Below are 108,056 nucleotides of genomic sequence, written 5' to 3' on the forward strand. Positions count from 1 at the left end.
CTCATCTCGCTAGAGTCAACCCTACACACCACTCCGTCCACAGCCATTAAACTCATTAAATATGCCATGTGTTTTCCTGCCTCAACATCTTAGCTAGATATTCTCTATGCCTGGCATGCCCTCTTTCCCTCTCCACCTATTTCCATCTATCCAAAACCCGTAAAAGCAGGGATTCCTCTTTTTGACAAATTTCCAGGAAAGGAGATTCCCCAGACTGCCTTATAGTAAAAGCCCTTATTCGAACAGTGGGAAGTTCCTTCTGATGTCTAGCCTCAATTCACATCCCTGCAGTTTAAATTCATTTCCCTTGCCCAGAACTCAGTGGAAGCAGAGACCTTGGGCCACCCAGGACCCACCTGGTTAACGTGACCTTGCAGCTTTCTGGGGCATCAGAGTAAAGAAGGAAAGGGCACTAACGTGGCCCAATCCAAGCTGCCCAGAGACAGAAGTCACTAGCAAAGGGGCTGCTAGGAGGGAGAACTAGTGGGGGAGGAGAGGGCACTGCTCTCAGGGAAGGTGTCCAACAACAGGCAGTGTGGGGACAGCCAGGCCACCTCTGCCCTACGCCCTGGGACGCTTAGCAGCTTATCTCCCTTCCCCTCCTCCTCCAGGGGTCCACTGGCCATATAAGGAGGCGGCAGAGGTTCTGTTGTCTGTTGAACACAGTCCTTTCTCTCCAGGACCCTGCCCCACACAGAGGCAGGCAGAGGTTTAGAGCTACACAATCACGCACACAAGCCCAGCTTTCCAGCCTCACACCTCAGGGAGCTGTACTCATGGTGAACACCAGCCATGCCAGTTTTCTCTCCCCAGCACACACACACACACACACACACACACACACACACACCCTTCTTCCCCCCTCTTCAGCCCAAGGTGGCCTAAGGGAAGGTCACCTCTATAAAGGGGTCCAGGGGTGAACAGATAGGTTGCCCAAACTTCAGGCTGATAGTGGTACCTTTTAATGACATGCCATTGCAGTGGTAGAAAAAAACAGCAGGTGACTATTTCTTCCCAGTGGCAAGATAAAATGCAGGAGAGGTGGGCCCGAGCCATCTCTCAGCCCAGGGGCAGGAATGTTCTTGCCCCTGGGGCAGAGGGCTCGGTCCTGGGCTCCCCAGACTGCAGACCTCTCCCTCTCCAGGCCACACCGGGCACCTGGAACTCGGCAACTCCTCGCCCAGCACTGACCCTGCTTCCAGGGCCCAGGGGCTCTTACCGAGAACCGAAACGGAGTGTGGCACCACAGCCAGTCTGTGTGCAGTTGGGCCAAAGGAGAGTGACAAGGGTGTGTGTGTGGGGGGGTGGACAGCGCAATGACCTGTGAGCTGGGGCATTGAGATGCATGTGCTGGAGGCCCTTCCTGGTGCAGGCAGAGCCGGGCCGGAAGGGAAGGGGAGGTGGTCCACGGAGCACTTCTCCTGGGCTGCCACGTTCTAAGAAGTCTGAGATCTCTAAATTCTCTTCTGGCCTTTCAGAGGTGGACTCATCAAGGGAGATCTTACTGAAGAGCCTGTTGGCTGGATTCATACCTTAGATACTCAGATGTCCACTATTTGTGCCTCCGACTGTAGTGGTACCCCTGCCAGCTGGTGTGAGGGGTGGGCTTGCTCAAGGTGGCCCCTTCAGGGCAGAGGCATGAGGGCCTCCGGGTCCCCAAACTCCCCAACTGGAGAGGGCCCAAATTTGGCCTGAACAGAGGAGGGTGGTATCAGGCTCTGACGGCGGGGGGTGGAGGAGGTTCTGCCTTTTTGGCTGCCCTTTGTCCAGGGGAGGAGCCTCGAGGCCAGGGGCTGCCTGTGGCCTGTCCTGTGGGGGTGTGCTGGCCGGCGGGGGGGCGGCCTCTCAAATGGTAGAGGTAGCTCCAGTAACACTTTACTGCAAGGAGCGTGGGTGGGGTGGAATGTCAGGGGGGGGAAATGAGGAGACAAGAAGATAGGCCAGGACAGAAATAGCACAGCCGGGATGAGATACCAGCAGCCAGCAGGGCTGGAGGGAGAGGTCAGGACCTCTCCAGAGAATGCCTGCCTCTGGGTTGTCTGGGTTGCCTCCTCCACCCAAGCCATAGCCCCCAAGGTACAATTCCAGGCCTTCAGGGCCCCAGGGGCCGGGCTCCCAGCCCTGGAACTGCACTCTGGTGCTGGGTCCCCCTGGCTCTCTGAGCAACCCCTCCCCCTCCTGAGCGCCACCTGAGTCACCCCCTTTCCTGCTCCTGGCCAGGGCGACTCCACGCACAGGCTGACACAGCTGGGCACCACCCACCCGGCTAGGCTGCCTGCCCCTCCCTCCCCCAGCCAGCCAGGAGAGGTGCCTGCCCTGACAGACTGACAGACTCTTCCTCCAGCGGCCGCCCCTCCCCACTTCACTCACATACAGCTGGGGGAGTTGGGCAGGAATTTCTCTCCCACCTGTCCACAGTCTCGGGGAAGAAGGAGTCGTCTCACCAGAGCCCCCTTGAATATATGGAGAAACTGAAGCTGGAGCCAGGACAGGGACTTCCCTAAAGTCACACAAGCGAATTCCCAACAGGGCTGGGACTTGAACCATATCTCCCACCCACCAGCCCAACTCTTTAGGTCTCTTCACTCCAACAAAGGTAGGATGCAATGAGGAAGAAGATGGAGGCTGATTTTAAGGGACGTCAGCTTGAGGTGTGCTTTCAGGAAAACCTCGGGATTAGAGAGCCAGGGCTGGGGGAGGGGGTGGGCTGCCGGCCCTCCTAGGGGGTTCTCAGTCAATAACCATGGCCTAGAGACCCTCCGCCCTCTGAGCCTAGGCCACCCATAACCACAGCAATTGATTACGCAGAGACCCCACCCCTGCCATCCCCACCATCCCCCATCTTCCTGCCTTGGACTCTACCTTGGTGGGAACTGGGGCCTGGACTTGGAGGGTCCCCAGCCTTGCACATTAATCCCGTCATCCCCAGTCCCATCCCACTGCCACCAGCCACTGGAGAATTGAGAGTTGAGATCTTTGAATATTTCATCAGCACTTCAGCCTCCGGTTGAAGAAACAGCCAATTTACAGGTCATGGATAATTTATGGCCCCAGCAGAGCCCCGGAACTAGTGAGGGGGAGGGGCAGGGAGCGTGGGGGAGGGTGAAGCACCCGGAACCAGGCTCTTGATAAAGGATGTTGGAGAGAAGCCAGCTGGATCTAAAGTGTGTGTGAGGTCGAGGGAAGGAGTTCAAAGTCCAGAGACAGTTCCATTTTTGAGGATACCAATGAATTAAAAAAAAAAAAAGGTTATCAAAATAATTGTGCTAAAGGCTAAAGTCATATGACAAGCATCTTCTGACTTCAGTTCTGTCCCTGTTCCTCTGTGGCTGTTTATATAACCTCATTTGGAGATAACATACAAAAATTTAATTGTGAAGTTTTTATGGCTGTGAGGCCTTCTGCTTCTCACACCCACCCAGGCCAGTGGAGAGAAGCCAGACACCCAGCTCAGAGGGGCTGAACCTGGCCTGCCCCCCCTTTCCAGTCACCCCTTTCAGGAAGGCCACAGTGATTCAGCCAAGAGGTCAAGGAAAAAGGAGGCAATTGGCTTGGCCATCCCCAGGAATGTTCCATCATACTTTTCTTCTAAAAGGGCAGATAAAAATGGAGACTCCAAGTGGAAAATGCCAAGTTCTAAAGGCCTCTTCTTTGCAGGTGATCTCCCTTGGTAAATGAGTTCTACGATTCAAAGATTCAAGGCCTCAAGTATATGTACGTGGAGGGTAGGAGTAAACGAGCAGGCACATCTTCTCCTTTACCCCAGTTTCCCCAGCTGAGTCACAGTCACAGACCTGAGAGGTGTTGCCACACCAAGGATCGTTTGGGGACCCGAGGAGATGCTATCCAGGCACCTGGGTACCCGCTGGGACCGAGGCAGGTGGTGATTCAGGGTGATGTGCCACAGGTCTGCTTGGGGTTTGGGCTCTGGCTGACTTGGGTGGGCCACCCCAGCCCGCCAGCACACCTTGATCTAATCCCCAAGTCATCACGGAGCTTGATCGCAGGAAGAAAGTCAGGCCGGGCTTGCCAGCTTTCCCTGGAGTGAGCCCCAGCCCGGGAGCCACACCTAGCCTCTCTGGGTCTCAGTTTCCCTATCTGCGATGTTGGGCAATCTGCTAGGGCTGCCCTTGGAATAAAGTCACAAGGGAAGGCTTGGAAGCAGCTGCCAGGACCTTCCCAGTCAGGCTAAGCTGTTGGCCCCAGGGCCAGTGGGAAACAGCCTTCTGACACAGGAGGGCCACTCTTTGTCCCTAGGCGAGACAGGGTGAGACTTCAAATACTATTTCCCAAACCTAAGGAGGGAATTTCTTCCATTGGAATTTATTGGAATTCCTTGGGAGCCCATGGAACTCCCCCTTCCCCTAGCCATCACCTCTTAGGATTCAGAGGCTGGACTAAGCAACACCAGGAAGGTTTCCCAACATTGGTCGTCATCCCATGGAACTGACAATGAACAATGGAGCTGGGCTGGGCAGGGCTCTGGAATCAGGCCTGAGAGAAAGCGCTTGCCTGCCTCCTCTCTCCCTCCTTTCCTTCCTTCTCAAACTCCTTGCCTCCCCCAGTGGGCTACGGCATTAGGAGGTTGGGAGTCTTGGTCTACACACCTGGGCCCCACTTTCCTTTTTCTGGTGACAGTGCTCACAGCCTGAAGGGACTAGGCCATCAATGTGGCCAGGGCTTCCTCTGCCTTCTCTCCCTTCTGTGAACAGTATCAGTATTGGCAGAACAGGTTCAAACCCAGCTCAGCCACCCGCTGGGCTGGAGGAACCTTGGACAAGCTGCGTTGCATTCCCCCACCTCCTCTGTAACTGAGGGAAAGGGACAGCTCCATTGCAAAACTGCTTTGAAGGTGTCAATGAACTTTCCAGGAACACGGATCATAGTAGAAACTTAACACAATGTAGTAGCCCTGTCTTCCATAGGATGAGGTGTTTCTGCATCTGGGATGCTTCTGTGCAACCTCTGGGCCTGGCCTTTGTTGTGTGAGGTCTCTGTCCCTACTGCCCTTGCAGCCCTCCCTAACCCATTCTACAGCTGCTGCTGCTGCCCAAATCCTGGGTGGAGGTATGGGGCGGGGGTAAGGAGGTAGGCTGGGCAAGACAGAGATGGGGCGTAGGTGAGGGTGGCTGAGCTGGGTGGGGTTGGGAGACTGGCTGGAGGGCCCAGAGGGCCTGCGCCAGGACTCGGTCTCACCGGTTTGGGGAGTCAGCAGGGCAGTGGGGAGATTCTGGCATCAGGGAGAGGCAGGAGGGACTGGCGGCTCCCAGGGAAAGGGTAGCTGAGTAAGGTTTGGGAGGGGCCAGCTCAAGAACTGGATGGGGTGCAGGGGTGCCTAAAGAGGAGCCAGCCTTCTGCTCCCAGGGAACGCCCTTCTCTCTTTCTCTCACACACATTATTATTATTTTTTAAAGATTTATTTATTTATCTCCCCTTCCCCCACCCCATTGGCCTGTTCTGTGGGTCTATTTGCTGTGTGTTCTTTATCCGCTTCTGTTGTTGTCAGCAGCACGGGAATCTGTATTTCTTTTTGTTGCGTCATCTTGTGTCAGCTCTCCGTGTGTGCGGGGCCATTCCTGGGCAGGCTGCACTTTCTTTCGCGCTGGGCGGCTCTCCTTACAGGGCACACTCCTTGCACGTGGGGCTCCCCTACGCGGGGGACACCCCTGCGTGGCAGGGCACTCCTTGCGTGCATCAGCACTGCGCATGGGCCAGCTCCACATGGGTCAAGGAACCGCGGACCTCCCATGTGGTAGACGGACACCCTAACCACTGGGCCAAGTCTGCTTCCCTCACACACATATTTAGATGCACACTCTGACATACATATCAACACATGCAACCCCTTAGCTCTTTTGCTCTATTTTTCCATCACACCTATCTACCATATCTAGTTAACTTACTTATCATAATAGTTACTCCTTCTCCCTGAGGGAATGTAAGTCCCTCTGCCAAGACTCTGGCCTGCTTTGTCCACTGTTGTATGCCTAGCACCTGTAGCATGCTTGATACATACTAGGTGCTCAGTGAATGTGCTGTAAGAATGAACCCCCAGAGAAACACACTCATGAATGCACATACACTCACCAAGACCCATGTGCAGAGACGCGCTCACAATCATCACGAGGCTGACACGGACATTCTCAGACACATGTCCGCAGCCACATGCTCACACCGAGGCCCGCTCCCCCACACACACACGAGGGCCCAGACCTCCTCTCTCCTTAGACACTCGCACTCGCACTCTCAGACCCACGCCCAGCCGTCCACGGATTCCAAAGCTCGTACTCACGCCAGGCCCGCGGCTGCGCAGACAGGCCCAATCACATCCCTCTCCCACCCTCCTGAGTGCCAGCCCCGGCGGGCAGCCCCTCCCCGAAACGGGGCGGGGTCTCAGTGGAAGCTGACAGCGCCGCGGTGGAAAGGGGTGGGGCCGCCACCCTGGCACCTGGGATCCTCGGGAGACGCGCCTGCTACAGGCTGCTTCCCCGGCAGACCCACTATGGGAGGGAGGAGGGGCTGTGGTCACCAGCCGTGACCCAGCCCCCACTCTAGACTTGACTCTGGCCTTCCCGCCCTCCTCCTGACCGAGGGCTGGCGTTTGGGGCAGGAGAGGGAGGACTCCTGGCACATCTAGAGGCAGGTGGAAGGTGAGAACTCCGCTGCCCAGCTTCGACTCCCCCATCAAGGAGGGGGGCAGCCTCTGCCACTTTGCCCCCAGAAGGTGGGGCTGTGGCAGAGAGGGGGCGGGGCGCCGGTGAGTCAGAGCGCCCGGCGGTAGCCACCGGGCACCGCCCGTGCCCACACTCCTTTGGACCCTGCCCCTTGGAGCCTAGGCAAGATTGGACTAGAGGGATCTGGCCGTCCCAATGCTCTCCAGGAGGTTCCAAGAAATCAGACGTGCTCCTAGGGCTCCGCTGGTCGCTGGGAAGGGGCCCAGCCCCGGCTCTGGCAGGACAGCGTGGGCAGAAGGCGGGCGTGGCCGAGGTGCTCGCTCTCCTGCTGGGAACAAGGTAGGCCACAGCAGCCGGAAGTAAGAGCCATCGGCCCCCTCCACGTCTGCCGCGGCATTCCCTGAGGGCAGGGATGCTGAACTAGGAAAACGCCTTATAGCCCATCGTGGAAATCTGAAACCACCATCTTCCCAGGTCTCGGCGAGGGAACTGTGTCCTCGCGCCCCCTGGCGGCAATCTCGCTCCTGCGCTCTCACAGCGAGAGCCCGCGGGAGCCGCCGAACTGCCTCCCCACTCACACGCTCACACACACCTACTCCCACTCCCCGCCTCACACCTCAGCCCAGGGGAGACTGGACCCCGGTGCCGTGATTCATTCAACAACAAACTTTATTGGCGACCCACTGCCAGGGTGCCAGGGCCCTCTAGACTCCTAGCCCAGGGCTCTTCCAGCCCGAGCTCCCCTTCTGCTGCTGTCTCTGCAATTCAGGCTGAGACTCCAACTAGAAGCTGGAACCTTCTCCTCCAGATTGTCCAGGAGCAGAAAGCAGCTGGGAGGGGGCTAGGCCCACATGGCTCCCCCCCCCACCTCCCTGGCCTGTAGCACCACCAGCACCCTGTGGTCTAGATGCAGAGGAGGAGGCAGGCTGCGGCTTGGGGAGACAGCGCTCACAGGTGGGGTGGGATAGGGGCCAGGTCAGCCGCATCCATTTTAAGTTTTAATAAATAGTTCTTGCTGCTTCCCAGGCTGGGGAGGGGTGGCACCACCGGGCCCAGGCTTAACAAGCTCTTGAGGGGTGTGAGGGTGGCCCTTTCCTCATGCCAGCTCAGGTTCTGGTTCTGAAAAGGAAAAAGCACTGGGTTAGTCCCCCACCCATTCCCTACAGGTGTCAGGATGCTGGGGTGGGGTGGGGGTGGAGCGGCGGGCAGGCGGCTGCGGTGAGGCTTCTGGAAACAGGTCTCAGCTGGTCCCAGCTCCAGGAAGGATGCCCTGGCTCCAGGAGGGGCAGGGGTTGTACACACGTTGCAAGCCCCCAGAGAAGTCCCAGCACCCACACACAGACGACGCTGCCTCCGCAGCCCTAGCCTCCAACCCAGGCTGCATCCCCGCCCCTTCCACCAGGACCCAAGGCACTGACCAGCCTCAGCCTCGTCGCCCTTGGCATCTGGCTCCTGCCACCAGTCAGCAAAAATGCCCTCTTCATAGTCTCCCTCCCCTTCAAACTCGGTGTCAGATGGGGGATCCTCAGGCTCCATGGGCAGTTCCGCCTCCTCCAGCTCCATCTAGAACAGTCCCAAGGGGTGGGTTGGGGGAAAACCAGGTGGCAGCAGGCCTGAACCTGGCATCCGGCTCCCTTTCTGGCCAAGGCGACCTCCCTCTCCATCTGTCAGTCTCCAAAGTCCCTCTTCCCCAGTCTCCAAATCCAAACTCAGGGATATGAGGCTCTCTCCTGCCAGGTCCTCATCCCCTATACCCCTTGCCAAATGAACGCGGCTCTGTCAGAGATTCAGTATTTGCATAAGCATTGCCTTCTCCGCAGCCCCACCTTTTAAGCATTAACTTCCTGGTGCAAATAATGCAAAAATGCTATCCGGTGCATATTGTTTGCTCAGGCTGTTTTCCCTGCCAGGAACGCCTTTATTGCCCTGTGCTGCCTCCAAAGCCCGGTGTCGGCTCCAGGATGAGGTCCTTGTGGATGACCTGGCTGGGCTGGGGCCTCCTGTGCCCTGCGTTGACCCCTCCGGCAGTACTGGGTGAAGGGTGTGGGCTGCTGTCAGCCTCCCCCACTGGATGTGTGCTGTTTGGGAAAGGACTGAGCTTTCATCGGTTTTACCCTAAGCCCAAGCACAGCGTCTGGCAAACAGCAGCAACAAATAACAGTAATCAAAATGGTTGTCATTCACTGAGCACCTATTATGTGCCAACTATCAGGTGCTTTACTTACTTGATTCATTTCATTCTCACCAGACAGTGTGAGATGTGCATTTAGTCTCCCCATTTGATGGATGAAGAAATGGAAGTTCCAAGAGGTTGCCTAAGACTTGCCTGGAGGCCACCCAGCCAGGAAGTGTTGGAGGCAGTTCTGGCTAGCACCAGAGCCTGGAAGCTAAGACCCTGGCCCCAGGTGTGATGAGTGGGGGCACGGATGCATGAGCTACGAAGGGAATAAATAAATAGCCACTGAACAGCAACACGTCAGAGACATTCAGGCTCTCAAACCCTTGTTTAGAATCAATGCAATACACCATAGTCCTGCCTTCCTTCCTTCCTTTTTTCCTTTACTTGTTCATTCAAATTCAGTTTCTGGGCATCAGCTCTGTGCTGAGCTGGGAATAACTAGGTCCTGGCCGTGTTCTGGAGTGAAGTCCCCCAGGAGACCGGCTGGAGAAGGGGCCAGGGGAAGATGGACCAGGGCTGCAAATAATTCCAACTCCAGGCCACAGGTGACCAGGAAGGTACAGAGGGTCAGAATTGACAATGATGGTCAAGAGGAGAGCCAAGGCATGCAGCAATGGCTTCCTGGAGGACGTACCACCTGAGCTAGGCCAAGGAGAAGCAGGACATGTGCTCAAGAGGGAACATGGGGCACTGAAGTGGGCAAGAGAAGGAAAGTGCAGAGAAGGAACAGGCAAACATCTCTTACTTCACAACAGCTGCCATCAGGGGTGGGCCTGAGCTTGGGCCTGGGGCCCAGGGAAAAGGGCTGAGGTGTCCATACCCTACCTCACTCCCATCCCCACCACGGCCCAGTTCTGGAGGTCAGGGGGCCACTCACCTCATCATCTGACTGGAGGTACATGTGTGCAAACTCCAGCAGCTCCCGCAGCTCAGCAGTCTGGTTGTGATAGAGCACGGCCTCCTGGGGGGGAAGGGGTGTGAGCTGAACCCTGCTGCCAGGCAGGAGGGCGGGTGGTAGGGGAGCCAGACCCTAGAATCGGTATCCTCTGGTCCTTCTCCACTCAAGGAGCAGGGAACAGGTTTCAGCTCACATGCTGATCCAATAATCATAGCCACTTGGAGGGCTGGGTGGAGAAGGATTCTGAGGGCTCAGTGAGAAATTACGTGCCAATCGATTAGCAAGGAAGGGTACCATGTGTCCAGTATTTGCCAACTTTGTCCTGTACTCCAAGGGGTTTCCTCAATTGTTCCAGGCTAGGGGCCTCCCTGGGGAAGGAGAAAGGCCAGACAGCCATAAAGGTGAAGAGGGTGAGAAGGGGTGTGGGCAGGAATGTACACATATGCCTACCTCCCACGACCCAGGCATTGTGCTACATGAGGCAAAAGACTAAGGATAGACTGATTGCAGTCATAACTCATCATCTTTCCACTGCCCATCACACCTTCAGAGGAAGTCAGGAGTTTCGATCAAACCACATGCCCACCAGAGCTTGGCAGGCGGTGCCCACCTCCCGAGGCTGGAAGTCCTCCTCCTCCAGCCCCCAGCGGGCGCGGTGGAAGCGGTAATACACAAGGTTCTGCTGCATGACACTGTCCTCGGGGTCGAAGAGCATGTAGCTGGCGGCGCTGCGGGCGGCCTGGCGCACGTCGTTCACTGCGGGCAGGACGGGGGAGGAGTAGCCCTGGACTTCCCCACACGCAGGGACAACCCCACCAAGCCTACCTGACCCCATGTGACAATTCAGTCCAGTGCCCCTGGGTCCCCAGATGCCTCCCAGAACACCTCAGCTCCTCACCCCACCCAGTAATAATGCAAACTAACACGTATTGAACACTTACCATGTGCCAAGCCCTGTGTAACTCATTTATGCCTCACTGTTATCATCCCCATTTTACAGATGAGAAATTGAAGGCACAGAGAGGTTGAGAAAACCGCTCAGGTTCCCACAGCTGGAGAGTGACAACACAGGGTGAACGAGAGCCCAGCAGCTGGCTCTTAACCTCTCTGCCATCCAGGCCCATGAAGGGCCTCCGTGGCCCCTTCATTGTAACTCCAGCTTCTGAGTCTCCATGTTGTAGGTACCTTGGAGGTTAGCCATCCCAGCCCTCAGGGGACACCAGATCTCCCTTCACTGCAGGGTGACAAGTCCTGGCCTCAAGTCCTCGTGCCACTTTTTATTAGCCATATGACTTGAGGCCAGTCCCTTGCCCTGTGTGAGCCTCTCTGCCTCATTAGGGAAATGGGTGTGGTAACACATAGGACTGGTGAGAGGATGGAGTCAGACAAACTGATGTGGCAGGGCTTTGTAAACTGTCAAGTGCAGTAAAAGTTGTTGGCTATCTAGCCACTTTGTCGAGAGGCCTTCTGATTCTCCCCCAGGCTGCTCTGTCTCCTCTCACCAGCCTCTCACAGGCCCCAAAGGCCACCGAGGTTTCTTCCCAATATCCCCACCACCCCCAGCCTTCCCTCCCATCACTCAGGGTCCTCAAAGCCGAGGAACAGACCTCCGGGACTCAGCAAGGCCCCTGGTGCAGTCCTCTCCCTCACCCCTTCCTCCCCTCCCAGGCCCACCCTGGAGGCTCACACTTGTAGTAGGCAAACTGCAGGTAGTGGTACATGGTGGCCACAAACTTGTCCACAAAGTAGCCGCCCACGTTGGGGGTCAGGTTGGCCTCACAGTCTACCTTGCACTGCAGGGATTCTGCAAAGAGATCTGGGGGGCAGGAGGCAGCAGTGAGGGGCTGGCTTGCCTAACGGCGCCAACCCACTCACGGACTTAGGAGTAAACGACGTCACATGTGGAAAGTGTTTGCCACATCAGAAGCGCCACTGAGAAGGTTGACTGAGGGCTGTTCCCACCTCTGGGCTGACTTACTACCCCTGGCTCCACCCCCACCACCAGGCCAGGGGAAGCCAGGGAGGGGTCTCTGGGAGAGTGGCAGGGGAAGTCTAAGGCTGGACTGAAGCCAGGCAGAGAGGCTGAGGACAACTCCCTTTGGGGGATCCCAGGGTTGGAGATGCTGAGACTGGGTGTGATTTCTGGCCACACTGAACCAGCTGCCTTCCACAGACCTGGGGCGCCATCTCCCACCTCAGCAGTTTTGCACCCTGCCTGGAAGGCCTTCCAACCCAACCTTCCCAGACCCTTTTGGAATGTGATGACCTTCTGCACGGATGCCCAGCTCCTTGGACACTCCCTATCACAGCCCTCCGCAGCCAGCGTCAGGGTGTCTGTCACCGTGTCTCGGTCTGTCTCAGCACACTGAGGGCTCCCTGAGACCTGGGATCACACCTTACTCCTGTCTACCTCCTAAGCACTTAATAGGTGCTCCATACAGGGGCACAGGCGTTCTGGGAAGTTTAGAGGGACGCCCTGGCAGGTATACCTGCTATGGCTGGGTAGAAGTCCTTGAAGTCCACTTGCTCGTGGGCCCCCTCACAGCCAGCCAGACACCGGGCAAAGACCGCCAGGTACTCGGCCAGCGCCCGCTCCATGTCCTCCGTGCTGCTGCGGAAGTCCCCGCTGTTGTACAGCTTCACAGCCCGGAGGAACACGGCCTGGTGTGTGTGTGGGGTGCGTGGCAGGGGAGGTCAGGGGAACCCCCGATGCCTCCCCTCCTCTCTCTGGCGGAGGTCAGGGAGGCACCTCAGGACCAGCCCCACGCCACCCCCTGCCCCTCCACCCCACCTCGTAGGGCTGGGCCTCCAAGTCCGTGAGGGACTCCTCGGCGGAGTCCAGCAGCCCCCGGTAGTAGCTGAGATACTTGGCGGTGAGCTCGTGCTTCGGATTCCTCTGCAGGAAGGTGTAGGCCGCGGCCACGGCCTTCTCTAGCCGGTTAGCCTGGTGAGGAGCGAGGGGCGCGTGGGGAACGGGTCCGCAGGGCCAGAGCCCGCAGCCCAGAGCGCACGAGTGGGCTTGGTCCTCCGGGTGCGGGCGACGCTCCTCCGGCCCATCGGAACCCCCGACGCGGGGCAGCAATGCTCGCCGCGAAGGGCCCGGGACCCGCCCCGCGCGAGGCCGCCGGGGCGGGGCGGAGGGTGCCCACCTTGAACAGCGCGTAGTGCAGGTACTGGTAGGGCAGGCGGCTCTGGAAGTCGCGCAGCAGCTGCCGCGGCGGGTAGGCCACCTGGAAGGCGGGCAGCGTCCGCTTGCAGCGCCGCAGGCAGGCGGCGCGCTCCAGGACGCGGCCGAAGAGCCGCAGCTCGCGGGCCCACTCGTCGTCGCTCCCGCCGTCGGGGCCGGGCCCGGCCGCGGGCGGCGCGGCGCCGCTGCAGTTGGCGTGGCAGAAGGCCTCGCTGTCCCGCAGCAGCCGGTGCAGCCGCAGCGCCGCCTCCAGGTAGCGCGCGCTCTCGCGCCAGCTCTCGCCCTCGTACTGCTCGAGCGCGTGCCCGTAGGCCGCGGCCAGGGGCATCAGGTCCTCGGGCGGGAAGCCGCGGAAGCTGTACTTCTCGTACTGCGCCCCGGCGCTGCCCAGCAGCAGCCACAGCAGCCCCCACGCCGCGCGGCCCATGCCCCCGCCGTGCCCGGGCGGCTCTCCCCGGCTGAGAAGGCGGCGGGGCCCCGCGCGCGGACGCAGGGCCTGGCCGGCGCGCCCGCTGGGTCTTAGCGCCCGGCCTCGGGGCGGGGGAGGCGGGAGGCGGGAGGCGGCGGAGTCAGGCCCCCAGAGGGCCACAGGGCCGCGGCGCCTCTTTTGGGAGGAGAGCCAGCAGTGCTTGGAGTTCCCCACGTTGGCCGGACCTCCTGGGACCCCATAACAGATGGGGACCCCATGACAGATGGTGGGCCAACGCTTCCTGAGGTGGGGAGCCCAGACAGCCCTTCCCCACACAGCAACAGTCCCCCCACCTGAAGATCGAGAAATTGAGGGAGGTGCCCCTCCCCCCCCCCCCCCCCAGCCTGTGCCGGAGGCGAAGCCGAGCACCTGGTCGCCCTCCAAATGCCCCTCCTGCACCCTCCCCACCCCCAGCCCTGAGAAAATCACTTCAAACCTCTCCCCCCGCCCAGTCGGGGAGGCACACACCTAGTTTTCTCCGGCACACCCAGCACCAATTGTATCTCCATCCCCAGCTCAGAAAACCCTTCTGGCAGCCGAGCCTTGGAGGGCAGAAGGGGTGGGGGGAAGCACTGAAATACTCCTCAGGTTCTGGGGCCTCGCCATCCGCCTACGAGACACCTAGATTAGATTTGGGGGTGCCCGCGAAAAAACCCAGGGATGCCTCTGCCCGGCTTTAGGACCTGGGGGCTCCGGAAAAAAGAACCTGAACATTTTGGGGGGGGGGGGTTCCCTCGGGAGTCAGCTCCGACTTCTCATCTTTCCCACTCTCTCTCCCCATCCCCGCCCCAGGTCTCCCGGGCCTGGGTGGGGGTGGGGGCAGGGGGTCGGAGTTCTTCGCGGTGCAGGCTGGAACTCCAGCTCTCCCGCCGCCTGGCCCTCTCCTCCGGGTCCTCACTCCCTCCTCCGGCCGGCCAGCTCAGTCTCCCCAGCCCCCATTCCACGTGGACCAGCCAGGGCGGGGGTGGGGAAGGAGGACAGGAAGGGGGGGAGCCAGCTCTGGGAGGAGGGGAGCACGGAGGCTGACGCCGGCGGCAAACTCGCTGGCCTTCTCTGCCGGCGCTCCCCGCGCCCAGCTCTCGCACCATGTTTCCCGCGGAGCCCCCCAGCCACACCCTCCTCCGACTCCCCCTGCTGCAGCTGCTGCTGCTTCTGGTGCAGGCCGTGGGGAGGGGGCTAGGCCGTGCCAGCCCAGCCGGCAGCCCCCTGGAAGATGTGGTCATCGAGAGGTACCACATCCCCAAGACCTGTCCCCGGGAGGTGCAGATGGGGGATTTTGTGCGCTACCACTACAACGGCACTTTCCAGGACGGCAAGAAGTTTGACTCGAGGTAATGCGTCCCCAGATTCGCCACTTCCTTTCCCTGAGCCGCCAGCCAGGCTCTCTTTGGGTCTGGGGTCCCCTCATTGCTCACTTTAAGCTCTGCATATAGACATTCACTCCATGACCCCTTAACCTCAAACACAGCACCCCTGGGGCACCTAAACATCATCTCCCCGAAAATATCCCCCTGTCCCCAGTTACCAATCTTCACCTCCCAAAGGACTCCAGTTTCTTACATCCCCAAAGTACTCCATGATCAGGGTGAACTCTTTATATACTTACTATTGCTTTGTTTAAAGGCATGGGGTGGGGGATGTCCTGGTCTACAGTGTTGGGGGAAAGGGGACGGTCCCTGCTGCATGTGAATCCTCAGGGGTCTCGTCGCCTGAGACCCTCTACCCTTCCACCATCCTGACTCCCTCTTTGGCTCTTGCCCCAGTTTTCAGTGCCTGTGCTGTGAGGAGGGGGGGTAGAACATTTTTTGGAGGAAGTGGGGATAAAGCGGCAAGGGCATAATGAAAAGACAGCAGGATGGGGGGCAAAGCTTGGTGCAGGGGCCCCTATCTGTCTACGTGTCACAGGACTTGCCACCCTGGGCTCCTGGGAAGGTCTTCACCGCCTCCCTCCCCAGGTCCTGCAGGCAGCTGCCCTCTCCACCCCACCTCCCTCCATCTTAGCTCTACCAGGCCAGCGGCTGCCCGTCTTGCCAGCTTTGGGGTTTGAAAGGCCTCTGGTCTGCTCCCACAAATCCACTGTAGGTGGGGGCAGGGCAGTGCTGTGTGCCAGTCTCAGGGGTAAACCTTGAAACCCAGTCACACGCACTGACCCCCACACCACACCCCGGGAAATCCTTTCCCCTTAGATCCTTCCCAATGCTCAGCCCGTGAGAAATTAGCGGACGTCATTTTGGGGGCAGGCAGCGTTTTGGATGAGAGCACCAACTCCAGAGTCCAAGACCGTGGTTCACATCCGGGCTCTCTGTGACCCTGGACAAGGCCTTGTGTCTCTTTAAGCGTCACTTTCCTCATCTGAAAAACGGAGATTAAAACTGTATCTACTGTTAGGTTGTATATAAGGTACAGAATGAAAATAAAAATGTAAAAAAATCCGTGGACCTGCACAACACAGTGAACCCTAAGTTAAGCCATGAATTATAGTTAATAGTAAAATATAAAAATGGGCTTTCATTAATTGTAACAAATAAATGACACCAATGCTAGGTGTTAATAGGGTGGTATACAGGAATCCTGTATTTTATGCATGATGGTTCTGTAAATCCACAATTTCCCTAATTAAAAAAAATGATCATGATGATAATAATAATAAATTACCTACTTCCTGAGGTAGATGTTAGGACTCAAACAAGATGATGAATGAAAGCCAGCTTCACACAGGGCCTGGCAGACGGCGGGCTCAGTAGACTTTCGCTTTGACTCTGGGGAGAACCTTGCGCCGGGATGCGGTTTAACTCTCAGAAACTTCTTGCTCTGCTTGGGGCCTCCCAACAGCACTATGAAGGAGGCAGGGCAGATGAGAAGCCAGGTCAGTGGACAGAGGGCGGCACAGGCAGGTACAGGCAGTAGCCAGGAGGACGGCCCCACGCCCTTGACCTCTGGGAGTGGGGGGGGTGGGCTGAGAGCTCCCTGGGGGACTCGGATCCTGCTGGGCCCTGGGCCTTACAGTGCACCCGGACAGCTTTCTTAACCCATGGCCCCTTTGGGCAATTTGCAAATCTCCCACCCTCCCTTAGCTTCTGACAATTTAAAATAAATTAAAAGTGTAACCAAAATAAAAGCAATGGCAATTTTAGAATAGGCCTTCTCAAAATGTAAAACCAGCCCCGTCCCCACTTCTGGCCAGCTCTGCTTCCCCTTCCTTGACTTGGGGATCAATGGCAAAAACGCAGTCGGTCTCTCAAGTCTCTATTTTTCACATAAGACATATGAAAACAATTAACACCCCCCTCACATGGGAGAGAACGCCTGCCAAGGGCCAAGCTTTGAATCTGGCGTGTAGTAAGTGCTGGGTAAATGTCCCCCTGCTCCTCTCTGCTGTGCTCACCACCCCTTTGCTCTCAGCACATAGTCTCAGCACAGGGGCCTGCCTCTCACCCCCCACCCTGGGGGAATCGAAGCCACTGACTGGCCTTCTCAGGGACCTCCCTTTGGTAAGGTGGCAGCAGTCATGGCCGGTTGGGAGGCAGGTGTGAAGAGGAGGTGACAGTGTGTAGTATCCACACACGTGTACAGGGAGGGGGCATCGTGTATGTATATGCATGTGCACACGCCCATGCATGGATAGGACGGAGGGCAGAGGAACCGTGCTGTGTGGCTGTGTGTACCTCACCTGTGCACACCTGAGGCCACTCTATCCCACCCGACCCCTCCCCAGCTATGACCGCAGCACCTTGCAGGCCGTCGTGGTGGGTGTGGGGCGCCTCATCACTGGCATGGACCGCGGCCTCATGGGCATGTGTGTCAACGAGAGGCGACGCCTCATTGTGCCTTCCCACCTGGCCTATGGAAGCATCGGTTTGGGTGAGAAGGGCTGGGGGCGGTGGGGGCAACCTGGGACACAGAGGTGTGGATAGAGGAGACCGGGAGGGAGAATCAGGGACCCCAGGGTAGGAAAACTGAAGCTCGGAGAGGGGGAGGGACTGGCCCAAGGTCACACTGCATAATATGAATAGCAGCATATTATGCCCCGGGGTAGAGTTTAGGTCTCCTGCTTCTGGGGTGGGAGGAAGGGGCATGAGGGCCCTGGGTGGGATCATAGCTTGGTTAGGAAGTGGTGACTGGGAAAGGTGCAACGCAGAACCCTCAGACCTGCACCCCACCTCCACCCTTGGGGCCACCCCAAATATTTGCCCTGGCTGCCCTGCGCTCGCAGTGGGGCTCGTTCCCCCAGATGCCACCCTCTACTTTGATGTGGTCCTGGTGGATGTGTGGAACAAGGAAGACACGGTGCAGGTGAGCACCTTGCTGCACCCGCCCCAGTGCCCCCGCGTGGTCCAGGACAGTGACTTTGTCCGCTACCACTACAATGGCACGCTGCTGGATGGCACCGCCTTCGACTCCAGGTGAGGGGCTGGAGGGGGGTCTTCAAAGTGGCTGGGAACCACGGCCTGTGGAGGAGTCGGGAGCCCATCCTGCCTCCCACCTCCAGCAGCACCACCTCTACCTCATTCTCTGCAGCTACAGTAGGGGCGGCACTTACGATACCTACGTTGGCTCTGGCTGGCTGATCAAGGGCATGGACCAGGGGCTGCTGGGCATGTGTCCTGGAGAGAGAAGGAAGATTATCATCCCTCCATTCCTGGCCTATGACGAGAAAGGCTACGGTGAGGGCAGGCAGGGACCCAGGGGGCATTCTCCAGAAGAGACAACAGTGTTGCCACATACAGTTGTCCAGGTTGTGCACTGCCTAAGTAAGGCTGCAAGCTACCCTTGGTGAGTGTCTCACTAAGAAAGGGTGCTTCATTCTGATTCAACACAAAGGCACAGTCTGGGCTGATGCCAGTTCTGGGGAAAACCAGTTAAAGCCTCATAGGGGAGCAAGAAACTGGGGCTGCTACAGGGGGGAAAGGGCTTTGGAGAGCAGGGTTGACAGCTTTTGAGTCAAATAGGAGCCCTGGTTTGCGGACTTGCATAGTTCAAGACCCATTCCTTCCCCAGGGACTGTGATTCCCCCACAGGCCTCCCTGGTCTTCCACGTCCTACTGATAGACGTGCACAACCCGAAGGACACCGTCAAGCTGGAGACTCTGGAGCAGCCCCCCAGCTGTGTCCGGAGGGCCGTGGCTGGGGACTTCATGCGCTACCACTACAACGGCTCCCTGATGGACGGCACCCTCTTTGATTCCAGGTCCGGAGGGGGCGCTGGGCAGGGAACGAAAGGCGGAAGAAGCTGAGGCAGGGGCGAAATGCCAGGCACTGGGGTCAGCCTGGGCAGCAGCTAGGGGGTCGCGCCCAGCTCCCTGGGAGGGGGAGGGGCCCCTTTGAGCCCCACCCCCGGCCCTCGCCCCTCCTTTTGCAGCTACTCCCGCAACCAGACCTACAACACCTACGTGGGGCGTGGCTTCATCATCCCCGGGATGGACCAGGGGCTGCAGGGCGCATGCGTAGGGGAGCGCCGGAGGCTCACCATCCCCCCCCACCTTGCCTACGGGGAGAACGGAACTGGTAGGGCTGCTCCCGCGCCACCCCTCTGCGCCCCTCCTGATCTGCTCACCAGGCCTTCCTCTCCACTCTGCTGCTCCGCCCCGCCCTCGCCCCAAAATGCCTACAGTTTACATCAGGTCACCCACTCCGGCTTTCTTGGCCAGGGGCAGTCACCCCGCCCTTACCTCTCCCCTCGCACCCCACACTGGGAAAGGGCCTTTGACTCCTGCGTTGGTGGAGGGAGGGGGTTATGGAAGAACAGAACCAGCAGCTAGCCCTAGGAAGCAAAGAGACCGGGATTTGAGACCTGGCTTTGCTGGGAGCCTCGGTTTCCTCAGCTGTGAAATGGGACTAATCCTATTGATCAGTAGGGTAAGTTATGGGGAGTTTGTAAGAAGATGATTAGTGTCAAAAGGCTTTCTAAACTGCTGTGTCCCTCCCCTCCTCACCCCTCTTCCCCAGTATATTAGGAGAACTGTGTGGACAAACATCCCATCCTCCTTTGCAGCCCCAGGGTGGGGGAGGTTTGGAGGCTGGGTATCCGAGCCAGGGCCTCCGCTGAGCCCCGGAGCAACCACTCCTGGAGCTCTGAGCTGGTCCCCTCCCCCACTGACCTCAGGGGACAAGATCCCAGGCTCTGCTGTGCTGGTCTTCGAAGTCCACGTCATCGACTTCCACAACCCTGCAGACCCCGTGGAAATCAAGACACTCTCCCGGCCCCCCGAGACTTGCAACGAGACCTCCAAACTCGGGGACTTTGTCCGATACCACTACAACTGCTCTCTGCTGGATGGCACCAAGCTCTTCTCCTCGTGGGTCCGGGGCAGGGCCAGGGCTGGGCAGGTGGGTGGGCACAGGTGCGGGGAGCCCCCTAACAGCACCCCAGACTCCTGCTTCTGCCTCTGGCCAAAGAGGAAAAAAACTCCAATTCCTCTCCCAGACCTCTGCTTCTTCCCTACGCTTCCCATCTAGGTGAGGGAGGCACAGACAGAAGGAGATGAAATGCTTTACTCTGCAGGGGGAAGGGAGCTGACACTAGGGGAAGAGCTGCTCTTTCCATTTGATGGAAAGTGAGATGGGGGAGATGAGACCTCAAGGCCACACTTTTGGGGTGGTGGTGGGATGAGAATGGGCACCTGCCCCCTGAACTGTGTGTGCCAGAGAGGTGAAAATGGGGTGAGCTGGCGGTGGACAGGACCTGGCATTGACTCGGGACTCTAACCTGCGCTCTCCCCTAGCCACGACCACGGGGCCCCCCAGGTGACGACTCTAGGGGCCAACAAGGTGATCGAAGGCCTGGACACGGGCCTGCAGGGCATGTGTGTGGGAGAGAGGCGGCAGCTCATCGTTCCCCCGCACCTGGCGCACGGGGAGAGCGGAGGTGAGGGGCAGAGGCCGTGGACTGGCCAGTGTTCCGTCCTCTTTTCCCCTGCCCGTCTCGGGCCTTGATGGCGGGTGGGAGGATTCAGGGATCCCGTCAGGATCGTTCTGGACGCATCCCATGCCCCACTCTCCAGCCCCCCAGGGGGAAGCTGAAGCGTGCAGGCTGAGGAGCCAGCCCAGACCCTGGCCTGGTGAGGACTCTTTCCTTTTCTCCTCTTCTCCCTGCCCCCAACAGCCCGGGGGGTCCCTGGCAGTGCAGTGCTGCTGTTTGAGGTGGAGCTGGTGTCCCGGGAGGAGGATGTGCCCACGGGCTATCTGTTTGTGTGGCACGGGGACCCTCCTGCCAACTTGTTCGAAGACATGGACCTCGACAAGGATGGAGCGGTGCCCCCAGAAGAGGTGGGTGAGGAGCTCAGTCCTTGGCCCTGCCCACGCCTCCATCCCAACCAGGACGCATGTCCTAGGCCCTGCCTGCCCACCCCCGGTCCCCAGCCCCCATGCTCCTGCCCCCGTCTGCGATGTCACGAATGCCTTGGCTTCTCTGTCCCTGCCTCTCCTCTGGGGCCCTGACTATCCCCCGTGCCATGCCCTCCACCCTGGCCCCACTGCTCTCCACTCAGGCCCTTCCTTCCAGGCTGGGGAAGGGGTAGAGCAGCCTGAGGAAGGAAAAAAAAACAAGAAAATCAAACACTCAGCTGGCCTTCCCAAGGCCACCCCCTGCTGCTCCCCTCACCCCACCCTCCTCTTGGTTCTCCCTTCCCCAGTTTTCCACCTTCATCAAGGCTCAAGTGAATGAGGGTAAAGGACGCCTCATGCCTGGGCAGGACCCTGAGAAAACCATCAAGGACATGTTCCAGAACCAGGACCGCAACCAGGATGGCAAGATCACCGTCGAGGAGCTCAAGCTGAAGTCAGAGGAGGACCAGGAGCGGGTCCACGAGGAGCTCTGAAGGCTGGGAGCCTGGGCCTGGTCCCACGTGCAAAGGCCTACTTCTGGGGAGACAGTGGGCAGTGGGGCTGACCTTCTAACAGTCACTCCTCCCTCTGCTGGGATAACGTCATCAGAGGAGACAACCCTGGTCTCCCCACTAGCCCTAGATTCAAATCCACAGTAGAAACCTCCATTCCATTTTTCCCTTTCAGCCCCAAACCCCTTCCTTTAAAGTTGTTGGAATTAGAAGCCAGCTTGGGAATTGATAAGAGTCTGGGGATAGGATGGGGCCATTGCTAGCTTCCCGCCACATTGCTAGACACTTAGCAAGGCTGAGGGCATCCCTTTATTTCCTTTCCAGTTACACCTTTCCTTGCCATCCCCAACTCCCCACATCTAGCCCCCTTTCCTGTTGTGGCAGCTACCAGGAAGATGAGTCAGGGCTGGGGAGACCCCTCCAGCCTTCCTTCCTCAGCACTGGCTGGTTCCTGGGGAAGGGGGAGGCTCCAGGAGGGCCACCCTACCTCACCCTGTTCTGCCCGCCCCTCTCACTAAGATCAGTGGGGGCTAAGATGGCCCCAGGCACTGAAGTTCAGGGCTGGGCTTTGCAGGCCTTTTATCCCTAAAGAAGGCTCCTTTCTCTAAGGGGCAATGGAAGAGAAGGAAAATGAAGCGGAAAAAAGAAGAAATCTGCTCAGATGGATCTTTGGACTGTCAAATTCTTGGGTTTTGTGCTGGGATAAACTTGAAAGAAGGCTTCATTTGGGTCTCGAGGTAGGAGAGGGGTGGTCAGAATTCTGAACACTCAAAAGGCTGAACTGGCATCAGATCCCTTTCTCCTTTGTACCAAATAAAAGATTAAACTAAAGGCCTCAAAAGGTGATCTTTTGGGAAGCGAACTTGGCCCAGTGGTTAGGGTGTCTGTCTACCACATGGGAGGTCCGTGGTTCAAACCCCAGGCCTCCCTGACCCGTGGGGAGCTGGCCCACATGCAGTGCTGATGCGCGCAAGGAGTGCCCTGCCCCACGGGCAAGGAGTGCGCCCCGAAGGAGAGCCGCCCAGCGCGAAAGAAAGTGCAGCCTGCCCAGGAATGGTGCCGCCCACATGGAGAGCTGACATCAACAAGATGACGCAACAAAAAGAAACACAGATTCCCGTGCTGCTGACAAGAGAGGTGGACAAAGAAGACGCAGCAAATAGACACAGAGAACAGACAACCGGGGTGGGGGGGTTTGGGGGGGAAGGGAAGAGAAATAAATATATCTTTAAAAAAAAAAAGGTGATCTTTGGTGGGCGCCTTAGAGCCACTACTGGGGAAGGAAGACAAATTAGCTGTCTCCATGGCCTTGACAGCTAAGATGGCGGGTCTCTAGGTCTCAGCCTCCTCCCTCTGGAGGGTCCTGCCTCCCTGAGGCCTGATCTGGGGGCCACACCGTGGAGAGGGAGCCCAGGTGGGGAATAAATGAACCCACAGGAGAGGGGCCTGCAGGAGAGATGACCTGCCCTGTTTCCAGTTGAATGGGGTGGATAAGGTCCCTGACAATGTACAAGGTTCCAGGATGAAACTGAACCAGAGGCTGAATAACACATTTTCACGATCATTTCCAGTACTAAAATATTCCCACCTCTCCCTGCTGGCTGCTGGCCATTAACATCTACCCAACCTGTCTCCCTCTTGCCAGAGGGAAAGGTAATTGAATTCAGGTGCCTGGTGTCTTGGGCAGGAGCTGGTTCAGCTGCCAGTCAGGCCATCTGCTATCCTCCCGTTGGCTGAAGTGATGGAGCTGAGGGACCTAGACTCACTGCCCTGTCGCCACAGGCACTGGCTTCTGGCCCAGGATCCCTGAGAGGTGACTGGCACTCCCTGGCTCCAGAGCACCCCAACAGTTCCTCAGGGTCTGACAGTGGTCACAGACCCAGCCTTAGATGGGCACCCCTCCACCCCAACACAGCCTGACAGTAGAGCTTTCAAACTGTGAAACTGTTGGGTGGCATGCTAGAGGGTTCCTTTAGAGGTCCCCATGTTTCAAGGGCCAAGATGTACAGGCTCAGCACATGCAACACCCCCTTACCCCACCCTGCATGGTCAGAACAACTGTTTTTTCATTTTTTAATCTGATCTGCTTTACATGTTACATTTGCTTGAAGAACATGTTTCGATGTTTAACATTTCTGGGAAAAAAAATCTTTGGATTAGATGATCCAAAGAGTGCTACGATTGGGCAGGTTCCCGGTTATCTGGAGCAGCTTCTGCTGCCCTCCCACCGGGCAGGTTTCCCCCAAGCATCTGGTTAACAGACGAAGGCGCTGGGGGAAAGGAAGGAGCCACCACTAGGGAAGGAAAACAAGTTAGCCGTCTCAGGAGGGGCATGGGTCCAGCAGCTCCCGGCTGCCCTGGATTTTAGTCTGTACACAGGGAGGAGCGATGCTCGCAGCAGAGCGGCCCTGGGTGAGGCTCCCCTCCTCGTCACAGCCTGCAGGGCCTGGCGGAGCCTGCGGGGTTCAGCAGCCCTGCACCTCCATCTGGTCCTCCTGGTGCAGGATGTGCTGCAGCAGCCCGTTGACCACGTCCAGCGTCTCGTCCTTCTCCAGCACAATGTCATAGGAGTCCATGTAGCGCTCGCGCCGCTCTTCTACCTGCCCAGGGTTGCAGGGAAAGGCGACTGAGAGTCCCTGAAATGCCGTGCCCTCTGACCTCTCAAGCACCTGGGGGTGAGGGGGAGGGCACCAAGCAGCAACTCCCTTTTGAAAGCCTGAACGGTTATGTTTGAAGAGGAGTTCAAGGTTACAGGGAGCAGCCACTCTTAGGTCAAGTGTCAAAAGGACATTAAGAAGGATTAAAAATAATAAACTAAGAGAACCTAGGTGTTACCGCTAATCTATCTGAATTTTCTTAAGGCCCAAAGGATGGCAGCACTACCCGACTGGGCGAGGCCTGGCCAGGCCTTCTAGTGCTTTCTAGGACCTTACTGTTTCCACCCATTGGTCTCTGGTCTGTTCTTTACTCTTATTCTCTTAAATTATAAACCCCCATTCTGGATACCGACATCTTCCATCTCAGTGCCTCACAGACCTGATTAAAGAGAAATGGTATTCGGCCCCACCATTTCCTAAGCTATGTGATTTGGGCATATTACTTAAACCTCTTGCTTCCATTTCCTCATCTGTAAAATGGGGGTGACAATAGTCACTACCTCAAAGGGCTGTTGTAAGGATTAAATGGGCCAATGAATGTGAAGTGCTTAGAACAGAGCCTAGCACAGTGAGCACTTGGCCCCCGCAGTCTCTGAGCTCCTGTGTCACACCACGTGGTGAGAAAGTCTCTGGGTATCTTTTCTGTCTTCCTATGAGATCTGAGCTTCTGAAGAACATGCCTTGTGTCTTATCTCTGTACCTCTAATGCTTAACACAGTGTGCAGCATAGAAAGCATCAAATAAGCATTTGTTCCAGCAACTGGAGGAGGATGAGAGGACGCCCTGGTCCCCTACTTACTTTGTCATTTAAGAAGCCAATTTTGAGAATGTTCTCCACGACAGGAACCCCATCAGCCATAGTGAGGTCCCCCATGGAGTCTCCAAGCAGGAGGACGTTGGTTTTGCCCTGAAGCTTCTGGAAGTAACTGGAGTTCTCACACATAGAGCTGTTCTTGTTGTATGTGTGTATGAGCTGGCCCTTGAATCCCTGTAGGAAACCCTGAACAATCGAGAGGAGAGACAGACAGAAGGCTTCAGGGACCCACCAAAGGCCAGTTTCCTACTGTCTCTGTCACAGAGGAGAGGGAATAAAGCCATAGATAATACCAAAACTTCATTAGAGTCTAAACTAGGGGTTGGCCAGATTTGGCCAGTTTTGTAAACACAGTTTCCCTGGAACAAGCCATGTTCACCTATTTACATATTTTCTAGGCTGCTTTGTCACACTACAACCGCAGAGCTGAATAGCTGAGAAGGATTCTAAGGCCACAAAGCCTAAAACATTTCCTATCTGGGTCTTTACACAAAAGTTTGCTTACCTGTGGTCTAAATTAATCATCAAATATTACTGATCACCTAGTCTAATGAAAGCATGAGGTCCGTGCTACAAATGCTGTTCAGGTTACAAGTACGTTAACCCTGAGATGTGGGCCACAGCCTGACCTCAGGTCAAAGGGAAGAAAATCCCGGCCACTGATTTAGAGGGGAAGAAGCCTGAATCTGAGTCAGAGCAGCCCTTCTCTGGCTCTAGAAAAACAAGTCAGTCTAAACTCTTCAGGACCCAGGAGAGCACATGGCCCAATGACCGTGACAAGAGGGCTGGCATGACCCACAAACTAGGTCTCCCAAGACAGAGAGTTGACTGTCTGCCAAATTCCAAAGAGGGGGTCCTTCAAAAATAACCTCTCTTTAGCTGGAAAAAAAAAAAGTTAACTGCTTGAGGGGTAAAATCACCGGGTTAGGATTAATGTATAAGGTCAAGCACCCCAGCTTGTAGTCTCCACCCCATTTCCATTCCCAGCCCAAATGAGATTTGGCTCACATTCTCATCAAAATCCATGTAGTTAGATACAATATGGATGTTGGGGTGGAAAACTTTCATCTGTCGGATAATTTCTTCTAGGATATCACCAATGCCAGCGGAAAAGATGAAAAGGGGAATGTTGTTATGGTACAGTGTGTTGAAGAACATCTTATACCCCTCCCTGAAAAGAGATGAATGAATTCTGAAGCATCACAGTGTCAGCCAGATATTGTTCCTTATTTTCAACTCTTTAAAAAAACTTTTAAAATAGAGGCATAAGATACATATTTTAAAGTGGGTGAGGCATGCTAATCTTAAGCGTTCTGTTCAACCACTTCTCACACATGTACACAGTCACGTAACTGCTTCCCAGATCAAGGCCCCCTCATTGCTCCTCCCAGTCAATCACACCATCACCTCACATCACCACTGATGAGTTTTGCCTGTCCGTGAGCTTCATACACACGGGATTACAAGAAATCTATTCTTTTGTATCTGGCTTATTCCAATCAACACAATGCCACTGTGACTTATCCATGTTCTGCGTCTATCGGTAGTGTTCTTTTCACTGCTGTGTAGTATTCCGCTGTAAAAATATTTTTTACTACTGTTCACACAACCAGGTATCCATCCTAGGGCACTGCAGAATAAGCTGCTTTTAGTGAAGGTTCCTGGGGCCAAGGGCGTAATTTAGCCAACTCCCATTTCTGGATAAGGGACACCAGCCACCCCACCTCACACCCACCCACAGGGCTATTATTTTCAAAATGGAAAATAACAAGTGTTGACAAGGACTTGGAGAAACAGGAACCCGCGTGCATTGGCGGTGGGAATGTAAAATGGTGCAGCCACTGTGAAAAAGTCAGGTGGTTCTTCAGAAAGTTCACTATACATTACTGTAAGACCCAGCAACTCCACTTCTAGGTATACGCCCCAAAGAACTGAAAAACCCAAGCAGATATCTGTACACATTCATAGCAGCATTATCCACAAGAGCCAAAAGGTAGACACAATTAATCAACAGATAAATGGGTCAACAAAATGTGGTATAGACATACAATGGAATAATATTCAGCAGTAAAAAGGAATGAAGTCCTGATACATGCTGTAACATGGTTGAACCTTGAAGTCATGATGTTGAGTGAAAAAGCCAGGCACAAAAGGACAGATATTGTATGACCCCACTTTTATTAACTAACTAGAATATGCAAATTCATAGAGACAGAAAGTAGATTACAGGGTATAGCAGGGGCGAGGGTTGGGATGGTGAATGGAGAGTTAGTGCTTAATGGGTACCAAGTTTCTGTTTGGAGTGATGGGAAATTTTGGTAATGGATGTTGGTGATGATAGCACAACATTGTGACTATAACTAACACCATTAAATTGTGTACTTAAAAGTGGTTAAAATGGGAACTATTATGTTGTATATATGTTACCACAATAACAACTTAAAAACAAAACAAAAACCCACCATATGGAAACCTCAAAATCTCTCACCATTGTGAAAAATGAGCTAGACTCCATTTACTCTAGGAAATAAAGCCCTGATCATATTCACACCATATTCACTACTATCAGACTGCTTCCTGGGAAGCACCTAAGGGTAGAAAATCTTCTAGATGTACCCAGAATGGAAAATAAAAGCAAGACAGTTTCACATCAGTTGCTCATATGTCCTTTCTAACTCTCCTAGCAACTAAGTCCCTTTTACTTCTCCCAGCCCCATTTCTGTGAGCAAAACAGTTTCAAATAATCTGGCAGAAATATTTTCTAGAGCAAGCAGCTTACCTAAGCATTGCATTGGATTCTCTAACCACCTGGGCTATTTGAAACTTCTGAATTTTCTGTTGACACAGGAGATCATGTGCTTTGGTCCACCTAGAAAGAGACACTCCATAATACTCAATTCAAATCACTGAAGTAAATAAGGTATCCTTTCCCTTTACAAAGTCAAGTGCCCTCTGAAGGTCTTGGCAATGAAGGCCTCATCCTTATTCAGAGTCATTTTCTGAAGGACTCTGGCTGGCTGTTATCCTTACAAGGAAAAGGGTGAGAAAGCAATACAATAGACAGGCAAGACTTGAGTGATTAAATTGCTTTAGTCAAATTCTTCTGAATCCCATCCTCTGTGACCCACACTCTCTGGAGAATTGGGGCTTCTGTACAGTGATGCTGGTTTCTATAGGAGGGTCATTTCCCAAAAGCACTATTTCCCCCAAACTAAGAGGCCTCTAATTTATCCCAAGTACTCCCTGAAGGGCCCTACTATGGCAGCATATTAGTCCTGAGTGTATCTGGCAGTTTGTTCTAATAGCTGAGCTAACTGTGTTCAGGTAAGCCCTTAATAAGTAGGGTAAGGGAAACCTTTCTTCTCATCAAAAGCTGGAGGGAAGTGGATGTGGCTCAACTGATAGAGCATCCGACTACCATACGGAAGGTCCAGGGTTCGATCCCCAGGGCCTTCTGACCAGTGGTAAGCTGGCCCACATGCAGTACTGCCGTACAAGGACTGCTGTGCCATGCAGGGGTGCCCTCGCATAGGGGTGCCCCACGTGCAAGGAGTGCACCCCATAGGGAGAGCCGCCCTGTGGGAAAAAAGAGCAGCCTGTCCAGGAATGGCACCACACACATGGAGAGTGTCATGCAGTAAGGTGATGCAACAAAAAAGAGACACAGTTTCCCTGTGCCTCTGGATAATGCAAACAGACGCAGAAGAACACACAGCAAACGGACAGAGAGAGCAGACAATGGGGGGGAAGGGGAGAGAAATAAATAAAATAAATCATTAAAAAAAAAAATGCTGAGGAAACCCCACCACCACCTCAACGGCTCTCAAGGGCCAGGAGCATTTCCTCACCACCACCACTTACCACTCCACCATATGAGGTAACTTCTCTTTGATGGTCCGGTTTGGGTCAATTTCAATTGGGTAATAGTGGTGAAGGAGCGTCTTTAGCTGGGACGTCCCAATGAAGAGAAAAACCATTAATCCATGTCAAGTATTCCCCACCAAAGTCCTAGAGCTTAGCATGAAAACAAAATGACTTAGGAGAGGCAACTTTGTGTGAGAAAGTGTTATTTTCCGGACATTTTCATTTGGGATACACCACTTAAGATTCAAGTTTCTCCCCTCCTGTCACCTTCCAATATAATGACCAAAACATTCACATTAAGCCATTTGACAAAGCCCAGGGAGTGCCTGTGACTGCAGAGCTGCTCATTCCCTTGCCCTCACCTGACCCTTGAGTCAATCACACTAAAGAGCTTTCACTATCAGACAAGAGGTTTACTAGAATTTTTTTGGTTATTAATCAGCTCAGTCACTGGGGTTTAACCAGAAAGAACTGATAAATGGAGTGTTCCCCAAAATGTGGAAAACTTCCTCAAGTGGTAGGCAAGGTGATTTTAGGTGATCCATGGATAATCACTTTGCATTCTTAATAGTTTTAAATTCATTTTAGTGGAGAGTAGAAAAAGATAACTAGCATAACTAACTCATGGTTTTATAAACATTGTTTTGTAAGTTAACTGTAGTCAATATTTTAAAGGCAGGTTAATTTGAAAAAAAATTTAGTAAAAGTGATACACAAATATGGCAAAAAAATCATGGAAGTGGAACTAGAAGACTGAAGTCAGGGAAACAGTGCATTAGTGGACAATGCCACCAAACTGCCAACACCACAAAACCACTCACAAGCATCTCTGTGTGCTCCCTTCTAAATGTTAGGACCTTCAACATTTGAGGGAGGCTGCTTCAGGAATCGAGTGTCACAGAGGCAATCAGTAAGAGTGCCCAATAAAAACGAGAATTCACTGAGTAAAGAATTCTAATATATGCATGGTCTCAGGTACATTAAAGTGATTTGATCAAATGGGAGTCATTGTCCATCTGTTTAAAAGAGAACAAAATGCAAAGATTATACACCAACAGTCAGCAAGCTCCTGAAATGTACTGATATTTAATGTGTGTGTTTGTGAGAATATTTTCCTAACATTACAGTAGAATATAACAGAAGAATATACTTTTAAAAAAGAAAAAAAAAATTTCATACATAAACTTTGCTTTATACTCCCTCCCACCCCAAACCCATTAATGACAAGAATCTTAGTTTTTTTCTAGCTTCTTAATCTAGAAAGAACACCCAAACCTATTCTCTTATTTGTCTACACTGCTTTCTGGAAGTTGTTAAGATCAGGGATGTGAGGAACCAAAAAAAGTGACTTGCAAAGGCAACCAGTGGTGGTGCCAGAACCCACCTTAAGATAAGGATGGCATCCTTAGAAAGACAGTTTGAGAAACATAAGAGCTATCTATAATTCACTGCCCATCTAAATAATGAATGAGGATGACAAAGTATTGGAAGGTATATCACAGACCCATAGGTCTGCTAGTACTCATATGAATTTCATAATGAAGTGGAACTAAATGCTATAGTTATTTAGCAGAAAGTGCTCAGAAACCTGCAAAGAAAAGTGCAACCAGCACAGCTCTGGCAGAGAATATCACACTGTTGGGAGAAATGTGGGGCCAAGTAAAACCAATGACCAAGGCTACTGGGATTGCTTTACGATAACTGATTACATCTTATGGACCCAGGGATATATAGTAAAAGTGATACACAGATAGGGCAAAAAATCATGAAAGAGGATCTAGAAGAATGACCATATGAAATGATATCTTGAAGAGAACTTATTTACAATGAGTCTACACCCACCAGAATATGGGCCAAGATGGAGAACATGTCCAAACTGGGGTACACAATTCAATCCACCACTTTTATACACTAAAATCTACTAAACACTGCTGAAAGAAATTAAAGATGACTTAAGTAAACTGAAGGACAGTCCATGTTCATGGCATGGAAAATTTAATAGGGTTAAGATGTAAACACAACCCAAAGAGATGTACAGATTCAACGTGATCTATATCAAAATCCTAATAGGCCCCCCGGCCCCTGCTGAAATAGCAAAGCTGATCCTCAAATTCGCAAGGGGCCCTGAATAGCCAAAACCATTTTGAAAAAGAACGTTGGAGGACTCACATTCCTGACTTCATCAAAACGGTGTGTGGTACTGGCATAAGGACAGTCATGTAGACCAGTGGAATAGAATTCAGAGTTTCAGAAATAAATCCATACATCTATGGCCAATTGATTTTCGACAAAGGTGCCATGTCCACCCAATGGGGAAAGAAGTCTCTTCAACAAATGGTGCTGGGAAACGGACTTGGCGCAGTGGTTAGGGCGTCTGTCTACCACATGGGAGGTCCGCGGTTCAGACCCCAGGCCTCCTTGACCCGTGTGGAGCTGGCCCATGCGCAGTGCTGATGCGCGCAAGGAGTGCCGTGCCACGCAAGGGTGTCCCCCGCGTAGGGAAGCCCCACGCGCAAGGAGTGCGCCCGTGAGGAGAGCTGCCCAGCGTGAAAAGAAAGTGCAGCTTGCCCAGGAATGGCGCTGCCCACACTTCCCGTGCCGCTTACGAAAACAGAAGCGGACAAAGAAACAAGATGCAGCAAATAGACACAGAGAACAGACAACGGGGGGGGGGGGAGTAAATAAATCTTTAAAAAACAAACAAACAAACAAAAAAACAAATGGTGCTGGAAAAACTGGATATCCAATTGCAAAAGACTGAAGTTGGACCCATACTTCTCATCATACAAAAATTAACTCAAGTAGATCAGTGACCTAAACATACGAACTAAACCACAAAACTCAGAAAAAGACATAAGGGGGTAAATCTTCATGACCTTGTATCTGGCAATGGATTCTTATATATGACATCAAAAATGTGAACAACAAAAAAAAGACAAATTAGATTCCATCGAAATTAAAAACCTCTGCACATCAAAGAACACTATCAGAAAGTATAGACAGTTTACAGAGTGGGAGAAAATATGTATCTCCTAAGAGTTTAATATCTAGAATATATAAAGAGCTCCTACAGCTCAACAACAAAAAGACAACCCAATTGAAAAATGGGCAAAGTACCTGGAATAGACATTTCTCCATAAAAGGTATACAAATGACCAGCAAGTACATAATGAGGTGCTCAACATCATTACCATTAGCAAAATGCAAATCAAAGCCCCCACGAGAAACCATTTCATATTCTTTAGGATGGCTATTAAAGACACACACACATACACACAGAGAAAATAACAAGTGTTGGTGAAGATGAGGAGAAACCAGAATCCTTATGTATTACTGGTGGGAATGTAAAATGATTCAGTTGTTATGGAAAAGTTTGGTGGCTCCTCAAAAAGTTAAACATAGCATTACCATATGATCTAGCAATTCCACTACTAGGCATATACCCAAAAGAACTGAAAGCAGGGACATGGACAGATATTTGTACACCAATGTTCACTGCAGCATTAGTCACAATAGACAAAACATGGAAACAAAGTGTCCATCAACAGATGAATAGATAAACAAAATGTGGTTTATCCACAGAATGGAAAATTAGCCATAAGAAGGAATGAAATTGATATATATTACAACATGGATGAATCTTGAAAACATTATGCTAAGTGAAATAAGCCAGACACAAAAGGACAAATTATGTATGATTTTGCTTATATAAGGTATCTAGAATAGACAAATTCAGAGAGACAGAAAAAAAACTAGAGGTTACCAGGGGTCAGAGGCTGAGGGGAGAGGGAATGGGAAGTTATTGTTTAATGGGCAATTTCTGTTTGGGGTGATGAAAATGTTCTGAAAATTGATAGTGGTGATGCTTATAGAACACTGTGACTGTAGTTAATGCCACTGACTTGTACACTTAAAAATGGTTAAAATGGTAAATTTGGTGCTATATAGTTACTACAATAAAAATGTATTTTAAAATATATTTTAAAAATATGGGAAGTGGATGTGGCTCAAGTGATTGGGTTCCCACCTTCACATAGGAGGTCCCTGGTTCAGTTCTCAGTGCCTCCTAAAAGAAGAGAGCGAGCTGGAAGGATGGGCAGGCACAGTAAGCTGACGCAACAAGATGATGCAACAAGAGTCACAAGAAGAAAAACATAATGAGAGATGCAACAAAGCAGGGAACGAAGGTGGCTCAAGCAATTAGGTGCCTCTCACCCACTTCAGGGATCCCAGGTTTGGTTCCCGGTACCTCCTAAAGAAACAAGGAAGATGAACAGACAAAGCAAGTGCAAACAACAAGGGGATGGGGAGAAATAAATTTTAAAAAATTATAAAATATATATGTATTTTAAAAATAATGTTAATTAATAGCATTGAAGTCTCTTGTAAACTCTAGCTAACTACAAGAGTAATGTCCAAAAGACATTAGATATTCCAGCTATCAATCATCATATTTCAGTAAGGAAAAGCTGTACAGATGTATTAAGACTAGGCCCACTTGAGCTTATCATTAACCATTAAAGAAAAAATTAGGGAAGCAGACATGGCTCAACTGATAGAGCGTCTGCCTACCATATGGAGGGTCCAGGGTTCAAACCCAGAGCTTCCTGACCTGTGTGGTGAGTTGGCCCATGCACAGTACTGATGTGTGCAAGGAGTGCCGTGCCACGTAGGGGTGCCCCACATGCAAGGAGTGCGTCCCGCAAGGAGAGCCATCCCGCGTGAAAAAAGCACAGCCCGCCCAGGAGTGGCGCTGCACACACGGAGAGCTGACATAGGAAGATGACACACCAAAAAAGAGACGCAGTTTCCTGGTGCCGCCTGATAATATAAGTGGATGCAGAAGAATACACAGCAAGTGGACAGAGAGAGCAGACAATGAGGGGGAAGGGAAAAGAAAAATAAAATAAAATAATTAATCTCCTAAGGTTCCCATCCTGGAATCTTTGACCCTCATGGGCACCATCTGATGTATCATACCAGAACCAAGAACCGGGTCTGAGCAAAGGGAAACAACCCACCTCTTTTCGGCACTCCTCGCTGATGATCTTGCTGTTATCCAGAATATCTGGAAAAACACAAAATTCCTGTTACTTAACCCTTAGAAGCCATCGCCTTGTCAAGTCCAACAAGACAAGTATGTGACTTACTGTAAGAAGAAGGACATCGCTTTCCATTATATGCAAACCTGCTCAAAGTCATATCAAAATCAGAAATCACCTAAAATGCAAAAGAGAGGCATTGCCAAATAGGCTCATTCCATGCGGCCCTGGCTCACCCCTGGGGGATAACTGTGGATATCCAAACAGGGCAATGACCAGCCTGTTGGTAGTGCCCTGGGAGAACTCAGGGTGGATAGACACACAGTGAAGACCTGATCCTAGTTGGTGCGTGTGTTAACCCTGAGGAGAGCCCAGTCTTGTTGGGGGTGGACCCAACAAGGGTGCTGCTCTCTCAGCAGCACCCATCTCAATGCCATGGGGTCCTTCCTACGGTGCCTCCAACTGTATGGTCATTTCAAAACCTGCAACTTTTTGGGTAGCTCGCTGGCCTGGGCTAGAGTGGAAGCTAAAGTCCCAGATTCTGTTGTGAAGAGGAAGCAGCATGTCTTTATTGAGAAACTTGAAAGCTAGGTTTTAGGACAGGTCGGACTCTCCTCCAAGGCAAAGCAGGCCGACCAACCTGCTTGCCCTCAAGTCCCTCTTCGCTTCTAGGGGCTGACTTACAGATGCCACCGCAGAGAGAAGGCACACCGGGTAGGAAACTTCCCCACTCGCCGCCCAGACCCGACTCGGGCCAACCTCGCCGCCGGCCGTACCTGTAAGCGGTCTTCCCCGCCCCTGCGGAGGGCGCCCACGATCTCCTGCACCCGCCCGGGCTGCCGCATCAGGACTGTGGCCTTCGTCAGGGTGCTCACCTGTCCCGAGACCCGAGAGAGCCGCTGATCCCAGCACCGGCTGGGACCAAAGCGGCGCCCCTGCGAGTACGCTCCGCGCCGCGACAGGGGGCAAGGGCTGCTGGCTGGGGTGGCGTGGCAGGGCCGAGGCGGCCCGCTGAGGGCCTCTGAGCGCCCGGGGGATGGGGGCCCTCCCCACGCCGGACGCGTTCTCCCGCCTCACCTCCTCCGCCATTGCGGTCGCTGCCCTGTCGGAGGCGCAGGGGACAAGCCCGCCCCCGCGGCCCGACTGCGCAGGCGCTGCCTCCCGCCCAGGCAGGCTGGAAGAGGGGGCTGGGAATTGGGAAGGTGGAGGAGATGGAGGCGGCCTCAGGAGGCATGCCTGTGTGCTAGGTGAAGAAAACGGTTGAGGGTTATATTTTGAGGAGAGTGAGGGTTCCAAAGAGTTGGGGCTAAGTGGATGGACTGGGTTGTCTTGGGACAATGGAAGGGCTCCTGCCACTCTTTCTGGAGCTGAAACCCTGGCAAGGGGGTCCTTTCCAAGATTAAAAGCTCCATGACCAAGAAAACAGCTGAATGGGAGGGGGTGTGAGAGAGCCATGAAGAGGGAATTGTTAAATATCCAGATGGTGGTTCCTTAACTAGGCCCATTCATGGGAGAAGAAAATGAGTGACTAACATACCCAGGAGGCAGGAGGACCCAGGACAAAATGGGCCAGAATGAAACTTAGTCATCGTTACTTTTCCTTCTGCCTCAGTGTCTGGGAAGCCAAGTGTGGAGCCTCCGGTGTGGAGCCTCAAGGATGCTACAGGGCTATGGAATGCAGCCTGAAGTGCGCAGCAGGAATTAGAAGTGATAGAAACTCCTATGTGATGTTGGTGGTCACAGTTCTGCTCAGGGTCCAAGGACATGGAAGGAGGTGTAAGGTGGTCTTCAGCCTGAACGCTGTGGTGGGGGAGGGGAGAAGGAAGGTGAGCAAGGACAGGAGGGAGTTCCAGAACCTGAGAGCACAATCCTGAGAGTGATCTCACTGCGGGCCCAGGATTCTGGAACTTGGGCTGCCCGATGGGCCCTATTTGAAAGATGTAGTAGGGAAAAGGAGCGACAGCTGGCTAAAGAGGCCCCCCACAACTCTCCCCGACACCCTTGGAGAGCAGCCTCTCTCCGCTGGTCCCAGGGTGCCATGGAGATGGAGAGCACGGCGGCCTCCACACGTTTCCACCAGCCTCATATGGAGAGGAAGATGAGTGCGATGACCTGTGAGATCTTCAACGAGCTTAGGCTAGAGGGCAAGCTCTGCGACGTGGTCATCAAGGTCAATGGCTTTGAGTTCAATGCCCACAAGAACATCCTCTGTAGCTGCAGTTCCTACTTTAGGTATAATAGGGTTGCTGAACTAAGTCCAAGGGGGAATTGGGCTCATTTTGAGACATTTTGATTCATTTTGTTTCCCAACCCACCATCTTAAGTTTAGGGACACTGTCAAAGCTCTAGCCCCCTGCAGCCTAACTCCTTTGTCTTCTGAAGAGGTACAAGTAGGGCCAGAGCCTCTTCTGATTCTCAACTAGATTTCAACCAACTATTGTGGGCCAAGTCCTTTCTTACCCAAACATGTTCCACTTTTGGGAAGGCTGGACATCTATACTGGGTTTCTTACCGAAACCCAGATCAAAATGCCACTTCAGCCTCCCCTTATGCACTATCTTGGTAGAGACTATTACAGACAGGTTGATAAATGGGAATGAGGGGGAAGTAACAAGGAAATATTTATCAGAAGGAGAAGGGAATTTTTTAAAATTTATTTTTTATTGTAAACATATAGATGCATTCATATACATATATATGCCATAAAATTTGCCATTTTAACCATTTTTAAGAGTACAGTTCAGTGCCATTAAGTACATTTACAATGTTGTGCTACTATCACCATCATCTATTACCAAAACTTTTTTATCACCCCAAACAAACTCTGTATCCATTAAGCAATAATTCCACATTCCTTCTCCCTCAGCCTCTGGTAACCTCTAATCTACTTTCTGTGTCTATGAGGTTGCCTATTCTAGATACCTTATATAAGCAGAATCATACTGTGTTCATCCTTTTATGTCTGGCTTATTTCATTTAGCATAACATTTTCAAGATATATCTTGTAGCATGTATTAGCATTTCATCCCTTTTTATGGCTAATATTCCATTGTATGGATATACCACATTTTGTTTATCCATTCATCTGTTAATGGACACTTTGGTTTTATTTCCATGTTTTGCCTATTGTGAATAATGCTGCAATGAACATTGGCAAGCAAATATCTGAGTCTCTGTTTTCAGTTCTTTGGGGTATATACTTAGCAGGGGAATTGCTAGATACCAAGATAACTCTATGCTTCACTTTTTGAGGAACCACCAAATTTTATTCCACAGCAGCTTCATCATTTTACATTCCCTTCAGTAATGCATGAAAGTTCCAATTTCTCTACATCCTCACCAACACTTGCTATTTTCCATGTTTTTTGCTTGTTTGTAAATAATGTCCATGCTAGTGGGTATGAAATGGTATCTCACTGTGGCTTTTATTTGCATTTCCCTAATTGTTAATGTTGAGCACTTTCTTCATGTGCTTATTGGTAAATTTGTATCTTTTTTGGAGAAATGTTTATTTAAGTCCTTTGCCCATTTTTCAATTGGGTTGTCTTTTTGCTGTTGAGTTGTAGAAACTCTATATATTTTGGATACTAAATTCTTATCAGATATATGATTTGCAACTGTTTTTTTCCATTCTGTAAGTTGTCTTCACTTTCTTAATAACGTCCCTTGATAACAAAATCTTTTAATTTTGATGGAGTACAATTTATCTATTTTTAATTTTGTGACTCATGTTGCTCTAAGAATCCATTGCCAGATACAAGGTCATGTGATTTACCCTATGTTTTCTTCTAAGAGTTTTATGGTTTTAGTTCTTTTATTTATGTAATTAATCCACTTTATATATAGTGAGAGTTAGGGGTCCAACTTCAGTCTTTTGCATGTGAATGTCTAGTTTTTCCAGCACCATATGTTGAAGAGACTTCTTTCCCCATTGCGTGAATGTGGCACCTTTACCAACACGCAGTTGTGTGGGGTTATTTCTGAACTCTCAATTCTATTCCATGGTCTACATGACTATCCTTATGCCAGTACCACACTATTTTGATTTGTATAGCTTTGTAGAAAATCTTGAAATCAGAAAGTGTGAGTCTTCCATCCTGGTTTTTCTGAAAAATGGAATTTTGATCAAAATCACTGTAACCCAGGAAGTGGAAGTGTTTTTGTTCATGAGCTGAAAATGTTTGAGTAATCAATTTCCAATGAAGATGTCATAAATGTGTCCCACATGTTGCTAAAATTCTCATGCATCTAGACTCTAGAGCAGATTCCTTATAATGGCCAGAGAGTAAATATTCTAAGCTTTACAGACCATACAGTCTCTGTCACAGCTGCTTTTGTAGTGTAAAAGCAGCCTAGACAACACTAAATGAATAAGTGTGGCCGTGTTCCCATAAAACTATTTATGGACACTGAAATTTGAATTTCTTATAAAATTTACATGTCATGAAATATTCTTTTGATTTTTTTTCAACCATTTAAAAATGTAAAAACCATTCTTAGCTTGTGGGAGGTACAAAAACAAGAGGTGGGCTGGATTTGGTTTCAGGTTTGCAGATCCCTGCACTTAGGAAAAAGAAGCAAACTATATTGGGGCAGGGATTTTTGTCTTGTACACTGCCTTGTTCAGTACCTAGAAAAGTGCCTGGTGACATACTAGAAACCCAATATATAGTTGTGGAGTGGTATTCATTTATTCATTCAGTATTTACTGAGTGCCTATTTTGTGAGAGGCACTGTTCTGGGTACTGAAAATAAAGCAATGAGTAGATAAAAGTCCTGTTCTCATAAAGCTTGCATTGTAACAGGGCAAATGGGCATTAAATAAGTAAAGTATATGTCCGATCATCTTCAGTGGTAGGGAAAAAAGAAAAGAAGGAAAATGAAGAGTGGTGGGTGATGATTTTTAAAGAGTTATCAGGGAAGTTCTCACTGATAAAGTGACAGTTGGGCAAAGATTTCAAGGGGATCAGGGAGTGAGAAATACGGAGATCTTGGGGAACATTCCAAGCAGAGGGAACAGCAAGTACAAAGGACCAAAATTGGAAGCACCTCTGAAGTATTCAAGGAAGAGCAAAGAGGCCAGTAGGTTTGGAGCAGAATGAGTCAGGGGAAAGAGAAAGGAATGTGGTCACAGGAGTATTAGTAGTGGTTCAAACCACAGAGGGCTTTTATGACCCCTGCTAAGGACTTTTAATTTTACCCTGAATAAGAAGGGAAGTCAGTGGAAGGTTTTATGTGGAAGAGTAACAACCTTTTATAAGGATCACTCTGGTTGCTGGGATAAGATTACAAACTCTGGATATGTCAAAGGCAGAAGCATGGAGATCAGTTAGGAGGTTACTCCAAATAATCTAAGCAAGAGATCGTGGTGGTTTGGACCAAGGTGGTAGCAGTAGAAGAGGTGAGAAGTGATCATATTTTGAGGACATGTTGAATAACACAAGTGCAGGGCTTAAGTTAAATTTCCTTAAGCAAAGTAAAATTTGGTAGGCAATGGGTTGGGACAGAAGAAGAGAACTGGAGTCCTATTCCCAGCTCTAGCTCTCAATCTCTCCATCCACTAAATGGGAAAAAGTTCTAGTTATCATGAGGATAAGGTAAGAGTGACCAGAGTCAAAGTTCTTCTCAAAGATGTTCTTCTTGTTCACTGTATAGAGCACAGTCTGCCCTCCCTTCCTCTACCAATTTGTTTCCAACATGTTCTCTGTGCACGATTTTGAAAATGTCCAGACTCCTTTCAACTAGAAAAGGTGTTTATGGAGGTAGGGGAAAATATGGTAAACTGGAGAGAAATGTTATTTCAGTGGCTGCTAATTTCTTTCTTTTTTCAAGAGCTTTGTTTACAAGTGGTTGGAACAACACTGAAAAGAAGGTATACAACATCCCTGGCATTTCCCCTGACATGATGAAGCTAATTATTGAATATGCCTACACCCGGACTGTCCCTATCACACCGGACAATGTGGAGAAGCTGCTGGCTGCTGCAGACCAATTTAACATCATGGGTATCGTCAGGGGTTGCTGCGAGTTCCTGAAGTCGGAACTGTGTCTGGATAATTGTATTGGCATCTGCAAGTTCACAGACTACTACTATTGCCCCGAGCTGCGGCAGAAAGCCTACATGTTCATACTGCACAACTTCGAGGAGATGGTGAAAGTCTCAGCAGAGTTTTTAGAGTTATCGGTCACTGAACTTAAGGACATCATTGAGAAAGATGAGCTCAACGTCAAGCAGGAAGATGCTGTATTCGAGGCCATTTTAAAGTGGATTTCTCATGACCCCCAAAATAGAAAGCAGCATATTTCAGTTTTGCTCCCCAAGGTCAAGTTTCATTGTGTGTGTGAGCTTAATTGCTCACTCTTGATTTACTTAACCCAGAGGGAGTGTCCTAAAGGCTACATTCAGATGTGTGACAGATTCCAGGGCTATATTGGCACATACTTAGGTAGAAGGCATCTCCTACTACTTTTTGCAATGTTGTAATTCACTTTTCCCCTGGCACTGTCAGCTCCTTATCTCCCATTTATATTCTTTGACCCAGATTCTGTCCAATAGTGAGGGAAGGAGAGGGCAAGTTCTTCCTAAGAATTCTGCTGGGTCTTCTTTTCATGTTTTTTTCATTCTGTGATTTCCAAACCCAAGGAACTTGGACTAGAAAAATGCTCAGAACCGAACCATGAGTTTAGCACATGATTATAGTCAGTTGTGCTAATTACTGTTTTTTGTTTTTTAGGAGGTACCAGGGATTGAACCTGGGACCTCATACATGGAAGCAAGCACTCAACCACTGAACTACACCCACTCCTAATTTGTGTATTTTTACATAGACATTCAATTACTGAACAGGTACCATAGCCTTTTCTGGTCCTGACCAGTACCAGAGGAGTGAGCTACCTCTGTGATCACTTGAGGTGCCTTCTAGCTCATCTTTGGCATCGAAATATATATCACCTCCCCAAATAAATATTTAAAGTAAGTTAAAAATTTAAAAAAACACAGAAAAAAACACAACACACAAAAAACAAAATAAAACCCTAAAGCAATTCAAAGGCAGACTGGGGATAGGACTTACCCAGGCATGCTCACTTCATATGAATGACTTTTCTGTATTTCTTTCTTAGGTTCGCCTGGCCCTAATGCATGCTGAGTACTTCATGAACAATGTTAAGATGAATGATTACGTGAAAGACAGTGAGGAATGCAAGCCAGTCATCATTAATGCCCTAAAGGCCATGTATGACCTAAACATGAATGGACCCTCTAATTCCGACTTCACCAACCCACTCACCAGGCCCCGCCTGCCCTATGCCATCCTATTTGCAATTGGTGGCTGGAGTGGTGGGAGCCCCACCAATGCCATTGAGGCATATGATGCTCGGGCAGATAGATGGGTGAACGTCACTTGTGAGGAAGAGAGTCCCCGTGCCTACCACGGGGCAGCCTATTTGAAAGGCTACGTTTATATCATTGGGGGGTTCGATAGTGTAGACTACTTTAATAGTGTTAAGCGTTTTGACCCAGTCAAGAAAACTTGGCACCAGGTGGCCCCAATGCACTCTAGACGTTGCTATGTCAGTGTAACGGTCCTCAGCAATTTTATTTATGCCATGGGAGGATTTGATGGCTATGTGCGTCTCAACACTGCTGAACGTTATGAGCCAGAGACCAATCAGTGGACACTCATTGCCCCCATGCACGAACAGAGGAGTGACGCAAGTGCCACGACACTCTATGGAAAGGTAAAGAACCAGGTTGGGAGGGGAAGATTGGAGGCAAAGAGCAAACCAGAAATGATGCTGTTCTTCCTTTTTTTGGGGCGGGGGGCAGTACTACTTTGCATTAAGTACTAGCTCCTTCCTCAAATGACTAGGCAGGCATTTATCACTATCTTGTTTTACTTATTAAAAGGCAATGCATGCACACATGGAAAAAAGAAATTCAGATTGTACAGGATGGCACTAAAGAAAAGTGTCCCTCCACCACATGCATATCCTTTCAACTCCCCCAAGGTTAACAGTTTTAAATACTCTTTGAATTCTCTTCACACAGGTCTACATATGTGGTGGGTTTAATGGAAATGAATGCCTGTTTACAGCAGAAGTGTACAACACTGAGAGTAATCAGTGGACAGTCATTGCACCCATGAGAAGCAGGAGGAGTGGAATAGGTGTAATTGCTTATGGAGAACATGTATATGCAGTAAGTTTATCTAATAACACAAACAATACCCCCTTGATTTCCTATTAGCACATAGGTTCATCCTACCACTAGTAGGCATTTGAAAATCTTTTTTTTCAAGGAAGATGGGAAGAGGGAGATGTGAGATCATTGAATCCTTCACAACTACTGCTTCCTTAGTAAGCAAAAGCAATGGTTAATAACCAACCGTGTTTCTTTTACCCTTGACAGGTAGGCGGCTTTGATGGAGCTAATCGACTTAGGAGTGCAGAAGCCTACAGTCCAGTGGCTAACACTTGGCGCACGATCCCCACTATGTTTAATCCTCGTAGCAATTTTGGCATCGAGGTGGTGGACGACCTCTTATTTGTGGTAGGCGGCTTCAATGGCTTTACTACCACCTTTAACGTTGAATGCTATGATGAAAAGACCGATGAGTGGTATGATGCTCATGACATGAGCATCTACCGCAGTGCTCTGAGCTGCTGTGTGGTGCCAGGGCTGGCCAATGTTGGGGAATATGCAGCTAGAAGGGACAACTTCACAGGATTAGCACTGCGAGATGAAGTAAAGTATTCCGCTTCGACAAGTACCCTACCTGTATGAGCCTCTTCATTTAGCTAATAAAAAGTCTAAGCAATAAGATTTAATTCTTTTTTTAAATAAATGCAGTGTTTAAACTTGTAAGAGTACTGGAAAGTGTTCGACTTAAGGGAGCTAAGGGCTGGATGAATGAGGGAGTAGGAGGGAAGGAAGAGAGCAATTATATTCAACAGTGCCCAATCAAAAAGGAAAAAAATCACACATTACAAACCAGATTTTAAAGAAATATGTTTATTTAAAACTGACATTTTAAATACAACACAGAACAAGACAGCATTAGGAACATAAAACAAGCTATTTACAACGTAATATCGCAAAGTGTTATAACTGCTACATCTCCTCTGACTTAAAGGGAGATAGCCAAGATCCCATTTTCAGGAGACTAGGGGGCCTGGATGCTGCTAGCCAAAAAAACTATCAACTCAAACTAAGCATTTATTTTACAAATAACTCAATGAACCCTAGTACATGGCTCATAAGATCTTCAAACACGTAGCAAGCACTACTTTTCACAAGTGCAGGAGTTGAATAATTAACAAGTGCTCTATTGTATGTGCTTCAATGTAAGACATTTGTAGTAATGAGAATATAAGCAAGACAGAAGCCTTACAATGGTAATTAACAGAGCAGTAATTTTTAGGCTATTTAAATTCCTTAAAGCAAAATGACTATTATATTACTATTTTATTACATCATTCAACTATGGGCTGTTTGGTTTACAAACATGGGAACTTATGTTTTAATGTAAGCACTATAACAAACACAAAAATGGACTCTTCAAGAAAGTAAAAACTGGAGTGCTGAGCTGTGCCAAAATTCTTGACAGTTAAAAAAAAGGAGATTAAATTGTTTCTCAAATATTCTAAAGTTAAATAGCAACCTTTAAGCACCTTGCTTTGCTAGTGTAGACAGAGAACTTGCTTCAAAGTTCTATATACTTTCAAAGTCATAAAGTGTGGCCACTATACCTTTTTTACTTATGCTTAATTTGAGGAAAGTATAAATCCCTTAGTTATGCTTGATTGGACCAAGTAACTAAAATAGGCAATTCAGCTCACTCCTCTACCTATAGTATTGTGTTGATACTAGAATTATGAAGCAGAGAATGAAGTATTTTAAACATACCACATGCTAAACTATTTAGTTAAGAGATAAACATGAAGGGGGAAAAAATGTATCCTAGAAACTGCCTGAACAGCAGCCTAAAGCGCATGAAAAATAAAAGCACACAAATCATCCGTGTGTACTCTTCCTAGCTTCAAAGTTCTGTTCTATATTAAAAAGGTCAGTAATTTTTTAAAAAATGTTTTTTGGTTCCCAGAAAAACTATACATAACTAGGTGATCAAAACAATTGATGTCAATGAATTTTAAGATTTAGTAAAAAAATTACTTTGGAACTGGCATAGCAAAAGCAAAGCTGACTATCAAGATACACAAGCCTACTCATGCAGACAACTCCAAGGGTGATGATATATTACTTAAACACGAAGCTCAGGACTGACATTCTCAATATACACCACAGTTTAGTCTTGTTTTGTTTTTTAACCATGGTGAGTAAGGAGCACCTAAGATATAAGTGGCCTCACTCAAAGTTATTGGTATAATCAATTCCTCTCTCTTCCATCCACAGAACAAAAACTAAAGTAGCAAAACCAAAAAAGGTTTGCTTGAATATACGTTGTCTTTTTTTTTTTTTAAGGAGGTACTGGGGATTGAACCCAGGATCTTGTTTATGAGAAGCAGGTGCTCAACCACAGAGCTACATAAACTCCTTAAGCTGTCTTTTTATTGCCTAGTTATCAAACACAATCTTTTAAGATTCATTAAAAAGGAAATTTATTTCCCAGAATGCCATTTTAGGTCTCGAGCATCATAATTAGAACCTTTCCAAATAATCTAGGAAGTTAGAGTTTAGAATTTCAGAATGTCAGCCTTGAACAGATTTAAGCAAATCTGGTTTCTTTCCTTATTAACAAGTTAGTTAAGATATTTCAGAAATACCAGTTATTGATGTAAAATCACACATGTGAATTTAAATATGAAAATTATAAAGTCAGTAGCCAGGAAAACCTGCACACATCATCATGCAATGAAGGACTTACCCCCTCTTTTTAGCCATGGCCTAGGTTGCCTGCTGAGTTAAAAAACAACAGTTTCAATATAGTTTTCAAAACCAGATTATACCTAAATCTATAAGGTATAATTTTTACCACATCATGTGAAAAAAAGCCAGCCCTACAAACAACTTGGTAATGATTGTCTCATAAGACAACTACGAGACTAAAAACCCTGTTTACATCACATGCTTCTGGAGAGAAACTGAGGTCCTAGCGAGTTACTAAATGATTTCAACATGACTAAGAAAAGCAAGCTTGCTAGCACAGTCTATCAGAAAGAACTAATAACTTCATTCAGTGAAACTGTCTTATTTGCATAGACATCTCACAACTAAAAAAAAAAGCTGAAATAGCACTTATCAGAATCCAAATGGCTTTTATTAAAATAACCTACAAATAAATGCAAATCGAGTAAACAAGGAGAGATATGGGGTAGGATAACAATCATCATATAGGAATAGACTTGCAGCTCCCCACTCCCACCCAGTCTAAATTAAATGGTTTTAAAGCAAAATTCTAAATCTTTATTGAAAATCTTGTTCGAAGTAGGGGTATTAATTTAGAAATTCCAGAAAGGGTCTTAGTATAGGGTCCAAGGGCTAAAACAGTAAGTCTTGAGTAAATGGAGAGACAAAATTTCTGGTTGTGCTTTTTCCTTTCGATGTCTGATCATACAACTAATAAGGTTGGCTTTAATTATAATAGACTAGGGGAAAAAAAACAAAAAACACTTCCCTTGGAATTCAACTTCTATAATGGTATATCAGAATGCCCAAGAATGTAAAGACACTGTAAGAAACAAGAAAAATACTGGACTTACACAGCAAAGGTTTAGAGCAGGGCCTCTCCCTGCTCATTAAACAGCCAAGTTCTTTATGTTAATTGGAAAAGAGCTGACCTGAGCACTGATTTGTATAAAGCTCAGGAATGTGTAAGAGAATTGGAAGAATGCATAAAATATAAAGGATAACTGCAGTGAGAGATTTTTAAGAGCCAAAATTATGCACCTTTATGAACCTAAATTTGGTATTCTAGGCTCAAAGTTCCAATAAAAGTCTAGGGCAACTGGATAAAATATTAATTATCAGGGCCAAGATATAACGAGGCTTCTCTTTAGTAGCAACATTTCTCTAAATTGTGACTTCCCTCTCATTAAAAAAAAAAAGTTTCTTTTAGAAAGTAATGATAAGGATTCTATACATTATGTATCAGAGCAAAAATTTAAATTGAAGGCCTTGAGTATCAACGGTTACAGGCATTAAGTACACTCATTAACCTATTCTCAAATGTGTCTGCAACTTCCGAAAAAAAGTTTAAAAATTTTTAAATGTCTTTCTCAGTTTACACTACTTTCTTTTTAGAGAAACAAATTTCACATATGTAACCTCTCCTGTATTCAATCAAATAGTTAACAATCAGTACTTCTGTCAACTACAATCAACTCAGGATGGCTTGAAGTCTATAATGCAGTTGCTAAAGAAATGAAAAATATCCCCAAAATGCCCGAGCCTATCACAAACTTCTCATTAGACATCTCTTCTAGAAATAAACACAACATCATTTCTAGATAAAAATGTACAACATCAATTCAAACATTCTGAAATCATCCTACTGAAAAATTGTGCTTTTTCTTTTAAATTTCAGTCTCACTATTGCACATGCTCCTGCAGAAGTGGGCTCACTGCATAAATTCTGATCTTGTCAAATCAAACATTCAGGAAAAAATGAAAAAAGAATATCCAAGTAAATGTGCAAATAAAATTGGTGCTTAAAGCAGGTTCAAAATATATGTCCCTAAGATAAAGGAGTTATAACTTGTTGGTAGAAAAACAGCCAAGTACTACACCTGATTTTTCCACTCATCTTTAATAAGAGCTTATTTAGCTAGTACATACACACAAAGACAGATAAAGATTGCACACTAATAAAAATTACCACGAACTGAACGTAGTTTCCCATTCTTCAGTTTTTAACTATATTTCCTCTATTTGTGATAATAATCAGTTTGGGTAGAAAATAAGTTAATGACATACTTTTTCAAGTAACAGTCTGGATTTCTTCACCCTCAGGAAAACAAGTGTAATAACTGTTTGGAGAACCTAGCATTCAATCTGAGAGCTTGGCACTCGCCGCATGTTTAGGGCATGCCGATGAATTTCTTGCATCTGTCTGATCCGGTCCTTCTGCCACATTAAGTTTTGAGGCATAGGATATCTCTGTGAGCCATGCAAGTATCGGTACGGGATTCTCACATGGCAAGCAGTGGCTCTACAACGAGGCTGTGGCATGGGAGGAAGAAGCATCCACCTTTTTCTCTCAGCACAGTATCGGTAGGCTTCTTTACGATATTGCTTGTCAATATCATCGCTGTTTTTCCAACCTCCAATAATGAAAACGTCATCTTTGTAATAGCAAATGGCTGCTCCTTCAATGCTGAGAACTTCTGGAGGCAAGCTTTCAAGGATTTCATCAGAAACTTGGTTGGCAATTTTTCTTACTGCCTCTTCATTTTCTAAAGAATAACTCTTGGGACAGCATGATGCTGTCTGATAAAAGTTAGAATTGACCACAGACATTTGGAAAAAGCAGTAATTGTCAATAAGTGGCAAAGATTCTACATCTTGCCACTGTCGAGTCTCTGTGTCATAACAAGTAATTACAGCCTTTAATCCGTCTTCAGTGTCACGGTCCACAGGAGTGCGAGCAGCAATGTACACAAACCGGTCTTCAATGGCTAGTGCTTTGACATCTCGAAGAATCTTTGGTGCCGATTCCAAGTTGTGCCATTTATCAAGCTCAGGATTATAAACAGTCACATCTTTAAAGCCAGGACTAAAGTTGCCATGCCCTCCAATGCTATAGAGCTTCCCTTTGACTTCTGTTAGCCCAAAAGAATGCTTTCTAGTCATCAGACTGCAAACATGTTCCCACGTGTTCAAATTCGGGTTATACCTTTCCACAGTTTTAGCAAACCCTGGTTCCATTGATCCAGCAACATACACATAGGATTCTGTTACTGCAACTGCATGTCCATCAAGATGGTTATGAATGTGGGGCAGGTTTACCCATCTGTCCTCATCAACAAAATATCCCACACATTCACTTAAATAGTCTCCTCCTTCTGACACACCTCCAATAACCATGATCACGTCCATATTTTGTCCATAACGAGGTAACAATGAGACGTGAGAAGTGGGATGCTGGAATGTGCCTGACTGTATGTTCTCAGCTCTCAAAGCATGCCTCTCAACTGCATCAGCCACCAACTTGACACAAACTTCATTATTGGCTACTAGCCTCTCTGGTTTGACATGCCGAGTAAGGTAAGTAGGTTTCATCTGGGACAATCTGAGCAATTTAAAAAGTTCTTCAAAGTATCTCTCTCTTTCTTCAGCATTCCTCTGAACCCACTTCAAAACTGTTTCAAAGAGAACCTCTTCAGAATCAACCGTAATTTCCAAGTCTGAAAGCCAGTCTCGGATGAGATGGAAAGGTAAAGTATAAAATTCTTCATCCTGAATTACTTTATGGAAATTTCTCCGTATCATATCGGCAGCTTTCAGAGCAAGTTGGCTCAGGGTGTACATGTGAGCTAAGCTATGAATGGCCACACAATTAGAGAGATGAAGTTTTTTCTTGAGAAATTCTCCACAAAATTCTTTTAAACGAATTAATAGGAATCTAAAATTAAAAAGAGAAAGGATTACTTTTCAAATGTGCATATTTTATGTGGTTGCATTTTGAGAGCATCTGAATTGTGCAAACTGAAATGCCAAGATTAATCTCACCTTATGCACAATATTTGAAAAAAAAACACAAATCTCCCCAAATTAAAAAGTATGGTGCTGAAGAAGTATGTTTAAGAGTACATATACATATCATTTATATATATAAAAATATTTTAAATATTAAATTATATGGTTTAAAGTAATTTCATACAAATAACATATACTATATATATTTTATACTCAAAATAGTGTTTTTCTTTATTATGTTAGTTTTCTGGAACATATCCTCTTATAAAGTACAACTGTCCCCTACTTGATACTCACTTTAATTGGCCCTTGGCAAATCCCAATCCAACCTTGACTCTGTCCTAATCCTTTGCCAGTCACCAGCCTCTTCTAAATAAGGTAGGGTCTCAGTGAAGAGACTTTATTAAGTATTAACCATATGGTACAAAGAGCCAAGGAGGAATTTTGACTACTTGGAGGCTATCTGATTAGCTATCAGAAGGGACAGCAGGCCTGTGTTGGAAATTTCAAACTCCTTTTCAATAGAACTTTCTCCTTGGGCGGCTGGCCAAACATAGGGTGCTCAGGAGTTTGGCCTTAAGCTGTGTGCTCATTACAGAAGGGATGGCAAAGATATACTCAAAACTCCGAAGAAACCAGGAAACAAAACAAAAGAAAATCAAACACTTGTACATGTCAGTTTGCCAAAGGCTGCCAGTGCAAAATACCAGAAATGGGATAGCTTTTTAATGGGAATTTATTAGAGTAAAAGCTTACAGTTCTGAAGCTTTGAAAATATCCAAATCAAGGCACGATAAGAGATGCTGTCTCACCAAGTGTTGGCTGCTGGCAATCTTGGACTCCTGCCATGTGGCAAGGCAAAATGGCAGCTGGACTCTGCTCTCTCTTCCAGGTGCACTTTCTCTTTGAGCTCAGGTATGAGCAATCAGGCACATGGCTTGTCTCACTGTGGTCCACTGGGCCTTGCTGCTTCAGCTTGGGCTGCTCTGCTGATTCCAGCCTCCCACCTCTCTCTTAGCCTGTGGGGGTCTCTGTCTTTCTGCAGCTGCAGGCAATTCTGTAGTCCTCTCTCACATGGCAGGGTGAAATGGTAGCTCTTTCTCTGCCTTCTCCGTTTATACAGGACTCCAGTAAAGGATTAAGACCCACCCTGAATCTGGCAATCTAATCAAAGGCCCTTAAGGGAAGCAATCTAATCAAAAGGCCCCATCCACAATGGTTTTATAGGCATAGGTTTGCATTAAGAACAGGATTTTTCAGGGTCCACAAAAGACTCAAACCAGGACAACAACAAACCAGATTAAAATACAATAAAGTGGTTTGGCATGTAGCTGATTAGAGATGGTCTGCCCACACAAATTCATTTAAAGTTAGGAAAAAAAACCAAACACAATAGCTGCAGCCAAATCCATAAATCTGGCAGCATTCAACCCAGTAGTGGCCAATTTAGACTACCGCTTTAAAAAGGCTAAATGCCCAGAACCAAGAAGTTTGAACAATATAAGGTTGATTTCATCAAACCAGGTCTCTCTTAATTTGGTAGCCATTTGTTATTATCATTATGCTTAACAACAATCTAACTATGATATAAAGATGAATAAGACAGGCTCCCTTCACACTCTTCAGGGAACATACCATCTTAGAGATAAAACAAACACACAGTGGTTGGTAAAGGCTCTAGAGGCTCCCAACATGTTTGGGTGCCAGGATCATCTGAGTAGTTGATCCAGTTAGATATACCAATTCTGAGGCACCCCTCAACCCCTACTTGGAGATCCCATTGGGCTGGACATTCCAGGTAATTCTGAGGTAATACCTTTAGACAGGTATTTGGAAACAATGCTATGAAAATAAAAGCTAAATATATGAGGCATTTGCTGTGCGGTAGGCACTGGGCTGTACTTTCTATTATTTAATCCTTACTTTACAACTGCCTTGAAAGGTTTTAATAGTATGATCACCCCACAGAGTATAGGGGGAGGGGGAGACCATAGGCTCAGAGCCGACAGAAAGATGAAAGGTGGTGGTTGCAGAACACGCAGAACAATGTCTGCCACAGGGCAGCTGATTAGCAGCTAACAGATGGAGATAAATTATGGTTTTGAGTAAACTGCCTGGAGTATTCTCTCCTCACCCCCAACTCCCCCATAAAGCAGGGCAAATCTAAAAAACATATGATCGCATGACAGAAATGAATATGGCTTGAGATGGTGCAATGACCAATCTCTATCATTTTCATTCCATAAACCTCCCTCTCAGATCTATACTCATATCACCCCTTAAAAGATGATCCTGCTCATGCTTTGAGGAAACAGAAGCAATCATCTTTCCACCACAAATTTACCTGCATCTGGACCCTATACTCTGTCTCCAATCTTTCCATTTGTAATATGGATCCTATCTCCTCCTGTTCTTGGTTTCAAGGATTTTGCTCCTTCGGTTTTCCTTCATTATTATTTCCTCTGAAATAACAATGCTGCCTCTTCTAGTGAATCATTTCTATCAGCACACAAACTACTCCAGAATCTTCTATGTTAAAGAGGGGGAAAAGAAAAAATGCAATACATCCCTTGGTCTCCCCCTAAACATTTCCATTTCCGTCCAATGGTCCTAATCCTCTTATTGCAAGACTTAAATTTGATGGCTCTTTTCAAGGCTGTCACAAGGACCTCCACATTGCCAAATCCAATGACCACTTATGGCTTGGCTGAACTGACTCGCTTGACTACTCGCTCCTTGACATCCTTCCTTTCTAGGCTTCCATGAGATCAGTTTCCTTCAACAGGGTAACATTTAGGAGAAGTCCAGGGTTCAAACCTGACCATCCCCCCCTTTTCTTCTCTTACTAAATAATTTTATCCAGTCCTCTGGTTTTAATTACCATCTATATGCTAATTTCTCCCCAATCTGTATCTGTAGCTCCCAATGCTCTTACATGCAACTGCTTACTCAGACATCTCCTTGACCAAAACCAAACTCCTTAATTTTTACCCCAAACCTGCTCTCCCACAGACTTCCACATCTTAATAAATAACAACTCCATCTTTCCAATCACTTGGGTAAAAAATTGAGCAGTCTTTTCCCTTACACACCACATCAAATCCATCAGCAAATTCATCTCCTTTACCTTCAAAATATATCTAGAATAAGAGCATTTCTCATCCCTTTACTTCTCCCTCCCCAATCCAAGCCACCACCATCCCACTTTCACCTGGATTACTGCAACAGCTCCTGGTCTCCCTGCTTCTGCCCTTGCCAACTCCATCCCCACCGCCTCTTCTTTTTTCAACACAGAATTCTTCAAACCAGATCACACCATTGTTTTGCTGAATATCTCCCCATTTCATTCAGAGTAAAAGTTCAAGTCCTTCCACAGGCTGACAAGGACCTCTGGAATCTGGATCCATCCCCACCACCTCCTCCTACTTCTCTCACCCTCCATCCCTCTGCTCCAGTCACACTGCCCCCTCCTGTCCTCCAACATTCAGAAGAGTTCCCCACTTGAGGGCTTTTGAACTCGTCTTCTACCTGAAACTCTCCCCTGCCTTCAATTCTTTGCAAGATGTCATCTTTCTCTATGAGGCATTTCCTATCCGTCCAATTTAAAAACCAGTTCCTTTCTACCCAGCCTTTTCTATGTGCTCCCCCCACCATGCTCTGTTTTTCATCAAAGCTATAATAATCATCTAGCTTACTATACATTTTATTTATAGTCTATACAATATTAAGTGCTATGAGGAAAGAGACTTTTGTCTGTTTTGTTCACCGCTGAAACTCCAACACTTTAGAAACCAGTGTCTGATCCAATGGATTGTAGGTGCTCAATAGGTATTTGCTAAAATAACAAACCGCAAACATAATACTGCCAAAACAGACTCCTCTCCAGCTCAGTAAATGGCATTCAAGAGCCTCCTAACCAGTCTCCCAGCATGCATTTCTGCCTCCTACAATCCAGAGCAGAACCTTTTATTAATATTTTCGTACTGAAGTATATCATTCATACATGAACATACATAAACAATAAGTGTATAGTAGAAGTTGTGAACTTACAAAACAAGCATGCATATCATCATACAGGGGTCCAGTACATCACCCCACCACACAACACCCTGAACTGCTGTGAAACATTTGTTACAAACAATGAAAGAGCACTGCCAAATATTATTCCTAACTATAACACTGTCTTATATTTGGTGTCAGAATAATCTTTTGAAACGTTTAAATCTGATTTCTTTTACCCAGCTTTCCATCACTCTCATGGTAAAAGCCAAGCTCCTTATCCCGATGAATTTTGCACCATCATCCCCTAGAAGAGGGGTTCATGAGCTTGAATTGAAATTCAAAAAAACATTACTCATGTGGGAATGTGTTGGTGTGATACATTTATTAAATAACACACAGTAGAGTGTGGACTTGGTAAGGGGTCTGGGTAATTGTTTTCACCTGAAGGGTCTGTAGAACAAAAAAGGTTAAGAACTCCCACACTAGAGCCTTTGTTGTTTTTGTTGTTCGTTTTAGTTCCTTCTCTAAACCAATCTGCAGCCTGTGTTAGGAGCTTCGCGCTATCTGCCTACAATGTTCTTCTCCCTTCTTTGCACTGCTCATCTTTCCTGCAATTTCGGGATCGGCTTAAATGTCACCCCCTCAAAGAGGTCTACCCTTTTTAAAAGCTAGCACAGCACTTGTTACATACTGCCTTTGTCCCTCCACCTAGAATGAGCTCCGTGAGAGCAGGGCGCTCTTGCCTTGACGGCTGCATCCTCAGTGTCCAGCACGGTGGGTGGCCCATAGAAGGCGGGCAATGCGTATTAAATGAACGCATTTCCTCAGAGCGTGCTAGATTCTCATTCCCCACCTTTTCCCGCCCCCTGCCGGTTCTCCCACAGTTCCCCTCCCTAATGCTGCACAATCCGCTCCGACAGCGAACATTTCCCCTCTCCGCGCCGCGCGCTCCGCAGTCCAGCCTCCCTCGCCTACCTGTCGGCTAGCTCCAGCACCTCGTGCACACTGCCCGTGCTCACGCGGATCCGCCCGGTGTACATATACTCGATAACGGCTTCTACCGTGTCGGGTTCGGGCCCCGGCTCCGAGCTCCACTTGCGCATCTCTACCCGGCCCGAGCGGGATTCGGAAAACTGGCCCGAGAGCAGGGGCGTGAAGTACTCGGTGGCGGCGGCCAGCACCGAGCGGTGGGCCCGGAACTCGCGGCCTCCAGCACCGCCGAAGCACAGGGTAATGTCGCAGAAGAGGCCCTGGCGCCGCTGCTCGTTCTGCCGCCAGGACAGCTCCGAGCAGTGAGAGCTGCACTCGAAATCCTCGGCCTCTGGGCCCGGATCTCCCCCGCTCGCATCCATTGAAGCTATTCCCGGCCCAGGCCCGAAGTCCACCGTACCGCTGCCTCGGACTTCGGCTGCCAGGCCCGCCGAGCCGGCTGCAGCCGTCTCCATGCTTTCCATCTCCAGCACCTGAAGGGATGCAGCCGCTGCAGCCGCAGCCGCAGCTGCCACTGCCGCCGCCGCCATCTTGACGCCGCCGCGCCCAGACCTCCGCAGTCTCGGAACGATCGGGCTGTTCTGGTGCGACACAGAGGGATTCTGGGATTAAATAGTGGGTGCGGGGCGGAGCCCGGGGCTGCTGGCCTGTGTCCGCGCATGCGCCACCTCACCTTTCCCCAAATCCAATCCGTATTTAAGAGTTTTTTTTTTTTTTTAGGAGTTAAATCGAGCTTGAACCCAGGGCCTCATACTGGAAAACAGGCGCTCAACCACGTGAGCTACATCAGCTCCCCAAGGGTGAACTTTCATTCTCAGGTATGATTACCTCTCGCTGTTGTAGAATTTGAGAGAAGTTCAATTATTTGAGTATAGAGAGGCCAGGACTCAGGAATGATTTTGAGAAGGAAAAATAGTTTATTGACGGCCGGCCGGACCCAGGAACTTTCTGTTTGAATCCCGAGCCCTGAACAAGATTTTCAAAGGTCTTTTATACGGCGAGGAACAATAGGCTTCAGTTAGCATATATATCTTCCACATCTTAGGTAAGCTTTTAGCATGGACTCCGTACATTCTAGATAAGCCTTTAGCATATTTGGTTTGCATTTCCCCTGAATACTTAAAGTTTATAGACCTTGCATTGTTAAACTGTTTCCTGCTCCCCAAGGGCAGGACTGCAGCCTTTCATCATCCCACACCCACAAGTCACAGACAGTTTAGATTATCTCTGAAGAGACAAAGAGCCTGCCACCCATAGCCCATATCATCGGGACTCCCCAAAATTTCCAAGTGTTACACCACAGATCTCGGTGGGTGGGTTTCTCATCCCCTTAGAAAGTAGCATGCTCTTTGTAGTCATTTTGTAAAATAAGTCATCTTAGACTATCACCCGTTAATGCCTTGGGTGATAATGTGATTATTTTTAAAGATGATTTAAAGTGGCTATGGAGTAAAAGGCGAAAAGACCAAGCCCCAAGTTTGGTGAATGAGGTGAACTAGTTAATACCTCTGAACTACCTTATCTTCTAAAAATGGGGATATTATTCACCTGGAAGACCATTGCGAGGATTAAATGAGATAATGCTTGTGGTGTTTTGTGAGGCACTTGGTCTACAGTTATTGTTATATATATATATATACTTGTTAAAAAGATTAATAAAAACCACTTTAGGGTTTTAAGCAAAGGAATGACTCAATTAGATGTGTTCTTAAAAACATGGCTGTGTGGAGAATGAACTGTGAGGAGACAAAAGTAGAAACAGGGACATCAGAAGATCATGCATGATCAGGGGGAAAATTACAGGGTAAATAAACCAGATAAACTGAAGCAAGGATGATTCCCAAGCTTCTGGATTCAGCTTTGATTTCTATTTGTGGAAAAAGAGAGAGGTGATGGCTTAGGGGGAGAAGATAGTTCTTGTTTTTTGAAGATAGTATTTTCATTTTTTTTTTTTTTTAAATTTATTTTTATTTATTTAATTCCCCTCCCCTCCCCCGGTTGTCTGTTTTCTGTGTCTTTTTGCTGCGTCTTGTTTCTTTGTCCGCTTCTGTTGTCGTCAGCGGCACGGGAAGTGTGGGCGGCGCCATTCCTCGGCAGGCTGCTCCCTCCTTCGCGCTGGGCGGCTCTCCTTATGGGTGCACTCCTTGCGCGTGGGGCTCCCCTACGCGGGGAACACCCCTGTGTGGCAGGGCACTCCTTGCGCGCATCAGCACTGCGCATGGGCCAGCTCCACACGGGTCAAGGAGGCCCGGGGCTTGAACCGCGGGCCTCCCATGTGGTAGACGGACGCCCTAACCACTGGGCCAAAGTCCGTTTCCCTAGGATGACCATTTTTAAACTACATTATGAACTCTAATAGAAAGTACCTTTCAAAGCAGTATAGATGGAAGAGTATGAATGACATGAGACACTGTTAGGCCTTCACTGTTACTATATAGTTTATTTAAACCAAACTATGATAATACAGAGAGGAGACTGAGGTGGCAGCGGTCCAGAATCTTTGCGGACTAGATGCAAACTGCCTGGAGAAGAGTCCTTGGACCCATCCTCCAGTAATAGATAAGTCAGCTGCATAAATACAGAGAACATAAAACACACATTTCACAGCTTTTTGCTTTGCATTTCCATTTTAAACATGTATGTTACAACTTTACATTTTAAATTACTACTCCACTTATTTTGTGACAATGGATAAGAATGCAATGGTCCCATCCCCTTGACATATTTCAGTGGGTTACCAAACAAATCTTAACACATTAACATAAAAAACATCCAAAAAATTTTTAGATTAATACAAATGCTCTTCATGGTAAATGCGGAGAAAGAAAGGGAAGTGGAAAAACAAGACATTAACGGTACTTTAAATGAAGAGTACATCTTGCGGTCCTAAAAGTTTCATTCCTTTCCTCTGAGGGAAAATTCTTTTTAATGAATGGAAAAACTGAAGCAACATCATAATGTTCTAAAACAAGGAAAAACACTATCCTGACAGTGCTTAGATGCTTCCATAAAATAAATACAGCAGGTAGGAGAGCAAATACTACAAGCATTGGCTTGGTTTCTATTTCTATGCTTATAAAAAAAATTAAGCGTCTTTGTATGGACTGAACGGAGTTAGCCTGTGGGTGCTTGTACTCCAGAGGCTGTTTACATTCCAGGCCCGTCCTGCTGCGGGCTCTAGAGCAGCTGGCTGCACGTGGTTTCCCGGGGAGGGAAGAGTTCTTGTCTTCACTTGACTGCAGTGGGGTTTCTGGCTCAGTTACATGCTCATGTGTTCTGGAAGAACATATGAAATATCATCCCATGGATGGCGATACAGCCCCTGCTTCAGCCTCTTCTGATCAAGGTAGTGTCCTAAAAAGGAGCAAACATATCTTTTAATTGAAGTTCACAAAGTTTGGTGAGAGGGGAGAGGATAATGAAGGGAAATCCTTGTAATACAAAAAAGGTAGGTACAAAAAATGGGGACATAAATCCAGATCCATTCAATAGGTAGCCATCCTTGGTAGGAGGTAATTGTTGGATTTAATTTTATTTTCCTGGCCTAGCAAAAGTCAATTCTAAGAACAATGATAAAAATAAAGGGGAAGTTAAAGTAAAAAAGGAATGATTAAAAACAATGATTAAGGAAATTTAATATTTCTTTTGTAGAAGAAACTCACTGCATGAGTAAATGGTATAGCTGAACTATGAGGTAAAAACAAAAAAAACAAATAAAAAACAACACCTTAAAACAACAACGATGAACTCACCAATGAAGCCCATACTCCTTCCCAGCACAAAGATGCCATTGAGGGCCCCAATGTCAATATATTCATCAGCTTCCTCCCTGCAACACATAGTTAACTTGTATTTTTAAAGTGGCTCACATGACTGCCCTCCTCCCCAGTCAGTACCACTTCTGCCTGGAAATAAAAACTCTCTCTGGTTTCAAAGTAGAAAAAAGGAGTGCACTGGGTAGTAGGATCAGCAGCAAGTTTTGCTTTGTTTTTTTTACATCTCCAAATGTTCTAAATCCTCTATAATGAATATATATAACATGCATTATTATTATTATTATTATTATTATTATTTAGGACATACTGGGGGTTGAACCCAGGACCTCACTCATGGGAAGCAGGTGCTCAACTACATGAGCTATATGTGCTCCCCTGCATTGCTTTTATACTGGGGAGGAAACAACATCATCAACAATCAATAAATGTTATGAAGAAGAAAATGCTGTAAGGCTTACCGAGTAAAGGACCCACAGTTTCTAAGCATGTCTACAAATGCAACTCCAATGAAACCATCTACATTCAGGATAAGATTTGGTTTCTGGGAAAGAAAAAATTGGAAGTATTTATCATTATTTCTCATTTTTTCTTTACAATTTTTGTGCTACTACTACAAATTTTGACCACCATTTAAAAACCTTCTACCAAAACATCCCAGTTTGTTAAGAGAGGCTATGCTCTCACCCCATTCTGAATTCCCATGTCTGGAAAATGACCCAATGCTTAGGTCAGTACATGTTGCATTTAGTTATAGAACAGAAATAAAATCTTCCAGAAAATCAGATTTTATTCTAGCTGTACAAAATATGGCCTGGCTCCCATTCACCCCAAAGAAATTTACCCAAAATTATAATTAGGGAAGTTTTGTCTTGTTTTGTTTTTACCTTTGAGGTGGTAATCTTCTCTACTTCTAGAGCATAATCGAGCAGAGGTGTGGCAGGGAAGTGCTGTTTGACATAATCTTTGAGGATCTGCACTCGCATGTCTGGGTTGTTTATCTAGAAATTGATCCAAAGTTATAGAAAGACCCATTCAGAACACTGCTGTTAAAGGACACGTTTGTACTTGTGTTGCAGGTAGGTAGAATGAATATATCATACACAAGAGATCCACATGGATTGAGTCCATGTCGCATGTATTATGATACTGCTGTGGATTTAAGGTTTTTTAAGTCCTTTCACATCTCATTTGGGCCTCAAAACAACCTCTGTAGGTTCTCTCTTCTATGTTAACATAACAAATGGAGACTTGGAGATGTTCAGTGACTTAGCCATAGTCATAGGATGTTACGCAGCTGAAAATTGGGACCTGCTCACCCTCCAATCAGAAGTTTTAGGTCTTGCCACTAGGCCATGCTGCCCACCAGCTCTGTAGCCTGGTCAATCTGTAACTCAGTTCTACACTAAGCAAGCTCATGTTGGGAGTGGGAAAGCAAAGTATTCCCAAAATTTTAGGAAAATTCTAGGAAAACTCAGGACCTAAAAATCAGAACCTCCAATGACTGGAGATTAACTATCTGTTTAAAGACCCACCCTAAACTATAATTTGTGAAACAAATTAGGTATACCCCAAATCCCAAGGCCACGGGACTTCCTCCCTCAGAAAACAGACACACTAGGTCAGTATGGACCCCAGAAAAGAAGGAGTCCAAAAGACTAAGTGTGGCAGTGCAGGCTGGTGTTATCTTAGAAAGAGGCCCTGAAGAACCAGCGAGATGGCGGCGGAGTAAGGAGCTCCTAGAGTCGGCTCCTGCTGCAGGGCAGTTAGCAAACACCCAGAGCTCTCTGGAGCTAGCTGAAGCACCTGTTTGGGGGCTCCAGGAGGCCAGAAGAGCATTCTGCAACATCCTTGAAGGAGTGGGAGGAGACTGCCTATCTGCAGAGAAGACTTGTAAGTAGAGTGCTCCACACCACGGAGGCCAGTGCTCATCCTCCACTGGCGGCACAAGCTGCCTCAGGAGCTGTTCTGCGGCTGGAATTGAAAGCTCTATCTCCCCCAAAAGACATTTGGGGCACCAATTTCAGCTACCAATGAGTAAAGTTTGAGCCTGTCTGAGAGACAGAAAGAGGCCAGGAGCTGCCACCTTAACTCCACACCTGGCACGAGGGGAAGCAGAGCGGACTGAAAATCCCAGTGCTGGTGGGGACCGGCTTCTTCCCATCCAGATCATATTGCTGGTCTAGCCTAGGCCCCAGTGCCACCTCCAGCAGGGAGGAAGCTGCGGGGACCTATGCCAGTCTCTCCAGGAAATTACCAGCCAAGCTGCATAGGCCAGTGATTATCCTACTCTGGCTGTGTGAGCTGCCCCAGGGGCTACTCTGTAGCTGGAGCTGGAGGCTCCATTTCTTAGAAACGGGGGAGGAAGAGATGGTTGGCTGCCGATTTCTGCTGCTGATTGGCAGGCTCCGGCTGGCTAAGGTATAACCCTGGTTAACAGCTGGGGTGTGAACCAGCCCAAGTCAGAAAGAGGCCAGTAGCCCCCATTCTGACTCCGCCCCCAGCCTGAGGGGAGGCCAGGCTGACTGAACTCTCAGTGTCAGCAGGAACCAGTTTCTTTCATGCAGATCAGCCTGCAGCCTGCTTAGGCATCAGCCCCACCTCTGGCAGGGAGGAGGCTGAGGAGCCCTGCACCAGCCTTTACAGGTAACTGCAGGTAACTTTGGCTGGCATAGACTGAAAATCAGAAGTCTACCAGGGCAACTGTGATCATCTTAGACTCACACTGCATAGATTGCTGCCCATACCTGCAGTTCCATCCCTGCCCCAGGCAGGGGAGAAAGGGATGTGAAGCTTCATCAGTCTCTCTGGGCAACTACAGTCTAGGCCTGCACGTGGATTATTCCACACAGCTGTGACTCTGTCCCTACCCCTGGCAAAGGAGAAAGTTGGAAGAAGCTTCATTGGTCCCTGATGCAACGAGGACAGCTTGAGCCTCCACAGCTTACAGCACCAACTACACAACCACCAAGGGAGAAAGGATAGGAAGCCTAAACTAAAGAGAAAAACTGCACCCAGAATAAATACTCTTGTAAGCCAGATGCGAAGACACCAACAAAAAATTACAATCCACATCAAGAAACAGGAAGCTATGGCCCAGTTAAAGGAACAAGATAAGCCTCCAGATGACATAAAGGAGTTGAGACAACTAATCACAGATGTTCAAACAAATCTCCTTAATAAATTCAATGAGATGGCTAAAGAGATTAAGGATATTAAGAAGACACTGGATGAGCACAAAGAATAATTTGAAAGCACACACAGAAAAATAGCAGATCTTATGGGAATGAAAGTTGCAATAAATGAAATTAAAAAGAAAGTGGAATCATATAATAGCAGATTTGAGGAGGCAAAAGAAAGGATTGGTGAGTTTGAAGAAATGGCCTCTGAGAGTGAACATATAAAAGAACAGATGAAGAATAGAATGGAAATAATTGAACAAGGTCTCAGGGAACTAAATGATAACAAAAGGCATGCAAACATACATGTCATGGGTGTCCCAAAAGGAGAAGAAAAGGGAAAAGGGGCAGAAGGAATATTTGAAGAAATTATGGTAGAAAATTTCCCAACCTTATTGAAGGACATAGATATCCATGTCCAAGAATCACAATGTACTCCTATCTGAAAAAATCTGAATAGACTAACCCCAAGACACGTACTCATTAGAATGTCAAAGGCCAAAGACAAAGAGAGAATTCTGAGAGCAGCAAGAGAAAAACAATGCATAGCATATAAGGGATATCCAATAAGATTAAGTGCTGATTTCTCACCCAGAAACCATGGAGGCAAGAAGTCAGTGGTCTGATATATTTAAGATACTACAAGAGAAAAACTTCCAGCCAAGAATCTTCTATCCAGCAAGATTGTCTTTCAAAAATGTGGGTGAAATTAGAATATTCACAGATACACAGAAACTGAGAGAATTTCTAAGCAAGAGACCAGATTTTCAGGAAATACTAAAGGGTGTGCCAGAGCCTGAAAAGACAAGTCAGGAGAGAGGGGCTGGGAAGAGAGTCTAGAAATGAAGATTATATCAATAAAAGTAACTAAAAGTGTCAAAAGAGTGGTGAAAATAAAATATGACAGATAAAACTCAAATAGGCATAAACTTAACCAATGATGTAAAGCACTTGTATTCAGAAAACTGCAACTCAATATTAAAACAAATCAAAAAAGGCCTAAATAACTGGAAGAACATTCCGTGCTCATGGACTGGAAGATTAAATATCATCAAGATGTCAGTTCTACTCAAATTGATATACAGATTTAATGCAATCCTGATAAAAATTCCACCAGCATTAAAGAAAAAATTGAAAACACGATCATTAAATTTATTTGGAAGGGTAAGGAGTCATGAATAGCCAGAAACATCATAAAAAGGAAGAGTGAACCCTCATCTCCAGACTTTAAATCTTAATACCTACCTATAGTGGTAAAAACAGCATGGTACTGGCCTAAAGACAGACACAATAGACCAATGGAACCAAATTTGTGGTTCAGAAACAGACCCTCACATGTATGGTCAAGTGATTTTTGACAAGCCTGTCAAACTCACACAGCTCAGGCAGAACAATCTATCAACAAAAGGTGCTGAAAGAATTGGACATCCATAGCTTAGAGAAGGAAAGAGGACCCCTATCTCATACCTTATCCAAAAATTAACTCAAAATGGATCAAAAAACTAAAAATAAAAGAACCATAAAACTTCTCGAAGAAATTATTGGAAAATATCTTCAAGACCTGGTGGTAGGTGGTAGATTCTTAAAGGAGGTAAGAGAAGGACTGAGTGGACTACTGATGTCTAATGTATGTAGAAGTTTTAATTAGTTTTACTTCTGGGAAGTGGACTTGGCCCAGTGGTTAGGACATCCGTCTACCATATGGGAGGTCCATGGTTCAAACCCTAGGCCTCCTTGACCCGTGTGGAGCTGGCCCATGCGCAATGCTGATGCACGCAAGGAGTGCTGTGCCATGCAGGGGTGTCCCTGCGTAGGGGAGCCCCATGCACAAGGAGAGCCGCCCAACACGAAAGAAAGTGCAGCCTGCCTAAGAATGCGCCGCCCACATGGAGAGCTGACACAAGATGACGCAACAAAAAGAAACACAGATTCCCATGCCACTGACAACAACAGAAGCAGACAAAGAAGACACAGCAAATAGACACAGAGAATAGACAACCAGGGCGGGGGGGAAGGGGTGAGAAATAAATAAATAAATAATCTTTTTAAAAATTTAATTATTTTACTGTAAAGGTATGGAAATGTATAGAGTGGATGGTAACACAGTGAGTAACAGCTAGTTTATAAATGGGGATATGACTGAAAATGGTAGTCTAGTTATATAAATGCTAATTGACAGAATGCTAGAGAATAATCTAGGAAGTGGATAGCACAGTAAACTAAGAGGTGGATGAGAATTATGGCTGATGGTACAGATGCAAGAGTGTCCTTTGTTAGCTAGAACAAATGTATATCACTACTACAGGGTGATGGGAATGTGAAGAAGCATGGGAAAAATACAGCTGGAGTGACCTATGGACTATGGTTAGTAGTAATAATATAATATTCTTGCATCTATGCAAAAGATGTACTGTGTTGATACTGAGGCAGTATGGAAAATGTGAGCCAAATGTACACTATGGACATGGTAACAATCAGATGATATTATTTTATCTGTAGCAAATGACACACCACATTGTGGTGTGTTGATGGAGGGGTGTTGTTTGGGAATTCTGCACATATGCATGATTGTTTTATAAGTTTACAACTTCTGTCATAAAAAAATGTATTAAAAAAAAAAAGGGTGGGTTGGAGGAAAAACACACCAAATGTAAGATAAGGACTATGATTAGTAGTAAGATTTTGACAATATTCTTTCATAATTTGTAAAAAAATGTCTCATAACAATGCAAGGTGTTGGTGGAGGGTTGATGTAGGGGACCCCTGTATCATGTTATACATGTTTGCTTTGTAAGTTCACAACTTTTACTATACACTTAATTGTTTATGTATATTCATATATAAATGATATAAAGATAATAATAGGATTGGTTAGGGGAAAAATACTTTGTTTAGTAGTAATATTTTGACAGTGCTCTTTAATTATTAGTTAAAAAGTTTTAAAAACAATGCAAGTTATTGGTGGTAGGGTGAAATGTTTTATAAATTTGTTTGATGTTATATGTTTGTTTTGTAAGTTCACAACTATTATACACTTATTGTTTATATATGTTTAAGTGATATATTTCAATTAAAAAAAAAAAGAAAAACAATAAAGAGGCCCTGAGCTGTGAATGGAGTGGTATTGTCTGCTCGTGAGCTAGGGTCAGCTGAGTGAGGTTCAGCGAAGTCTGGTCCCTCAGAACTAACTAGCTTCCCTGGTTCCGATCCAGTTCTTGCTCACCAAGCAACTTCTGGATGTCTAACCTGAGCTGGCCAAGCATTTGGATGTCTGGCAGGGATGTCCAGAATCACATGCTATGGGGAAGGTTCAGTCCTTATCTCACCCATTCAGGCAGGACTTCTTGTGTTAACGTGACTCATGCTCTCACCCTGACCAGTGTGGTGCCTGACTAAAGGCTTCTGGAGCTACAGAGTCAAGGACCCTAGGGCTAAAGGGTCTACCCTGTAAGGTCCTGAGCAGCTGCCAGCAACCTGCTCTATTTCACTTCCCTTTCTAAACTCCACATGCTACTAGGATACACAGAGGACTAACTGTCCCATATGAGACTGTACTAACTGCTTAAACTATATACTGTCTTTCCCCATGGTTCTCTCCTAAGCAGGCCTGATATGATCATACTTTCTGCCAGGTTTAACCACATGACTCGCTTTGGTCACTGAAATGTGAGCGGAAATGAACCAAGGGCACCTTCCAAGCAGAAGCTTTAAGAACCTTCACATAGTTTGGTCATTGCTGTTTCCTTCAGACATGACACTTGTACATCCCAGATTGGGGCCACTCTGTCAGCATGGGCCCCAGAACAAAGAAGACATAGAACAGAGCTGCAGCCAACCGACAGTGGATGTAGTATGTGTAAGAAATAAATCTTGGGAAACGGACTTTCGCCCAGTGGTTAGGGCGTCCGTCTACCATATGGGAGGTCCGCGGTTCAAACCCTGGGCCTCCTTGACCCGTGTGGAGCTGGCCCATGTGCAGTGCTGATGCGCGCAAGGAGTGCCGTGCCACGCAGGGGTGTCCCCGCGCAGGGGAGCTCCACGCGCAAGGAGTGCGCCCATGAGGAAAGCCGCCCAGCGTGAAAAGAAAGAGCAGCCTGCCCAGGAATGGCGCCACCCACACTTCCCGTGCCGGGGACGACAACAGAAGCAAACAAAGAAACAAGACGCAGCAAATAGACGCCAAGAACAGACAACCAGGGGAGGGGGGGAAATTAAATAAATAAATAAATAAATCTTTAAAAAAAAAAGAAAAGAAAAAAAAGAAAGAAATCTTTGCAGTTGTAAGCCACTGAGATCTTTGGAGTTATTTGTTACCACAACATGTATCAGCTGACTGATATACTCCCTTAACTCTAACATTAGTCCTTTCTCCCATTAGGTTTATTTTGCAAGCTATAGTTACCAAGTTTCCAGTTCATCATATATTTATACCATACTTGACAAAGATGGAAAACGTTTATGGGCAATCTAATTATAACATGGAAAAAATAATGTGGTGTCTGTCAACAGGTTCAAAGCTTTGTAGTTCAAAGCTGGGAGGTGGGGAGGGTTGAGCGCTTGGGAGATGCCAAACTAGATTGGTGTTCTCTTATCACCATCTACCCGTCTTCCAGGGCCTACCCCAAAGGACAGCAACAACTTACCGATTTCACTCGGTGGCCAATGCCCATGATCAGTTTTCCTTCCTTTTTCATCTTGTTAACAAATTCCATGGGGATAATACCGCTGTCAAAAGCTTTACTGAACATCTTGGCTGCTGCATCCAAGGCACCCCCAAACCGATCCCCCTGTAGGAGAAACAATCCCAGGTTGCCCTGAGCTGCAAGGGGCTCCCTCAGCTTCGCAGGCACACTAATCTGAAATGTTCTCAAGAGTCCCTGTCAAAGGGTTTTACACTCAGGGGCTCCCCGTAGAATCTGTTGGGGCTAAGACACATGATGCCGAAGCACTTTTCCCACAGTTCACCTCCCAGGGTGACAATACTTACTATGGTGAGCAATCCTGAGGTGAGGCTAGAGACCAGGTCCTTTCCGGCCCGTGCACAGATGATGGTGTTGTGAGCACCAGAGACAGCAGGCCCGTGATCTGCTGTCACCATCAGGCACATCTCAATGAACTGGCAGGAATACTTGGGCAACCTAGAGGAGGGTGAGTGAAGAGGCAGGGAAAGGAGGGTTGGAAGAGAGGTCAGCTGCTGACTATAAGGTATGCTGACAAGGCCATATCTTCTTTTCCATTCAAGAAGGGCGGCAGCCTCCCAATCCAAGTTTATCACAAAACAAGGCAAAACTTCCTGATTCTCAGGCAGTTGTGGACTTCACTATCAAATACTGCTTCTAAAAATAGAGCTAGTCAGACACAAAAGGACAGATATTGTATGATTCCATTTATATGAAATAACTACAATAAGCAAAATTCAGAGACAAAGTAAAGCATACAATTACAAGGGGAGCAGTGGAACAGAGGGTTGATGTATAATGGGTACAGGGTGCAAGGTTTGTTTGAGGAGAGGGAATTTTGTAATAAAGGGTGGTTATAGCACATTGTAAATATAATTGATAGTACTGAACTGTATACTTCAAAGTAGTTAAAATGGGAAAGATTATGTCATATATATGCTACCACAATATTAAAAAAAAAAGAGACAGATTAAGGAAATTAAATGCAGTAATAGATCATGAACTGAATCTAATAAAATGGAGAAGAAAATGCCCAAAAGGACAAATGAAAACAGTATTAAAGTGGTTATATAAATGAGTGTCCTTGTTTTTAGTAAATGGGGGTGGGGGAAAGGTATACACTGGAATTTAATGTATGTATTATTTCTGTATTATTTTTCAACTTCCTGTAAGTTCGAATTATTTCAAAATAAAAAGTGAAATGCCCCAACTAATATGAAGAATGAAGTTGGAGGTGTGAGGATGCAAAGCAGATAGGGTGAAAGCTGCTCAGGTGTTGCAACCTGTGCACTTTTTCCAGGGAGGGTCCAAATCAGAACCAAGACCCATCCCTCCATAGGTGAGGTTATGACAAACCAAGGCTTCAATCTGGCCTAGTGCCCAGTGCCACCCCAAGCCAGAGCTCTGGCTTGGAAGTATGGACCACATGCTCATGGGTCCCCTGGCCCAGTCATCAGTCCCAGGAGAAGGATCAGAGGAACCCTTCTTTAACATTCAGGCTGGTGAGAGACAAGGTTTGCAAAGAGGACACAATATGAGGTACTTTAAACTATGTCTGGTAGTAACTCTACTAGGCCCACCCTTTAAGCTACCAGAGTCCTCAGCTCTCCTCTACTAATCCCTACCTTTTTCTTAGAAGGCCTGCACTTATGCTGTCCCATATCCTTAAAAGTTCCCAAGATCCCTGACGAGGTCATTGTTTTCTACTCTTCTGGGTTGAGACTGGCCTTTCTGTCTGACAACAGCCTATATGCTCTGTGACCATAAAGACTGACCCTGGACGCACTCCCCAAGCCTACCCACCCTCACTGCTTTGTAACTCCTTCTGCCCTCCACGGCCTCACCTTCTCTGGAACCAGAGGAGGCCGAGGACCCCGCCAATGCCCATCTCCTCCTTGAAGACCTCGGTGATGGGCATGCCTGCATAGATGAGCTCTTGCCCTCGTTCGTCACAGATGCTGGTCATGAATGAGGCAGGTTTGCGGATCAAGCCCAGCTCCTGAGGTGAGGCAGAGGGAAGGAGGGCCATAGTGACCAATGAGATTTTCCCAGGACTGCCCTACTGCCTGGGTCTCAGAATCAAAGGGTCCCAAAACGGCTTCAATTCTAGTGGCCAAGTAACAACTCTCAGATGTGAACACACCCATTTCTTCACACCCTTACAAATATAAAATTTTATCACAGAATTTTTTTTCTTTGCTGACCTGATAAGGGCAAACAGGTTGAGCATTTTTTCATGCTGAAAGGACATTTCCTACCCTTTTTTCCTAATGGGCTATTGGTCTTTTTAAAACGGATTTCTAAGAGTCCTTATATATCAAAGGAAATTACTATAGCTTGTCATGTATCATATCCCCTTTGGACAATTAGGCAGAGTGGAGTTGTAACTTCACTCCTGAAACCCTTTAGCAAATGCAAAACAACTCTAGGAAATTATCTGACTCCAGGCCCCTCCATTTTCAAGTCAGGTGACACAGCTGTGGGAGACACATGGCTGTCCCCTGGCCCTCTTGGGCCCCACACTGTTTTACTAGTTGGTTAGAGGGGACAATCTTACAAGCTGACTCCAGCACACAAGGAGTGGCCAGAACCCAAGAGTCAATCATCAGGGTTTCTTCTTTTTTTTTTTAAATTAAACTATTTTTTTATCTATTTTATTGAAATGCATTCATAAAACATATCCATCTAAAATATACAATCAATGGCATTTGGTAAAATCAGAGTTGTGAACTCATCAGTGTAAGCAATATTAGAGCATTTCCATTACTCTAAAAGGAAATACCCCCTATCCCTTAGTAGTCAGCTCTCAATCCCTCTATCTTTTCCCTGTCATACATAACTAATAATCTATTTCCATCTCAATATATGTATTTATACTTAGATTTTGCATATATGAAGGCAAACAATAGGTAGTACTTTGTGTCTAGTTTCTGTCAATTAGCAAACTTCCATTTTTATACTTGATGGAACAATATTAATATATTACTATAGCCTACAGTCTATAGTTGGCTTTGGTTGTATTTTTACCCAAATATTACCCTATTATTAAGGTCTTGTAATATTAACGTACATTTGTTCTGTTTCAGAGAAAAGCATTCTAAAAATGCACTATTAACCACACTCATTTTCTACACGAGGGTTTCCTATCCTATGCAGTCCCATGTTTCACTTTATTTATTTATTATTATTATTTTTAAGACACATAGATCACACAAAAAGGGTTTCTTCTAAAGCCCTTAGAGAAGCCTCCCTTGGTTTAGAGCATGCAGAGGCGACTACCTAGTTGCTCTAACTAGTTGGGAGGGTATGATTTCTAGGGGCTTGAACTAAATCAATTCAAGAGCCTTAAAGTCCCCAACCCCAAATCTCCCACGCCTCACTGTAGGGACACACAAGGCACCTACCCTGGCCCAGGAATAGTCCATTGGCACTGTCGGTGGCGGCACCTCCTGAGCAGGTACAATGACTCCTTTGAGTACAAGATCCTCATACACAGACCTGGGAGGGTGGAGAAGGGGCAGAAGACATCCACATGAATTTTATTATTCTGCACTCTTCTAAGCCATCCCAGGAACACCCCTCTGATCCCCAAACACGTGAGCATTCTTTAGCTCTGCACTCTCTACTGTCAGCAGCTAAATGAAAAAAGTACTAGCCAAGTATGCTCTCTCCAACCCCCAACCCCTGAATAGGGCTTTCCAAAAAGTAGAATCTGGAGGCCAAGGAAAGAGAGAAGAGGAACAGTCCAGGCAGATTTAAGAGACAGAAGCAGAGATAGACAAAAAGATATTCAATAACTCTTTAATCAGTCTAGATGCTTCTGTGTCCATGCCCATCTCTCATTTGTGGCCTCCAATGGGGCCACATTTCAATACCAGCCTGAATGGTCTATAACTGGGCAAGAGAAAGTTGCTGCTTCCACAAACAAAACAAAACCTAAAGACAAAGAAAGGATTTGGGACCATCCATATAGCTGTACTGGATGCCCAAGAAGGATCAGGAATACGAGATCCCCTAAGTCAGAGAAGCTGTTGTCCACAGAAGGGACCTGGAAAGGAAGAGGGGAGCTGGCATCTTCCCCAAGGTCGACTTACTGGATGATTTCTCCAAGCTCATCAAAACTCCGGGGCACAAACACTCCTGCCTCCTTCAAAGCCTTGTTCTTGGCTACTGCAGTTTCAGACGCCTGGTTGGCACAAGCTCCAGCATGGCCAAACTGTACCTGAAAGGCAGAGAGTGGCTTTACTGGGCTTGTTAATCCCCTAAGAAAGAACACAATGAGAAATGTCAGCACTGTGTTACGTGTGTTACTTGAAGCACTTCTTTCAAGCCTCAATAAGCTCACTTTTTAGGGACGATAGATAATTCCCATTTTATAGATGAGGAAACTGAGGCACAGAGAAGTTCAGAAGCTTAATCAAGGTCACACAACTAGTGTGTATTAGAGTTTGAAAATCCACTTCTTAAGTCACATTTAGCTTCCTCTGGGATAGTGGTGAGAGAGATGAGGAGCAGGAGTTAGTTCTGAGTGACAGAAGATAAATGAGGTTTCAAACTGGCAGCCTTAGGCTAAGTTGAACTCATAAACATAAGCTGATTCGTTGTCCCACATATACTTTTTCTATAAAATATGCACCAATATTTAAAATGAAATATTTCATTTAAAAACACAATTTCACACTTTCTTTTCAAAGAAGGTCTTGCATCACCAGGTCCATAATCCTATATGGCATCAATCACCAACAGCCAAGCAGTGACTGCCCTCTTCAGGCAAAGTAAGCACTGAGGTCAACTATAAACCTGATTATTGGATATGGGGATTAACTGGTTATACAGTGAGCAAGAGGGAAGAAAAAGCCAATCAGAAAAGAAGAGTTAGAAAGAGCATCTGCCTACCATATAGGAGATCCAGGGTTCAAACCCAGGGCCTCCTGACCCATGTAGTGAGCTCACCCATGTGCAGTGCTGATGCGCACAAGTGCCATGCCATGCAGGGGTGTTCCCCGCATAAGGGAGCCCCATACGCAAGAAGTACGCCCCGCAAGGAGAGCCACCCCACGCGAAAAAAGCGTAGCCTGCCCAGGTGTGGTGCCGCACACACAGAGAGCTGATGCAGCAAGATGACACAACAAAGAGATAGATTCCTGGTGCTGCTGACAAGAATGTGAGCAGACAGAGAACACACAGTGAATGCACACAGAGCAGACAATGGGAGCGGGGTGGGGAAGGGGAAAGAAATAAATAATAAATCTTTGAAAAAAAAGATCTAAGTGAAAATTGTGTCTTTTTTTTTTTTTAAGATTTATTTGCTTATTTATTTATTTATCTATCTCCCCCCCCACCCCAGTTGTCTGTTCTGTGTCTATTTGCTGCGTCTTCTTTGTCTGCTTCTGTTGTTGTTAGTGGCACGGGAATCTGTTTTTGTTGCATCATCTTGTGTTATCTTGTTGTGTCAAGCTCTCCGTGGGTGCAGCACCATTTCTGGGCAGGCTGCACTTCCTTTTCGCACCGGGCGGCTCTCCTTACGGGGCGCACTCCTTGTGCATGGGGCTCCCCTACATGGGGGACACCCCTGCGTGGCACGGCACTCCTAGCACGTATCAGCACTGCACATGGGCCAGCTCCACACAGGTCAAGGAGGCCCGGGGTTTGAACCGCGGACCTCCCATATGGTAGACGGACGCCCTAACCACTGGGCCAAGTCCACCGCCGAAAACTGTGTCTTTAATCAAGCAAAGGGGAGGGGAATGGTAATATAATCATATCTAACCCATTTATAACACTTACTATGTCCAGGCACTTTTCTAAGAGCTTTGTGCTCATTTAATATTTCCAATAACTACTACTATTCCCTATAAATAAGGAACTGAAAGCACAGAGGGGTAAAGAAACCTGCTAAAGGTCACAAAGCTAATAATATGTGGTGGCATTTGAACCCAGCCAATTTGGCTTCAGAGTCTGCCCTTGATCACTAAATATAATGAAAGGGGCCAGTAATGGTAAAAAAAGGCAAGGAAGCACTGCCCAGTTAACAAAGCCTGAGAATACATGCCTTCAAGATGCCTTACGGAGTGCAGCGTGGGTTCTAATGCATTCTTTGCAGGACTTAATTTGCATAGGTGGAAGGGGTAGGAAGAGATTCTGTACTCAAACTTAGAAAGTGCTGGGTTCGAGGAAGCTGTAAGTTTAACTGAGATTTCTTAAAACTAAAACCAAAATTTCTAAGAATGATTCAGGTTATATAGCATTTTCCTAGCTTACAGAGCCTGCTTTTCTGTTTGGTTTGTTTTCTGTTTTGTTTCGAGGACCATTACCACAGGATCAGTGTTTTGTGGACCATACTTCTGAAAAGTGCCACATCCACAATACCCACTTGTCCCTATCTTCCCAGTTCTTTTTTTTTTTAATTTAAAGTTTCTTTTATTTATTTATGCCTCCCCCCTTGTTGTTTGCAGTTGCAACACCTGCCCACCTTCTCCAGGAGGCACTGGGAACCGAACCTGGGACCTCCCACGTGATAGGCCGAAGCCCAACTGCTTGAGCCACATCTTAATTCAGTTTTTCTGGCTTGCTGATGAGGAGAGAATCTATTGTGTTCCTATCTTATGTCCTCTACCAGCGGAAAATTCAGCAAGGTCAAGGACTGTGACCTGTTAAAGAATTTAAAAATCATCTATTCATTGGCAGTCACTCTACTATTTATTTTAGGGTGTGTTTGAAATTTCATAAAAAGCTTTAAAAAAAATTTTAATTAAAAAAAATAATAATAATTTAAAAAGCACCTCTTGAGGACCTGCCATTAACAGGAGCAAGGTGCTTATACTCTTGGTGGTCAGAGAGGGCAAAGCAAATTGAAGAAAACATAATGGAGAAGGAGGGAGGAATTATTTTTGGTGGGGGGTGGGGTGGTCGTGAAGAAGAAATAAAACCAGGGGCAGCTTCATGGAATAAGTGGGTTAAGAATGAGAATATATAATTACTAAGACCTATACATGCCAGATCTTTCACAATTACCTTCTTGTTTAATTCACACATTAACCTTGTATCTTCCTCATTTTAGAGCTCAGGAAAATGAGATTCAGAGAGAATAAATGACTTGCTCTAGGCACACAGACCTTCCAACATGTGATTTCAAAGCCTGTGCAAGGAGGGCAACTCTGGGAAGAATGGGCAGGATTCTTTGGTCCTCCCCCTCTCCTTTACTTAGAAAACACAGACACATACACACTCATATACATATACAGTTTATACTGACACGAAATGGATATCATAAGCATTTACTGCAGCCTGCTCTTTTTTTTTTTTTTTTAAGGATTTATTTCTCCCCACCCCTGGCTGTTTTTCACTTGCTGTGTCTGTTCATCTTGTTTCCTTAGGAAGCACTGGGAGCCAAACCCGGGACCTCTGATGTGGGAGGGAAGTGCCTTATCTCTTGAGCCACTTCAGCTCCCTGCTTTGTTTGGTCTCTCATTATGTTTTCCTCCCTCCATGTCTTGCTGCATCATCTTATTGCATCAGCTCGCTGTGCCTGCCTGTCGTATCAGCTTGCTGTCTTCTTTAGGATGCACAAGGAACCTGTGCTCCCTGCTTTGTTGTGTCTCAGTAGGTTTTCTCTTCTTAAGTCAGCTTGCCATACCTGCCCATCGTGCCAGTTTGCTATCTTCTTTAGGAGGCACTGGGACGCAAACCAACAACCTCCTATGTGGTAGGCAGGAGCCCAGTCGCCTGAGCTACATCTGCTTCCCGGCCTGCTCTTTCTTACTTTTAATATACCTTAAACTCTTTCTAAATTAATGTATCAAGCTCTACCTGATTCTTTTTGTGCCTGTACAGTTTTCCATTTCACAGATGTTTCACAATTACACTGATAAGCATTAAATTGTTTCTGATTTCTACTGTTACAATGTTGCCATGAATATCATTGTACAGGGAAGTGGATCTGGCTCAATGGATAGAGCATCCCCCTACCACATGGGAGGTCCAGGGTTCAAACCCAGGGCCTCCTGACCCATGTGGTGAGCTGACCCATGCACAGTGCTGATGCGCACAAGGAGTGCCATGCCACGCAGGGCTATCCCCCGTGTAGGGGAGCCCCATGCACAAGGAGTGTGTCCCCACAAGGAGAGCGGCCCCATGCAAAAAAAATGCAGCCCACCCAAGAGTGGTGCTGCACGCACAGAGAGTTGATGCAGCCAAGATGACACAACCAAAAAGAGACACAGATTCCTGGTGCCACTGACAAGAATGCATGCAGACACAGAAGAACACATAGTGAATGGACAGAGAGCAGACAATGGGGGTCAGGGGGGAAGGGGAGAGAAAGGAAAAAATCCTTGTACACTAACTTGAAAACATTTTTGCATACAGTATTCTTAGGATAAATCTGTAGAAATGGAAATGCTGGTACAAAGGGAATGTGCATTTTCTTTTTTTTTTTTTTTTTTGAAAATATAAACAAAATAATTTACTTGATATTCCAAAAATTTTTTTTACATTCAGACTCTTAACTTATTTGATTCAGAGTCATTAATGTTTATGATTTGCTACACAAAGTTGTTCTCCGATGCCATCTAGAGCTTTGGTGATGAGCATTTCATTAAAGAGCACTCCACCATTGTCTCTGGACTTTTCATTTGAGCTGCTAACATCTACTAAGCAAGTTTGATGCTGATGCTTTGCTGGTATCAATGGAAGGTTTTTGGCTCTCAGTCAGGACATGGCTTTTTCTTTGGCTTTTATAATAGGGGGATGTGCATTTTACAATCGGACAAATATTGTCCTACTGAGGGGAAGGCAAGCACTCTAGAGAAAAAGAATAGTGTCACAAAGGCTTACCGGTAGGAAAAATTTAAGGTTTAAGCAGGAGGGATTATTGTTAAAAGAAGCCTTGAAAGCTAAGTCTCATCATTTTATACAAATAGCACTCAGGACAAGGCCTCATCATTGGAGGCTGCTCGGTGGCTATTGATGACCTGATGTGGGTGACAAGTATGTTTCCCTTGGTTCACCATCCACCACTGGATGGGACCAGCCATCTTCAAGATAGAAGATTCTCTAAGCTGGAGCACAGGGCTGAGATCTGGTTTATAATACCCCAGCAGAAGCCCAATACAGGCTCAGACGGTGTTTAAATTTTACATTTATATTAAGCGCCGGATACTTTCACATACATTGTCATTTTAACCATCATTAACCCCAAGAACAAGCGTCCATTCCTTCTATAACCTCTCTCCACACAGACCCTCTCACCAGGCCCCTGTCCAACTAAGTTTAGGATGTCTCTCCTTCCTTCCTTTTTTTTTTTTTAAAGAAATATTTTATTTATTTCTCTCCCCTTCCCCCTCTCTGTTGTCTTCTCTCTGTCCATTCGCTGTGTGTTCTTCTGCATCTGCTTGCTTTATCTGGCAGCACTGGGAAATTGCGTCTGTTTTTTGCTGTGTCATCTTGCTGTGTCAGCTCTCCTTGTGTGTGGTGCCACTCTGGGAGGAATGCGCTTTTTTCACGCGGGCCGGCTCTCCTTGCGGGGCGCACTCCTTGCACTTGGGGCTCTCCTACGCAGGGGTGCCCCTCCATGGCATGGCATCCTTGCGCGTGGCAGCATTGCATGTGGACCAGCTTACCACATGGGTCAGGAGGTCCTGGGGATCAAACTCTGGACCCTCCATATGGTAGACAGGTGCTCTATCAGTTGAACCATATCCACTTCCCCTCTCCCCTTCCTTCTTGATCCTTGATCTCCCTTTCACTCAACAAACTTCTCCTCCCTTATGATGCAGTTTAAGTATCACCTTTTCAGCTATTCCAGACTGTGGGTTATGACCTGACTCCAATCCCCCACAGTAGCGTTTCTTCCCCCTAAAGGGACACAGAGCCTTGGTCTCACCTACTCTGCTCATGAGTCTGTTTATTCCAACCAGACATAAGCCCCTAGAGAGTAGGGCCATGACTGGACTTGGAAGCAACCAAGCAAAGTCATCGACATTTACCGAAAGAAGCTGCTTAGTAAGAATGCTAACACAGTTCCCTTCTTGCCCCTGCCCCACCCAGAAGCGAGCAGTGTGGGTCATACCTCCGAGGAGAACATGGTGGCACAGGTCCCAATGCACCAGCAGACCACAGGCTTGGTGATGCGGCCCTCCTTGATGCCCCGACAGATCTTATATTCCTCAGTGCCCCCTATCTGCCAAACAACAGGGAATAAGAAAAAGCCCACAAGTTAGCAGAGCTCATCCAGCATTGCCAGCCAAATTCACCAGGATCAGGAAAACCAGACTCCAAGTGAGCAGGGCCTAAAGTCACCTGGGAGTTACAATCTGGCTAAAAAATAAGGAGGTATGGGCTTTGGTCACATAACAAGTAGGTATTCTGCCTGGAAGCCTCAGAATGCATGCAAGGAGGAACTGTAAAGGGACAGCAGGTCTTGTAGGGGAAGTCCCTGGGATATGCCCTTACTGATTTGGGGGCATAAGATAATTAGGAACATAGCTGCACAGAAACATGAGCAAGGGATGGGGTTACAGATTTCTCCCAACTTTAAAACGAATGCCCTTTTTACTCAGCTATCCACATGGTAGAGTCCACAGGCAGCCAGTGCAAAGCTTCTCCTTTATTGGAGCTATGTCCCATGTCACCAGGAGGTAAGAACTCCTTTTTCAGGAACATACATGCCCACAGTGTTCACAGTGACAATCACTAGACCTCAAAGTCTAGGGGGTGGGATTACCAGGAATTGTCACTTTAAGTTGTATTTAACCAAAATGCTTGACTTTTTTAAAAAAACTGACATCACGCATTATTTTTACAATCAGAAGATACAGCTGTTTGTTGTTTGTAAAATAACTCACCTCTCCAAGAACCACAATCATTTTGACTCCTGGAGTGTCCTGATAACGTAAGACGTGGTCCATAAATGTTGAGCCAGGGTACCTGCCCAGAGCAGGGGGCAAACAAATCAGGAGGAAGCTTAGGTGAGGTGTGTGTACAGGTGTGGGAGGCATGCTCATGCTCATGCTAGGAACACTGTGGGTGGGGGTGCCCCGTGAGGGTCCAGACATATCTTAGGGATAATGGGGGCACAATCAAAGTGAAGGAAGAATTTTTAAATTCACATAAAAGATCAGGCACAAAATAAGACCCATAGAGGTCTATCCGGCAGTAAGAGATGCCCTGTAGAACACATGTAGTGGTTGTAAAATATGTCCAGAGGGAGCAGATGTGGCTCAAGCAGTTGAGCTCCTGCTTCCCACAAGGGAGGTTCTGGGTTTGGTTCCCGGTGCCTCCTAAAAACAAATAAAAACAAACGAAAAAACCAACTCAGGTGAGCTGATATGGCTCAGTGGTTAAGAGCCGGCTTTCCACATATGAGGTCCTGAGTTCAATCCCTGGCACCTCAAAAAAAAAAAGTCCACAAGTTCTCTGAAAAAGGTAGAGCCTGATTCCTCACCTCTTGAAAATGGGCCAAGGACTTAGTGATTTTCTCCCAATGAATAAAAAGTGAAAGAAATGACTCTGTGACACTGACTTCTAAGGCTAGATTTTAAAAAGAATAGTTTCTGCCTGGCCCTCTCTCTTAAAGTGCTAACTCTGGGGGTCATGTCCTGAGGACACCCAAGCAGCCTGCAGATGCCCACACTGAGAAGAATGTGAATGAGCTGGCTGCAGCCCTGCTGTCATCTGACTGTATAACCTTGCAAGAGACCCCAAGCCAGAACCATCCAACTAAGCCTTTTACAAAATAATGAGAATTAATACAACATGCCAAGCTATGTCCCACAGAACACCAAAGACGGCAGGTTTTTACTGGGAGTTCTGTGCTTTTTTCCCCTTATTGTCACATGAGTTTGCAAAAAGACTGCTTAAGGCCAACCTGGCATCTCTGCACATTTTCATGTGCCTATGGTATGCTCAAGAACATTACAGATCCCAAGGGGACAATACAACAAAGCAGCATTTTCCATACTTCTTTGACCAGGACCTCTTATCAGGGAGCACCTGCAGACTAGGGTTCCCAGGCTACACCCCTGAAAACTTGAGTCAGACTGTCTCCTCACCCATACATCCCATCTGAAATGACTTGGTGAAGCTAGGGAGGGACAAGGTGACTCTGTCTCCCAATAGCTTTTGGCCTCTGAGCTAAACAGTAGTAGCAACAATAACCAATCCTAACGGTGAACATTTATTATGAACTTACTGAGGACCAGGCACTACTCTAAGATAACACTCTGACGATTTGCTGATTTTTGTTCCCACTGACACAGAGACTAAGAATACTCCCGTTAATTACCAGCAGCACTTCTGCACACTTACTCATTAAGTGCTGGGCCCTGTGCTAGGCACTGTATGTACATTATCTCAGGAATGCACTCCACAGTCTCATGAGGTGGGTGCTATTATTTTACCCATTTGATGTGTAAGGATGATAGAGGTCTAGGGAGGTTAAGTACCCTGCCCAGGATGCCCCACCTGGTAAACAGGGCAACTGGGATTTGAACCCCTTGGTCAGATTTCAGAGTTGGCCCTGCTCACCCACGTCATCCTGTTGGCTCCCTATGGCCACACCTCAGACAACAAACAGAATTACCCCAAAAGACCAAACACCTTTTATAAGCTCCATCCTGTAATTTGACTTTCTGCTCGTGTCAGTCCTGTGACAAGAACAAAGATGCCTTGGGCCTGGAACTCAGTGGCAGTGAGCCAAGACAAGGAGGCAGCTGTCTTACTCCTGGCTTGCTGCTCTCAGTCAGGCCTCAATACCTCAGTGCAGGAGCTACCTCTTGCGGCCCACTGCCCACTGATCACCTGTCCCCGCCAATGGCCACGCCTTCATAGACACCGTCCGTGGTCCGGGAGATGATATTGTTGAGCTCGTTGGACATGCCTCCAGAACGTGAGACATAGGCCACGCTGCCAGGGCGGTACAGCTTGGAGGCCAGGATATTGTCTAGCATTCCACCCGTATTCCCAATCTTAAAGCACCCAGGCTTGATGCCTCCAACCTGTAGGGGCGAAAAGAGCAGTTAGGGACGAAGGGAGGGAGAGCAAATTCCTGAATAACCACAGGGCTCAGGGAATCATGAAGCTCCGGGGCTGCCCAGTCCACTCTGGCCAGGCTGGGAAGAAAATGGCCAAGAGAACTAACCTGCTCACTGAGTTTCCTGCTTAGGAAGACTCTCTTCTCTCCCTCAAAAGGCATTACAGAAAAAAGGAAAGCCTTATTTGTAAAGCATGGCTCACTACTGTAGATTCAGATATGTACACTCAAAGTTAGGTCACCTTCCTTGCTCCAAGGGGGCTATAGCACCCAGAAAAGGTCACTGGCCTAGAATACAGGTGAGCTTCTCTGTTAAAAATCACCCCCTGCCTCTGAAATGAAAGGTTTCTTTCTTAATTCAAAAATAACTTCAGGCGAGCGGATGTAGCTCAGTGATTGAGCACCTGTTTCCCATGCATGAGGTGCCGGGTTCAATCCCTGGTATCTTCTAAAAAAAACTTAGCTTCAGACAAACTTTAACACAGTAACTAAGGAAAAATAAAAAAATACCCACAGAATAATTTCTTCTTACTTGAAGCTCTTTGGGTCAAAAAATAATGCTTCTAGGTAGCTTCTTCTTTGGTTTGTAGTTAAAGGAATAATCATAGACTCTGCAATGGTTGTAGGAAGATAGACAAATACTTAAGAAAAAAAAAGTCCTTCACTAGTCCCCTGAAACTATATAAAGATGATATGGTCTGATGGACTGAGGAGAGAGCCCTTTAAAAAACTAACTGGAAATGGACACACTGACTTTCCTCAGGTACTCCCTGAACGTTTTACCTAGAAGTGAGATTGAAGAGTTAAATGAGCTTCCTGAGGGCCTGGAACTTTGTAAAACAGCCTCTGGCTTAAAGGAAGGCCTTTGAGGGGGGAGAGGCAGGAAGTACAGACAGACATGGATGGGGACAGATGACTCACAGTGGCAGGTCCAATGATGGTCACTCCGTTCTGGTCCGCCTTCTTGATCAGCTTCCTCGTGAGGGCCTCAGGGATGCCTTCGGCTATGATGGCAATGGTCCGGATCTGGAGGGTGAGACCAGCTCCTTCCTGTTAACCGTTCACCCCCGCCGTGCCCCCTTCCAGGCTCGAAGAACAAAGTTTGTTAACAGAACGCACCTCCTTCTTGCCACAGGCCTTTCCTGTTTCTACCCTGATCATGCCAACCCTCTCCTAAAAACTGATTTCCAGTGGTTAACACCACTGAGAATCGGGAACTGAGCAAGAGCAAATGTTCCTGAATACTCACTACAATCAAAGCAGGTGCATTCCGCACCACCCCAAAATCCACGGGACCCAGTCCCACCCGTTCCCTACCTATCTTTGTGCCTGCTCATAATGCAGCTCTCTGTGGTTTTCTCCACCATACCCTCTGAATCTTTCTGTCCCCACAGAACAGGGTTATACTCAGACCAGAGAGCAGACTAGGGGAGAAAGCCAAAAGGGATGGAGGTAGACAGGAAAAGACCTAAGAACCATCTTGTATTTGCCTCTAGACCTGGGGCCAACAAATGTTTTCTATAAAGAGCCAAACAGTAGACATTCCAAGCTTTGTAGATCAAGTGATCTCTGTGGCAACTCCTCAAGCCTACTTTTGTAGCTCAAAAGCAATCATGGACAATATGTACATGAATGAGTGTGGTTCTGTTCCAGTAAAACTTTATTTGCAAAAACTGGCAGTGAGTTAGATTTGGCCCTTGGGCTATAGTTTGCCAACCTCTGTTCTGGATGGAAAAAGTAGCTTGTTTTTAGCTACTTTTAGTCATAGACTGAAATAAGCCAGTCTGGGATTGGACAGTAATTTTTAACAGACGTCAATAAACTCATCTAATAAAGGCTAAAAAGACAAACACCCCCATAGGGAAAAAAAAGGGTGGGGGAACAAGTCAATGAATGCTTTAAAATGCTCATCTTAGTTAAGAATCAAAGATATTCAAATTAAAGAGAATGTCTATCAATTTGACAAATATTTATGTTTTTAAAATCCAAGCAGTGAGTGTTGGCAAGGGTACAGGAAGTAGGTACTCAAACTACCAATGGCAGTTTACACAAAACAACCTTCTGGAGGGCACCTGGAAGACAGGTCAAAGGCTCTCAAATCTGCACACTCTGATCCAACAGTTTGACTATCAGAAATTTACACTAGGGAAATCGGTGAGGCCGAACGCAAATGCTAATCATAAAGTGTGTGCATAACAATACTTGAAATAGTGAAATCAATACTGTCGGTAAATACGTACTGATATGGAAAAAAGGAACTGAAAAAAAGTGGATTATAAGACAATTATATTCAGTATTATTCAGTTTGTTCAAATCCAGAAAAAGTGTGGATGAGAATATATTCAAACATTAGCCATCACTTTGCTGGGTAATGGAACTTAGGTTATTTTTTCCTTTTTTTTTTTTTCATCAGTACTTTTAAATAATAAATATGTGATGCTTTTATAAGAAAAAAGTACTTCTGAGTCTGTTTTTTTAAGCCAGCAGAGAGAGGACCATTTTTAGTCCATGGAAGCAGCCGCTGCCACCCTGGCCTGCCCATGGTGATCTTCCTGCTTTCTAGAGAACCAGTGTCTCTAACCACTTTCACCCAAAAAACTGGCCACTCCCAAAGCGCAAGCCTTGCCCAGGCAACCATGGACCCCATCCGTGGAGCTCCCTCTGCTGCCCCCACTCCCCAGGGCCCAGCAACCCACCTGTGAGTAGTTCATGGTCTCAACAGTACTGTCATAAGCGGAGCGGAGGGAGGCAAAGTTGATCAGCACATCGACTTCCGGGTGTTTCTTCATGGCATCAGCCATGTTCTTGAAAACTGGGATCAAGATCTCCTTGTGACCCCAGTAAAACTTCTGCTTGTGGTCCCCACTGCGAGAAAGGGGGAGGAAGGTCAGGACACTCTCAGACTGTCAGAGCTAGGTTTCCCTTCTTCCCTATAGTGCTGGGGAAGGGGGCCAAAGGGAGGCACTTCACTCTGAGGTGGGGTATCTACCCTGAAAGAACTTCCATCTAATGGAAAAAGATCACCCAGGAACATTCCCCAGTATCTGAAAGGACAGGCCCCTTTACAGCAAAGATAAACTATTTGGTTCCCCAATCCCTATTTTAGCAGTGGGATTAAAAGGAAACCCAGGGAAGCGGACTTGACTCGACCGATAGAGCATCTGCCTACCATATGGGAGGTCCAGGGTTCAAACCCAGAACCTCCTGACCCATGTGGTGAGCTGACCCATGCGCAGTGCTGATGCGCGCAAGGGGTGTTGTGCCACACAGGGGTGTCCCCCGTGTAGGAGAGCCCCATGCGCAAGGAATGCATCCCCACAAGGAGAGCCGCCCCGTACGAAATAAGCGCAGCCTGCCCAGGAGTGGCGCCGCACACATGGAGAGCTGATGCAGCAAGATGACGCAACAAAAAAAGAGACAGAGATTCCTGGTACCGCTGACAAGAATGCAGGTGGACACAGAAGAACACAGCAAATGGACACAGAACAGAGAGCAGGGTGGGGAGGAAGGGGAGAGAAATAAATAAAAAAATAAAATAAATCTGAAAAAAAAAAAAAAAAGAGGAAACCCACTTGCCAGCTATTTCAGGCCTTCCTCCTGTGGGGTGACTCACGTGAAAGGGTAGACCATGGCGGCCACTGAGGGCTCGTCCCGGGAGCAGACATAGTCAAAGTCCAGCATGCCCTGCACAGCCCGGGTCTGCATGCCCCACACGATGGCCTTGGTGTGGGAGCTGAAGAGGGTGGTGCTCTTTCCTGGTGGGCAAAGACACAGAGAGTGGACCCAGAATACACACCCCAGGCCGCCCGCAGGTATGGGGCTCCCTGCCAGACCCCCCCAGACCAAGTCCAGGGAGGGCAGCATCTCAAAACTGCAAAGGAATGTCACGGGGAGGGAATTCTGAGAATGTGGGAAACTGAGTGGCCTCAGGACTTTAAACAATTCTCCAACAATCCTCACCGCCTTGTAAATCTGGACACAAGTCAGCCCTGGACAAGGTTTGAATTCTGGGTTGTAGATCCAAGGCGGGCCTGCTACAGCCAGGACAGCCTCGTCTCTAAATGAGGTCCTGGCCGGGCTGTGGCACAGGGCAGGAGTGGCAAGCTGGCAGCCCAGCGCCTCCCACCACCTTCTCTCCTCCGTTCCTCCTGCCCTTCCCCCTTCTACTAGGGCAGCTCTTTCCTGCTCCTAGCAATGCACTTGGACAGGCCCTTCAGTGGGTGGGAAAGAGGAGAGGGGCGAAAGAAGGGACCAAAAGCAGCTGGCACAAGTGCATTCCTTAGCCTAAAGGGAAAGGATCCCTCACCACCCTGCTGGCAGGTAACCCCTCCCTGCAAATCAGGGAGGAGGAGAGCAGCCCTCAAGGGGAGGTACTCGGCTCCCCAGAGAATTCAATTAATCAATTAACCCACTGTACCCGCACAGACTTGGTCAACTGTTCAAAGTCAGACTTGGTTCAAGGTCTGATTAAATAAATTTAAGAGGTCATTTTCCCTAGCCATGTAGGATGTTCATCCCTGTAAAGCGCCTCTTTCATCACAGCTGTGAGCATCTGATGACAGAAAGCTCCTGATTTTGTAAACACTTGGGATTTACTGTCACTTGGACCCATCTGAGTTCCAAGGATTCAGATCAGAGAACAAGTGAACTACCTAATCCAGTTCCCTCACTTCCCAATCCCAGGAAACTGAAGCCCACAGATGCCAAATGACAGATCCTAAGTCATTTAGCATTAGAGCCAGGATCTTATAACCTAAGACATTGCTCAGCTGGGAAACTGAGAAGGAAGGATATAAGTCAGTGTGACTCTGCCAGCCCCACTCTCGGGAGTCCATGCCCACTATGCACCGACAGCATCTCCAGGAGCTTCAGAGATCAGGAGGATAAAGCCTGGACTCTACAATCCCACTCTCACCATCAGCATGCAAGAGGCTAAGCAAAGGCAGGAACAAAGGGTGCTTAGCTCCTCAAGCATAGAAAAACCAAAGCTGAAGGGGGCGATCCCCTGCCCTGTGGGCAGCAGGGAGGCCCCAGAGAGAACCTCAGCTCTGGAGTCTAAGCCCCTACAAGGGCGGGCTGCCCCTGGCAATCTGCTGCCTCCCTGGCTCACCCTCCTTTCTTTACCTACTTCTCAGCACAGCTCAAAGGCTACTAACAAGAGTGGAACCCACTCTCCATCATTCTCTCCCCTTGGGTGGGAGGGCTCCCAGCAAACTATTTCCACACAGGGCTCAGACTCTGGTCCTGCCTTTTAGATAACAATGTAAATGTAAAAAGGCAGAAAATGTAGAGATAAAGGCAGGTCTACAGAATGGGTCATAGGGCTGCATCCCCAGCCTTTCTAACAATTTTGGTGAAAATTCATCACACCGTGCCCTACCCCCTTGCAAGAGGACAGAGGTCATCAGAAGACAGTCTCCCCATCCTCAGCTATGGATGGCAAAAGGTTACACGGAAGCCCTGGTACTTTAAACAGATAAATGTATTCACCTAGGTCAATGTCGATGTCAACAGAAGAGTGTGCACGCATGTGGGTGGGCACATGTGTGCGTGCCCAGAAAAAGTCTGCTGTAAACTACAACCTCACACAAAGACCATGCCCAGATGACTTCCCATTACCTGAGCTAAAGATGTGCTACGCACCCTTCCAGGTTTCTAGCTCTTCTCTCTCTAACCTACTCCTCATGAAAAACCTAGAGAAATCTAAATTTGCCCCTACTATTAGGAACACTGGGATGAAGTTGGCAGGGGTGAGGATAAGGCAGGAAAAGTGAGAGAACGACAGAGTAGTGACAGAAGTAAATGAGAATGGGGGTGGTGCGTGGCCCCCCTCCTCCACACCAGCAGGGACAGACACCCACTGCTCTGTCCAGATTTGATGGCTCCCTCCTTCCCAGGATGACCCTCACTCCTTCTGCAGTCTGCACCCCACTCCCAAGCTCAGAGCCAGAGACGGTCACAGTGAGGAGAGCGGCAGGGGCAGGTGCTAAGCGGGGGTGTGGGGGGGATAAAGGAGGGCGGGCAAAAACCAGGACTTGGGGGCAGGCCACACCGAGGAAGGGACAGAAATATGCCAGACAACACTGCCACCCACCAGGGGAGGAGAAAACGAAGCACCCGCTAACAGTATAAAATCATAACCCGCTGACAAAGCCCCACATGGAACTGGGAGGGGGTGGGGCATCCTACCTTGCAGGGATCTTGGGCTTGGGACTGAATCTGTCAAAGAAAATGACCAAGGCAACTGAGTGAACTGCTGATGGCCAGAGGCTTTGGAGGGAGGGTGGGTGGGAGCAGGGAAGGATCCCACAGACAAGCCTCTTAAGACCGACGCCCTCGCCATCTCTTGTCTGTTCCACAGGAGACAGGAGGAGTGAAGCCAACAGAAGAGGTGAAAGCACCAGTCAGTAGAGCGGACGCAGGAAAGGGCAAAGAGCACAGGGGCCAGAGGGAGGCGCAGGGGAAGGAGTGTAGGACCAGAGCCTCCCCGCCTCCCCAGGCGGATCTGGGGCTCTTAGGGCAGCAGCTTCTGTTGGAGTCTCTGGAGCTGGTGTTGCTATTTCACAAAATGCCTTAAGCCAACTCTGTATGTAGCAGGAAGAGGCTGAACAGGTTACACGGGCCCAGTGGTAACTAATACCAGTGAGCTAACGCTGGTCGCAAGGGCTGATTGGCAGGTATCACGACTTTGATGAGTCAGATGATGGAGACAAATAGGTCAAGCAGAGATGGGCTGGAAGATGACATGCTCTCTTATGGTGGCTCACAGAGTTCAGGGGGGACCACTGCTGCAGGAGCTTGCTCCCGCCCTCCCCTGAGCAAGGTCTAGGAGACCTTTCCACTTCCTGCTATTTTTGTAGCCCCATCTGCTCTGTAGCCTCCATGCCCAGTTCACCCACCCCTGGATGGAGAAAGAGGAAGAAGAAGAGAAGGAGAAAGTGAGGTGAGCCCAGGGACAGTGTGATCCTCAGCATCGGGAAAGTCCATAGGGAAGGCTCACGGTACCTCACCCACACATTCCTTTCCCGTCCCACACCCAAGTCCACTCTCACAGTAGAGCTCCAACCACTTTCCATCCACACTGCTGACCCAGACAGGACCCTGAAAGGGAAGGGGCCACTCCCTGCAATGCACCCAAGACCTCTGGGAGTTACCTTGGGGCATGGCAGGCTTGGCCTTCTTTGCAGGTGCCACCTCATCAGCCCTGGACTCAGAAAAAGACGCTGTCCTGCTGGGGGCTGGGGTCTGGGGTGGGACAGGGAGAGAGAGCAGGAGTTACTGGTAGTAGCTGGGGAAAAAGCCATCAGTCCTTAAGGCCCCCTAAAAATCAGGCAAAAATTAGTACAGCACTGTTCTTTACATGCTGCTTCCAAAACCACTACTCTAAAAACCTTCTGAGGAATGAGTATTGTCCCCATGTACTAGATGAACAAACTAAGGCTCTCAGCAGGGAAAAGCAAGAGCCAGGATTGAACTCCAGTCTGATTTTAAAACCCTCCCTGTTCACATTATGTCACCTTGCCTGGGATAGGGAAAAAAAATTGGCAGAGATCAGAAACCAACCACATGCTAACTCTCCCCTGCCCCCAAATGTGTTCTGGGTGGGAAGAGGAATGGCGGAAGAGACGGATGGTCCCTTCCAGGCAGGAGAAAGGCTTGTACCCACCGACGTGCTCCCGCTGGCATTGAGAAGAAAGTTCGCCGTGTGGGCCGCTGTGGGTGGCTGGTTGGGGATGGGCCGGTGGCCCAGGGCCATGCCCACAATGGCTGTCATGTGTGTCTCAGTGCCAAAGACGTGGATGGGGATCCCAGTGGTCTTCCCTGTGAGGGAAGAAAAAGAATCCATCAGTCAAGTCTCCCAGTAAGTGCCTGGTCCACGAACTTTACAAAGGTCCCTTTCCAGCCTTGCCCAATGTCTGGTGCTTTCTGTCCAAAACCAATTATCCAGGACAAATGAGCCGTCATATTTTCACAGCTAAACTGATGTTTATAAAAACCACTTACTGGTAAGAAGCCCAAGAAACAGCTCTACTGGTGAGCCCGAAGCAAACACCCTCCTCTCATTCATAGCCTGGTCCTGCCTACCCAACCCCCACCATCCCCCAGCACCTGCATGCCCTGGTTCCAGCCCCCCTGGCCTCTCTGCTCCCCAATACCCCAAGCTTCTCTCCCCAGTATCCCAAATCCACTCCCCAGGGCTCCTCTCCTTCTCTTCCATCTGCCTGAAGTTCTCTTGCCCCAGATCTTCACAGCTGGCTCCCTCATCACTCAGCTCAAGCTCAAGTGTCACCTTGTGAGAAAGGCCTTCCCTGACCTTCGCCAGTCACCCTCCTTCATGCCACTCTTGTTGCCTTCATACCATCCCTATCTGACAGCATCTTGACCATGTAACTATTTACTCATTTAATGCCCCAACTCTGAGAGCACAATTTGGTATCATTCAGTGTGCTGTCCCCAGGGCCTGGCCCATGACAGGTGCTCAGTTTTCTAAGAATGAATGCAATCTAGTACTCATACCACTTCTAGTGACTTAGGGGGCAAGGTTAGTGTTTGCCATGGATATCACATTTGAGAAAACGGGAGGATGGTAAAGGTTCTGTCGCATCGGAGGGCAAGCTGACTGAGCAAGAGCATCTTATTTCCATCACCACTCTGGCCACATCACGTGAATCCCTGGTCCGCACCTAACTGCTCTTACAACAGGGGCTACATATTCTTAGATTTGGGACAGATAGATGGCTGGCTCCATGTCATGAGAGGACAGAGAATACAAGAGGCACAGAATATGGAAGTAGAGGAAAGCCAGAGGGTGTTAGCTTGAAACTGCACAGCCAGAAAAGGGAGTGGGAGAGCATGAAGACAGCTCAGAGAGGGGGGACCACCCAGCACTTGGGGCAGGAAGGAGAGAAAAAGGTCCCCATCTTACCAACTTCTCCCATCACCCGTAAGCCCTCCTGATAATTGGGACCACCTCTCCGGACAAAGATTGTGACCTCGTGCTCCTTCAGGGGGACCTGGTAATCCCGAATCGCTCTCACGATGCCCTGGAAGCACAAAGGGCCAACAAAGATACATGACCAAAACAAGGCAACCATAAATCAATGATTTACAGCCATGATAAGCAAACGTGCCAGGACATGCAGAGCATGTGCTGCTTCTCAGGAAGTACAGCAAGTCCTAGCAATCAGAATTTGATATGTGTACACTGGACCACATCCAAGCAACCCAAAGGCCTAGTACATGAGATCGCTTGGAACACTGATGCCCCAAGAGCCTGCAGTTATTCTTGTTATCTCTTATTGCAATCTAGGAGGAAAAACTCTATGTTGGGGTCCTACACAAGGGTTCTCAGAAGTAGGAGGACATAGTCTTCCTAAATGTCACAGCTGGACAAAAGCTTCTTTGGGTAGTAGGAGGAACAGCCCTTGCAATGGATATCAACTCGAGAAAATGGGAGAATGGGAAGGCATGCACCAGTCTTGCCTTCCCAGGCCAAGAGCTAGTTTACTGAGCCAGGCATCTCACTTCTGTCACCCAAAGCACTTCTCTCACGAGGTCCTAGGCACAGTTCCTGCCCCAGACCTAACCACCCCATCCACGGTGCTGCCTTTTACTGTAGGACTGCTCAGAAATGAAAGCAAAAGCCAGGACCCACTGCTTCAGATCTGTCTGCTGAATCAGGTCCAGTTAGGGAGACCATTTTAGGCAGGACTGCTGAGGCCCACTTCCCCACTTCTTGAGAGCTCAGAGGTTCAAGGCTGATGTTTATTCATTAGTCCCAAAACTGACGGGGAACTACCAGGCGGTGGTACTCTAGCCCCACTGCACAACTGAGAGTGTGGAATAACAGGCCATCTTGACAGGGACAATGCTCCAGCCATGTCAGCTTTGTCATCCTTGTTGACTGGCAGTCATGTTTCCTTTAAAACATGTGCCCACGCCCGTGACCCTTGCAGAGAGCCCTGCCAAGGGACCCCCTGGATGAGCAGGAGGCCCATCAAACACTTCCCTCATTCTCGGTTTTAGAGAAGGGGTTGATGGTTGAGAGGTGACAAAGACAGGGAGTTGCAGAAAACCAAGGGAGTCTTACAACAGGGGTTTGAACAAGAGGGTCAGTCAAGCCAGTTCTCCAAGACTTGGTCCTGAAAGGGTGGAAGGCAGACATTCACCTTCTCCCTACACTTCAGATGGGACAATTACTGTCCAGCCACTGCCAGCTACTTGCACATAGCTTCAGATCCAGGTCTCCCGCCCCTGCTGTCTTCTGTAACAGAGGACCCTGGGCCGAGAGCTCTCCCTGGTTTGTGGAACGCATGGGCACCTGCCTATCTCAAGTCTGCTTGCCAGATCCCTTCCCCGCTACCTCAAACCTGCTTTCCCCAGAAAGTGCATCATTCCACTGCAGCTGGTTACCTTGAATGTGGCGGCCACATTGGTGAAGTTTGCAATGCTGCCTCCGATGATGAGGATCTTGCCTGCGTTTAGGGTGAGAAATAAAAAATGGTTAGAAATTGAACAAAGGGAGTTCTCTCTCCTCTGGGCAAAGGACCCCAACTCTGAGGAGATTTCAGTAGAGGCAGGGGGTGAGCAGGGTTGTCTCTTCTAATGCCCATTCAGTCTATTTTTTTTTTTTTAAGATTTTATTTATTTCTCTCCCCATTCCCCTGTTGTCTGCTCTCTCTGTCCATTTGGTGTGTGTTCTTCTGCCTCCCCTTGCATTATCAGACAGCACTGGAAAACCAAGTCTTTTTTCGTTGTGTCATCTTGTTGCGCCAGCTCTCCACATGTGTGGTGCCACTCCTGGGCAGGCTACACTTTTTTCACACAGGGCGGCTCTCCTTGCAGGGCACAATCCTTGCGCGTGGGGCACCTCTACACAGGGGGCACCCCTGTGTGGCATGGCACTTCTTGCACACGGCAGCCCTGCGTGTGGGCCAGCTTACCACATGGGTCAGGAGGCCCTGGGGATCGAACCCTGGACCCTCCATAGGGTAGGTGGACACTCTTATCAGTTGAGCCATGTCTGCTTCCCTGCCCATTCAGTCTTAACCACTCAACTCTCTATTACCTATGTATGCCACCAAGGAGGTACTTCAAACCCACAGAATCTCTACATCATTCCTATTGGGCACCCAGAAATCCAGTTTGGTTTCTGGGTGCCTCTGGTTGGAATCTCTACCTGGTTCAAGGGAATGGGAATTAGTGTTTATGGTCCCAAAACCCTGGGCAGGTATAAAGTGAAGCTGGGAACCACACAGCCCAGGTAATTTACAACTCAGAAGAAGACCACGCTACTGCTTCCCTTGCACCTGCTTATAGGGTTTTATCATCTCCTTGCCCTTTCAGAGTCACCCCTCCCAACTCCAAACAGATGTTGTCACTGTCCACTGGGTAGTCAAGGATACTAAGGTTCATAAGTTAAACAAAATTACTACCCCAAGGTTGTAAAGAACCAGGACCACAATCTCGGTGATTCCTAGCACAAAGTGCTCCTGCTGCAGCATGCTGGGCCATCCTAGGGGAGGTCGGCCTCTCACCGTCTGGGTGTTTCTCGCGTGTCATGAGGGACAGAATCGTCTTGGCATAGTCATATGTCTGCTGCTCGCTGGGGGCGCCTGAGTACTCCCCATAGTTCGCCAGCTCGTTGACACCGCCAAGATCGCAGATAGTGTCACTGCAAAGGAGATACCAAAATCAGTGCTGGTTCCAACTCTCAGGGCAAAGGGTGGTAGTCTGGTGTCTAGGAGGACACACAGAATCCCCCCGAGGCACAGGCACTGAAGTCAATCCGAGAGACTGACCTCTTGGACCTGACCCTCAAGTCCCACTTGAAGGTAAACTGCGCTGTTAGCTCATCTGGGTGTATACTTTGCCAACCCTGTGCCTCACGGGGCTCTGGTCTGGCAACAGTAGGTGAAATGTACAATGAACACCTTCCCGACACAAAGACAAGAAAAGCCACACACTCCCAGAGTCCCTGACAGGCTGCCCAGCAGAGAATTAAAACTGTGGGACAGTAACATGAAAGAGTATACCCAACTGCTAAAGGGAATATGGTATACTCTGAATCTAGAAGTTAGCAGACATTTTCTGTACTTTAAATGTAGAGAGAGAGGAAGCTAATTTTTGCAAAGTGTATAGAATATGAATTATTTGTATAAAGTGAAATATGTGAAAATATGAAAATAATTATATAGGCATTGAAATGCCTAGAGGTACATAGTGACATACTGCTTGGGAGAAGGGGGGGAAGCAACTAGGGACCTTTATTTTCGGTATCAGTCTTATCTTTGCTTTGGGCACATATCATTAATTACTAAGACTTAAAAACTAACAAAAATAACTTCCTTTTGAAGCAAACATAAAGGTTGCAGGAGACACTATGTGGAGGGCGAGCCCTCACCAGAGACCCCCAGTCCTTCAGGATTCCACTGCTTTTATGTCATTCCATCACAACTTCCTGCTCCACACTTGGGTGGGAAACCGGAGACCCCAAAAAGTGAAGGTCACACGGATGACAGGCAGACCCTGGGGGGTCTGGTGGCCTCCCGTCAGCAGCCCCCTTCAGTCACCTGTACACAACAGAGGCGCCCCCTCCGGCCACCATGGTCCAGATCCTCCCCTTGGGGTTCAGCAAGGTCAGCTTCAGGCTGGCCCCACTTTTGGCATCCAGGTCTGCAATGTAGGCTTCCTAGGGACCAGACAGCAACAAGGCTCTTGGGTCACCAGGTCCAGGGTCCCTCCCCTTTCCCTGAAGGCACCTGAAGAACCACTCAATTGCCTTAAGGGGGTGGGGGTGAAGGGACTGTAGGGGACCCCACATGCCTGGGACAAACACATGATGGTGTCTTCAAATACCACAACCACCCACAGCCACTGCCTGGGGACATGCCAACTCCTTTCTCTCTGATCTCCAGGTTGTGGCCCTGTGCCAAGTCCTGAGCCCCACTAAGTCATTCTGCTCCCACTCTGCCCCGACCCTCACTCTCAGCATCAGCCTGATGAGCTCATCACAGCCTCTCCTTCCCACCCAACCCTTACCCTTCACCCAGCCCAGCCTCCACCCTTGGCCTGGGTTACTTCACCAAAGGCCTGATGCTGCTGTGAGGACTTCTCAAAGGATAAGATGGGAAGGAGCAATTAAAATTCTCAGCGAGCGGTCAGTGAAAATTAACCTTCCTGGTAGGATTAGGAGGAGCCACTCAGAATTATCGAAAAGCAACAAATCAAGTCAAGAACCAGGGGAGGTTGATTGAGAAAGAAGTCTAAAAGGATTTCTGGCTGGGATTCAGAGGCTGGGCTGACTCCTACCCCCACTCCGTGAGGGTTTTAAGAAAATTAAATGGTTCTTGTTCTTCCTGTCTGCCAAATATACAGGCCACAAGGGGGTCCAAACGCTTGCCCCAGATTAGTCACCCACATCCCAGACCATCTCCCTCCCAAACCAGCCCTACCTCTGGATAAGCCTCCCGCCCAAAGGGGGGCGGGAACTCTATATCGCCCCACTTCACTTTGCAGATGTAGTCAGCCGTGGCATCCACCTTGGCAGCCAAGTCAAGGATATAGACGCCATCTTTGGTCACGACTAGGAGAGAAGCAGAGGCCATCAGACACCAGCCCCAGGTGGAAGCGACCATCCAACCCCTACCCCCTCCAGCAGACTCTCCCCAAATGCCACTCCTGCGGGGTCCCACTTGGGGAGTCCCCCAGCTCTATAAGAAACCACTTGGCTCATATGGAGACACAACTTCCCCAAGAAAGGAGAAAGCAAATCCTATGAGACTGCTCCCTCTGACCCTGATCTATAGGTGATGTGGCCAGGAAATCTGTATTAACTGCAAGGCCAATTTTAAAATGCCTTTATAAAATACTTCACTCCTTCTTGTAAATATCTAATCATTTATCCACCCACAACCCTGCCATTTTTAAAAAGCGTTAAAGGTACATGTTGTGTCAGAGGAGCCCTTAGGGGTGGAGCTGGGCTTCTTTGAATCCAGCAAGGGGAAGCCTCCACGTCAAGTAGAATGGGAACCATGCGGCTCACTGGGCCTCAAGCCAGCAGGATGCATTTATTGCCACCTCACTGGATATCCTTCTTCCTTGTTCCCCAGGGCCATTTAGCTAATTAAGTTAGCATGGAACCATCTGGCCTATTAGGGCCTCGATGTCCTCAGCTGGAATCTGATTTGATTTCTCGGCTCCCTGGACTTTGCCCCTAGAAGCCCTGGACAGAACCAGCCTTCATCACTCTAACCACACCATCTTCGCTCCTCTACAGCTCGAGCAGGCTCGGACCAAGCTCTTCCCAACACTGAGGATCAATGACTGACCAAATCCTTCAGCATGCAGAGTGTGCTATGGGGGGTAAGGGGGGGCAGGGTGTCAGGGTGCACAGGGGAGAGAAGACCCTAATGGGTCAGGCCAGTGCAGAGGCAGGCCTGGTAGTATAGCCTAACCCATTAGCAGGAACAGCAATAGAACACACAGTCAGATCAAAACCAGAACTTCCCCATCACAGAATAATTCAAGACCAAAGAAAGAAGGTGGAGTGGGTTAAAAAGAGGAATAACTATCTGAGAGTTCAGCAATAGGAGCCGGCACTAAATGAGCCTTGAGATCCCTCCACACAGGCACACCTGTCCACATGACCCTCTGACAAGTGCCAAGGCCCACTAGGGTCTAGTTCTGTGAAGACCAAGCTAGGGTTATGATAGCTACCAGCATCCTTATAAACGACCCTTGCCCCATCCCATCCAGCAGAGCCAGTTACCAAGGGGATTGATCTCAAGGTAGGTGAAGTACAGGTCCTCATAGAAATTGAAGAGCCCGGAGATAAAACTGGCCAGAATTCTAGAAGGGAAAGGGAGGGAGGGAAAGTCAATCCATCAGGACCCAGCACAGCAGCACCCCACCCCACCTCCACCCCCGCAGCAATCTCTCACTGCCCAATAGCTCCACTTCCAGACAGAGCCCCACCAGCCCTCCCTTTCTTCAGCAAACCCTGTGCCCCAGACATCACTCTTCAGCCACTGAGGCGGAAAGGAGCTGTCAGGTCCAGAGCTGAAGAAGGAGGTGCCAGACAGACAAGGGCAAGGAGGTGAGGCTGATGGCATATTTCAGCTCTCCTCCTCTGGACAAGGAAGAGGCTGTCCAGCTGTCTGTTCTCCACCTCCCACCCAGCTGCTGGGGAAGGGGGTACCCAGACAGGGAGACCGCCGTCTGCTCTGTGCAAAGGCCTTGTCGGTCTTCCCAGCTGCCCCACTGCCGCCTCCCCGCTGACCCTCTCACTCAACTCTTTCTTGTCTTCAGGGGCGTGGACTAATAGGTGTTTCTTGATATCCTCAGGTTTCAGCTTCTCATCCACACCGACAAGCCATTTCTGGGCTTTAGCATCCACATCGCCCACATCCACCCCGCCTTCGTGGTGGAACAGGACGTAGTCCCCGTCTCGGGTAGCATAGATGCAGACATAGAACTCCTCGGCCTTGTGGGCGAAAGGGCAGATAATGGGGCAAGATGGGGTCAGCCTCGCACCCAGAGAAGCGCCCAACCCCTGTGGTCTCATTTCTAAAACCCAGCAGAAAACTTTCACCTAGTGGACACTGTTCAACAAATCTTCCCCTTGGGAACAGAAGAGGCCACTACATCACTGGATGACGGTCCACACTAAGCCAGTGTGACCTGATTTGGGGGAGGGGTGCTGCCTTCAAGTCTTTCTCATCCCAGCAACGCAAGTCCCCTCTGTTACCAGTTCAAACAACCCCCTGCTGCAAACTAAGTCCTTCTCTTTGTTTTTTTGTTTGACTCCTTGTTCCGTAGCACCCTGGTCTCTTTCATTTTTCTCCATCAGCCTGACTTTTCTTTTCATTGTTTTAGGGGGAAGAAGACCGAGCTTGGATCCACCTCACACATACCTGACTATGGGGAACGAAGGGCTCAATCAGAAAGTTCTTGAGGAAGCCTTTGGCCTTGCCAACCTACAGAAAGATCGAAGGAGATGAGGCTCAGGGTGGAAGGAGGGATTGCCTTCTGCTCCTCCCACCTGCCCTCCCATCAGAAGTGGGGTCCAAGCACTATCACCACAACACCTAGCAAAAGAGATTTTTCCAGAAATCAGGGCAATGGAGTCACAGACCCCTAAGCTGAGAAAAGCGTCAAAGGGTATCATCTTCCAACCCCCTGCCCTTGTGCCAGCCACTCTTCAACAGGTACTGACCTTGCACTTTCTCTTTCTGCCTACTCTGGAGGGTACCATGAGTGGCAACGCTGTCCCACGCCCAAAAAGTGCAAACATCAGGAGTCATCTCCCTCCCTGCCATCTCACAAATTACAGAGCACAGAAAGACCAAAGCTACCCTAAAGCTCAGGCAGGGAGAAGAACAGAGGATGGAGAACTTGGGCGGACAGGGGAGGGATTCTGGTTTGTCTGCCTTGAGGCTGGCAGAGTAGCCCAGCCTGAGGACACAAGCCCAGGCATGGGCAGAGGTAGGGCAGGGGGAGGAGAGGAGGAGCAGACTTTCCTGGCTGAGGATAATGGCTTGCAGAGCTAATCAGTCTGAGTGGGTCCCTGGTGGCAGCCAAGGCGAGATGGCCGTCATCCCAATATGTCCTGAAGCCCCCACCCGGCTCGTGCGTCACTGCTGAGTCAGGAGCAGACAGCAATCCATCAGAGGGAATGAGCTGTGCCTGTAGGCCTGACGCTGCTGCCAGCTCAGATCTCAGCAAGGAAGCATGACCACTCCCCAGGGACACTGTTCTGCCTCATAACCCACCATCCCCTCCCCAAAGGCCTGGGAGCTCGAAGGTCGGGACCCCTCCGCTCTCAGGTCCATGTGCAGTTTTTCAAGGATCCCTCCTTTACCTATAAAGCCAGAAATGGGGAAATTGACATTTGGGGATGTTTGAAGGAATTCAAATAAGGGAGGAAGATATCCCCACTGCCACCTACATTCCTGCTTGCAAGGTAGCCAAGGAATGGCTCATCCCTGGACTCCCTTCATCCCAGATAGGCACCAGTCCCTTCAGGGCCATGTGCACAAAGCCAGGTGTGGGTGCCATGTCCTACCCCAGCTAGGCCAAACCTCAGCCACCACCCCAACCCCCAGTTCTCCAGCTCCCTTTGGTGGTAAAGAGGAAAAGAAAAGCAATTTTATTTCTGAGCATCTCTCAGCCTTACTAAACCATATTTCACTTTAGTCATCTACACAGTTGAAATTAATCACCGAGCTGGGACACACCAAGAGCTGAATTTACTCTTGAACATTATTAACTATCTCTGCTAGGTTCCTGGCCCAATGTCTCTGCCTAAATGATTCTGCAGCTCCCTTTTTTTTCATCCTCTTACCCACCCTCTTATGTATGTACAACATAACAAGTAACCACAATCATTTTTGGAAATTAGAAAGAGAAAAGTTCCTGGAGTAAACAGAAAGGGCTCAGAGACCCATTTCCATCCACAATCATTGTTAAGGAAGTAGACCATTTTCACCTGGCTCTCAGATTGTACTAGGATCACGTTAGCTGCACATCCTGCCCAAGCCGATAACAAAAGGGGTTCAGGTTCCCCGACAGGAGCAGCTGGCACTGACCACCAGGACTGGTCCTGCTACCTCCAGCCACCAGGGCAGGTCTCCCCGCTTCCCCAGGCTGCAGTCTGACTGATTTGTGGGGGGATCCACAAGTCTGAGGATCTGGAAGTGATCACGTTTGCTTCTATTACCATAAAGGTCCACCCTGACCCTATACTGAGACTCACCATGGCCTCCTGTCCCAGCCGTGGCTTCAGCCAGCACCTGACCCCATCCAGAGTGAGGTTGACCCCAACGAGGCCCAGCTTTCCACGCCGTTTGATCAGCTGGTCTGGTTTGACCACCAAGCTCTGAAATGAGAGGGCTATGTATTTATTTTTTTTTGTTTTATTTGTTTTTTTTTGTTTGGATATGTATTTAGAATGGGACACAGTAAGAGGTGATAGTTTAGGGACCCAAAACAGGAGAGCCTGATGGTTTTCCAACCATCTCACTCCCAAAGCCAATCCGATCACCCTTCAAGGGCCTATCCCCCAAAGTATCTCTCACCTACCTAACCCACATCTTCCTTTCAACTCCTAGGAATCTAGAGCCATGAGTACCCAAGAAGGGGCCTCGCATGACAATGACCTGCTGAATTAAGTGACTCCCTAACCCTCCCTATGTCCTTAGACTATGGACTAGCCCCTGAGTTCCAAAGACAGAATGAGAGCCTTGGGGTTATGAAATACCATTGAGATCATCTGGTCAACCCCATTCCTGTGCTTGAACACTATCTACAACATGCCTCACAAGCAGCTCCTAGCTGCTCAAATACCTCCAAGAACTAGGAAAATCACTACCAAAAACCTGCACTGTTAGGGGGCAGGTGTAGCTCAGTGGTTTGAGTGCCTGCTTCCTAGGTACAAGGTCCCAGGTTCAATCCCTGGTACCTCCTAAAAAAACAAAAACAAAAAACTTTCACTGTTGGTTCTAGTCCTCACCAGGGTCCACCTAAGAGGTCTAATACCTTCCCAACACCTTCCCAATAACCACCCTGCAGGGAACTGAAGATAGGTGCCTCTACTCCAGACAAACCTCCTCAGGGCATCTTCATAAAGTTCAATGTTACACAGCCTTATCATTACTCTGCCACGTCCCTGATATGTTTCACTTGTGGGGGAAGGGTGAACACAGATCTACTTTTTATTGAACATCTACTAAGTGCAAGGCAGCATGTCAAATGCTTTCCAGACATTGATGCTAATCTCAACAGTTCACAGGTGATTGTTATCCCCATGTGAAAAATGGTGAATTTCAAACTCAGGAGTGAACTGGTTTGCTCCAAGCCACAAGGTTAATACACGGTGCGCTGGAATTTGAACTCTTTTATACAGTTCCAAGCTCAGGCTCTGTACATTATGCCAGGAACCTCAGCATGCAGGGACCAGAGTGGAACATGAAACCTTGCTCAGCCCACTGAGCCTTGCACATGAATGTAGGCAGTCTGTGATTAAGTGACCTTTTCAGACTGCTTCAACAGGCGCATTGCTTTCTTCCTGGGCTTGGAAGAAGGGCCCAGGGTGAGAGAGGGGCTCACCTGGCTGAGTAGCCAGGGGTGGTCTTGCAGCAGACGGGCCCAGTCTGTGTCAGGGGTGACCCGGGCATACTTGAACCGGTTCTGGATGGCCGAAGTGGTGCAGATGTATTTGTAAAGCAGTTCTTTGCCCGTTTGCTCTGAAATTGCCTTGGCTGACATGGCTGCAGAGGGATCTGCTCGACCTGCTGGGATGAGAAAAACTGGTCAGAAGAGGTAGGAAAGTAGAGGTACCATTTTCCCCCAATAGGAAGACCCACTCCCCATTGCCTGCAAGGAGGAAAAGGGCTATCCCAACAGGTGGGATAGAAGGAAGATCTCAAACAGCCAGCAGGGAAGGAGGATCTGGAGACGACGGGTCAGGGAAGAGAGTGGGGAAACACAAAGGGGGCATCTTCCTTGGCCTCAACGCAGCCTCTACTCCTTCTAGGCAGACTACTCCACCCATGACCACATTTGTACTAGAGCAAAAGGCAGTTGGCTGGGGAGACCAGAAATGCCAGTGGTGTGACCCCAAATCTGAGATGGGCACAGACAATGAAACACACCCTTCAGTTCTCTGACCCGTGAGGAGCACAGCTAGAATTGCACAATGCTGGCCTGACTTCCCCTACAGGTTTTGGCCCCACACACCCCCACATTCACCCATACAGACACACTTATACACACCACCAGGTCCTGGACAGGTCAGGACATTTACTTAGTCTAGAGCAGAAAAAGGCTCCGGGGCTCTGGTTTAGGTGGGGAGGGAGGAAAGGGAAGGTTCTTCTCAAAGGCCATTTCTGCCAGGACTCCCACCCCTGAATACAGAGCAGACTCAGGGTGGGGAAACTGGCCTCCAGGACATCCTACCCACCCTACTGAGTCATTTTTAGAGCAAAACCCACTAAGCAAAACAGTAGCCTCTCTGGGGACCACCTTGTACCAGTCACATCTAACTGAGCAAGAACCGAGGGAGGAGGCAGAAACCATCCTCGGACGTGTGTACAGAAACTCTTAAGAGTCCAAGAGGTATGTGGAAACTTATAACCCATCTCTTAGATGAGGAATAGAAGCTCAAGGAGGGGTAAGATAACTTGCCCAAGAAGCCCAATTAACAAGCAGAGGACCCAAGACTCACACCCCATACTTCAGCCTGAGAGAAAAGACCATTTTTCCAAGAACCATGCCCATGGTTCCCCTCACCTCCGAGAAGGGTCTGTGATGACAACTGCTTCATCTTCCCTCCCCACGACCTTGTCCTGGCACCCATTTTCCCATAAGGTAACCCAAGAAGCAAGTTGGGGGAAAGAACAGAAGGGAGAGGTGGGAAAGGAAACCACATGCCTCCTGCCAAAAGCTTGGCCAAATCAGGAAAGGTCATTCCTGCCTCTCTCACCAAAGGCCCAGAATTGAAGCTGTTGAATTTTCTGGAAGAGAAAAGCCAAGTGCAAATAAAGGAGGGTGGAGTTAAGGAGTTGGCTGGTTTACACATACAGGAAGGTTGGTCTCCAGCCCCAGCCCAGAATAGCCCCTATTTGAGGTGCCACTCTGCATCTCCTCACCTCCCCAAATGCCAGGCTGGGGCTTTGAGTTTTAATCTGGACTTGGCACTCTCATCCTTCCAGCTTGTCTCCAGCTCAGCACAATGGGTGCATTCAGCCTGGTGTCTGGTCCAAACTGGAGTAGCTGGGAAGGGGCTCAGAAGAGAGGTTCTCTTTTCTGGCCTTTCCCAGGGGTGACGTTAGTCTCCTTCTTAAAATGAGTTTCCAAAGGAGATGCCCCCTTTGGTGCCCCAATCAGCCCCACAGTCTTCCACCCCCACCCACTCCAGCTCCATTTCCCAACCTTCTTGACTCAGACAGGAAAAACTAGTACTGAAATCGGATGGGCACACCTTCCCTCATCCTCCTCCCAAAGTGCAGCCCGGGGCAAACCTGACAGAGGAGAAGGGGACAGCCGCTGACCGCTCTCAGCAGTCCAGACCTCCAGCACATGGGATCACAAACTCCAAGAGAAAGGAAGCAGACAGCTAAGCCTTTCCGGAAGAGAGAGTCTGACATTCCCAGCACAACAGTTCCCTGACACTGGCATCTCCTAAAACCCAACTTTGGAAAGGACAAGGGAGAGAAATGGGACCTCCTGCAGCTGGAGGAAAAAAAAAAAAAAATCACAATTTTCTTGAGCCTCTTATTAAATCTACCACAGAAGTGCCCACCTCCATAGAGGCTTACAAGTGGGATGAGGAAGTAGACACAAGACAGAAAAAAAAGTGTTACCAGTTTACCAAAACAACTTTGCTGCCAAAGCCCTTTGGCTTACATGAGGGAGACCCTCTCCAGATTGAGACAAATAATTTATGTGATAAAACAAAAACGGAGAAAGTCTGGCTAGAAGGGACCTGGCTCAACAAATCCAGTGAATGGACCCAGTGGAGATAAATCACAACTTAAATTGTTCAGTGAATTCTTTTTTCTTTTTCTTTTAAACAGAAGAGCAAGAACACAGTCCTCCACTACCACAAATTATACAGTCTGAGTTTCCTGCATTTGGGAAAACCACAGGGGGTCAGCACATCCAGAGTGCAATGGATAAGCCTCGCCCTGGGAAAACCACCTTCCTGATCATGGAATTTCCCCTGCCAGGTAACTATGTTCAAGGAGTCTTGAAATCCTTCTAGAGCAGCAGCTTTTAGACTCTTGGACTCTTTTGGGCATCTGAAGAAAATTATGGCCAAATATGCACATACCAAATTATGCATAAACTTTCAAGGTGTTCACTAGTGACTTATGGTCCGAGAACCCACAGACTACAAGTTAAAAAGTCTGCTGTAGTTGATCATGGGACCCGAGTGCCCATCAACCTGTTTGGGGAGTCCCAAAGTCTCAGATGTCTCCCCAGAACTGGATGCTGTCGAAGGGGTGTTAGATGGTTCCAGGGCAGAGCTAAAATCCCAGGAGTCCAGGAACTGCTACTTGGTAACAGGTAAATATATAAACCATTTGGGGGAAATCATGCCAAAAAAACCTGAAAACACACATATACACACATTCCAAGGGTGGGACCTTATGCGCTAAATGGGGTCTTTTCTGAGACTGAGCTCACCCATGGCTGCCACAGGGAGGGCTGAATGAAAGGAGCCTTTTGACAAGGAAGGTACCCTGGGGATAATCAGAGGGGAGGAATCACTGTAGATGGTATTTGGGGTCTCTCTGGAAGGGTCAAAATCATTCATTTAAGGTTAGTATCTGTCGGGCTGGTTTGTTTTGTTGTTTGTTTTTTAAGAGGACAGGCAAACCCCAGAGTAAAGGAGAAAGGTAGAATCCTGTGAATGCTCCCCGCCAGCCCTCATCCCCCCCACTGCAGCAAGCATAGTGGCAGAATGGGGTAGAGATACCAGCTGCCCTGTGACTGAGAGCTCTTCCCACCACCACCCCCCAAGCTGTTAAAGAAGGGGTGACTCACAACACAAACAGTAAACCCTATGTTAACCATGGACTAGAGTTAATTGTACAATTACAAAAATGTGCTTTCATCAATTGTAACAAATGTACCACAGCAATGCAAGGTGTTGATAATAGGGTGGTATATGGGAATCTGTATTCAGTGCATGATTGTTCCATAAATCCACAACTTCTCAAAAAAAAAAAAGAAAGGGTGTCTGTGTGTGTGTGTGACTATTACCGCCCTGGGCAGCTAGGGTCTACCAGCTTTTGCCCAAAAAACACCAGAAAAATCCAAGGAGCTGAGTAGGCTGAAACACAGAGCAAAGTTAAAGGATGGGGAAGAGGGGTGGGCTGGCAAGACCAAACTGTGCTTTGCACTCCTCCCTACTACTCTCCAAAAGCCTCTTCCCAGGCAGATCCAAAGCACCACGTAAAGTCGTCGGGACTCCTTGATACTTTGGTGCGGTATCGGCCAAGGTTGGAGAGGGCAGCAGGCACCGGGGCTGGCCCTTTGCCAGACCCGACAGGAGGGCGGTGGCAACATCCTCCGGGTCCCCTGAGGACCTTGTGTCGGCCAGGCTCCGCGTCAGCGCCAGGGATGGGGAGGGAGACGGGCACCTTGGCCATCTGTCGCTTAGGGGCTGAGCCCGATGAAAGGAGCACGAGGAAGGCTGAAAGGAGCACGAGGAAGGCGCTTCCTGCGCTGCTGCTCCAAGGCCAACTCCTCGCTCAGCAGTAAGGCCTCGGGCACTCTGGGGCTGCCCCGCCCCGCGTGGCCCGCGCCTCGGGCACGCCGGGCCGGCTCCCTCCACTTTGGCGTGGAGTTGAATCGATCCTCCACAGAACTAAAGGAGGGTCTGAACCTTTGTGAAGGGTCGGAATGGGGCGAGTCGCCAGCGCTTTCTCTACTTCCCGTTCCCGGCATCCGGTAGGGGGGACCCGGATGGGGGCGAAAGGTGACCCAACGAAGCCCGAGGAGGCGCGGTAACTGCCCCGGGTGGAGGTGAGCGGCGCCAGGATGGGGCAAATGCAATCAGCAGAGGAGAAAAGAAGCACGGACGGCGGCAAGCCCTGTGCAAACTCCCAGGAGGTGGAACGTGGGGCAGTGGGGAGTGGTCGATACACGGCCATCAGCCTGAATCCCATACAAAGGTCAACCTGATGCTAAGACCCCAGAAACTTCCAAAGAGGTGCGGGGAGGGCGCGTGAGCACCAAGCGACGCCCGGGGAGGCGGTTCCGGGTTGGGGGAGGGAGGGAGGGTGTTCCTGGGGCGGGTGGGAGCCCTTCTAGCGAAAACAGCCGCCCGTCACTCACCTCTGAGAAAGTCCGTGCGTGGCACTCCGCTCACAGGCCCAACTCACCCCAGGCTGTCCGGTGCGCTCCAGCCTTCGGCAGCCGCCCGAGCTCGGGCTTTTGTTCGGGCCTACCCGTGCTCCGCCCCGCCCCCCATCGGCTCACGGCGGGAGCGGCTCCGCTATTGGTCACACGCATTCCCTAGCCTGAGCGTCAGGGCTCCTCCCAATTCGCTGTCCTGCTTGGCCCGGCCCGTGATGGGCGGGCCCGCGGCCTGCTGGGACTTGTAGTTCCGCAAGCTCATTCGCCCCCAGAAGACTGGCGGGCACCGCCTTTCGCCACCCGGCTGGGCCGGGGCGGGGCCTGCGTGGGGCCGGGGCGGGGCCTCGGATGGGGAGATGGGCCGGGCAGCACTGGGAGGAGACAGCTCGGCGCGGGGGGCTGTGGCCTGATCGCTTATGGGCTGGGCCGACTGCTGTTCGGAAGGAGGAGGAGGGCGGGGTTGTTGGCCCAAAGGGCGGTAGAGCAACTTTTGGGACCTGACGTCCCCTTCCTTTCTCCCCATGGGAGAAACTGATGTCCTCAATCTCGTTACCTGAAATCGGCCACACCAAACCCAGCTGCTTAGACCCGCTTTCTAAGTATCCGTGGCAGACGGAAACCTTTCCAATTTGCACATGCTTGTCTCGCCGCGCCCTGAACAGGAACTGGTGGGGAGAGGCAAAAGGGGGACTAACAGATCAGAGCACCCACAGTGGGATGGAGCAGGGAACGGGGTGAGGAAGTGGGACTAGGAGGATGCCAGCGACAGGGCTTCCGGCCCCTCTCACCTCTTCACCTCTCCTTGGATCAGGGCGGAGCAGAGAATCCAGGGGAGATTCTAGCTCCAGGTTTGGCCCGTCTGGGGTCATTTCTCCCAGTCTCCTGCCTCCCATACATTCCACATTTAGACACTGGAATGAATGAACTGCCATCTACCCTCTTTTTTCCATCACCTGTGATGACAGACAGATCACATCGTCCAAACTAAAAACTAGGCATCCATCGACAGGTGGTAGTCAATTTGTGGGGCAGAATATTTGAACTCATACAGTCCTGGAAATTCAGGATGTATGGTTGCTGCTCAGATATTCTGGAGCATCCGCACCTCTACCCCCAGGCCTCTAGGTCTCTCCAGCTGCCCCTTGGCCTCATAGCTCCAGGAAGGAGGCCAGAAACCTGGGCTGGCCAGCTCAGTAAGGGGTCAGCCCAGCATATAAGAATCAGCATGTCTGCACCCTTCCCTTGCACCTCAGATCATGCTCACATTGCAACAATCTTGCCACATTCTAGTGGACAAAACTTCCCCAAGCTATCTCCCTTCTCCACCCACTTGCAGCCAGAGGGGCACAGCTGAACTTGTTATTCATGCCTGAAATGGTGATCTCTGATGATGTCATTTTCTGGACGCCCCCCTCACCAGCATTCTTTAGAAAAAAACAGTTCCTCAGATCCTCTCTTTTTTGTCTTTTTGGTCCTGAAATGGGAAGAGAGACCCTACGTGAATGGGGGTCTCCACTCCTACCAAGAACCTCCTCAAAGGTAACCTTTCCTTAGGTAAAGAATATATCTCCTTGAAGGTGCCTGGTTTCAGGCCTTGGAGGGCAACAACTCAGGGGCTTTGTGGGCTAGCAAGAAGATGGTAGTCAGGAGCCACCTGTACAGCTATTATCCCTCTGGTCAGAAAGGCAAGTTCCTAGAGAAATAGGTAGCAGGTGGAACATAAAATATAAAAACTTTTCCATACCAATTTGGTGATATCAATAAAAATTTTAAATGTGCATGCCGTTTGGCCTACCAATTCCATTTCTAACAATTTATCCTCCAGATATACTTGCATATGCTGATGAAGATAGGATTCTGTTTTCTTCATTTCCATATCCCCAGACCTTCAAATAGGGCTAGTACATAGTAAGATCTCAATAAGTACTTATTGAATGATTAAGCCCCACTCTAGGCATTGCTGAGCCCAAGGTTAACTATTTACTGGCAGGGGCAACAGGAAAGTAACTGTCCAGGGAAAGAGGAAAGCTAGGGTTTCCAGAAGTCCAGAGGTTCTGTTGCAGCAAAGCCAGGAGTACTGAACCGCAGAGGAAACCCAAATCCAGCACTCAAGAGAAGTAGAGGAATAGATTTATTACACACGGTTCCAGAGGAGAGTCAATCTCCAAATTCTGAGCCCCCATTTTTATATAGGATTTTATGTGGGATCAGTATGACTTTTGCTCATTGGTTAATGCGTTGCTAGGTGAAATTTTGCACAACGGGTTACAGAAATAGAATGCAGGTGCAAGGTTGAGAGTTGTTTTACAGAAGTGGGGTGGGGGGAGGGGTATGGGGGAGACTCCAAAGTGGTTTGTTAGATTTCAGAAGCAGGGGGCAGGAGTTGTTCATTTACTATTTTCCTGCAAGGCCATGTTTCCATGGGCTAATTTACAGAAGCGGGGGCAGGAACAGCCTGTTAGATATTTTTCTGCAAGGTTATGCTTTTATTTCTCAACAGTTCCATGAGCCAATCACTGAGGTTTTCCAGTACTCTCAGTAGTCCCATCCCAGGCCCCTACTCCCACCCCCAGATTCCCCAGGGAAGACTCTCTCCTGCCCCACCAGAGATTCCTCTGCTCCTAATAAATCAATCTGGGCCCATCTTCTCATCTTTTTGTCCTCTGAATTAAAAGTTCTAAGTCCTTTTGCTCTCCCCATTTGAATCACCTCCCTCCTCTTCCAGATGAGGCTGGTGGACACGTCTATGTAATTGAATACAGAGGGATGTGGCCACCACTTCCATGCCCAGACCCTGGGCATTCTACCTCAGCGTCAGGAGCAGTAGACTGGCTCATGATACCCTCCTAGATTTTGATCCATTTTAGGTAATTTTATTGAGCATTTACTCTATCAAATGCATGGTTGCTAGCATGTAATCCTCACAGCATCCTCTTGAGCTAAGTGTTATCATCATTTTGCAGATGAGCAAATGACCCTCGTAAAGATCCTCTGACTCCAGCCCCCTTGCCCTGTCCCTAACAAGCTGCTGCAGGTGAGGAGAAGGGAAAGGACACCATAGCAGGTGGGTCTCTCCATTTGACTGTGAGTTCCTCAAGGTCCAGAGGGTGCCTTGTTCATTTTGACATCCCCAGTGCTTGGGGCTAGGCACATATTAGGCACTCAATGTATGCTTGGTTCCATGAACCCTGGAATATAAGCATGAAAGAAAGAAGCAAAGAAATTGTAGGTGAAGGTGTTATTAGTCAGCCAAAGGGGTGCTGATGCAAGATACCAGAAATTGGTTGGTTTTATAAAGGGTATTTATTTGGGGTAGGAGTTTACAGATACCAGGCCATAAGCATAAGTTAGTTCCCTCACAAAGTCTATTTTCACGTGTTGGAGCAAGATGGCTGCCAACGTCTACGAGGGTTCAGGCTTCTTGGGCTCCTCTCTTCCAAGGTCTTGCTTCTCTCTGGGTTCAGGGTTCCTGTCTTCCTGGGGCTTGCTTCTGTTTCCTCTGTGAGCTTACTTCCTGGGGCTCCAGTTTAAGGCTTCAGCATCAAACCCCAACATCAAAATACTCAACTTGGGAGGCAGACTTGGCCCAATGGATAGGGCGTCCGCCTACCACATGGAAGGTCCACGGTTCAAACCCCGGGCCTTCTGGACCTGTGTGCAGCTGGCCCATGTGCAGTGCTGATGCACACAAGGAGTGCCTTGCCATGCAGGGGTGTCCCCCGCGTAGGGGAGCTGCACGAGCAAGGAGTGTGCCCCGTAAAGGAAGCCGCCCAGCGCGAAAGAAAGTGCAGCCTGCCCAGGAATGGTGCCACACACATGGAGAGCTGACACAGCAAGATGACACAACAAAAAGAAACACAGATTCCCGGTGCCCCTGATAGGGATGGAAATGGTCACAGAAGAGCACACAGTGAATGGACACAGAGAGCAGACAACTGGGTGGGTGGGGGGAATAAATAAAATAATAAATCCTTTGCCATGCCTTTTAATCTGTGAGTCCCCACTCACCCAGGGGTGAGAACTCAATGCCCTAATGATGCAGCCCAATCAAAGCCCTAATCAATTTAATCACACCCAGGTACAGATCAGATTACAAACATAACCCAATATCTATTTTTGGAATTCATAACCATATCAAACTGCTCTAGAAGGGTAGGAGGGAAAAGGAAAGAAATGCAGCCAAGAGGCAGGTCTACCCGGATGTCCAGTTCTAAATCCACCTCTCTCCCTGAAACAACCAGAGGCAAGGACTTAAGCAGAGGCACATCCTGAGTCCACTCTGGGAATAACCAGGGGTGTCCTTACTCCTGTACCACTTACTTCTTTTCTTTTTAACTTTTTTATTTTGAAATACTTTCAAACTTACAGGACAGATACAAAAGTAATACAAACCCTATACAGAGAACTCCAACACACCCCTAATTCCCTCAGGTAACCAGATCCACCAATTTTAACATTTTGCCATATGCGCATATCATTCTATCTATCCATCAACCTGTCAGTCTATCTGTGTGTCTGTCAATCCTTTTTCTGAAGACTTGTGCACCTCTCACTTTTGCCCAGCACTGACCAGCCTACAATTGGAGTCAAGGGCCTGCGTGTCTGGTGGAGGCTTCCCAGGGAGGTGCCGGTGGAGACCCTCCCACCCATTGAACTGGCCGTCCTCGGGGCAGGCAGCAATCCCACTGAGGAGATAGTTGGTGCTCAGGGAATAAGGTTTCTCCAGCCAGACCAACCAGCTCTCAGCTGGCCCCTTTCCCATAGTCACCCCAATTCTGTTCTTATTCTCTCTTAAAAACTGCCACTGCCCCCTCACACACATACACACCCAATGGCAGTATGAACCCTTTTGTTTCTCCAGCCCCTTCCCATGTCCACCTTTCTCCAATTCCTTTCTTGTGTGTGTGTGTTTGTGTGTGTTTTGTTTCTTCTTTTTTTCTCCTATTCCCTTCTACAGCTTCCTCCTCTAATGGTATTCCCCGCTTCATGGGTTTGAGCTCTGCAGTCAGGCAGCTGCGGCGCTCCAGCGTCAGAGCCATCACTGACACTTGCACGCGACAAGCTAACCAGGGTCACCAGCTCTCTCACAGCAGCAGCCAGGTCTATCTCCAGCCCCATTTCTGCATTAGGCTTTGGTTTTTGGCATGTTTTCTCACTCTTGGGGCAGGCTATGGCATAGTGACGTGAGGGAAGAGAAGCTTTATCAGAAACTGGTTTCTTTATCAGAAACTGGTTTCACCAGAAATTTGTTTTAGTAAATTTTCTTTTGTGTTTTGTTGCTTGTTGGTTTGTCTGTCTGTTCAAGACCTGCACCTGCTGAGATCATTTTTACCTTTAAACCATTTTCTCTCCAACCAAAAAATAAAGGAAGGAAACAAACAAAATTTCCCCCACCTTCTTTCAGCCGAGGTGTTCCTATGAAAGCCCCCTATGCAGGAAGCTTTCCCACAGGAGGGGAGTTTACCACTTCCTTCTAAGACAGGCTGGGCACAGCTTGCCCCCACACCCTCCCTTGATCTTAAGTGGCATCTCAACCTTATCCCTGAATATGTTTACGGGTTTTGCCTCTTTTCTCCCTGTGTCATATACTGTGTTTGGAAGTTCTCTGAAGGGCAGGCAGGACCAGAGGTCTCAGTGTACAAATAAGAGACGCCAGGGTGGCCAAAGTCCTTACCCTGACACCGATCTTAGAGTTGAGGACTGTGTCTCACCCTAGGGGGTCTGGAGGCCGCATCCTAGCTTTGTTCCCTCCTAGTTCACAGGCTCTCTCAAGGATGTTCAGTCCCAAGTGCTGCTCTTTCAGGTGTCCTTCAACAGTGGAAAGGAAGGACAGGTTGTGGTATGTTCATACAGGAGAAACTTGACAGAGGGAAAAACGGATGAACTGCAGCTACATGCAACAACATGGATGAATCTCAAAAACAGTGTTGAACAACAAAATGGAAGAAGTGGAACATGAAAGACAAGCACAGTATGATTCTGTTTATAGAGAGGTTTTTTGTTTTTTTTTAAGATTTACTTATTTATTTTTCTCCCCTTCCCCCCCCCCCCCCCGCCCCGGTTGTCTGTTCTCTGTGTCTGTTTGCTGCGTGTTCTTTGTCCACTTCTGTTGTTGTCAGCAGCATGGGAATCTGCGTCCCTTTTTGTTGCGTCATCTTGTTGTGTCAGCTCTCTGCGTGTGCGGCATTATTCCTGGGCAGGCTGCACTTTCTTTCGTGCAGGTAAGCCTCATGTGACTTACCTCTGGTCAGGGAAAACAGACA

General features: G+C 48.2%; 6 protein-coding genes, 1 long non-coding RNA gene and 1 other non-coding gene across 12 annotated transcripts; 3 read left to right on the top strand and 5 right to left on the bottom strand.

Moving 5' to 3' along the window:
* Positions 1 to 7,325: 7,325 nt before the first annotated feature.
* Positions 7,326 to 13,422, bottom strand: P3H4 (prolyl 3-hydroxylase family member 4 (inactive)). 2 transcript variants are annotated; one of them, XM_058284247.1, is made up of 8 exons: positions 12,901 to 13,422; positions 12,543 to 12,695; positions 12,241 to 12,412; positions 11,439 to 11,567; positions 10,362 to 10,507; positions 9,731 to 9,814; positions 8,093 to 8,237; positions 7,326 to 7,793 (listed from the first exon to the last, which is right to left on the bottom strand). In XM_058284247.1, the coding sequence occupies exons 1-8, from the start codon at positions 13,363 to 13,365 to the stop codon at positions 7,771 to 7,773; spliced, it is 1,317 nt and encodes a 438-aa protein (XP_058140230.1). In that variant the 5' UTR covers positions 13,366 to 13,422; the 3' UTR covers positions 7,326 to 7,770. The 2 variants fall into 2 exon arrangements, with proteins under 2 accessions (XP_058140230.1, XP_058140231.1); XM_058284248.2 differs by lacking the exons at positions 7,326 to 7,793; positions 8,093 to 8,237 and adding an exon at positions 8,927 to 9,109.
* A 707-nt stretch (positions 13,423 to 14,129) lies between these two features.
* Positions 14,130 to 22,073, top strand: FKBP10 (FKBP prolyl isomerase 10). Its single transcript, XM_058284249.2, has 10 exons — positions 14,130 to 14,738; positions 17,123 to 17,268; positions 17,621 to 17,810; positions 17,926 to 18,071; positions 18,406 to 18,595; positions 18,767 to 18,912; positions 19,511 to 19,703; positions 20,130 to 20,272; positions 20,510 to 20,673; positions 21,039 to 22,073. The coding sequence occupies exons 1-10, from the start codon at positions 14,494 to 14,496 to the stop codon at positions 21,222 to 21,224; spliced, it is 1,749 nt and encodes a 582-aa protein (XP_058140232.1). The 5' UTR covers positions 14,130 to 14,493; the 3' UTR covers positions 21,225 to 22,073.
* Positions 22,074 to 23,301: 1,228 nt separating this feature from the next.
* NT5C3B (5'-nucleotidase, cytosolic IIIB) lies at positions 23,302 to 34,801 on the bottom strand. Its single transcript, XM_004472414.3, has 9 exons — positions 34,697 to 34,801; positions 34,396 to 34,494; positions 33,728 to 33,797; positions 33,599 to 33,645; positions 28,575 to 28,660; positions 27,493 to 27,582; positions 25,722 to 25,884; positions 24,699 to 24,899; positions 23,302 to 23,842 (listed from the first exon to the last, which is right to left on the bottom strand). The coding sequence occupies exons 1-9, from the start codon at positions 34,706 to 34,708 to the stop codon at positions 23,708 to 23,710; spliced, it is 903 nt and encodes a 300-aa protein (XP_004472471.1). The 5' UTR covers positions 34,709 to 34,801; the 3' UTR covers positions 23,302 to 23,707.
* A 775-nt stretch (positions 34,802 to 35,576) lies between these two features.
* Positions 35,577 to 42,485, top strand: KLHL10 (kelch like family member 10). The gene is made up of 5 exons (XM_023582769.3): positions 35,577 to 35,851; positions 39,452 to 39,941; positions 40,742 to 41,359; positions 41,670 to 41,819; positions 42,030 to 42,485. The coding sequence occupies exons 1-5, from the start codon at positions 35,658 to 35,660 to the stop codon at positions 42,402 to 42,404; spliced, it is 1,827 nt and encodes a 608-aa protein (XP_023438537.2). The 5' UTR covers positions 35,577 to 35,657; the 3' UTR covers positions 42,405 to 42,485.
* A 131-nt stretch (positions 42,486 to 42,616) lies between these two features.
* KLHL11 (kelch like family member 11) lies at positions 42,617 to 53,864 on the bottom strand. Its single transcript, XM_004472418.4, has 2 exons — positions 53,253 to 53,864; positions 42,617 to 48,201 (listed from the first exon to the last, which is right to left on the bottom strand). Exons 1-2 carry the CDS (start codon positions 53,795 to 53,797, stop codon positions 46,620 to 46,622), a joined length of 2,127 nt encoding a protein of 708 aa, XP_004472475.3. The 5' UTR covers positions 53,798 to 53,864; the 3' UTR covers positions 42,617 to 46,619.
* Positions 53,764 to 73,514, top strand: LOC131275047 (uncharacterized). The gene is made up of 3 exons (XR_009182472.1): positions 53,764 to 53,851; positions 53,988 to 54,085; positions 71,354 to 73,514. It is a non-coding gene; the product is annotated as an uncharacterized lncRNA (long non-coding RNA).
* Positions 55,681 to 102,120, bottom strand: ACLY (ATP citrate lyase). Of its 4 annotated transcripts, none has more exons than XM_058284253.1 (29): positions 101,773 to 102,007; positions 97,036 to 97,220; positions 95,684 to 95,806; positions 93,843 to 93,905; positions 93,222 to 93,412; positions 92,699 to 92,778; positions 91,383 to 91,513; positions 90,501 to 90,619; positions 89,466 to 89,602; positions 88,342 to 88,403; positions 86,855 to 86,972; positions 85,595 to 85,749; positions 85,083 to 85,173; positions 84,118 to 84,147; positions 81,542 to 81,683; positions 80,625 to 80,793; positions 78,850 to 78,954; positions 77,697 to 77,893; positions 75,743 to 75,824; positions 74,968 to 75,078; positions 68,993 to 69,120; positions 68,303 to 68,396; positions 66,743 to 66,897; positions 65,207 to 65,357; positions 64,863 to 65,006; positions 57,928 to 58,041; positions 57,502 to 57,584; positions 57,020 to 57,096; positions 55,681 to 56,621 (listed from the first exon to the last, which is right to left on the bottom strand). In XM_058284253.1, the coding sequence occupies exons 2-29, from the start codon at positions 97,192 to 97,194 to the stop codon at positions 56,527 to 56,529; spliced, it is 3,306 nt and encodes a 1,101-aa protein (XP_058140236.1). In that variant the 5' UTR covers positions 97,195 to 97,220; positions 101,773 to 102,007; the 3' UTR covers positions 55,681 to 56,526. The 4 variants fall into 4 exon arrangements, with proteins under 4 accessions (XP_058140236.1, XP_058140235.1, XP_058140237.1 ...); XM_058284252.1 differs by having other exon boundaries at positions 97,036 to 97,217; positions 101,773 to 101,980; XM_058284254.2 differs by lacking the exon at positions 84,118 to 84,147 and having other exon boundaries at positions 97,036 to 97,217; positions 101,773 to 102,120.
* On the bottom strand, positions 99,499 to 99,664 carry LOC111758902 (U1 spliceosomal RNA). The gene has a single exon (XR_002793029.1). It is a non-coding gene; the product is annotated as a U1 spliceosomal RNA (small nuclear RNA).
* Positions 102,121 to 108,056: the final 5,936 nt, after the last annotated feature.

The sequence above is a fragment of the Dasypus novemcinctus genome, chromosome 21, assembly GCF_030445035.2.
Source record: "Dasypus novemcinctus isolate mDasNov1 chromosome 21, mDasNov1.1.hap2, whole genome shotgun sequence".
NCBI classification, from domain to species: domain Eukaryota; kingdom Metazoa; phylum Chordata; class Mammalia; order Cingulata; family Dasypodidae; genus Dasypus; species Dasypus novemcinctus.

What these genes read in the sequence shown, in the direction of transcription:
- P3H4 (XM_058284247.1), bottom strand. Translation starts at nt 13,365, where the DNA reads ATGGGCCGCGCGGCGTGGGGGCTGCTGTGGCTGCTGCTGGGCAGCGCC. An exon ending in TGCACTACGCGCTGTTCAAG is followed by an intron (nt 12,696 to 12,900) that starts GTGGGCACCCTC and finishes GCTCCTCACCAG; the next exon opens with GCTAACCGGCTAGAGAAGGC. An exon ending in ACCTCCAGTCAGATGATGAG is followed by an intron (nt 8,238 to 9,730) that starts GTGAGTGGCCCC and finishes GGACTGTTCTAG; the next exon opens with ATGGAGCTGGAGGAGGCGGA.
- KLHL11 (XM_004472418.4), bottom strand. Translation starts at nt 53,797, where the DNA reads ATGGCGGCGGCGGCAGTGGCAGCTGCGGCTGCGGCTGCAGCGGCTGCA. An exon ending in GTGCTGGAGCTAGCCGACAG is followed by an intron (nt 48,202 to 53,252) that starts GTAGGCGAGGGA and finishes TTTTAATTTTAG; the next exon opens with ATTCCTATTAATTCGTTTAA.
- FKBP10 (XM_058284249.2), top strand. Translation starts at nt 14,494, where the DNA reads ATGTTTCCCGCGGAGCCCCCCAGCCACACCCTCCTCCGACTCCCCCTG. An exon ending in CTACGGGGAGAACGGAACTG is followed by an intron (nt 18,913 to 19,510) that starts GTAGGGCTGCTC and finishes CACTGACCTCAG; the next exon opens with GGGACAAGATCCCAGGCTCT. An exon ending in GGCACCAAGCTCTTCTCCTC is followed by an intron (nt 19,704 to 20,129) that starts GTGGGTCCGGGG and finishes GCTCTCCCCTAG; the next exon opens with CCACGACCACGGGGCCCCCC.
- NT5C3B (XM_004472414.3), bottom strand. An exon ending in TTACCTCATATGGTGGAGTG is followed by an intron (nt 27,583 to 28,574) that starts GTAAGTGGTGGT and finishes GTCTCTTTCTAG; the next exon opens with GTGGACCAAAGCACATGATC. An exon ending in TTGGCTTCTTAAATGACAAA is followed by an intron (nt 23,843 to 24,698) that starts GTAAGTAGGGGA and finishes AACCCTGGGCAG; the next exon opens with GTAGAAGAGCGGCGCGAGCG.
- ACLY (XM_058284253.1), bottom strand. Translation starts at nt 97,194, where the DNA reads ATGTCAGCCAAGGCAATTTCAGAGCAAACGGGCAAAGAACTGCTTTAC. An exon ending in GTGGCCATTGGCGGGGACAG is followed by an intron (nt 75,825 to 77,696) that starts GTGATCAGTGGG and finishes TGCTCTGGGCAG; the next exon opens with GTACCCTGGCTCAACATTTA. An exon ending in GAGCTTGGAGAAATCATCCA is followed by an intron (nt 68,397 to 68,992) that starts GTAAGTCGACCT and finishes CCACCCTCCCAG; the next exon opens with GTCTGTGTATGAGGATCTTG.
- KLHL10 (XM_023582769.3), top strand. Translation starts at nt 35,658, where the DNA reads ATGGAGATGGAGAGCACGGCGGCCTCCACACGTTTCCACCAGCCTCAT. An exon ending in AGCTGCAGTTCCTACTTTAG is followed by an intron (nt 35,852 to 39,451) that starts GTATAATAGGGT and finishes TCTTTTTTCAAG; the next exon opens with AGCTTTGTTTACAAGTGGTT. An exon ending in CCACGACACTCTATGGAAAG is followed by an intron (nt 41,360 to 41,669) that starts GTAAAGAACCAG and finishes CTCTTCACACAG; the next exon opens with GTCTACATATGTGGTGGGTT.